The sequence below is a fragment of the Eleutherodactylus coqui genome, chromosome 1 (genome assembly GCF_035609145.1).
Source record: "Eleutherodactylus coqui strain aEleCoq1 chromosome 1, aEleCoq1.hap1, whole genome shotgun sequence".
NCBI classification, from domain to species: Eukaryota; Metazoa; Chordata; class Amphibia; order Anura; family Eleutherodactylidae; genus Eleutherodactylus; species Eleutherodactylus coqui.
Genome location: NC_089837.1, coordinates 398,917,560 through 399,061,738, shown reverse-complemented (window position 1 = coordinate 399,061,738; position 144,179 = coordinate 398,917,560). Strand labels below are relative to the sequence as shown.

The 144,179-nt window shown below is 43.4% G+C and overlaps 2 protein-coding genes across 2 annotated transcripts; both read left to right on the top strand.

Moving 5' to 3' along the window:
- The first annotated feature begins 39,166 nt into the window (after positions 1–39,166).
- On the top strand, positions 39,167–99,052 carry TMTC4 (transmembrane O-mannosyltransferase targeting cadherins 4). The gene is made up of 18 exons (XM_066580164.1): positions 39,167–39,394; positions 43,854–44,064; positions 57,042–57,157; positions 61,493–61,706; positions 65,040–65,127; positions 71,283–71,377; positions 71,652–71,744; positions 72,227–72,388; positions 73,894–74,096; positions 74,771–74,942; positions 75,498–75,629; positions 77,900–77,979; positions 83,872–83,979; positions 84,075–84,216; positions 88,864–88,978; positions 93,201–93,313; positions 94,393–94,462; positions 96,431–99,052. The coding sequence occupies exons 2-18, from the start codon at positions 43,906–43,908 to the stop codon at positions 96,580–96,582; spliced, it is 2,214 nt and encodes a 737-aa protein (XP_066436261.1). The 5' UTR covers positions 39,167–39,394; positions 43,854–43,905; the 3' UTR covers positions 96,583–99,052.
- A 23,433-nt stretch (positions 99,053–122,485) lies between these two features.
- On the top strand, positions 122,486–132,023 carry GGACT (gamma-glutamylamine cyclotransferase). Its single transcript, XM_066592994.1, has 2 exons — positions 122,486–122,575; positions 131,398–132,023. Exon 2 carries the CDS (start codon positions 131,406–131,408, stop codon positions 131,871–131,873), a length of 468 nt encoding a protein of 155 aa, XP_066449091.1. The 5' UTR covers positions 122,486–122,575; positions 131,398–131,405; the 3' UTR covers positions 131,874–132,023.
- Positions 132,024–144,179: the final 12,156 nt, after the last annotated feature.

Below are 144,179 nucleotides of genomic sequence, written 5' to 3'. Positions count from 1 at the left end.
TGTCAACCGACAGTGCGGACAGGCTTACACGCATCAAGATGAACAAAGCCTGGATTTCCCCAGAATTCTCTTCTCCACCAGCGGACAGCAGCAATACCTAAACAATATGTAGGCTGCACCCGCGGATGGAAGCATTGTTCTCTATGACCATCAAAAACGTGGACCTTTTAGCTTCATCAATCTGTGTATATATTCATCCTCCTCCTCCTGCTGCTCCTCCTGAAACCTGACGTAATCACGCCGAACGGGCAATTTTTCTTAGGCCCACAAGGCTCAGTCATATAATTTTTGTAAACAATTTTTATACGTTTCAATGCTCATTAAAGCGTTGAAACTTTCACCTGAACCAATTTTTATTTTAACTGGGCTGCCTCCAGGCCTAGTTACAAATTAAGCCACATTAACCTGCCCTCTTTGTTGGGCATGGGCAATTTTTCTGACGTACATGAGTACTGTTGGTACACCAATTTTTTGGGGCCCTCACCTACAGTGTAATCCAATTAATTTTTTGCCCACCTGCATTAAAGCTGACGTTACATCAGCTGTGCTGGGCACTGCAATGGGATATATTTATGTACCGCCGGTGGGTTCCAGGGAGCCACCCATGTTGTGGGTCCACAGGGAGTTGTAACTGCATGTGTCTATTTCTAAAGAACCCCAGACTGACTGGGGCATGCAGTGTGGGCCGAAGCCCACCTGCATTAAACATGACATTACCTCAGCTGTGATGGGCAATGCAATGGGATATATTTATGTACCGCCGGTGGCTTCCTGGCACCCACCCATGCTGTCGGTCCACACGGAGTTGTAACTGCATGTGTCCACTTCTAAAGAACCTCAGTCTGACTGGGGCATGCAGTGTGGGCCGAAGCCCACCTGCATTTAATCGGACGTTACCTCAGCTGTGATGGGCACTGCAATGGGATACATTTATGTACAGCCGGTGGGTTCCAGGGAGCCACCCATGCTGTGGGTGCACACGGAATTCCCATTGCGGAGTTGTACCTGCCTGTGACTATTTATAAAAAAACGCGGTCTGACTGGGGCATGCAGACACCTTGACAGAATGAATAGTGTGTGGCACATAGGTTCCCCATTGCTATGCCCACGTGTGCAGCTCCTGATGGCGGTGGCACAGGATTATATTTTTCATTGCTTCTGTACAGCATTGTGGGCTATCGCCCCGCCCCTTTTAAAGAGGGTCGATGCCTAGCCGTGCCAACCCTCTGCAGTGTGTGCCTGCGGTTCCTCCTCATGGCAGACGCACTTATAAATAGACATGAGGGTGGTGTGGCATGAGTGCAGCTGAAGGCTGCGCAGGGACACTTTGGTGTGCGCTGTGGACACTGCGTCGTGCGGGGGGGGGAGGGTTGGGCAGCATGTAACCCAGGAGAAGTGGCAGTGGAGTGTCATGCAGGCAGTGATTGTGCTTTGTTGGAGGTAGTGTGGTGCTTAGCTAAGGTATGCATTAATAATGAGAGCTTTTCAGAAGTAAAAGTTGTTGGGAGGGGGGGGGCCCACTCTTGCCGCTATTGTGGCTTAATAGTGGGACCTGTGAACTTGAGATGCAGCCCAACATGTAGCCCCTCGCCTGCCCTATCCGTTGCTGTCTCGTTCCCATCACTTTCTTGAATTGCCCAGATTTTCACAAATGGAAACCTTAGCGAGCATCGGCGATATACAAAAATGCTCGAGTCGCCGATTGACTTCAATGGGGTGCGTTACTCGAAACGAACCCTCGAGCATCGCGAAAATTTCGTCCCGAGTAACGAGCACCCGAGCATCTCTAGTGATATATATATATTTATTTATTTTTTAGTTTTTACAGCAGCAAGGGATGATTTTCAGGGAAGGGCTTATATTTCAAGCCCTTCCCCGAAAATTACTGCGGGGGTTGCTTGCACCCCATTGCTTTTAATGGGGCCGCAGCAGCGCCAGCCTCAATGAAAGCAATGGGAGAACATTGCATTCCTCTGTGACAGCTGTGGCAAGGGATTCTTTCATCCTCGCTGCAGTCCTCTCATCACTGAACACTGTCACAGTGTTCAGTGATGAGGGGACCTTCGTGGAGCAGCTGCGCTTCTACAAGCACAGCTGCTCCAGTAACACAGAGCTTTGGTCACGTGCATTTTGCACATCCATGCAGCGCATTTTTTTTTGAGCACATAGGTGTGCAAAAAAAAACCACTCGTCTGACTGAGTCCTTACTGTACAATTCCACTTGCTAGCCAGCTAGAGAAAGATGGTGAGTCTCTAAAGGCTATCCATACTGCCCAGGTACATTCCTCTTCAAGACCAGAACTTAATTCCTCCATATGTCTTATAGCATCAATGGCTTCTATCTATGCTATTCTCGGCCTTGCATTACTTTGTTTCCAGTATCTGGGGAGGATTTGTTGCATTGCTATGATAAAATGTCTTAACAACCTTTTTTTTTTAAGATATTGATCCCGGGAACACGGACAAAAGAGCCATCTATGGGGTGATATCAATTGACGTTCTACATACTGCCCTATATAACCTAGACGTGCCATGCTATAAGGCAGCTATAAGTGGACACTCAAAACCAGAGCCTGACAAGCATCTCCAGCATTGGTCTGATATAGAGGGAAATATTTTGTGTAGTTTGGTTGGGATTCTGTACCGTTGTGAGACTATTTTAAAGTTGAGCTCTTGTGGCCTACTTGATACAGTTATCTTATAAGTCAATATGTAGGATTTAGACCAGAGCTCTCCAGAGAAAGATATATTCAATGTTCTCTCCCACTTCTCCACCCAGCTAGGTTCAAAGCTCTCTGTCTGTTCATATAGTAGCAGTCCATAGACGAGAGAAATCGCATGTGTAGGCGCTTTAAAGGTGATCCATAGCTTCTGAAGAGGGGTAAGATCTACTGTTAAATTTGATCTTGGGGTGAGGGCTCCCCCACACTTGCGATTGCATTTTTTGTTAACGCGATTGTCAATGGGACTTTCTAATGTTAAAAACGCAACACAATGCACCAAAAACGCAAGTTGTGCTGCATTGCGTTTTTAAGATTAGAAAGTCCCATTGACAAATCGCGTTAACAAAAAACGCAAACACGAGTGTGTGGGAGCCCTCAAAGTGTTAATATAACTACGTACCTGAAAATGCTGGTACCAAGATCCAGTTGGTAGATCCAAGTCACCCTGTAATTCAAGACGAGTTCTCCCCCCCCCCCCCCCCCCCCTGGACCCCATTACATTTTACACCCGGAGAGATGTCCATTCCGGGAGGAATGAAAGATAATGCTGTGGTAGATTAGCTGGTAACTGGGAATTGCCCACTAATGGAGTGAGAGGGCCAGGTTGTGAAATCACATGGCACTGTCTAAGAATTCTGCTCCACGTGCTAAGTAATGTTTTTAATAGAATTGAAGCTCCCATTCTCTCCTAATCCAGTCCGCGAAGAATCTAGATAGCCCCTTGTATCTGAAAAAGATTTAGATCTTCTTCCATCTTCACCCATAGCTTAGTTGCAGAGTGGTGAAAGAAATCCAGAATACAGTTACCTATTGTGGCCTTATGGTACAGTTCAATATTAGGTAGCCCTGCACCTCCTGCCCTTTTAGGTCTGGTTAATATGTTATAACTGAGGCGTGGTGGTGAGTTTCGCCAGATAAATTTGGCGATCACATTCTTGAGCTTTGTAAAATAATATTTGGGTAAATCCCAGGGAAAAGTCTGAAAAATATATAGGATTTTGGGCAGAATATCCATTTTGAATGAATTAATTTTTCCAAACCAGGAAAGCGGAAGTTTTTTCCATTCTTTGAGTTCTGACTCTAGAGTCGGTATAAGGGGTTTATAATTTAGAACAAAAATTTGATTAGAGGTTGCCAAAATCTGAATTCCTAAATATTTTAGAGAGGAGTCCTTCCATCTATATTAAAAGATCATCTGCAAAAAGGTCTAGCTTATGTTCCTGTTTCCCTATGGTTACTTCTTTGACTGAAGCACTATGTCTGAGGGTGTTGCCTAAGGATTCCATCACTAACATATATAGATAGGGTGATAAAGGGGGCTGACAGCTCAGCTGTGGTCTTACACTGTTCTATGCCCAACTGTCAGTGCAGTGGTACAACAGGCAGCACAGCGCTCAGCTGTGAGTCTCCAGCCACGTGATTCTACCTGTCCAGGTATCCGCTCCTGGCAGCAGCTCCTCTCTGATCACCACTTAGCCACCTTCCCCCTTGCAGGAGCGGTGGACTCTCTAATCACAGAGCCGTCTTACTTACTCGCGCACCTCCATACACTGACAGCTCATAATCCACTGCCGAGCCCGAGGCCACACCCAGCACACGCTACATCCAATCCACAGCATCTCCAGCTACAGATACGCCTCCTAACATCGCCCACTCAGGTCTCCTCTCCACATGTTCAACAGAGTGGCTGGCCAAGCTCCACCCACTACACCCAAACCAGGTCAAAGCCACTGCCCTTTTTTTCATTGACTGGAGATAAACCCTACCCTCAGTGACAGGTGACCTACCAGGTTTGTAAAAGAAGCGACCAAGTGTGTGTGTGACCATAAGTTATAACCTTTTATTACCATTTCATGCTTGGCAAAAAATTGCTGGTAATTTTTTAAACAAATATATGCAAAAGACTCTGAACCAGCCATGTTGTACTGTCATCAGGTGAGAGTACTATTAATGGAGCAAATCTGCGAATTTTCATTAAATTGCATCATTTCTCTGTCTACAATAATCATGGTTTAAGATTTTAAGAATTTGCTGCTTATTTTTCTATTGAATAACCAGGGCTAAGAAAATGTCATCCTCTCTTTAACTTTCTGCTATGATTATTCCTTATTATAACTACTATACTGTCCCCTATGTTCAAGAATATAACTACTATAATACTGCCCCTATGCACAGGAATATAACGACTGCCTCCTATATACAAGAATGTAACTACAGTGGTACCTCGGGATGCGAGCGCCTCAGCTTGCGAGTTTTTTGACTTCCAAGCAGGCTCTCTCCCGAATGTTTGCTCTGATTTATGAGCAAAAACTTGATCATCGGGGCAGATCATCGTGAAACGCCGGCGGTAGGTGACTATTGATGATCTGCCGTGCTGCTGCAGGTTGTCGCTCCCTCGTCCACGCCGACAGAGCATTGCTTTCTGGATGTGGGCTTGAATGACCCTCCTCCAGCAAGCTAATGCTCTGATTGGTTAACTTAGCACGCATCAGTCAATGAAAGACAGTGCTGGGCTAACCAATCACAGCCATTCAATGCTGTGTCAACAAAACGCCTGCAATAGGTGAGTATAGACACCCCCCACCCCCACCCCGGGCCTCATTCTTCCCTGCATACAGAAAGCAATGCTGTGTCAGCATGGAGGAGGGAGCGACAGCCTGTCGCAGCGCGGCAGATCATCGCGGAACACTGGTGGTAGGTGAGTATTGATTTTTTTTGTTTGTTTACTTGTAGTTAGTTTCCCCATTGAAATGCATTGGAGCGCATTATTGGCATGTCAATGCATTTCAATGGGGAAAGGTGCTTTGACATATAAGCTTTTCGGCTTAAGACTGACGTCTCAGAATGGATTAAACTCGTATGTCAATGCACCACTAAACTATAATACTACTCCCTATGTACAAGAATATAACTACTATACTACTGCCTCATATTTACAAGAATATAACTGCTATAATACTGCCTCCTATGCAGAGGCGTAGCTTGAAGCTTCTGGGCCCCAAAATAAAATCTGTAATGGGACCCCCAACTATAATGCTTTATTCATAGTAATGGCCTCACTATATGGAAAAGAGAAGCCTTATGGGCCCCCTAAGGCTCGTGGGCTCGGGTGCAACCACATCCTCTGCAACCCCTATAGTTACGCCCCTGCTCCTATGTACAAGAACTACTATAATACTGCCTCCTATGAACAAGAAAATAACTACTATAATACTGCCTCCTATGTACAGGACTATTATTATTATAATACTGCCTCCTATGTACAGGACTATTATTATTATAATACTGCCTCCTATGTACAGGACTATTGAGGAATAAAGCATACTACGATCAGCATTCTCTAGGCTGTTTGTAATGTTACTGATTGCACTGCCCTCTCAGAGAGACCTGTTCTTTGTTTTCTTTTTTTTGGAAAATGTATAAAAACCTTAAATAAAGAATTTATTTTTAAAAAAAGTTACATAGGGTGAAAAGGAAGAATACTGTGCAGTGTGGCTGGGTTAATGTTGGTATAAATTATGTTTGTGTTTTCTGAAGTTTCTCTTGAAATACATTTAATATATCATAGTTTCTTTTGTCAAATTGATTGTGTGTGGGAGTGTTACAATTGAATAGAAAAGGAGCTGGGGAATCCAAATTTCTACAGGATTTCCTACAAACTCATTATCTTCCTACAGGTAGCTTTATAACAGTCAGTTTTATAAAGCATCTGATGATTTGTTATGATTCCAGTACTTATATTTTATGTATCAGTGAACTGCTATTTACATTGCACTCCAGGGATGCAATTGGAATTCATAGATACCAATAGCAAAAGAGGGGACTGCTCAGGGAACTTACGGTAGCTGTAGTAATAATAATGGCAAAATAACTGTTCTATTTGAGCTGCAATCAAGTTAAATCGTAGTACCATAGAACAAATAGGAGAACCCACATAGTATCGTAGCACTTGTAGCAGAGAGCTCTCACTTTGTATTCCCAACAAAAATAACTTACTTTTCTACATATAAGTGTCCAGCCTTAAAGAAGTTGTTCACGTGTGATATGATTTTTTAAAACTGGATCCCAATCTGTTAAAAGAGTAAAAGTAATGGTACATACATGTCCTCTCACCTGGCAAGCCAGTGCTGCAGCTTTGCAGATCTTTATTTAGGAACGGCTACCACTTGACTGCTGATGATTTGAGGGGTTCGCCTATACTCTTGCTACAGAAATGTTTCTGGGGTCCGCCTATACTCTTGCTACAGAAATGTTACTGGGGTCTGCCTATACTCTAGCTACAGAAATGTTACTGGAGTTCACCTATACTTTGGCTACAAAAATGTTACTGGGGTCTGCCTATACTCTTGCTACAGAAATGTTACTGGAGTCCGCCTATACAGTTTCTACTGAATGGTTTGAGGGGGTTCGCCTATACTCTTGCTACAGAAATGTTCCAGGGGTTCGCCTATACTTTTGCTACAGAAATGTTACTGGGATCCGACTATACTTCTGCTACAGAAATGTTACAGGGGTCCGCCTATACAGTTTCTACTGAATGGTTTGAGGGGTTCGCCTATACTCTTGCTGCAGAAGTGTTACTGGGGTCCGCCTATACTCTTGCTACAGAAATGTTACTGGAGACCGCCTATACTTTGGCTACAGAAATGTTACTGGGGTCTGCCTATACTCTTGCTACAGAAATGTTACTGGGGTCCGCCTATACAGTTTCTACTGAATGGTTTGAGGGGTTCGCCTATACTCTTGCTACAGAAATGTTACTGGGGTTCGCCTATACCTTTGCTACAGAAATGTTACTGGGGTCTGCCTATACTTCTGCTACAGAAATGTTACTGGGGTCCGCCTATACAGTTTCTACTGAATGGTTTGAGGGGTTCGCCTATACTCTTGCTGCAGAAGTGTTACTGGGGTCCGCCTATACTCTTGCTACAGAAATGTTACTGGAGACCACCTATACTTTGGCTACAGAAATGTTACTAGGGTCTGCCTATACTCTTGCTACAGAAATGTTACTGGAGTCCGCCTATACAGTTTCTACTGAATGGTTTGAGGGGGTTCGCCTATACTCTTGCTACAGAAATGTTCCAGGGGTTCGCCTATACTTGTGCTACAGAAATGTTACTGGGATCCGACTATACTTCTGCTACAGAAATGTTACAGGGGTCCGCCTATACAGTTTCTACTGAATGGTTTGAGGGGTTCGCCTATACTCTTGCTGCAGAAGTGTTACTGGGGTCTGCCTATACTCTTGCTACAGAAATGTTACTGGAGACCGCCTATACTTTGGCTACAGAAATGTTACTGGGGTCTGCCTATACTCTTGCTACAGAAATGTTACTGGGGTCCGTCTATACAGTTTCTACTGAATGGTTTGAGGGGTTCGCCTATACTCTTGCTACAGAAATGTTACAGGGGTTCACCTATACCTTTGCTACAGAAATGTTACTGGAGTCTGCCTATACTTCTGCTACAGAAATGTTACTGGGGTCCGCCTATACCTTTTCTACTAAATGGTTTGAGGGGTTCGCCTATACTTTTGCTACAGAAATGTTACTGGGGTCCGCCTATACTTTGGCTACAGAAATGTTACTGGGGTCCGCCTATACCTTTTCTACTGAATGGTTTGAGAGGTTTGCCTATACTTTTGCTACAGAAATGTTACTGGGGTCCACCTATACTTTGGCTACAGAAATGTTACTGGGGTCCGCCTATACTTTGGCTACAGAAATGTTACTGGGGTCCGCCTATACCTTTTCTACTGAATGGTTTGAGAGGTTTGCCTATACTTTTGCTACAGAAATGTTACTGGGGTCCACCTATACTCTTGCTACAGAAATGTTACAGGGGTCTACCTATGCTGTGGGTGCACAAAGACTTCCCATCGCAGTATTTTACCTATCTGGCACAAATACACTGACTGACTTGGGCAGAAATGTGGGCCAAGGCCGAGGTCCTTTGCGGGGTGAAACTCTGCCATGTTTGGGCACTCTGATTTCTTCCTGTGTAATACTATCTTTGTGCACCGACAGCATAGGCGAGCCCAAGGAACTCAAAGACTTCCCATTGCGGTGTTGAGCTATCTGACACCTACACAGAATGAATAGTGTGGGGACACATGGATTTCCCATTGCTATGTAACTCGCGGCACCTTGGGTTACACAAGGTGGAGGCTGGGACCGAGGCAGGGCCCACTCACGTACTTCTCACACAGAGTATTGCAGGTCCTACCTTAGTCATGGTTTCTAGGCCTTATTATGCCACCCCCTCCTCCTGCTTGGGGTCTGGGGATCGGCGCTGGGCAACATGTATTTTCTCTCGTGTTACCACAGTTATCTGACACACTGGTTTGGGCCAAACAAAAGGAGCGTTACTGCATTAATGAGACGTTCACAGCTGCACTAGCATCCGAGTCCGCTTTATGCCCACGATTACTCAGGGTGTGAGCTGAGCTTGAGGTCCTTGGCAGGGTAAAACTGCCTTGTTTGGGCGCTCTGATTTCTTTATGTGTAATACTTTCCTTGGGTTCCAGGGGCTCGCCTATGCTGTGGGTACACAAAGACTTCCCATTGCAGTGTTTTACCTGCCTAGCACAAAAACACTGATTGACTAGGGCAGAAATGTGGGCCGAGGCCGAGGCCCTTAGCAGGGTGAAACTCTGCCATGTTTGGGCACTCTGATTTCCTCATGTGTAATACCATGTTTGAGTTCCTTGGGCTCGCCTATGCTGTGGGTGCACAAAGACTTCCCATTGCGTTGTTTTACCTGTCTGGCACAAATACACTGACTGACTAGAGCAGAAATGTGGGCCGAGGCCGGGGTCCTTGGCGGGGTGAAACTCTGCCATGTTTGGGCACTCTGATTTCTTCCTGTGTAATACCATTTTTGTGCACCGACAGCATAGGCGAGCCCAGGGAACTCAAAGACTTCCCATTGCGGTGTTGAGCTATCTGACACCTACACAGAGTGAATTGTGTGGGGACACATGGATTTTCCATTGCTATGTAACTCACGGCACCTTGGGTCACACAAGGTGGAGGCTGGGACCGAGCCTGACCCTGGGTCCCCTCCCGTGCTTCCCACACAGAGTATTGCTGCATTATGGAGATGTGTAGAAGTGCTGGCACGTGAGTCCCCTTTATGCCCACGTTTGTGGCTCCTGACAATTTTGTGACAGAGGTGGCATGGGATTGGAATGATGATTGTACGTCAATTTATCATCAATTCTCAACAGCATTGTGGGCTATCGCCTACACTTTCAAAGATGGTTGCTGCCTAGCCCTGCCAACCCTCTGCAGTGTGTGCCTCCGGTTCCTTCTCATCCATTACGCACCTATAAATAGACATGAGGGTGGTGTGGCTATGAAGCGAGCGTGTGGCATAAGAGCAGCTGAACGCTGCGCAGGGAAAATTTTGGGTGCGTTGTGGACGCAGGGTCGTATGGGGGGGTTGGACAGCAATGCCAGCATGTAACCCAGGAGAAGAGGCAGCAGTGTCATCCACAGGCAGTGATTGTCCTTGGCTGCAGGTAGTGTGGTGCTTAGCTAAGATGTGCCAGCGCGTGTGCCTTGCTAATGAGGGTTTGTCCAAAGTAAATTGTTTAGGGGGGTGACGCCAGACTCTTGCCCCCATTTTGGCTTAATAGTGGGACCTGGGAGCCTCAGATGCAGCCATGCATGCTGCCCCTGCCCTTCCCTATCCGTTTCTGTGGTTTTTCCATGACTTTCTAATGTTTTCTGGTGTTTGACAAGTCATCACCTATGCGGAGCATCGGTCCCATACAAAAATTGACTTCAATGGGGTTCGCTACTCAAAACGAGCTCTCGAGCATTACAAAAAGTTCGACTCGAGCAATGAGCACCCGAGCATTTTGGTGCTCGCTCATCTCCAGTCATGATCTAAAAAACTGGAAAGGACCCTATGGACAGCGGCTCTTACCGCCCCATTTCACTCCTCAATAATGACTTTAAAATTCTCGCGAAAATACTGCCGACATGTATAAATTCAGTTCTTGGGGAGATTATAAAAGCACAAAGCACAGACATGAACCTAAGACGACTTTTCAACCATATGACGTATTAGCACACTAACTGTAGGAAGTGTACCTTGGTGTTGATAGACCAGGCAAAGGCCTTTGACTCAGTAGAGTGAAAGTCCTTTTGGGCAGTGATGCAGCGGTTTGGGTTCGGGACGGTTTTTGTTAAATGGGTTGGGATCCTGTATGACTCCCCAGTGGCCAATATTAAAACCGATGTTCATGTTTCTGCCAGTTTCCTCTGGGTAGGGGTTACAAGGCAGGGCTGCCCTCTGTCCCCGGCCCTGTTCGCCATTGCTATAGAGCCTCTTGCAATCCAAGTCTGGGCATCACCGATAGTAAAAGCGTTTAAATTGTGCAAATATGAAGAGCGCATAGCGCTTTATGCGAATGACACCCTTCTTTTTCTCCAGGACCAGGAGTCTTCTCTTCACTCTGCACTGGCTATATTTGACGCATTTGGCCTACACTCTGGCATACAAAACCCACTTGCTGGCATTGGATCCTGCGGCAACTGGGCTTCCTTTGCCCGCTCCGCTGAGCTGGACAGCTCGGACAGCCTTTTTGGGGATTGAGGTGTCAGTGACGGTCTCTACTCTTTACGACCTTAATCTAGTCCCTGTCCGGAGCTGGGCTGAGGAGACGTCAGGACGCTGTGCCCTCTCCCACTTACTCTACTGAGCAGAATAAACTTGCTAAAGATGAAGCTATTGACGGAATTTTTGTACGTCTTGCATAACTCCTCTGTGTTAATTCCCAAAAAGTTTTTTTAGTAGACTTTGTGGGATTGTACTGTGTATTTTGTGGAGGGGCACCCCGTCCAGGATTAGATTGGGCCTAGAGCACAGAATGGTGGAACCTGCTCAGAGCCTGAGGGGGCTGCTGTTGACTGACCCCTCATCTTCTATTGTCCCCTGGCCTGTCCCCATGCTGGTAACACTCGATGTCTGGCGCCGGGCCTTACAGTTGTCCACTGAGGAGAGAACCACGTGGTCCCCCCCCCACCCCTGTGGAATAACCCCAATCTGCCGAACTTGCGATGTTTCCTGGAGTCTGCTTTTTTGAGACATAGTGTTTCTGCAGCTGCCGGGGCATTCTTAATTTGGCCCGAGCACTGATTATGTCATAAATAGGAAAAGCTAATGGGTCCCAACTCGATTATTCAATTCTAAGCGCCAAAGAATTAGCGTCCAAATTTTACGTTCGGAATCTAATTTTCTCACCTCCCAATGTCATAGAAACTTGAAATTTGGCACAAGCATTGATTATGTCATAAATAGGAAAAGTTAATGGGTCCAAACTCGATTATTCAATTCTATGCACAAAAGAATTAGCGTCCAAATTTTACGTACGGAATCTAATTTTCTCACTTCCCGATGTCATAGAAACGTGAAATTTGGCATGAGCATTGATTATGTCATAAATAGGAAAAGTTAATGGGTCCCAACTCGATTATTCAATTCTATGCGCAAAAGAGTTAGCGTCCAAATTTTGCGTACGGAATGTAATTTTCTCACATAGAAACTTGAAATTTGGCACGGGCATTGAATATGTCATAAATAGGAAAAGCTAATGGGTCCCAACTCCATTATTCAATTCTATGCGCCAAAGAATTAGCGTCCAAATTTTACGTACGGAATCTAATTTTCTCACCTCCCAATGTCATAGAAACTTGAAATTTGGCACGAGCATTGATTATGTCATAAATAGGAAAAGCTAATGGGTCCCAACTCGATCATTCAATTCTATGCGCAAAAGAGTTAGCGTCCAAAGTTTGCGTACGGAATGTAATTTTCTCACATAGAAACTTGAAATTTGGCACGGGCATTGAATATGTCATAAATAGGAAACGCTAATGGGTCCCAACTTGATTATTCAATTCTATGCGCCAAAGAATTAGCGTCCAAATTTTACGTACGGAATCTAATTTTCTCACCTCCCAATGTCATAGAAACTTGAAATTCGGCACAAGCATTGATTATGTCATAAATAGGAAAAGCTAATGGGTCCCAACTCGATTATTCAATTCTATGCGCAAAAGAGTTAGCGTCCAAATTTTGCGTACAGAATGTAATTTTCTCGCTTCCCAATGTCATAGAAACTCGAAATTTGGCACGAGCATTGATTATGTCATAAATAGGAAAAGCTAATCGGTACCAACTCGATTATTCAATTCTATGCGCAAAAGAATTAGCGTCCAAATTTTACGTACGGAATCGAATTCTCTCGCTTCCCAATGTAATAGAAATTTGAAATTTGGCCCGAGCATTGATTATGTCAAAAATAGGAAAAGCTAATGGGTCCCAACTCGATTATTCAATTCTAAGCGCAAAAGAATTAGCGTCCAAATTTTACGTACGGAATCTAATTTTCTCACCTCCCAATGTCATAGACACTTGAAATTTGGCACAAGCATTGATTATGTCATAAATAGGAAAAGCTAATGGGTCCCAACTCGATTATTCAATTCTATGCGAAAAAGAGTTAGCGTCCAAATTTTGCGTACGGAATGTAATTTTCTCACATAGAAACTTGAAATTTGGCACGGGCATTGAATATGTCATAAATAGGAAACGCTAATGGGTCCCAACTTGATTATTCAATTCTATGCGCAAAAGAATTAGCGTCCACATTTTACGTACGGAATCGAATTCTCTCGCTTCCCAATGTAATAGAAACTTGAAATTTGGCACGAGCATTGAATATGTCATAAATAGGAAAAGCTAATCGGTCCCAACTCGATTATTCAATTCTATGCGCAAAAGAATTAGCGTCCAAATTTTACGTACGGAATCGAATTCTCTCGCTTCCCAATGTAATAGAAACTTGAAATTTGGCCCGAGCATTGATTATGTCAAAAATAGGAAAAGCTAATCGTTCCCAACTCGACTATTCAATTCTAAGCGCCAAAGAATTAGCGTCCAAATTTTATGTACGGAATCTAATTTTCTCACCTCCTGATGTCATAGAAACTTGAAATTCGGCACGAGCATTGATTATGTCATAAATAGGAAAAGCTAATGGGTCCCAACTCGATTATTCAATTCTATGCGCAAAAGAGTTAGCGTCCAAATTTTGCATACGGAATGTGATTGGTTGTTATATATTATACCGCTGAGGTAACATGAAAGCTGCACTGTGATTGGTTGTTATATTTTATACTGCTGAGTTAACCTAAAAAAACTGCGCTGTGATTGGTTGTTATCTAGATATATAAAAAACGAATGTATGTCTGTCTGTCTTCGCAGCAACGCGCGACGGGTAAGCTAGTGTTATATAAGTTGCTGCTCTTTTATGCCAAAAAGGTAATTTTGCTAAACTGGAAACACCCTGGGAGGCCGACCAAGAATGCATGGGTCCGGGTGGTAAATTCTGCAATACCAATGTACAAGCTGACATACATGTCCAGGGGATGCCTGGAGAAAGTTGATAAGATCTAGGGTGGCTGGGTGAGTTGTCCTGCAACAGCAACGGGACTAGGAATTGAAGGGGAAATGAGTTGAGGGACACCCGCTTGACCTGTCTCTTAGGGGAGGAGTTGAGGGTTGTTTTTGTTGTTTATCTTTTTCTTTGTTCTCTGTTCAAGTTAAAATATAACCTTCTAGCCAAGTACTATGTGTCAGGAGGAATGTATGCATATATATGGGCAATTATGGTTTTCCTCTTTTTGTATTTATGCAATGTTCTATATCACTGTGATGGGCACCTGCTGTCTCTGCCTATTTGTTAATTGCCTTGGCTAAATAAAAAGTTCCTTTAAAAAAAAGAGGATGGATATCCGGTCCTTCAATATTCAAAACTAAGTGGAAATTAAGCTGTCTTCACGCTGTGTTTAGGAGATCCGTTCCCTTGTATGTCTTTTATCATAAAAAATGGCAACGGATCCTAGATCATAAGAATTCGGGGGACCGCGTCCTTTCTCCTCCACGTTGGAAACATTTTTGATAATTAAAGGATTGTGGTAAAGTTAACTGGATGTTTCTAGAGGTTCTTTATTTAGTACTAGGAGATATACCCTGCGATGCGCGGCAATTTTATGAATAGCAGTTCTGGAATATACAAAGTGGGCCACAAACATGAGCCTTGCACCACACTATTATTAAAGCTCTCCAAAAGAAAATCTGTGTTGCCCATAGCAACCAATCACAGCAGAGCTTTCATTGTACCTCAGATGTGTAAGAAATAAAAGCTCGGCTCTAGCAACCAATCACAACGCAGCTTTCATGTTACCTCAGCAGTATAAGAAATGAAAGCCGAGCTGTGATTGGTTGCTATTGGCAACAAAAATTACAGGGGAAGTCGGTGAGTTTTCAATTTTTAATTATACCAGTATTCGTTGCCTGATGCTGAAGAACGCTCATGCAAAATTTCACTCAAATCGGACCAGAACTGGGGATTTGTATACAAACAAACAGATTTTGCGTTTGATATATAAGGTTATATTATGTGACAGACAATGTGGCTTATGTTTAGCTTGACAATAACATTGAGTGCATTTCTAGTTTATCAACCACTAAGGGCTCATGTCCACGGGCAAAATGAGATTTAAAATCCGCAGCGGATCTCCCGCACGCGGATCCGCACCCCATAGGGATGCATTGACCACCCGCGGGTAGATAAATACCCGCGGATCGTCAATAAAAGTGATTTTAAAAAAATGGAGCATGAAAAAATCTGGACCATGCTCCATTTTCATGCGGGTCTCCCGCGGGGACGGCTCCCGCGGGCTTCTATTGAAGCCTATGGAAGCCGTCCGGATCCGAGGGAGACCTAAAATAGGAATTTAAAGCATTTACTCACCCGCAGCGGGCCGCAAAGCTCTGCTCTTCCTCACGGCCGCATCTCCCTTGCTTCGGCTCGGCGAATGTGCCCGGCGCATGCGCGCGGCACGTCGACGACGTGCCGGCGACGTGCCGCCGGCGTCAGGAATTCATCCGCCGGCCGAAAATGAAGATCCGGCCGTGAGGAAGAGCAGAGCTTCGCCGCCCGCTACGGATAGGTAAATGCTTTTAAATTGCTATTTTCAGCGCTCATGTCCGCGGGGCAGGAGGGACCCGCTGCAGATTCTACATGTAGAATCTGCAGCGGATCTGATTTTCCCCGTGGACATGAGGCCTAAGGGTGGTTGCACACGGGCGATTTTCAGTAAAGAAGCAGAATATGAAACCAATGATTTACAATGGTTTCCTTCCCATCTGCGATGTTTTCACTGATGCGATGTTGAGGAGGTAAAAGATCGTGGCATGCTCTATCTTTCTGCAATATGCTTTCTTAAAATCTCTTATGTATTTCTATGGAGGCTTCTTTTTATCGCATTGCAACGCTACAAACACACATTGTAATGTGATTTTAACATTACAAAATCCGATTGATTCTTGCGATAAACATTTGCGCAATTTTATCGTTGGCGGCAGCAATGCGAGATTATTCTCCAAAAAAGCATTGCTGGTGCTCACAAATCGCAGTGAATATAGATGCGATATTGTTGCGGTAAAATCGTGATCGCCCATGTGAAACTAGCCTAAGGGTGGACATCCACTTGAGCTTTTCTTGCACGTTTTTTTTCCTGCGATATCGCTGCGTTTTTTTAACACAATTGTCAATGGGACTTTCTAATGATAAAAACGCAATGCAAGCTTGTGCTCTGTGATTTTTGTACGATGCGTTTTTAACATTAGAAAGTCCCATTGACAATCGCATTAAAAAGCGCAGTGATATCGCGTGAAAAAAACAAGAAAAACACAAGTGGCTGTGAACCCTAGGGGGGATTTCACATCTGTGTTGGAACTTCCAGTTGAAGTTTCTGCCGCAGATCTGGCTAAAAATACCAAAAGAAAAAGCTCTGCATGCAGCAGAAACCAAACAGATCCCATTATAGTCAACGGGGTCTGTTCGTTGGCGCTGTTTGCTTCTGTCCTGAGATGGAGCCGTTTGGGCATGGGGATTCTCCTTTCCTGTTTCCCAAACGGAGCAGGAAAGAGGAACGCTGATGCAGGTGTGAAACCACCCGAAGGGCTCAGTCACACGGGCGCTTTGAAAATTCGCATGACCGAAGCAACAAAAAAAAAACACACCTAGCAGCGTTTATCCACAACGTTAAAACGCCAGTGTGACTTAGCTAAATTTGCAATGCGCATCAAGATGCGCATGAATCTTTGAGTGTCCGGAACTTGGTCGTCGTGCATCTATTTGTGCTCCAGCCCACTACAAGGTGCTATAAATTGGTTGTAATGAGGCCTCCTCTTCATTTTGCTTCTGGTTCCAGCTGGATGTGTGTGAAATTACTAGACTTTGGGACATGTCGTCGTGAGATGATATTTTCTTTGGCTGGTTTATGGTGCGTGTATGTAGGCTTTCATGTTGCACACCAGAGGATGTGTTTGCCTACCTTTCTAGGGACCAACCTAGTGCTAGCAATAGTCCTGGGCCGGTCAGGAGGAGGAGGACTAGGAGGTACTGGGTGCATCTGATGGTTTCGCAGCATAAACATATTGGGCTGTTTTACTCCCTGTACGTGGACCTGAGGCGTTACCCGGACAAGTTTATCGCCTTTTGTCGTTTGTCGGCCGTGATGTTTAATTAACTTCTGGAGGTGGTGCGTTCCGGGATTACACACAGAGATACCTACATGCCTGAGAGTGCCTCTGCTGAGGAAAGACTCCTGGTCACTCTGCGGTAAGTTCACATCTGTCTGTAGGTCACATCATGGATGTAATTATGTTTGATCCCTTCCCTGTGTGGGCCTTGTTATTTGACGAGACATTTGGTTATTATTAGGCTGCATCTTTGATTTGCCTGCACATTAGCAAACCTTAAGGCCTCATGTCCACAGCTAAAATAAAATTTAAAATCCAGAGCGTTTCACCCGCAACGTGATCCGCGCCCCATAGGGATGCATTGGACACCCGCAGGTAATTAAATACCTGCGGGTGTCATTTTCCCCTGAGGCGCGGATTGCGAAAAAACCCGCAGCATGCTTCATTTTAGTGCGGGACTCCCACGTGGACGGCTCCCGCAGGCTTCTATTGAAGCCTATGGAAGCCGTCCGGATCCGCGGCACACTTGCAGCTGAATCTCCGCTCTCCGGTGCGGGAGCCGGAGCCAGGCCGAAGAAAGAAGATCCGGCCGCGACGGAGGCAAGATCCGCAGCGTCCGGATAGGTAAGTAATTCTTCTTTTTAGGCCTCATGTCCGCGGGAAAGGAGGGACCCGCTGCGGGATTCTGCATGAAGAATCCGCGGCGGGCCTGATTTTCCCCCTGGACATGAGTCCTAACACCTACACCTGAAACACCATCACAGGCTCTATGGCCACAGCACACATGAGTCCTAACACCTACACCTGAAACACCATCACAGGCTCTATGGCCACAGCACACATGAGTCCTAACACCTACACCTGAAACACCATCACAGGCTCTATGGCCACAGCACATAGGGTTTGGCTTATCATTAATTAAAAAGGCTAACTGTGTAGCTGTTAACATTTCCTTTTTACAGGTATTAATGGCTAATAATAAGCCACACTTTGTGGCGAAGGCCCTTTGTCAGCGCGGCCCCCACCCCTTTCACCCCCTTCCTCCCCCAAAAGGAGGCTGTGCAAGGCATTTTTTTAATTTTTAATTTTGGTTGGGGGTGTTAATCCACTTCATGTTTTGCAAAATATATTTTTTTGCAATCAGGGCCATTAAGACACAACAATTATCGCTACAAAGATCTCATTTGAGCGACTTTTGAGGGATAATTGTGGTGTCATTTTCAGTGCAAGATGATCGCTCAAACGTTAAGTGATTACCTTGCGCTTCGGAGGTAGGGTTGCCACCCGGCTGGTAAACCACCGGCCTGGCCGGTATTTTTTCTGTCAGGCCGGAGCCTGTATATTTTTTTTACTGGCCCTATTACAGTCCAGTATTTTCAGAGCTTGCACTGCCCCCTAGCACCGGTTAACTCTCCACCGCAGGGGAAACACAGACCTGCAGAGCCGACAGCTTCCAGGGCCTCCGATGATGTCATGTCATGTGATACTCTGTGTGGGAGGAGTCAGGGATCATATGACCATGGGGGCTAAGTAAATGTAGGACTCTGCAGTGGTGGTAGGACTCTGCAGCTGTGTGTGTGTCAGGATAAATGTAGTGGAGCTGTGTGTGTGTGTCAGGATGAATGTAGTGGAGCTGTGTGTGTGTTTTGGAGCTGTGGGGTTCTGGATGGATGGATTGAGTGAGTGGAGTTGAGTTGAGTGTGTGATGTGTGTGGGGGTCAGAATGGATGTAGTGGAGCTGTGTGTGTGATGTGTGTGGGGGTCAAAATGGATGTAGTGGGGCTGTGTGTGTGGTGTCTGAGGATCAGGATGGATGTAGCAGAGTTGTGTGTGTGATGTCTGGGGATCAGGATAAATGTAGTGGAGTTGTGTGTGTGTGTGATCTGTGGGGGTCAGGATGGATGTCCGGCTGGCGCTGCAGTGACAGTGTCGGGACCCGAGGAGGAGAGCAGAGGAGCAGTACATGCAGTACGGGGGGTGTACCATGTACTGCATATAATCTTGTATGTTTAGATGGCATACGGTATACCAGCTGTACATATAATTACATATAGGACATATCTACCTTACATCAGCATCATTATATGCAGGGGAGGTATATCTCCTGTATATAGCGATATGGATCATCCTGGGTTAACCTGGGTATCTCATGTATATAAATATATATGTGTAGATTGTATGCGATGCAAGCGTCTGTATCACACTAAACGTCATCTACTCGCGAGAACACGCTGGACGGGATCCTGCACATGCACACAAACGCTGGACGGGATCCAGGAGATAAAGGAGGAAAAAAATGCAGTGATAAGCCATGCCCCCAAGTCACGCCGCTTTTTTTTTTACCATGGTCTGCATTTTTTCGTGACAAAGGCAACCCTATCTGGAGGACGCAGAAGATAAGCCGGGGGGTGCTTGTTCTTTGCATCCAGCTATACCCCGCTGAGAGTGTCCGCCTGTCATACAGCCATGCGCTCCGACTGTGGTATGGAGAACACAGCTGGACAGCTATACTCTCCATACCCATGCTGTCTTCAGGGAGCAGGATCCAGCTGAACCAATAGTATCAGCTGTATCCCGCTTTGAATTCATCATGTGATCGCTGATCTTTCTGCATGCTTGAAAGATCAGCGATCAGCGACGGCTTAACGAAAATTGCACGATGCAAGTGCAGGTACATACAACGATTATCGCTCTAAAAAGTTTTTTTTTGCGATTTCTGTGCGAGAATCATTGTGTCTAAAAAGGCGCAAGGCTTGTATTTTTAAAATTTATTTTTTGGGGAGGAGGAGGGGAGGGGACCACTTCATGTAGTGCCACATTGTATTTTTCCCAATAATGCCCTTCTAATTGACTATAGGCGGTGAAGTATGCGCACCAAATTAGCAGCCAAGCAAAGATTTTGGCGAAAAACATGTTGGCCAATGTGTAATGTGTTTCATTCGTCAGTGGATAGTTGTGCACTGTGGATAGTTGTGTACTACGTATATGTTTGTTAATGATGTTGACCCATGTATTAGTAGTGTTAGTTGATGCTGCAATGTTTGTACCTTCTTTGTAAGATATCTTATTTATTGTCTCTTTCACCAGATTTCTGACTACTGTGAGTTAAGGTTGGCACATCGAAAACCGATATATCGAAATATCGATATATCGCTAATGCTTTGGCGATACTTTTCATCGATATTGTTATGTCCGATATATCGGTAACATCGATAGTTTAGGGCGATATAATATCGATTTTTGTAAAGAAGAAACGTGTCTTGTGGTCCTTATTTTCTTTCTTTCCGCCCTTTCCTTTGTGTTGGCACAGGATGCAGTTTTGCTCGAGGCACTAATGAAGTTACAAACAAGTTCTAGAAACTTTTGGAAAGTGTGAGGTGACTTTGTCCCCAATAAGGTTTGCTTCAGGCAAAACGACTCTCAGAAACAGTAGAGTCTTAGGCCCCATTTCCACATGCGTTTGTTCATTGCGTTAGACGCAGCCTCTGAACGCTTGCGTCTAACGCGATTGCTGTGGGCAATGCCTTCTAAATGAAAGCATTTCCACATGCAGATGGAGGGCTGTGCAAAAAAGGAGACGCGCCATGTCGTGCGTTCAGTGTCTAACGCGAACGCAGTGCCCATAGGAAAGATAGGAGACCCATCTAACACAATTACAATTGCGTTTGGGGCACTGCGTTCGTGTTACCAGGCCCTGCATAGTTTACAATTTGCCATGGAGACCATTAAACCCTCAGCGGCAACTTGAAAAAAATGCACGGCACGAAGCCCCACGAACACACACAAACAGAGATCATGCTCACATCCCGTCAGAACTTTCTTTGTACTTAAAAATGCCCCCCCCCCCCCCCCAGGTCGTTTAGGAGACAATCCTATTAAAATATCGGGGTAAATATGTCAACCCTACTCCAATTTGTACCAGCTTGGTAGAAAATATTTTTCTGTAATTGCTACTTTGAAAGAATGTTTTCAAAAACTGGTGAAATTCTGTCTGCTCGAAAGAGCATTTTGAAGGGAGAGCATGTGAGCAAATTAATATTTCTTGGCTTATTAGATAACGATTATTGGGGCCAATGATAAAAAACGTCTTTTCATATACCTGATTGTAATTATATGTTTCATCTCTAATTTTTTATTTTCATTTGTAACTTTAATATATCATCATGATGTGATTAATAATTATGTTATTAATACATTCAACAGTTTAACCCCTTAGTGACGAAGCCTGTTTGCGCCTTAGTGACGGAGCCAAATTTTGGAAATCTGACATGCGTCGTTCAACGTGGCATAACTCCGTAAAGGCTTTACATATCCCAGTGATTCTGACATTGTTTTTTCGCCACATGTTGTACTTCATTTAGATTGTAAAAAGAGACCGATATAATTTGTGTATATTTATTAAAAGTACCAATATTGGAAAAATTTTGAAAAAATTGTCATTTTTTCACATTTTCAACCGTAATATCTCAAATATGTCCAAACATACTGTACAAATTTTTGATAGGATATGTATTTCCATCTGTTTACTTTATTCTGAATGCACACTTGAAAAACTTTTGTGTTTTTTTTAACCATTTAGAGGACGTACAAATTTAACATTACTTTTCAGCATTTTGAGGAGCATTTTGTTTTCCTGCACCAAGCCAAGTTTGCAGAGGCTCATAAGTGCAGAATAATAGATACACCTACAAATGACCCCATTTTAAAAACTACACCCCTTAGTGTATTCACTGAGGGGTGTCATGAGTATTTTGACCCCACCAGTTCTTTTCAGGAATTAGTTCAATTTAGGGGACAAAAAATAAAATTTCATATTTTTGCAAATATGTCATTTTAAAGACATATTTTTTTCCTATAGAGCCCATGAAAATGAGGATTTACACACCAAAATGGATACCCCCGTTTCTCCCGTGTTCAGAAACATACCCATTGTGGCCCTAATCTTATGTCTGGATGCATAACGGGAGGCAAAATGAAAGGAGTAGTCGGTGTCTTTCAGAACATAAATTTTGCTTGAAGGCGCTTTAGGCCCCATAGCACTTTTGTAGAGCTCTTGAGTGGCCAAAACCAAAGAGAACCCCCACAAGTGACCCCATTTTGAAAACTAGACCCCTTAACGAATTTATCTAGGGGTGTACTGACAATTTTGACCCCACAGTTTTTGAATGAATTCAAGCCAAGCAAAAGGAAAAAATTGTGATTTTCATTTTTTTGTCAATTCTGTCATTTTAAAAACAGCTTTTTTTGTACAGCACACGCATGAATGAAGCCTTTCATCCCAAAATAGATACCCCTGTTTCTCCCGTGTTCAGAGACATACCCATTGTGGCCCTAATCTTATGTCTGGATGCACAATGGGGCCCAAAACAAAAGGAGTAGTCGGTGGCTTTAAGAACATAGATTTTCCTTGAAGGAGTTTTAGGCCCCATAGCACATTTGTAGAGCTCTTGAGCGGCCAAAATCAAAGAGAACCCCCACAAGTGACCCAATTTTGAAAACTAGACCCCTTAATGAATTTATCTAGGGGTGTACTGCCCATTTTGAGCCCACAGTTTTTGAATGAATTGAAGCAAAGCAAAAGGAAAAAATTGTGATTTTCGTTTTTTTGGCAATTCTGTCGTTTTAAAAACTGCTTTTTTGGTACAGCACACACATGAATGAAGACTTGCACCCCAAAGTGGATACCCCTGTTTGTCCCGTGTTCAGAGACATACCCATTGTGGCCCTAATCTTTTGTCTGGATGCACAACGGGGCCCAAAATGAAAGGAGTAGTCGGTGGCTTTCAGAACAGAAATTTAGCATGAAGGTGATTTAGACCCCATTGCACACTTGTAGAGCCCTTGAGCGGCCAAAACGACAGAGAACCCCCACAAATGATCCCATTTTGAAAACTAGACCCCCTAACGAATTTATCTAGGGGTGTACTGTGTATTTTTACCCTACAATTTTTGAATAAATTTAAGCAAAGCAGTAGAAAAAAAATTCCAATTTTCATTTTTTTGGAAGTTGTATCAATTTAAAAACTGTTTTTTTTGTACAGCACACATAGGGATGAAGACTTTCACCCCAAAATGGATACCCCTGTTTGTCCCGTGTTCAGAACCATACCCCTTGTGGCCCTAATCTACTTAAAGGACGCATGGCTAGGCCTATAATGGAAGGAGCACCCGTTGGATTTTAGGGTACAACGGAATAAATTCCAGGCCCCATTGCCCACTTATAGAGCCATTGAGCGTCCAAAACTATAAAGACCCCCACAAATGACCCCATTTTAAAAACTAGACCCCTTAACGAATTCATCTAGGGGTGTACTGCGTATTTTGACCACACAGTATTTGAATAAATTTCAGCAAAGCAGAAGAAAAAAATTACAATTTTCATTTTTTTGGCAATTTTGTCAATTTAAAAACTTTTTTTTTGTACAGTTTACATAGGAATGAAGACGTTCACCCCAAACTGGATCGCCCCGTTTGTCCCGTGTTCAAAAACATACCCATTGTGGCCCTAATCTACTTACAGGAAACATGGCAAGGCCTATAATGGAGGGAACACCCGTTGGATTGCAGGGCATAACTGAATAAATCCCAGGCCCCATTGCTCATTTGTACGGAATAAAAATTGACTCCCTAAAATCCCCCCCCCCTCCTCCACGCCCTTTTCGGCGTTCCCCAAATCTTAGATAAAAGTAATAATGTGAACTGTGTAGTATTTCCAAAGACGGGTAATTATGGAGGCTGGTTGGGATGGGCTCCTGGGGCAATAAAACCGGGTATCCCCCCTCCTCTCATGCTTTTTGGGAGTCATTTTTTGACCTCAGTAGTGGGTATGGGGTGTAAAAAGTGGCGCTCTGTGAGTCTCCGTAAGCTTGATGAGGTGCGGCGGTCTCACACAGAAGGCGCTCAACAAGCTGCTCCTGGAACTGCAGGAAGGCGAGCGTTCCAGGGGCTTCTTGTAAATTGCGTATTACAGGTAGCAGTCTGAATAACGCCGGGCTCAGGCAGCCGTAGGTGGAATCCGCTTGTGGAGGCCCGCAGCGGATCCCATCTGTGAGCTCGGCCGTGACCCTGCGTACGGCCGCGTAATGTACTGCGCATAATTGCCTACTCACACAGGCGGTCATGCGCAGTACACTTTTTTTGTTGTTGTTTGTATTTCCCGCACCGTCGCTTAGCGATGACACGGGTACCCACAGCCCGTATACAAGGTATACGGGCGTATGGGTTGCGGGTATATCCACGACCATGGAGCACAATGGGCTCTATGTTGCGGATATCCGCGGTAAAATAGAACCTGCTGCGTTCTCTTTTCTGTGAGTGGATTACGCAATTCCAACCCGCTAATGTGAGCGGAATTGTGTAATCCAATGCGCTTCATCTGCGTATTACCGCGGATCAGACGCATGCGGAATCCGTAATTCCTATCCGGTCATGTGAGACCGGCCAAAGGTAGATCGCTACCATTTTTTCACGTGACCGGGGACCGCTCAACGAGGCCACCCGTCACTGCTCCAGGCTCTCTGGGACCGTTGGTCGCTGGGAGCAAGGAGATATTACGTTTCCTGTGCTCCCCGACTCCTGCGCATGTGTCCGGTGTTTTGCCAGTGGTCGCATGCGCAGAATACGGGAAAGTTCACGGAAGAAGATTGCGTCGGGGTGCAAATATGGAGGCCTCCGGTAAAAAATTTTATCTCCTCTCACCGATCGCATCAGTGAGGGGAGATGAAGCTTCACCTTTTTTTAACTTTTACGTGATCGCCATTATTCTTTGGATAACGGCGAACACGTGATCAGGAACCGCTCACCGCGGCCCTCCGTGAAATCTCCAGGCTCTCGGCTAAGTTTTGTAGCCAGGAGCAGGGAGATTTTAAAAAACCACAGCTTTTGCGCATGCGCCTGCCACATTGGTGACGGGCGCGTGCGCAGAAGCTGGGTTGAGGTCCGCGGATAAATCCGCAGGCCTTAGGTACGTCATTTCATCCTCCCTCACGGATATGATCCGTGGGGGGAGATGAAACGCAAGCTTTTTTTTACTTTTTAAAACTTTTTTTTTTACTTTTTGCACTTTTTTTTTTTACCTTTTACCCCTTTTTTTATTATTTTTTTTTTACTTTTTGCACTTTTTTTTTTACTTTACATGATCACTGTCATCCATTGGATGACAGTGATCATGTCCCTGGTGACATCCCTCTGCTCTTGGCTACACATGGCAGCCAGGAGCAGAGCAATTTTGAATTTCCCGGGGCTCGAGCCCCTCTGTGCACGCGCCCGATGTCAATCATCGGGCGCGCATGCGCAGACGGGGATTTCGGGTCCCGGGACATCGGGACATCGCAGAGGACCGGGGGTGAGTATCTTCACCTCCCCTCATGGATCCGATCCATGAGGGGAGGTGAAACTTTACTTTTGTTTTACTTTTTAAACTTTTTCGCGATCACCGCTATCGCAATGGATAGCGGTGATCGCGGGCCCGGGGACCGCTCACAGTGGTCCCCGGTAACACCTCCTGGTTCCCGGCTACCTTCAGGAGCCGGGAGCCAGGAGATTTTAAATTTGCCGGGGACACCCGGGCTTCTGCGCGTGCGCGTGACGTCATCGTCAGGCGCGCATGCGCAGAAGGCCGCCGGCGGGTCCGGGAGGACCAGATCTCCGGGGGACACCGCCGACAAGCCGTGTGAGTATTTTCAGCTGCCGTGATGGATCCGATCCATCATAGCAGCTGAATTACTACTTTTTTTCACTGTTTTATTTACTTTTTTGCGATCGGCGCTATTCATTTTATAGCGCCGATCGCAATGCCGGGGGGGACTGCCCGCATCCTGGGATGACAGCTCCATGCTGTCGGCTACCTGCGGGCACCGACAGCATGGAGCTGTCACGTCCTCAGGCCAGTGGGCATCAATCCAAAGAGGATGCATAAAACTACGTCCTCTAGGATTAAGGCCCACTTTCTGAGGACGTAGTTTCCCGATGGGGCCGTCGTTAAGGGGTTAAAGTTAATTTTTCTTGTTGCTTTATTAACCCTAGACTTGTTTTATTTTTATACAGCATTTTAAAAAGTCGATATATCGAAATATCAATAGTTTTCCACCGATATTTTACAATAATCGATAGTTTGTTCAGCGATATTCGATACTATCGATGTTTTTATTTCGATGTCCCAACCCTACTGTGAGTGTAAACCACATTTCTTTGTTCAACTCTGGTCAGTGTGGTCATAGCCAAATATTAAGGGAGACTTTTGGCTGCCTATCCTACTGTTATCCCAGATGTTTATTTGTAGAGGCCCCAGTGTGCAGCAATTACCTGTCACAGGTCAGGACGGATCCAAGTTAGGTCTATCCACCTCCATCAGAGGCTGTTGTGACCTCAGGTGAGCCAGCCTGACAGGGGACCCCTCTTCTGATGGTGGGTCACTGGCAGGGGGTTCTTCTGCAGACAAGGAGAGCAAGGCATTGTTTATAACTCTAAGGCCGCCTGCAGACGAGCCGGTCGGATCCGGCAGCGAGAATTCTCACCGCGCGATCCGACCCGAGCGCCTGCAGGGACGAGCGCGTACTCACCCGCGCCTGGCGGCCCCGGCCCTTTCATGTGCCGGCTGCCGCGCAGCCGGCGCATGCGCAGACCGGAGCCGGCGGCCGGGTGAGTGCGTGCCCCGCAGAAAATTAGGACATGCCGCGGTATGTTTGCCGCGCGAGATTTCGCGCAGCCAAACCGCGGCCGTCTGCATAGGAGTGCGTATTTTAATGTACTCCTATGCAAACTTTCAGCGGCGGAAATCCCGCGGCGGGATTTCCGCTCGTGTGCAGGCGGCCTTAAGCTAATCTACAACAATTAATTTAACACAGCAGTATGCTTGTAAGTTTTACTGGCCAGTCTCTAACACTTACTGGTTAGCTCCTCCTGAGTGGCTTCTGGTGGAAGTGTGGCCTGACGGACCAGCGGCGCTGTAGAAGGGCCGGCCTGCCCAGATTCCGCCCTGTGACTTTGTGGCTCATCTGTATGGACATTAAAGTGAACACTAAATTAGGCCAAAAAAAAAATATCAGAGCGACATTCTTGAAAAAATGTTTACAAAAAGGGCTTGAAACATCCCATGAACAAGGGGCACAGACTATGAGGAATGGAGCTATGTACATATTCTATCACATTGTCAAAGGCTGTCAGGAAGGCACATTGTTTCTGCAGCTATAATATTTATGCATTTTAAATAGCAGACTCTTATAAACATACTTTTAGAAAACACTGATGGGCACGCCCATGGGGCAGTCATGACTTCACACTCCATGCTACAGAGTTCTAGATGCAAGTGTGCGCCAGTATGTTTGTCGCTAAAGTGTAAATTGTATGTGTTGCAATAGTGCTTATAGGGGCATAGGTTTGAGGTCGCTCCACCTCTTTTACAGTTGGATCCGGCTCTGCACTGTCCCATACTTCCTCGCCATCGCCCGTAGGATCTTGAACAAAATGTTTTTTTTGTGCTTGTGAGGGTCCAGGTAGGGCCCATGTTTCCCATCATAATCGAGACGGGTTTTGCGACATCCCAGCGGTGAGGTGCATCCGCTCATGTTGGTTTTTATTTTGCAAAAAACAAAATGGCGCTGCCCAGCCACTATCCTGCGTAACAGGCACACAGGGGACGCACGTTCATGCACAGTGTGGGGCACGCACATATGACGTGACACGAACATTTAACGCCTCCGAGTGCCGGCTAACTCAAATGGGCGTACATTTATGTCGCTAGTTCGTCCATAGGTAACGGCGAAAAATAACTCAAAGAATTCATAAGGGTGAATAAGCTAAAATACGAAGCATTAAAACTAAACATGACTGAACAGTTGCCTAAAATAAAGACTACTACATGCTTCATGTGCGGACAAACGGATAGAGGCAAGTGAATAACAACGGCGGACCCCGTGTGTGTGTGTTTAAAAAATGCGGAGTATGAGACCATGACCAAAGTATCACATGCCTATTCTTACTATATTAACCCCTTAAGGACATGTCCTATTTTGGCGTTGAGGACCAAACAATTTTTGGAAGATTTTTATCTCCATTTTTCAAAAGCCATAACTTTTTTTTCTGTTGACACGGCCATATAAGGGCTTGTTTTTTGCGTGGCGAACTATAGTTTTTATTGGTGCCATTTTTGAGTACCTAGACTATATTGTAAAACTACTATTTTTTTTTTATGATCGCAGGGACAGAAAACGCATAAATACTGCCATAAATTTTTTTAAAGCGTTAATTATGCAGCATAAGGCCTCGGTCAGACGGGCGTCTTTTCGCGCGATTTGCGCATGCGCATGCGTCCGGCGATTTTATAAAACCATTGCTTTGCAATGGTATCGGACACATGAGCGCTTTTTATGCGCTCGTCCGATAAATTATAGAACAGAAATCGCAGATCGCACCTATCTGCGATCTGCAATTCCTGTTCTCTTCTCTATATGCGCTCAATAGGGCCGGCGGCAGCAGCGCCGACCCCATTGAGAACATATAGTAGACAAATCATTCTCCTCTGCCACAGCTGTAACAGCTGTGGCAGAGAAGAATGATGTTTGCCCATTGAATTCAATGGAGCCGGCAATACAGCCGGCTCCATTGAAAGCAATGGGCTGCCGGGGAGCGCGGGATGAATTTTCGGGAGGGGCTCTTAAACATGTAAGCCCTTCCCTGCAATTCATCCAGAAATGTGTAAAAACAAAAAAATATATATACTCACCTCGTCCCGGCAGACGGAGTTCAGCCGCTGCGGCCGGCAGTTCTCCTGAACTGCTCTGAGTAGTATTCAGCAGCCGGGGATTTAAAATCCCCGCCTGCTGAATGAGCTGCCTCTGATTGGTCACAGCCTCACCAATCAGAGGCAGCTCTCACTTACCCATTCATGAATGGGTGAGTGAGTGCTGCCTCTGATTGGCTCAGCGCACTGACCAATCAGGGGCAGCTCTCGGCTGTCATTCAGCTGAGAGCTGCCCCTGATGTCATTTTGCAGGAGGTACCCCGCTCCCATGAGGTACCCTTACATCATGGGGAGGGAAGGGGTTATTCGAGCTTGTTAGTTGTCTGGACATTATCTAATGTTTGCCCCAAGAGAATTTTCTCCGTGGTGAAAGTATTGCAGTAGGGAAAGATTGTGCGATGTTTGTAAGCAAACATTTTAATGCGGTCTTGCTACACATAACATACTGACTGTAGGTGTGTGTTAACCAATGCGCCCTCACTTTCTGCTTGGAAAAAAAAAAAAACACCCTGAGCGCAACTAACATTCAATGTGATTTTAGAGAGGGTTTTCAGGGTGAAGGCTATTGTCCGCTTGGAACTTCATCTTTAATTTAATTACACTATTGAGAGTATGAAAAGCAACCGAGACCAGAACCTTCCTTCAACCAAAGTATTCTCGCTGGGATGACCTTGGATCTGCCTTGGACCATAGCTACACATGTGCTTATCTATCCAAGTTAAAATAGGAGACCTGAATTGAACACACAATACAACATGTCAAATCAAAAATGCCATTTTAATATAATAAATAAAGGTAATTGCACAGACATAGGCAATAGAGCCTTGTAAACATCGTTTTTTTGGCTTAAAGTTTTTAAGCCATACACAACATAAACAATGCTCACAACATTTATCTAATAATCAGCTCAAACTGCGGCCTTTTTTTTCCGCCTTCGACGTCAAAGCCCTCCCAGCCCACCGCGGCCGCCCACCGCGCCTGATCGGCCCCGAAGAGGGAGGGGTGGTATTTTAATGGCTCCACTGACCCTCTAAATGAATTGGCATGGAGCCCTCTGGTGGGCAAACAGGCCATGGGGTATGGTGTCTGTGGTGCTGTGTGCCAGAAGGGGATATGACTCTGGCAAGCTGCCCCCCAGAAGAATGGCTGCAGCTACAGAGGATTCACCCTTTCTCGGGATGGAAGGCGGATGCTCAAGAGGGGGGGGGGGTGCGGCTGGCCGCAGAACCCTGTGGTGAGAGGCAGGCTCAGCGGTAGAGACTTGAGGGGGAGTCGCCATAGTTGTTGGCTCTCCCTTCGACGGCCACCCCTGCTTTAGCAAACTGCGCTCCATACTGTGGGCCAATGGGGGTTGGGAACAATAACCCCCCCGAGCTATTTAAGTTTAATTTTATGTTCCTTTTGCTTTAAGGGCTTATTTAGACGACCGTATATCGGCTCGGTTTTCACGCCGAGCCAATATACGGTGTCCTTGACTGCGGGGGGGGGGGGGGTGAAAGAGCCAGGAGCAGGAACTGAGCTCCCGCTACTTCCCCGCGTCTCGCCACTATTTGCAATGGGAGGGGCGGGGCGGAGCTAAGCGGCAGTACTTAGCTACGCCCCTGTCTCGCCCCCCCCCCCCCAATTGCAAATAGTGCAGAGGGGCGGGAGCTCAGTTCCTGCTCCTGGCTCTTCCATCCTCCTCCCCCTGCAGACAAGGACACCGTATATCGGCTCGGCGTGAAAACCGAGCCGATATACGGCCGTCTGAAATAGCCCTAAAATTGTTCTGACTTTTTACAATTGAAACAATGTCATTTGACATTTTATTATTCCATATGCATATTTGGAAAAAATCCTTTGATTTCTGTACCAAACATATAGAAAACAATTCTATTAAAACTATTGTTTCAAACAAAGAAATTGGATTTGGTAACACAAAAATGCCGCTAAAACGCATGCATCTATGAGGAGCCTTCACAAGTAGGGGCACAGACAATGCAAACCTTCTTTTATGCCCCCATTCACAAGACCCCTTTGGTCAGAAGTTACACAGTAGCCCCAATTAGAACAACATCGTCAGCCTTTGTTATTAAGCCTATGCACTCATGCAGATGATGGGAGTACAGTGCAGCGTGCTAAAAAAAACAGAATAGCAGCCAATGGCAAGGCCGTTGTTTTTGCCAATATTCTTTGTGACTGCAGAAGGCAGATAGCCGCATTTTGCAAAACGGTGTCCTATAATCTTCGCCGCATGCGTTTGTGCGCATGTAAAATTTGCAGATGTGACCACTCCCATTGAAAAGCATTGGTTCTATATAGATGCGAACCGCAAATGGAACTGACAGACGCGTCAAAACACCCCTGTGACTGAAGCCTAAGGGCTCGTGTCCACAGGCGGGCCCAAATTGTGGAATCCACGTGGTGTGCCCAAACGGATGATCTACAGTTCAAAAGCGATCATGGGCCTTCAATGGAAGCCGTCCGATCTGCGGCATACCCGCAACAGTCACTGCAGGCGTGCTGCGGATCCCACGGGAAAGCAGGAACTTTTTTTAAAGAAGGAGAAAATGGACGACCTGCACGGCCACGCAGAGGACCCGGAATGGTAAGTAATGTTCTCATGCTGCCAGCAGGGTGGGATTCCGCTTTGGGGCTCCCGCCCACAGAATCTGACTTGCCCGTGGACATAAGGCCTTATACAGAGATATTTTATACTTTTTTTTTTAATTTCTGGATTTTATGTGTCACAGATCACATTTTTTGTATCAGGTTCTAGATACACCTTACAAGGTTGTTAATTATTGTTAATATCTTAAATTAAAACAGATGCTAAACTTGGGGCACTTTCACACAACAGTTTTTATGTGCAGTTTTTTTTGTGAGCCAAAACCAGGAGTGGAGAGAAAGTATAATGGAAAGATTTGCATGTCTTCTGTATTTTGGACCCACTCCTGGTTTTGGCTCACAAAAAACTGAACACAAAAACTGTCATGTGAAAGCGCCCTTATACATGCTCTATAAATATTGCCACTCACAATGTAAAACCACTGAATACATTTTTATTTAGCAAATCAGTCATTACTATGCCTACATTTACAGTCTACTATTAATGAAATGCCTGCTAGATTATATACCTGCATTGTTTACTTCCTTCCACTGCCCACACACCAAGGTGTCATTTTATTAGCAATGCCATAGCAGTAAATTTCATATTGTTTTATTCATTGGAAAACAAAACACTAATTCTCTATCAAAAACCTAAATAGCACAACCTAATGGTAAAACCTCACTGCTGCCATCAGGTGGCGGATCCTAGATTACACAGAAAACTGGATACAGATTACTTAAAATAAAAACACTAAATTCAAGCTTTCAAGTACAGTACAGCAATAAAAATAAAAAATGTATATACTGAAGGCTAGATAAATACTCTACTTAAGGGCTCATTCACACAGGCCTATTGTCACCGCGTATTACGCACACGTATTTCCCTGCGTAACACACGGTGAATGGAGGCAATGAAAGTCTATGGACGTACATTCTTCTATTCACACCTGCGCTAGGACTGCGAGGGGACACTGCATATAAAACGCAGGAGAAATAAATCGCAGCATGCTCTATTTCTCTGCCTTTCAATGCCTGCGAATGGATGGTGTTTAATATGCAGCACTCTGCTCACAGCAGGGAATTTTAAAAAAACAAGTCACACTGCGCAAGTCCGTGACGTCAGAATCCCAGGCATGCGCAGTGCCTAACACAGCCTGTATGTGATCTCTGCCGTCAGAGCAAATGGGCTGCGATGAGTACAACTTATTCAGACGACCGTATATCGGCCGCGTATTCACGCTGGACAATATACGGCGTCCCTCTCTGCAGGGGGAGGAGGCTGGAAGAGCCGGGAGCAGTGCTCTGAGCTCGCGCCCCCTCTCCGCCCCTCTGCACTATTTGCAATGAGGGGAGGTGGGATGGGGGAGGAGCTAATTCCCAGAATTTAACCCCACCCCGCCTCCTCTCATTGCAAATAGTGCAGGGAGGTAGAGAGGAGGCAGAAAGGGGGCGGGAGCTCAGAGCACTGCTCCTGGCTCTTCCAGCCTCCTCCCCCTGCAGAGAGAGACACTGTATATCGGCCGGCGTGAATACCTGATTGAAGACCTGCATCCTACCTCCAAAAGTATTGAATAAATGGACATTCCAATATCATATACCAAAAATCTGCCCCAGAACATGCACATCTAGTACAATTGTTGGACTGTACTCTACCCATCCTGTATAACCTCACTGGTGTTAAGTAGAATTGATGTACGATATACAATTGCAATTAAAGGTGATTCTAAAGCCTACGGAATATTGTCGTCACTTAAATTAGGAATAAACAATTTCCACCATAGTCACACCATAGGCAGTTTTAGATGTTATGAGATGAGATGAGAGTATAAATCAGAGATTAGACCACAAGGACCCTCAGAACGCAGCATACATATTAAAGGATAATGAGATTTGAGAGGTCTAGGAGAATAAAACAGCCCATTCCTCATGGCTAATGCTCTCCGGTTCACTAATATTTTGGGGTTTGCATCTGAAACAACCCAAATACTACCAAAGATTTTCTATGGGGATTAAGTCAGACTACTATGAAAGCTGCCCCAGAATCTTCCAGGACTTTTGAAACCAAACTTTGATGGTCTTTGAGGTATTCTTTGGATCATTGTCCTGTTGGATGGTCCAATGACAGGAGCAGGAGCCAGCAGACGCATCTCCGCCGGGCAGCCTATTTGACAGGCTGTCCGCTGAGGGCCACGGACAATCGCGGAATATCGCAGCATCCTGCGATTTGCCGGCTGCGAGCAAAGAATCGCAATGATTCTCTGCTCGTGGACAGGGGGGAAGCGCTCTCCATAGCAACGCTATGGAAAGCTTTCATTGCGTTCCCCACGGCCGGATTATCGCTGCAGGGGAATGCAATGAAAACCCGCCCGTGGACAGGCAACCTTACAAGACAGAACCCTTAGTTTAGAAAGCCATCACTTTCAGAAGCTGTCTGATCTGCAGCCCGTCCACAGTTGACACTGCCGATGGGCAGCGAATTCCGCAGGAGTTTTTAAAAAACCCTGTACTTCGCATGTGCGCCGGGCAGCACTTCCACACACATCCGCAGTACAGAAAAAAAAAAGACAGATACAGTTACGCAGGGTCGCCACCCGTGGACAGGGTTGGATTCCGCTGCTGGCTCCCGCATGTGGAGTCCGACTCACCCGTGGACATGACGCCTTACTGGTGTGGAGCTGCTTATCACCATGTTTCTGATCGTGTATGCCTGTGTATGACGCACTGTGTCATGTACCAGCTTCCTGGTTTCTTTCATTTTATTGTCTCTAAGCAATGTTGTGTAAAACCACCGCACGTCTGAAATGTAATTGCGTATGTAAAGTGTTTCTGTACGGATCCATAGAGAGCAATAGGGTTCTATCGTATGTAATATGTGGTAATATCAGGGTTCATACAGGTTTTCAAAAAAAATGTTTCCATGACATTGCCATGACAAAATTTTGATTTTTCAATGGCACTCACGGAACTTGAAATACACGGAATCAAAGGTTTAGGGCTTCTTCACACTGGCGATCGCGATACCGCTGCATGAAAATCTTTTTTTTTTTGCGTCAGAATTGTTTTTTCTGCAAAAACATGGCTGCCACTTCCAATTTTCTCGAGCAATTTTGCTGCAATTTTTTAGCACGAAAGTCAATAGGATTTTTTGATTATAAAAAGGTAAATCACAAGTTTCTGCTTTGCGAGACGATAAAAGTGAGGCTTCGTAGGGCAATATGGGAGGGGAAAAAAGGGAGAAGGAAACCATTGAAAATCGTTGGTTTTATAATTCTGCACTTTCACTCACTCTCACACCGCTCAAAAAATGTGCTTTTTTTTTTTAATTTTTTTATTTTTTCTTGCAAGTGGGAAAGTACTTTTGTTTTTTTATATACAAAAACAATAAAGAAGACACACCCGTATAAAAAATATATATATACACCGTATATACTCGAGTGTTAGCTGACCCGAGTATAAGCCGAGACAATAAGTTTTACCACAAAAAACTGGGGAAAGTTATTGACTCGAGTATAAGTCGAGCTACTTCTAGTTAAATGCTGTATATTCTTGAGTATAAGCCTAGCTTTTAAGCACATTTTTTTGTGTGCAGAAAAAGCCCCCCTCGGCTTATACTCGAGTCAGGCAAGGCTTAAAAAAAACCCTCCATACTCACCTCCCAGCCGGCGTCTGTGTCTCCGCCCACAGTGCGACAGGCTGCTTGAATTCTCTCCGCTATCATCCCCCGCCGTCCTCTTTGCTTGGCTCTGTCATCCCCCGCCGTCAGCGCTGTGTAAGTAAGAGCTGTGATTGGATCGAGCGTCAGCCAATCACAGCCAGAACTCGATCATTCACAGACAATCAAGCTGCTTTAGAATTCTCCCTGCTGTCATCTCCCTGCTTGGCTTTCAAATCCCCTGCCGTCAGTGCTGTGTAAGTAAACGCTGTGATTGGATCGAACACCAGCTGTGATCGGCTGGCGCTCAATCCAATCACAGCGCTTACTTACACAGCACTGACAGAGCCAAGCAGAGAGAACGGCGGAGGATGACAGCGGGAAGCGTTCAAGCAGCTTGTCGCACAGACACAAATGCCGGCTGGGAGGTAAGTACGGAGGTTTTTTTTTTTTACCTAGTATATACTCGAGTATGGCTCGGCTTATACTCGAGTCAATAACTTTTCCCAGTTTTTTGTGGTAAAACTTATTGTTTCGGCTTATACTTGGGTCAGCTAAAACTCGAGTATATTCTGTGTATATATATATATATATATATATATATATATATATATATATTAGCTTACCCGTCACGCGTTGCTGCGAAGACAGACATACATTCATTCGTTTTTATATATCTAGATAACAACCAATCACAGCGCAGCTTTCATGTTACCTCAGTGGTATAATATATAACAACCAATCACAGCGCAGCTTTCATGTTACCTTAGCAGTATAAAATATAACAACCAATCACAGCGCAGCTTTCATGTTACCTCAGCAGTAAGAGAAATAACAACCAATCACAGCGCAACTTTTATTCTGCCTCAGCAATATAAAAAATAGCAACCAATCACAGCGCAGCTTTCATGTTACCTCTGCGGTATTATATATAGCAACCAATCACAGCGCAGCTTTCATGTTACCTCAGTGGTATAATATATAACAACGAATCGCAGCACAGCTTTCATGCAACCTCAGTAGTATAAGTAGCCACCAATCACAGCACAGCTTTCATGTTACCTCAGCAGTATAAGAAATAGCAACCAATCACAGCGCAGCTTTCATTTTACCTCAGCATTCTCAATATCCAGCAATTGTCTTGCGAAACGTTCGGCGGATGCATCATTTTCTGGTTGAACACTCATCCCGTTGCTCGTAATGCCTTTTGCTTTCATGCTTGAGATGGAAATCAAACGATCTTTGTCTGGGGGGCATAGCTGTCGACGATGCTCGCACGCGCGCCACCTATTGTAGAATAGATGTACTATGCCTATAATATTCCCAGGAGTGTACTCAGCAACTTCCCAAAGTCTCATGGCAATTGGATGAATGGTGTAGTAATGCATAAAGGACAGACAGACATTCATTTATATATATCAGGAAGTGAGAGAATTAGATTCCGTACGTAAAATTTGGACGCTAATTCTTTGGCGCATAGAATTGAATAATCGAGTTGGGACCCATTAACTTTTCCTATTTATGACATTCAATGCCCATACCAAATTTCAAGTTTCTATGTGAGAAAATTACATTCCGTACGTAAAATTTGGATGCTAATTCTTTGGCGCATAGAATTGAATAATCGAGTTGGGACCCATTAGCGTTTCCTATTTATGACATAATCAATGCTCGTGCCAAATTTCAAGTTTCTATGACATTGGGAAGCGAGAAAATTAGATTCCGTACGTAAAATTTGGACGCTAATTCTTTGGCGCTTAGAATTGAATAATCGAGTTGGGACCCATTACCTTTTCCTATTTATGACATAATCAATGCTCGTGCCAAATTTCATGTTTCTACAACATCGGGAAGTGAGAGAATGATGGAAATCGAACGATCTACGTGGGGGGGGTCGTAACTGTCGACGACGCTCGCGCACGCGCCATTTATCATAGAATATTTGTACTATGCCTATAATCTTCCCAGGAGTGTACTCAGCAACTTCCCAAAGTTTCATGGCGATCGGATGAATGGTGCAGTAGCGCATAAAGGACAAACAGACAGACAGACACACACGCACGCACGCACACAGACATACATTCAATTTTATATATATAGTTATATATAGATATTTTTTTATTTTTTTTTTATAAAAAATACTCACTCATGAGAGGCCAGTTGAGAACAAAAACGTCAAAATCTGAAATATTTATTGTATTTTTGAGGGCAGCTTCAGATGACCGTACATCAGCTGGGTTTTCATGCCCAGGTGATATACGGTGTCCCTCTCTGCAGGGGGAGGAGGCTGGAAGAGCCAGGACCAGTGAACTGAGCTCCCACCCCCTGCCACTATTTGCAATGGGAGGGGGCGGGTTTTGGCGGAACTAAGTCCTGACACTTAGCTCCACCCCCGGCCTGCCCCTCCCATTGAACATAGTGTTGAGGAGCGGAGAAGGGGCGGGAGCTCAGTTCCTGCTCCCGGCTCTTCCAGCCTCCTCCCCCTGCAGAGAGGGACACCGTATATCGTCCGGGCGTGAAAACCCCGTCGTCTGAATAAGCCCTTCGAGTATTGAGATTCTTGTGTTTTTAGTTCTGTTTAACAAAACAATTTCTTTCTTCTTTCTTCTCCTTTGTGTTAAACACAATACTGGATCGTAACGGAATAAAGAAATTGTTTTGGACAAACTTAACTAAAACACAAGAAGCTCAGAAATTATTAGTATTACTCAGAAAAAAATCCATGACAAAAAACTAAATTCCATGACCAATCAGAAAATGCCATGACATTTCCAGGTGTTCCATGACTTTCGGCAAATTCCAGGTATTCTATGACGCGTATGAACCCCTGAATATAGAACATGCTGCGTTCTAGTTTCATGAGTGTATTGTATGTAATGAATATCCGCACGTGTGAGTGGAACAGTGAAAATCTGTGTATTTGAATTGCTATGATTTACCGCGTATTATAAGAGTGTGTAATACACAATTCAGTTACCGCGTGAGCACGGCCTATGGCAGTTAAAAATACGCAATGGATACGCAGGATGTATGCGTACTTACGCTAGAAGGCAGGAGAAATTCATTGGTCCTCTAAGGCTACCTATCCACGTGCGATGATCCGCTTGCGATAAATCGCCCATGGATCCCGCTATGAAAAGCTTTCTATAGGCTAACTATTGAGAGCGCAGTCCGACGTCCACGAGCGGAGAATCATAGCGATTCTCTGCTCGTGGAATTGAACTTGCGGCATGCTGCGATTCTCCACGGTGAGCCCATCTATTAGATAGACTCGTCGCAGAGACCTGTCAGTGCTCCTCCCTCCTACACCACGATGGTATATCGCTAGCGATATTCCATCATGGCCGTGGACAGGCAGCCTTATGCTGGGTCCCCACGGGACGCTTTCCCAGCGGAAATCTCGTGGTATTGCCGCAGTGAAAAACAGTTTTGGAGCGGATTCGCCGCATGCTTTTCCATTGCGACCGTCTCTCCCATAGAGAGGAGCGAGGCCGCTTTTTTGCGCTCATGAAAAATGTATGGAATACGGGTGCAAAAAAATGCAGCAAGGACGAAGTACGCAGCAAATATGAGCACGCTCGGCTGTGAAAATGCAGCGTATTTCATGGCCCAAAACTGCATATGCCACACGCTGCAGCTTCATGCTTGTATGAGCCCTCTCTGCAGTGTATCCTGAGGGGGCGCTGCAGAGCACACACAACGACCCTCCAGCACGCGTTGCCATAGTACCGCTCAGCACACACGTGCACGGCAGGATGGACTGGAGTAACTGAGAGCAGCCAATGGGGAGGCAGGAGACAAGAACCAATCAGAGGGTGCTGGGAGGACGCCAATGGCAGCGCTCTTTGTACGAAGCATATGGAGAGCGGCCGTGACGGGCGCGGGGCGTACAATAGGTGTGCGCTCTTCCTGTTGTGGGTGTCAGCTGAAGCCCTGCCCTCCCTTGTGATGGCAGCACGGGACCCGGGAGCGGCAGCTGGAGAGGGACACAGCGGCAGCAGTCCGGTCACACCACAGCCAGCCGCCTAGTGCGAGGGGACGGCACACAGCGCAGCGGCTCTCCCACCATTGTGCCGGGGACTACAATGCAGAGCGCCAGGGCTCAGTAGTGCACAGCACTAGGTAACAGACACTACTAGTGATGCACTAGGTAACAGACACTACTAGTGATGCACTGGGTAACAGACACTACTAGTGATGCACTAGGTAACAGACACTACTAGTGATGCGCTAGGTAACAGACACTACTAGTGATGCCCTAGGTAACAGACACTAGTAGTGATGCACTAGGTAACAGACACTAGTAGTGATGCACTAGGTAACAGACACTACTAGTGATGCGCTAGGTAACAGACACTACTAGTGATGCGCTAGGTAACAGACACTACTAGTGATGCGCTAGGTAACAGACACTACTAGTGATGCGCTAGGTAACAGACACTACTAGTGATGCGCTAGGTAACAGACACTACTAGTGATGCGCTAGGTAACAGACACTACTAGTGATGCCCTAGGTAACAGACACTAGTAGTGATGCGCTGGGTAACAGACACTAGTAGTGATGCCCTAGGTAACAGACACTACTAGTGATGCGCCGGGTAACAGACACTAGTAGTGATGCGCCGGGTAACAGACACTAGTAGTGATGCGCCGGGTAACAGACACTACTAGTGATGCGCCGGGTAACAGACACTAGTAGTGATGCGCCGGGTAACAGACACTAGTAGTGATGCGCCGGGTAACAGACACTAGTAGTGATGCGCCGGGTAACAGACACTAGTAGTGATGCGCCGGGTAACAGACACTAGTAGTGATGCGCCGGGTAACAGACACTAGTAGTGATGCGCCGGGTAACAGACACTAGTAGTGATGCGCCGGGTAACAGACACTAGTAGTGATGCGCCGGGTAACAGACACACTGCTAGTGATGCGCCGGGTAACAGACACACTGCTAGTGATGCGCCGGGTAACAGACACACTGCTAGTGGTGCGCCGGGTAACAGACACACTGCTAGTGGTGCGCCGGGTAACAGACACACTGCTAGTGGTGCGCCGGGTAACAGACACACTGCTAGTGGTGCGCCGGGTAACAGACACACTGCTAGTGGTGCGCCGGGTAACAGACACACTGCTAGTGGTGCGCCGGGTAACAGACACACTGCTAGTGGTGCGCCGGGTAACAGACACACTGCTAGTGGTGCGCCGGGTAACAGACACACTGCTAGTGGTGCGCCGGGTAACAGACACACTGCTAGTGGTGCGCCGGGTAACAGACACACTGCTAGTGGTGCGCCGGGTAACAGTCACACTGCTAGTGGTGCGCCGGGTAACAGTCACACTGCTAGTGGTGCGCCGGGTAACAGTCACACTGCTAGTGGTGCGCCGGGTAACAGTCACACTGCTAGTGGTGCGCCGGGTAACAGTCACACTGCTAGTGGTGCGCCGGGTAACAGTCACACTGCTAGTGGTGCGCCGGGTAACAGTCACACTGCTAGTGGTGCGCCGGGTAACAGTCACACTGCTAGTGGTGCGCCGGGTAACAGTCACACTGCTAGTGGTGCGCCGGGTAACAGTCACACTGCTAGTGGTGCGCCGGGTAACAGTCACACTGCTAGTGGTGCGCCGGGTAACAGTCACACTGCTAGTGGTGCGCCGGGTAACAGTCACACTGCTAGTGGTGCGCCGGGTAACAGTCACACTGCTAGTGGTGCGCCGGGTAACAGTCACACTGCTAGTGGTGCGCCGGGTAACAGAGACACTGCTAGTGGTGCGCCGGGTAACAGAGACACTGCTAGTGGTGCGCCGGGTAACAGAGACACTGCTAGTGGTGCGCCGGGTAACAGAGACACTGCTAGTGGTGCGCCGGGTAACAGAGACACTGCTAGTGGTGCGCCGGGTAACAGAGACACTGCTAGTGGTGCGCCGGGTAACAGAGACACTGCTAGTGGTGCGCCGGGTAACAGAGACACTGCTAGTGGTGCGCCGGGTAACAGAGACACTGCTAGTGGTGCGCCGGGTAACAGAGACACTGCTAGTGGTGCGCCGGGTAACAGAGACACTGCTAGTGGTGCGCCGGGTAACAGAGACACTGCTAGTGGTGCGCCGGGTAACAGAGACACTGCTAGTGGTGCGCCGGGTAACAGACACACTGCTAGTGGTGCGCCGGGTAACAGACACACTGCTAGTGGTGCGCCGGGTAACAGACACACTGCTAGTGGTGCGCCGGGTAACAGACACACTGCTAGTGGTGCGCCGGGTAACAGAGACACTGCTAGTGGTGCGCCGGGTAACAGAGACACTGCTAGTGGTGCGCCGGGTAACAGAGACACTGCTAGTGGTGCACTGTAGGAGGCTGTGTGCATAGCACTAAGTGACAGCACACTAGTCTAGTAGTCGCTGCTCTGTGCAGGAAGCTGTGTGCACATCACACTTATGCACTGTGGGTAGAGAATACGTTTGTGCGTTGCATCTGGATCCCTTTTTTGGAAGGTACTGGGCAGGAGTGCAGCAAAAATCATATACACTACAATGTAAGCACACAACGAACTTTGGCAGATCCAAAAGATTAAAGCCAAAAAACTAACCTGAAGGTGCGTGCCCACGGGGGATTTAAAAGTTGCTCCTTAGATTCTCAGGCGCAAATCGTATCAGACCGCGCACATACACCCCATCCGTGTGCTGTTCAATGTACTGACAGGTGATCACTGACATGTACTATTCTTGTCCGAAAATCAGACTAGAACAGGACATCATGTGATGTAAAAAAAAAATTTTTTTGGACTATTTGTCTGAAATATTTAAAAAAAAAAAAAAGCCATGTATATACAGGCATTCAAATGATTGGGTGCCACTTCCATCCAGAAAAAGCCCGTGCGCATGCACCCTAAGCGTGCTGAAAAAGTGTAGAGTTTCATAATTCCAGTGCTGTTTTCATCAGCCGTCATCCCAGAGTGTAGTCACATGGGGGGTGAAGTAACACTGTGTGAACGCTCCCTTAGGCCGCTCTCGCACTGGATGCTTTTTACCACAATTAGCATGACTCACGATTTTCAGGTTCTGTCTGTTCTATTTTTGTGCATTTTTTTTTTCCCCCACACCTCATCACCATGATGGGGTGCGTTAAAAACCATTGTCAAACACCGTGACATGCGTTCAAAAACGCTGTGTTCAAAAATCGCTGTAAAATATGATCGCATGTGTGAGCGTGGCCTAAAGGCCCATTTACACGCAACGATTGTCGTTTGAATGAACAAACGGGTTAACGACTTTTTTGCGTTCAAATGATGAGTTTTACATAACGAGTATCTCTCAAATTTCTTCGTTTGAATGAATTTTGAGCGCTAATTCTTGCGTGTAAATGGGCCTTAAGTCCAGCTTGTTGAACCTCGTCTGTCTGTTTTCCAGAGGGAGGAACGTGTTGTACGGTACAGCATCAATGTGTCAAGCGGCAGGCAAACAGGAACACAAGTGTGAATGAAGGTGGCCTTTTTTGTTTTACTGCAGGACAGATTAATGTACTGCAAAATATAGCGCAAACCTGTGAAATGTAGAGGGATGGATGCCGCATGTTTGTCTGTCAGCGTTTCTACTATAAAACTCGTTTTTACATTTTTAACAGCGTAAAAACGTGTACTTTTGGCGTACACGAAAACCGTAGTGTGAATGCTGCCCGGACTGCAAATCAACGAATCTGTGGTCGGCTTACATGTGTTTGCGCAGCAGATGCTCGGTTCTGTTATCAGTCTGTCTCTTTAAATATTTGTAGGATAATTGATGAGATCTCGGGTGAGTAGAGGACAGCAGTCTGTACCCCACGTTTACACTAGTTCATTCTCAGTTGGGACTAATGAGAATATGTGCAGGTTTGTATAAACATAGCTTTATCCCAAAGGAATATCGCTTTCACAGTCCCTTCTCTAGGCTCTGACACCTCACTAATTGGACCTATCAAGCATGTGACCTCAGTTCTTTAAGTATATTTGCATTAAAAGGCTAACCGCACACGGGCAAGTGCGATATTGCGCTAGTTAACATGCGTTTTACCCGCAATTGCGAGGTTTTTTTTTTCAGGTCAAAAGCACTTCACACAGCTTCTGTGTAATTCCGATCCTCTCGCGTGATAGAGGATGATCGGAAGTGTTTCCCATTAATTTCAGTGGAAAACCTCACACAGCATGCGAGAGCCAAGCGGTGTATGTACAGTACAGTACAATTAAAATCAATTGATCATTGATTTCTGCCCCGTGTGAACCCAGGCTTACTATTGCATTCTTGCTACATGCTGCCAATCACAATGCCAATCCTGGTGTGTATGCACGCGTTATACCTACCAAGATAGAACATGCTGCAATTTTTCTTGTGTATTTTGCGTCACTTGTGTTAGCGGAAGCATGCCAGCCTATTGGAGAATGGTACGGTATTTTACTCGTTCGTAATACGCTGTGACCATACATCCGTGTAAATCCGCCTTTGGGTAAATTCTGACTGCAAACCCTTTCTTCAACATGATGTAGAATAACAAATGTAACGTTTTCTGTTTCTCTGTTTGAGCACACTTTAACATTCATCTGTCACTTTGTAGGTTTGTGCCCATACAGAATGCTGAAGTGCATGATTTGGTATGAACAAGCACCATGGCTGCAGCAGATGGTCTGGATCAAGACATCCCATTGTTTTACCTTCCTAAATTCTGGGCTAAGTGTCTAGTGGGACTCTTGTCATTTGTATGCTTTGCAAATAGCTACAATGGCAATTTTGTGTTTGATGACTCTGAAGCAATCGTTAATAATAAGGTGAGTGCCGAAGATATTGATAAAAGGTGTTTCATTAAATAATAATTGTTGGCATTGGATATGTCATCAATATGATATCAGTGGGAGTCGGGCCAAAGGGACACTGGTGAAACCTGAGAATGAAGGCACTGCTGCTCTATCTTCGAATATAAAGGCTCATTCACAGGGGCATAAATACGCAATGAATAAAATCCATCGACGTCAATGGGTTATTCATATATGTGTATTTTTCACATGATTGTCGTTTGTGTGGAAAAAAAAAAAGAGATGCCAAATGTTCTATTTTGGTACATGTTCTACACCAAAATCGGTTATTGAAGTGAATAGGACAGTGCAAATATGCATGATACATGGGTTAAAAAAAACAATCGCAAGAAGGACTGAAATACACAGGGAATAGATGAATGAGCCCCAAGCTGTAGTATTACATCTCAACCTAATTCTTGTTACTGCAGTACTATACACAGAAAATGGATGAAGGTGTGTTGTAAAGGCCAAAGCGGCCAGAACACAGTTTCGTTCACATGATTAATGGGGTCTCTGAATCTTGTGCCATCATTTATTTGCAAGACACCTGTTTAGTGTAGACTGTACACTTCCAGTTAAAAGTTGTTTTTTGTTTTTTTTTTCAGAGCGCCTCAATTTTTCCTTTTTTTAATTTTTTGTTTTTTTACCATTTACACAGTTTAAAGGGGTTGTCCCGAGGCAAACATCAAAATTTTACATTAGCCCATTCCCCCTGTCACCCCCCCCCCCCCCACCCCCGGCATAAAATAGCAATTTAAAGCGCTTGCTACTCACCGATCTGACGAAATATGAAGTTATAAAAATCTTCTCCCTAAGATGGCCACTGGTCCTTTCCCAGGGATGCACCACGGTTTTCTCCCATGGTGCACCATGGGCTCTGTGCGGTCCATTGCTGATTCCAGCCTCCTGATTGGCTGGAATCTGCACACGTGACGGGGCGGAGCTATGATGACGATGCGGTGACCAGCTCTCCGGCACGAGCGGCCCCATTCACCAGGCAGAGGCACGGACTGCGCAAGCGCGTCTAAAAACGCCAGAAGACATCAGAATTAGACGGAGCCTTGGAGACGGGGACGCCAGCAACGGAGCAGGTAAGTGAATAACTTCTGTATGGCTCATATTTAATGCACGATGTACATTACAAAGTGCATTAATATGGCCATACAGAAGTGTATAACCCCACTTGCTGCCGCGAGACAACCCCTTTAATGTCTCAAATGCACTTTGAAATGAACACCTATAACACATAACTTAAAGGGGTTGTCCCGCGGCAGCAAGTGGGTCTATACACTTCTGTATGGCCATATTAATGCACTTTGTAATGTACATTGTGCATTAATTATGAGCCATACAGAAGTTATAACAAGTTTTTCACTTACCTGCTCCGTTGCTAGCGTCCTCGTTTCCATGGAGCTGACTAATTTTCGCCGTCTAATGGCCAAATTAGCCGCGCTTGCGCAGTCCGGGTCTTCTTCTGTTCTCAATGGAGCTCCGTGTAGCTCCGCCCCGTCACGTGCCGATTCCAGCCAATCAGGAGGCTGGAATCGGCAATGGACCGCACAGAAGAGCTGCGGTCCACGGAGGGAGAAGATACCGGCGGCCATCTTCAACCGGTAAGTAAGAAGTCACCGGAGCGCGGGGATTCAGGTAAGCGCTGTGCGGTTTTTATTTTTAACCCCTGCATCGGGGTTGTCTCGCGCCGAACAGGGGGGGGGGGGGGGGGGTTGGAAAAAAAAAAAAACCCGTTTCGGCGCGGGACAACCCCTTTAAGATGAATAAAAATAATGGATTAACTTTTGTTTCACCAAATTAAATCTAGATTTTTGACTCTTCATAGTAGCCCCCTCTAACTGATGTAACAGCGTTACACAATCGAAGCATTCTTTCTACAATTGTATTCTGATATTGTGCAGAAATTCCTTCCAACTTTGTTGCAGAAGTTCCCACAAATGTGCTGCACTTGTGGCTGCTTTGCTTTTACCCTTCTGTCTAGTTCATCCCGAACAATCTCAATGGGGTTTAAGTCTAAAGACTGTGCTGGCCATTCCATCATTTGAAGCCTGGTTCTGGCATAACTTAGAAGTATGTTTTGTCTTGCTGTAATATGAACCCCTGACCAACTAGGCGTACACCAGTGGGCATTGCATGGTGTATCAAATTGTGCTAGCCCTTTTTGTCCATTGTGCCAGTCACCCTGTGCAAATTGTAAACTCTGGATCCAGCAAATGAGCTCCATACAACCACACTTCCTCTTCCATGTTTGACACCTGGTGTCACACACTTAGAAACAAACTTTTTGCTTACTAAATGACATACAAAAACCGTGAGTAATGTACCAAAGATGTCAAAGTTTGATTCATCAGTCCATAAGACCTTCTTCCGCTCCTCAGTAGTTCACTGGAGGTGCTGCCAAGCCCAGGCAACTTTTTTTTTTTTCAGTTTTATTTTGCAATCTTCTGAATGCCCTTTTATATGAAACAATTATCATTCAGAAAATCGCTTAAAAGAGCGAAATTGAATAAATCGTTCAGTGTAAATGCAACCAATGATTGAATGACAAGCTCTAAATCATTGACTGTTTGTTGTTAATTTTATGCATGCATAAAAATCGTTGGCTTGTTCGCTAATCATTCGGTTTAAATACCAATCTTTCAGTCGCTCTTTCACTTACACAGTTAGGCCTCCTGCCCACGGACAGAGTGGAATATGCCTGTGGGGATAAACAAAAAAAGTCCCTGCTGGCATCGTGGAAAAACGTGCTTTTTATCGCTTCTTTCCACGGTCTCCATTAATACTATATTAATGGAAACCTCTAGCCGCAGAAAGATGCGGTAGAGTAGAACATGCCGCGATATTTATTTTTTTTCCTGCGGCATAAATCCGCGGTAGAATCCCGCATGTGAGGACTGAGCTATTAGGTTCAATAGAACCTAATAGCTGCGTTATTTTGCCACGGATTTACGCCTCGCAACGCGGCATAAATCCGGCTGTGGGCATTAGTCCTAAATGTGAATAAACAAGACAACAATGTATCTGCCTGTATAAACTACTGATAGTGTTCGCTCCCTCATGCAATATATCAATTGGTGTAAACGGACCCTTAGGCCTCATGTCCACTAGGAAATTCGGGCCTGCACGGATTCTCCATGCAGAATCCCGCAGCTAGTCCCTCTTTTCCCGGGGACATGAGGCCTGAAAATTGAATTTAACTCACCTGTCCAGATTTTTTTGAACTTCTGCTCTCCCGCGCTCTCACGCCAGGGAGCAGAAATTCAACTACGGATGTACCGCGGATCCGGACGGTATTTACTTACTTGCAGGTGTCCAATGCATTCCTATGGGCGCGAATCACGCGTGCGGGACACCCACACGGATTTCCTAAATCTATTTATCCAGTGGACATGAGGCCTTACTGATTGACACTAAACCCGTCAAACTTGCAATTAGAAGTCTTCTCTTCACAGTTGAAGTGAAAGCTTGGTGTTTTTTTTGTTGTGTTTTTTTTTTGCTGCGTAGTGAAATTTCACCTCAAGATCTTCGACTTCTTGGCGGTTTTTCTATAGATCTGCAATTGGAATTTGCCCTGTCAATAGGAAAATGGAAGTCCGATATGGAAAATCGTATTTCCGGGAGTTTGCATGTCAAGAAGTGACATTTTAATTTTTGACACAGAGACTCAGACGTCAGCACGTAAACATACCTGTAAGCTGTGCTTGAAATTTTGTGTTGTGAGGAGCCGATAATGCAGACTGTTGACTCAAAAACTTGTCATCTGTTAGTTTCCTTCAGTTTCCAAGTGCCTTTTGATGGCATATGATACTGTACTGGCCGCCACCTTGGCTTTCTTGGCAATTTCTCTGTAGGACAGACTTGCACTTTTTTTTTTCTTTCTTAATTCTGTAATTTTTATTGAGATTTTTGACATTTTTTCCAAGCATAAACATACATTTGTAACCCCCTCCCTCTCCCCTACCAACTAAATTAGCATATAACATCCTATATATCAGATCTAAAAGGTGACAGGTATTTCGGTCATTACATAGTGTCCTTAGGTGTGCAGAGTCTTTGTCTTTGGTATCTTGTAGTGTAATCCCCTCTTCCAGGGAGCATGAGAATTCAGCCTGTCAAGCACATAGGTAGTAAATGCATTATATGGGTCAAATTTTATAAGTTATTAAACTTATATCTGCACTATAACCCATTGCGTCAGAGCACATGCATATAACACTCCCTCCTAGGTTGGGGCATTTCCAAAATTTAGTTGCTAACCATGGTTCTACGGTTTGCCTCTCCGGGTGTACTTAACCATTTTCCCCATATTAGCATTTCTCTTGAGATATATTCCTTTTTCCCAGGGTAGAAGACAATTAACTTTGGTTTTAAATTCTCCCACTGTGGAGGGGCATTTCATCCAACCAATATTGGACTATCAGCTTTCTTGCTATGTAAAGTAACCTTGCTACCCCTGTTTCTTCTTGTTCCTCAGTATGCATACCAGTGGGGAAAGGTCCAAATTAACTCTGTACACAGCATTTATTAGTGATTGTACATCTATTGACCTACACTTCTAAGAGTTATAATTGTCTGTCTTCTTTTTCTTGCCATTATGATAACAGTGTGCTGTCTTGAAGAGTAAAGCTGTCCAAATCCTGCCCCAGAGAGTGTTGAATACAGTCTGTTCCAACACTGGTTATATAGAATCAGAGGGTTTGAAAGTAATCTAAAAAAGATGGGACGCCTGTAGGAATAGTTTGCATCCAACTTCAAACCATAATTTGCCTTCTGTGCTGCAGAGCAGCTGTCCTTGATGTGTTCCCTGAAAAAAGCCCTTTGGTTAAAATCATAAATTCAGACTCTTGTTGCGTTTCAGGCTAAAATTTAGATAATTTTATTTTTAACTTACTTTTGAACCATTTCACATTATTTGCTAGACTTGAACTGTGTTAATGTAAAAAGAAAAAAACTAGAAAAATTGAGGTGTTCTAAAAGTTTTCTCAGGTAGTGTAACAGCAAAACAAAGATGATCCAGGTCCATAAGGAACGTGTATCTTTATTGAAATACTTTACCTTAAAGGGGTTTCCCAGGCAGAATACTATTGATGACCTATCCTCGCATTCATTTCAGTGAGAGCTGCACTTGCAGTTACAAGCGCTGGCCACTTCACAGAGGTCGGAGCAGATATTTCCGCTCCGACCTCTGTGCATTTGCGGTACTGTCAGCAGGCGCACAATCAGATGATCAGTTGGGGTCCTGAGCGACCGGCCCCAGCCGATAAACTATTGATGACCTATCCTTAGGATAGGTCATCAATAGTTTTCTCCCTGGAAAACCCCCTTTAAGTGAAATACTGCATGTGAAAACAGAAAAACATTTTTCAAGCATTTCTCTTGCAGTTAACGTCCTTCATCCATGGCATTTGCATGCTGTGCCTTTCACATATATCAGATCAAGAAAAAAGTCGAATGAGTTTAACAGCAGAGTAGAAAATCCTGTTAGATATTTCTTAAAGTTGCAGAGTAATAATATGTCAAACAAATTATTTATATTAAAAAACCTAAATCTAATATTTAATCAAAGAACAACCTAGAATCATATAATAGGCAATGACTTTAATAGAAGTTCTAAGCAAATATCAGTCACATGTTTGTTGCAGTTCTGCATCAGCAGTATAAATAGGAGTGTATCCCTCCCATGAAGTAAAAGGTAAAATGCCCTAAATCTGATTATATAAATCAGCCAGGGTGTGCCAAGTGAATCAGATTAGTAGGCATTAAGGTGATACATTGTAAAAAACATATGTTCGGAACACACTGGGGCTGATCTACTAACACTGCTCAACAGCATTTTTGCATCTGGTGTGCGATATATCAATTCTTATTGATTTGTGGGTGTAGAATCTAAATTTACCTTTAGAAATGATGTATCGCGTAAGGTTTTTATGTAATTTAGATTTTTTTTTCCATTTTTTTTTTAAAGGTTTTTGTGTTGTGCTCATTTTATGGTGAATTATTTATATAAAATTAAATCAGTGACTAAGCTAAACTCTTTATTTGAATATAATACACTGTGGATGTAGTTCTAAAAATGGTCACTAGATGGCAGAACAATGTAGTTGAGCAGGAAGGTTACCAACATGAGCCTATCTATACTGCTGTTTAGTGTTTGTAGTAATCTGCATGAAACACTTCTCTTCATTCTTACCTCAGCATATCGGTATTTTTTGAGTTTCATTCACAAATACATTACCAGAAAAACATTGAGTTCTGAGTGTTATTGTCTGATTTAAAATACAAAAAAAAATTTTGGCAATACTGTATTATTGTCTATGTAATAGTGCTATGTATCTCAGAAGTGTGACGTGATAGATAGAAGCTGATGCTTCCACTGAATTCAGCACCCCAAAATTAGTTAAATCAACCTGTTTCCAAACCAGATACAGAAAAAAAACTTTTGATTTGTGGACCAATGTAATTAAGACTGCTTTAAAGAGAACTTATCACGCCCTCCCAGTACCATAAACTGAGTTATTGTACTGTTAGGGGATGTTACAGGGAGTCGGGTGGTGAGCGTTTTAGACTCTCCTGTTCCATGGTTTCAGTGCAGGAAAATGTGAGTCTCTTCAGAGTCCTGTGCACACGCGCTCTCCCTTATACTTGTACGCACCGGTCTCCGAAGAGTCCGATTTCCCTGCGCCACCCAATCTTCACTGGGTGACGTTGCTGGATCACAGGAGCGGGTGGGTATAAAAATACATCACCTGGCTCCCTGTAACATCCCCTAATAGCACAATAACTTAGTTTTATGCTGCTGTGGAGACATGACAGGTTCCCTTTATATGTGCCAGGTTTATCACAGTGACTCTGCTAAATGCTAAATTTTAGTTTATTTTTAGACTGTCTAATCTAACTTTATACCACAAGTTAGTTGGCTTAGTTCATGACAACAATTACGCCAAAATTTGTCATGATTTTTGGTGTAAATGTTGCCTTTGGGCCACCCCATTCCCATATATCCATGCCCTTTGTTGCAAGTGATTTCTGAAAACACGTGATTAATTTGGCAGAAGCTATGTAAGTGCGCAGCTTGCACCAGAAAACTTGAACTTTCAGTAGTAAATCTGACCCACAATTTTGGAATTTGTTTATATACATATTATTACTGGAATAACAGACAGAATGACCGCATTGATAAGTGAGAAACAGTGTGAATACAACCCAAAGTGTGTAGTAAACTGCCAACCCAATCTTAATTCACTGCACATGCCAGAGATGTAAGATGCAGTAAGACTGCATTCACACATGGCGGTTTTGGGGTGTGTTTTTTTTTTTTTGTTTGTTTGTTTTGTTTGTTTTTTTAATTGCGCATCTTCAGCAATTAAAAACTGCATCAAACAAACGCATGCAGTTTTCAAAAAATTCAAATGCATTGCCTAATTAGAGGGGAGTAAAAACACTGTGTGTTGTATATGTGATATAAAATAATACTCTGATATATCTTGTGAGATATATATGACCAAACTAGTAAGTGAAGGTAAAGTAGCAAAAACAATAAAATGTCTCTTGAAGACTAATATATGGGTATAAGTAATGAAAATAATAATCGTGATTTCCTGTCCCAGATTAAATCTGGTAAAGGTAAGTGAACGGCTCTCCACCATGTTAGACCATTTACATGCTTCTGCCAGTATTGACATCTGCATCTAAATGTTCAAATGTCTGGGATTTATCTATGATTCCTGCCATAGCGGTCAGCCGTCAAATACCGCCAACACACGAAGCGGGTTCAGCTCTTAAGCCCGTTGCATACATTGACAGCCGGCATTTACCGTGTGTATGTGTGTGTGTGTATATATATATATATATATATATATATATATATATATATATATATATATATATATATATATATATAGCCGATGTCCGGAACTGGCTAATGTTTGACTGTCTGTTAATGAGGGTTATTACTAACCGTGTAAAAATAGAACCAAAGATTTTATTTAAAAAAAAAAAAACTCTTCACTTTTAGTAAAACATTCATAAGGCCCTTTTAGACGGGATGATTGTTAGGCAAACTATGCCTGACACTCGTCCCCGCACATACTAGCTCCCATGCACCTGCACAGGAGCTAGTAGTGTTAGCTCAGCGGGGAGGCAGCAGGAGATTTCTCTCCTCGCTCTCCCCCGCCCCTCTCCATTGACATAACATAGTAGCCACTCAATTTTGAACGGCTGCGATTTACACTAAACGATGAGTGATCAGTTCATCGTCTCTTTATGCAGCATATATTATTGAACAGCCACTATGTAATGTCAATGGAGAGGGGCGATGGAGCGCAAGGAGAGAAACCACCTGCAGCCGCCTCTCAACCCCCCCCTGCTGGCCGCCTAGTGAGCAAGCCAGCACTTCTAGCTCCCATGCAAAAGCACGGGAGCGAGGACACACAGGGACAAGTGTTAGGCATTGTTTGCCCAACATTCGTCCTGTGTAAATGGACCCTAATAGTGACATTTCTCCTGTTCTTGAAGAATATAAAAACCTTCTGGTCATAAAGAGTTAAACATTTTTTATAGCTTTCTATTCAGCTATTATTATTTATAGAATTCCACTTGCCATCTGGATGCTATTGTTTCTGTTCATTGTTTCCATTCATGGCAATACTTGTAAGGTTTTATGAATGCAGCAGTATAAGACTGACATGAATCTCCTGTATTCATATTTGGACTGCAGTGGGAATGGAATGGTCTGCTTATTGCTTGATTACAGGGGCCCGATGAACAGCTGATGGGGGGGCACATGCGGCAGACCCTTGAAAATGTGTAATTGGTGGCCTGTCCTAAGGATAGGCTGTCAGTAGCTCATAACTGAGCAACCCCTTTAACCCCTTGAGTGGCACGCCCGGAAAATTTCCGTGGACGAGCTCCACTGCTCATAGCAACATAGCCCGGAAGATTTCCGGGCTATGTATCACTATGGGAGCTGCAGAGGACAATGCCACAAGCTGTGACAGTGTGCTCTGCCTGCACAGTCCCACACAGAGCAGTGCAAGGGCTTTGAAAAACCAGCAGAAGATATTGCCGACATGTCGGCAATGTCCTGCTTTGTTTACAAGTTGCCATAGAGACCATCGGCTTGTCAGAAGCAAGCCGATGGTCTCTGTGACAGGGAGAGCTGGTTGTTAGCTGTCAGAGGACAGCTAGGTACTAGGCTCTTACAGCAGAGATCAGAGAAAACCTCCGATCTCTGCTGTGTTAACCCTTTACATGCTGCAGTCTATGTGACTGCAGCATGTGAAGGGCTGTCACTGCAGCATGTAAAGGGCTGTTACCATCGGACCCCCGGAATGTGATCAGGGGTCCTGATGGGTCCCTGTGGAAGTCCCCTAAAGGGACAAAAAAAAAAAGTAAAAAAAGGAAAAATTATAAAAAAAAATTAAACACTTGTCTCCCTTTACTTTGTAAAAAATCAAAAATACAATCACACATGTGGTATCCATGTGCGTCGTAATGACCCAGAGAAGGAAGTTAATACATTATTTAACCCCTTAATGACATGGCCCCTTTTTTTCTTTTTTCCCCATTCTTTTTTTCCTCCCCCCTGTTTAAAAAATCACAACTTGTCCCGCAAAAAACAAGCCCTCATATGGCCATGTCAATGGAAAAATGAAAAAGTTATGGCTCTTGAGACGCAACTGCAAAACTAGTTGAAATTCAATGATTAGACCATTTTAAAAAACCTGCCCTGGTGGGCACGGCAGGGTGGTAGGAAACCTGCCACTCAAGGGGTTAAATAATGTTACAAGTCTTTCATCACGATCCAATTTGTGTCTTTCCAGCGTTTCCTTATAAACATATACTGAAACTGATAATGGTAATGAAATTGCAGTATCCATTAGATCACTGTTCACAGTAACAAAACATAGATTTTCCCTTGTATCCTGAACTGCAGACTAAATATGAGGAAGTAATCATTTATTTTTTTTAATGTTTTATCTGCCTATTTTCTAAATTAAAAACTAAAGACCTGTCGCCTCTCCTGACATGTCTATTTAAGTAAATGCATGCATCTACCATAAAATAGCAATTCTGGAGCATCTTTTCTCATAACTGTGTTGTCATTCCTGTTCATCCTAGAAAGTTATGAATAACTTGACAAATGGGTGTTACCGTTCCTCTTGTTAAAATGGTGTGTCACTACACAGTCTGATGCTGTGAGCACTGTATGGGTATCATAAAGAAATGATCCATAACATTCTTAATCAAAAGTAATTTAGTTTTTCTGTTATCTGCTGTTAGGACTATATGCTAATCTCTCTCTCTCTATATATATATATATATATATATATATATATATATATATATATATATATATATATATATATATAAACGAAAGCCCTCACTGACTGACTGACTCGCCAAAAGTTCTCCAACTTCCCAATGTTGTAGAAACATGAAATTTGGCACACGCATAGATTATCTCCAAAATAGGAAAAGTAATTGGGTCCCAACTCAATTATTCAATTCTAGCGCAAAAGAATTGGCGTCAAAATTTTACGTACGTAATCTAAATCTGTCACTTTCCAATGTCATAGAAACTTAAAATTTGGCCCGAGCATTGATTATGTCATAAATGGGAAAAGTTAATGGGTCCCAACACGCTTATTCAATTCTATGCGCAAAAGAATTAGCGTCCAAATTTTACGTACGGAATCTAATTCTCTCACTTCCCGGTGTTATAGAAACTCGAAATTTGGCAGGAGCATTGATTATGTCATAAATAGGAAAAGTTAATGGGTCCCAACTCGATTATTCAATTCTATGCGCAAAAGAATTAGCGTCCAAATTTTACGTACGGAATCTAATTTTCTCACTTTCCGGTGTCATAGAAACAGGAAATTTGGCACGAGCATTGATTGTCATAAATACGAAAAGCAAATGGGTCCCAACTCGATTATTCAATTCTAAGCGCAAAAGAATTGGCGTCGAAATTTTACGTACGGAATCTAATTTTCTCACTTTCCGGTGTCCTAGAAATGTGAAATTTGGCAGGAGCATTGATTATGTCATAAATAGGAAACGCTAATGGGTCCCAACTCCATTGTTCAACTCTATGTGCAAAAGAATTAGCGTCCAAATTTTACGTACGGAATCTAATTTTCTCACTTCCCGATGTCATAGAAACAGGAAATTTGGCACGAGCATTGATTGTCATAAATAAGAAACACTAATGGGTCCCAACTCCATTATTCAATTCTATGCGCAAAAAAATTAGCGTCCAAATTTTACGTACATAATCTAAATCTCTTACTTCCCAATGTAATAGAAGCATGAAATTTGGCACGGGCATTGATTGTCATAAATAGGAAATGCTAATGGGTCCCAACTCGATTATTCAATTCTATGCGCAAAAGAATTAGCGTCCAAAATTTTACGTACGGAATCTAATTTTCTCACTTTCCGGTGTCATAGAAATGTGAAATTTGGCACGAGCATTGATTATGTCATAAATAGTAAAAGTTCATAGGTCCCAACTCAATTATTCAATTCTAGCGCAAAAGAATTAGCGTCCAAATTTTACGTGCGGAATGTAATTTTTTTCACTTTCCGGTGTCATAGAAACGGGAAATTTGGCACGAGCATTGATTATGTCATAAATAGGAAAAGTTAATGGGTCTCAACTTGATTATTCAATTCTATGTGCAAAAGAATTAGCGTCCAACTTTTACGTACGGAATCTAATTCTCTCACTTCCTGATGTCATTTTATATAAAGTAAACGCCACATGGTTACCTCCACGTGGTGTTTCCTGGGTAACGCAGAGAATTATGCAAAATGGTGAACATATGTTTTTCTGGTATCTCTAAAGTAAGCACAACTTCATAAGATTTTCCGTGTGAACACCAGATAAACACCAGTACCAAATTAACTCGGGCGAAGCCGGGTATATCAGCTAGTCCTTTTATATACTGTAGTTGACTGTAGGTCAGAAAATCACCTATTTAAAGGGGTTGTCCCGCGCCGAAACGGGTTGTTTTTTTTTTATTCAATAGGCCCCCCGTTCGGCGCGAGACAAACCCAAGGGATGGGTTTAAAAAAAAAAAGGTTTAGTACTTACCCGAATCCCCGCGCTGCGGCGACTTCTTACTTACCTTACCAAGATGGCCGCCGGGATCTTAACCCACGATGCACCGTGGGTCTTCTCCCATGGTGCACCGTGGGCTCTGTGCGGTCCATTGCCGATTCCAGCCTCCTGATTGGCTGGAATCAGCACACGTGACGGGGCGGAGCTACGAGGACCAGCTCTCCGGCACGAGCGGCACCATTCACCAGGGAGAAGACCGGACTGCGCAAGCGCGTCTAATCGGGCGATTAGACGCTGAAATTAGACGGCACCATGGCGACGGGGACGCTAGCAACGGAGCAGGTAAGTGAATAACTTCTGCATGGCTCATAATTAATGCACGATGTATATTACAAAGTGCATTAATATGGCCATACAGAAGTGTATAACCCCACTTGCTATCGCGGGACAACCCCTTTAAGTTTTTGTTAAAAGTTTAAAAAGGGAACACGTCTATATAGAGAACGCAGGGCTGCACCACTGAAAATAAGTGATGGTCACAGCTCACCTTTTCCCCTCCCTACGCAGTGAGCTCCGCACAGGTCACAGTGCATACTTAGAACACTTTTCCATAAGAAGCCAATGAGTCTTCTCCAGACTGTAGATTCCTGTGGTCCATGTGGCTGCTATAAAGCATATTTATAAATGCTGCTGGTATTTCTGAACTTCTACCTGGGCTTGATCAACTTTTTTCTTGGAGAATAAGATCTTTTCATGGATTACTTCGGCACTATGGCGGTAAAAATTGAGTACCCTTGATGCTATGTAAGCTGTAGCAAACTGTTTCCGTAAATAAGTTTAATTTATGTAACTTTCATATTTTAATAAATAGGACCTCCGAGAAGAGACTTCAATTGGACATCTGTGGCTGCATGATTTCTGGGGCACCAAACTCGCTAGTAATGCAAGTCACAAATCCTACAGACCACTTACTGTCTTAACATTCAGGTAAAGTGAATGGTAGAAACTAATGTAAAGCATGTTGCAGGCCTTTTTTTACATTTTTAAAGGGAAACTTCAAACCTATTAAATCGCCTACAGCAGAATACTTAAGTACCGCTTCTTTCAAAACTCATTTTATGTCATGTCTCCTAAAGAAATAATATTTGGAGAAATATTTTAAATTTTGTCCTGCGCTGCTTGCAGATGGTTGCAGACTGGTCTGGTGAGTGGGCTGGGCTGGCTGTGTTGCCCGTCGCTTTCCTGATAAACATGCCCTTCTCTGCTGGTGTGACGTGGATGATGTCTGGGACATCATCCATGGAGTGATCTAAATATTGCATTCGCTGGAAGTTCGTGGACCAGTCTGCATTTATTTGCTAGCATTTTAAAAATTTTCAGGAACTGCAAATTCAGCAGGTATCATTTCTCCAGGAGACGTGACAAAAGCAGTTTTGAAAAACAGCAGTACTTGAAGAGTACCTGCACTTTTTCCTATGGAGCAGGAGCGCTCTAAAGGGAAAGGGGCAGATACTCTAAGTATTTCATTGCAGTAGGTGGTTTAATATACTTAAAAGGGATGGACAGGTTTCCTTTAATATTTATACAAACTAACTTTTCCATATAGAGTGATGTTTATGCAGGAATGTTATATGATTTAACTGTAAACATACACTGATGTGCCAAAAGTCATGGGACAGGAACTATTATAGTGTAGGAGCCCCTTTGACCTGGCGGAATGCAGCAAAACAACATGGCATCAATTCCACAACTGGACAGAAGATGTCTGGAAGGATGTTGAGCCATTGCATCTGGACGACAACCCACATCTCTATGGTATTTGTAAGTAAAGGACCTTGAGTGTGACTAGACCTCTCTCCAACATCCCGTAAATGCTTGATTGGATTCACGTTGAGCAAACATGCAGGACATATCATTTGTAGGAACTCTTCAGAATGCTTCTCGAACAAATTCTGGACAACTTGTGCTCAATGGCACAGTGCATTATCCTGCTTGAATATCCCATCATTTTTGAGGTACGTGAAGACCATGAAGAGGTGCAATTGGTCACCAAGCAGTAAAACATTGTGAGCACCGGTCAATGATGTGTTGAAGCAGACCAGTGGACCCAACTCATACCATGAGAACACACCCCACAACAGTATGGAGCCACCACCAGTGCCTTAATTGACAAGTGGGGTCCAGGGCTTCATTGGGTCTGTGCCACACAAACCCTACCATCAGCCTGAAACAATTAGTACCATGACTTATCAGACCATACCAAATGTTGCCAGATATATAGGATTCAGTTTGTAACCTCATGAGCTCATGTGAGGCGCTGTGTCTGGTATCGTGGTTTTAACAGACGCACTATGGTGGGTCTTCTGCTCCCATATCCCATTGAAGCTAAAGAACGCTGCACTGACTTGCTGGATATGCATGTGGGGACTGCTGCATTGAATATGAATGTGATTTCTGTGAGTTGTTTGCATGGACAATTCTAGCCAGACGTCACCGATCACATTCATTAAGCATTTGGTGGGTAGTCATTGCGCTGTCCACTGTGGGTGGTAATGCTTTCAGTGATGTTATTCTCACTGGATCGAGTGATGTTAGATGCACGCACAACTTTGGAAATGGAATGCTCCATCCATCTGGTAGCCACTGTATCGCCTCATTTGAACTCCCATACTTCATGTCTCCTTGCCATGAGCACGTAGGCCAATGTTCATCTTCACTCACCTCACAACTTATACAGGTGTGAACGCTCCCAAGCTGTCACCTGAAGTAGTGCCACTTCATAATCAATTTAGATACGGCTGTCCCATGACTTTTGGCAGGTTCGGTGTATGTAGCCTAGGTACCAGCCTACATTTGTGTGCTTGAGCAAATTTACAACTAATAAATATGTTTAATACTATAGGCAATAACTTTCTAATATGAAGTAGTTTGTTTTCTCCTTATCCCTTCTTGTTCAAATGCATGAAGGACCTGTGAGCACCTTTTTTATATACATTTCTATATTAACGCCTTCTCACCCCAGGACATACATGTGTAGTATAAAGCGTGAAAGTGAGCAGCGCCAGGAGCTGATTATTTCTTTAAAAAGTGCATCAAAGGATGCCTCTTTATTAACTCATATCCAGAAAAAAGAAAACAACGTTTCGACCCGTGCAAGGGTCTTTTGTGTGTCTTGGGTGGGAAGGAATTGGCATGGAATTATGTATTTTTATGTCATATTGATTGTGTGGGCTCAAGAGTTGAACCTACACCATCCGCAGTGAGAACACCGATCCTTGCGGTAAACCCCTTATATGCTGCAATCAATTTTGATCGCAGCATGTATGGTGTTAACGGAGGGAGCTTCCTCGGTGACATTGTCGGCCCTCCGCCATGAAATCGCCAGGGGCCAATAGGTTACTTTGGCATCCAGAGGCCTAACAGTGGCTGTTGGATCTGCCATAGCAAGTACTGGTAAGAAAATCACATAATACAATGCAGTACAGGAGTATACTTGACCATTGTGTTCCTGTATTTATTTATTATAGTATTCACCATGTGGTAATGTGGTATAAATATTATGTTAACCTTATTCTGAAGATCATTACTATTACAAAAAAAACAAGTTTTATATAGCTTTTATTATGCTTTACCACTTCTGCATTTCCATTACAACTATCTTGTGTGTTTTACCACATTCCAAGTATGCAGCATTTAGAATTTTCTATCGTCAAACTGTGTGAGGGTTTGTTTTTGCAGCTGCAATTTGTAGTTTTTATTGGTACCATTTTGATGTCTATACAACTTTTGATTACCTTTTATTCCTGTTATAGGGAAGCTAGATGGACAGCAAACGGCAATTTTTTTTTAAACGGAATTTACTGTGTTGAATATGGGGTATAACTTCTTTATAGAACATTTTACGGATGTGGCAATGCTAATTATGTGGGGTTTTTTTTATTTATTTATTTTTTTGTTCAATAGTTAAATTGTGTAAAGGTGGAAAACTTCTTCTTTTTTACTAAATGTAAAGCCACTTAGATGCATGGCTTCTACTGGGTTAAATGTCATAGAGCGGTGATTAGATGAATAAGTGTTCATAGATTTTCTCTTCTGCCTGCTCCTCCCCCATCTCACTTCAGATTCCCACTCTCACTTCAAATGGCTGTTGCTCCGGTTATTTTATGGCTACAGACATACTTTTGGTCTCCTTCTAAAGCCAAGAATTTTGGTTTTAAAATTAAAACCCAAAACATTGAACCTGGGTTATAGCAGTTTAAAGTAGAAGGAGCTCTGCTTGTGTAAAACTGTAATGTCCTTTACCTGCTGAAGTTAGAGGACCTGCTATGTCCTAATGTCAGTGGCCCTGGCTGCATAGCTTTGTAGCTGTGACCTCGCTGACTGCTGCAGCCTTTCTTTTGCTCATACCCTCCTGGTTTCCCTGTACAGGCTCTCCTTAGATTCAGTTACTGGTGCTTTGAATGTGTCAAGTGGGTAATTCCCCACCACTCGCTGTCAATCAAATCTGAAATCATCTGTTTACTGGTGGTGGGGACTGCCAACTTCTATCAATGGATGACTTCAGATTTGATTGACAGTGAGTGGTCAGGATTGCCAACTTCACACATCCAAAGCACCAGTTGCTGAATCTAAGGAGAGCCGGTACAGTGGAACTGGGCGAAGTATGAACACTAGAAGGGCTGCAGTAGTGTCAGTGGGGCTGTGGTTGCAACGCCATGCAGCTGCCCTGCCGGCATAGATTCATGACATGTCCTCTTTAATATTGCTTCTAATATAGTCTTTATTTTATCACCAAATGTAGGTAGAAAAAACAAGCCTAATCCCCCTTTCAAGGGAAATTGTAATGAACTAGAATCTATGATGATGAAAAATAGGTGCTCATATCATGGTGATGCCATGTGCACAAGCTTGTACAGTAGTATGTGGGTGTAGTATGGACCTGTCTGCAAGGCAGGACTTCTAGGGGAGAATATTACAGAAGCCTGTTTGGCAAATTGTGGGGAGAATCTAAGAAAAATCATCTTTGCCTACATGTGAAGGCAGAATTTGAACTGTTCATATTAGTTATTGTAAAGCAATAGAATAGTTAGACTTATAATGCCACTAGCTGTAACTTTGCTGTGGAGACCCATGGACAGCGATGTCAAGATGCTAGAACGCAGTGTGCTGACTTTTTGGAAGAAGATGGGGAACAGTAATGCATAGAGTATCCTCATTGCTTCAGTAATCTAAAATTATCTAATAGATGGTGACTTTATTAGAATGTATAATTAATTGTAAATGTTTTTCACTTGAGCTTTTTTTTTTTGTAATATTTTGCAGGATCAGCTATGCCCTTGCGGGAGGTTTGCACCCAGTTGGGTTTCATGTAATCAACATAATCTTGCATTGCATAGTGTCTGTCCTGATGCTTGATGTCTTTTCACTGCTGTTTAGTGGTGGAACGTGTGACAAAAGAAAAAAACTAACACACGTCCCCAAGGCTGCATTACTTAGTGCTTTGTTGTTTGCAGTGCATCCAGTACATACAGAATGTGTAAGTATATTATTATTCTCCTCTCCTTTACATTAATCTGTACTACTATATTACACAGCAACACTTTAGTCATTTTGCTTATGCTAACAATTTCTTTATTTTCTTAGGGGAACCTTTTATGCTGCTCTCATTAAGGACAGCATACATTAGTGACTAACACGCTGAATTTTGCCTCCTATGGGGTGAAGTACAGTATTTAACTTGTTTCGCTAGCTGAGTTAGTTATTCATGAGAAGGTGCAAGCCGTGGCCACTCGCCATGATTTTTCTTTCGGTACGCAGTACAAATGCTAGGTGGTGAATCCCGACAGGTAGGCGGGGCTAGTGGCACCTCATTAATAAGTGTTACTCATCTCTTTCTAGAGGGACAAACTATAAGTTTGTAAAAACCACTGCATTTTACTCCATAAGTAATAGATTGCTGAAATTGGCGTATCAGTCACTACTTTGCTGTCCTCAGTGAGCCCTTTTAGTATTTGTACCAGACACACTCTTGAATCAGTAATCATTGCGGCATCTGTTTTGTGGAAGTAAGGGATTAGAATCTTGTATGCAGTCATGTAAGAGATCGCTTGCTAATCTGCGGAAAACTCTTTCACTTGGGCCATATTGTGGACCTTCAGGCGAACAGACTAATGCCCTATTTACACGGAACGATTATTGTTTAGTTGTTCAAATTGCAGCGCTTTCGCAAGAATTTGAGCGATAGTCATCCCGTGTAAATCCATGCAGAGTCTGGACGACTAGCCGTTCAGTGTAAACAGCAGCCGTTCACTTCTGAATGACTACCTGCTTTCAGTGAATGGAGGTAGGTGGGGGAGCGTGCTACACTGCCACCCCACCACCATGCCAGCCATGCTCTGAGCAATGCTACTGACACTGTGTAACCGCATCGGAACGTGCTTCACTGGGACGCACTGTTGGGCATTGTTTGCCTGACAGCTCATCCCATGTAAATTAGGCTTTAAGGTCCTTTTACACACACAGATTATTACTCCAAATTTGCTCAAAAGCCATCTTTTGAGCGATAATTGTTGTGTGTAAATGTGTGCCTAGCGTGCACTTTTCGTCCATCGCTCAGTTCAGGTCAGCATGAAATCCTCGTCCCTGATGAGAGGGACCGCACGCTGAGTTCTCCGCGAGCAGCGCTGATAACATTCTTTAACAGCTGCTGTCCCGTTGGAGAACAATAGCGATGTATTTAGAGAACAGACCATCTGCTGTTCTCTAAATACATCCAAATGAAGTACTAAAGGCCTGATTAGCCCATTAGTACCTATGCAAAATGATCACTCAAAACTGTCAGTTTCTGACGAATTTTGAGCGACCGTCTGTGGGTGTAAATGCACCTGTTAGCCTATGCTGTCTGTTCAATGTTTCTTAATATAATTAAATATAAAACTGAGTTTCCAAGTCAATTTAAACATGAATTTCATTATTTAATAATGGTCTAATGAAGAGAGAAACACCCCCAAAACATAATGTTTCCACCTCCATGCTTGACGGTGGGGACGGTGTTCTTTGGGTCATAGGCAGCATTTCTCTTCCTTCAAACATGGCGAGTTAAGTTAATGCTGAAGAGCTCAATTTTTTTACCACCCAATAGCCCGAGGCTGTTTTTTCTAGCGTCCACCCAATGGGAAAAACTTCACCTGTCTCAGGAGTCGCTCCTTCCCCCCCATCCCTACCTTTTCCCAAATCTTCACAATCCCCCGTTCTATTCAGGTTAGGCCCTGGCTAGGCCGTTAGTATGTTGTTCTCAACTTAGTCTAGTTTCAAGATTGGGCCGGGACAATAGGGAGAAGACTATTCAAAAATTGAATTCCAGCCATGTTGTCTTTTCTCTCCCCCCAGTCTATAACATTGTGAACTACTTTTGTTGTGTACTACTGAGACTGCGAAGTATTTCAGTTAAATGTTTACTGTATTGTAAAATTTGAAAATTTCAAATAAAAATTACAGTAGGAAAAAAAAGAGCTCAATTTTTGTCTCATCTGACCACAGCACCTTCTCCCAATCACTCTCACAATCATCCAGGTGTTGATTTGCAAACTTCAGACAGCCTGCACATGTGCATTCTTGAGCAGGGGGACCTAGCGGGCACTGCAGGATTTTAATCCATTACGGCATAATGTGTTACCAATGGTTTTCTTGGTAACCGTGGTCCCAGCTGCCTTGAGATCATTAACAAGTTCCCCCCGTGTAGTTTTAGGCTGATCTCTCACCTTCCTCATGATCAAGGATGCCCCACGAGGTGAGATTTTGCATGGAGCCCTAGATCGATGCCAATTGACAGTCATTTTGTATGTCTTCCATTTTCTTCCTATTGCACCAACAGTTGTCTTCTTCTCACCCAGCATCTTACTTCTGGTTTTTATAGCCCATTCCAGTCTTGTGCAGGTCTATGATCTTGTACCTGACATCCTTCGAAAGCTCTTTGGTCTTGCCCATGTTCTAGAGGTTAGAGTCTAACTGATTGAGTCTGTGGACAGGAGTCTTTTATACAGGTGACCATTTAAGTCAGCTGTCTTTAATGCAGGTAACGAGTTGATTAGGAGCGTCTAACTGGTCTGGAGGAGCCTGAGCTCTTAATGGTTGGTAGGGGATCAAATACTTATTTCTTTGTGCAAAATGCAAATAAATTTATATAATTTAGACAATGTGATTTTTCTGGATTTTTTTTTTGGATATTTTATCTCTCACTGTTAAAATTAACCTACCCTACAAATTATAGACTGTTCATGTCTTTGAGGGCGCATTCAGACGACTGTATATCGGCTGGGTTTTCACGCCCAGCCGATATAGGGCGTCCCTCTCTGCAAGGGGGGGGGGGGGGGGCTGGAAGAGCCGGGAGCAGTGCACTGAGCTCCTGCCTCCTCCCCACCCCCTCTCCGCCCTTCGCCACTATTTGCAACGGGAGGGAACAGGATGGGGCGGGGCTAAGTTCATGGGCGTGTCCCCACCCCACCCCCTCCCATTGCAAACAGTGGTGAGGGGCGGAGAGGAGGCGGGAACTCAGTGCACTGCTCCCGTCTTCCTCCCCCTGTAGAGAGAGACACCGTATATCGGCTGGGCGTGAAAACCCAGCCGATATAAGATCGTGTGAATGCGCCCTGACAGTGGGCAAACTTACAAAATCAGCAAGGGAACAAATACTTATTTCCTTCCCTATATGTAGATTTTTTTTTTTCTAGTAGATCTCTCTTAATTTCCATTAAATATGCTTTTATACATGCAGCTCCATAAGTTTCTAGCATTAGCACATTAGGGTTTTTCTTCCTCTGCTTTAAGATATGCAACCAATTGAGTGTATAACTTGTTTTATTATTTATAGGTTGCAGGAATTGTTGGCAGGGCAGATCTGCTCTGTGCACTATTTGTTGTTTTGTCCTTTCTTGGATATAGCAAAGCCCAACCAAGAAGTAAGTATTTAGATATTGTTTCTTGTTATAATGTACATACATTAGGCATCCACTGAAGGCACAGATGACAGACTGGGCATGTGGAAAATAACAGATTAGGTAGTGAACATTATGAAAATCATATGACTTTTAAAGGATATGGCAATCTTTGTGAATGAAAAATCAATACATATCTTACTAAGTCCCTGCAGAAAAAAAGATGCACATAGCTGTTTTTATATTGTGTTTTTCTGCTCATGCATTTAGTAAGCCTGATACTTGTCTAGCAAACTGTCCTACTTTCAAGTTTCTGGCTGGGGGGTGTTCCCATCACTGATCATCTGGTCTCTCTGATGAATGCACACAAGCATTTGCAGCCTCTTTCAGAGGCTGTGTAGCATAAGCACCCCAATACTAGAACTATCTCTCCTTCCCCTCTGCTGTTTTTCCTCCTCACTGCTGATAAGATCAGAAAATTCACCAGGAGTGTATTACAACCCTCTATAATAGTAGATTTCTCTGCTCTCTGTCCTCCTGATTTACTCCACCCCCCCAGTAGTCATACACCCCTCTGTAATAGCTCAGTGGAAAGGCAGTGAATACATGTTCACAGCACAGGAGCAGGCTAAGGGAGGAGCTGTCAGTTTGCTCTGACAGAATTTTCCAAGATTTTAGTCCTCCAGTCTGCAGGGCGTTGGAAAACACTACAAACACAGATATCATATGTATATATAGCCTTTAAAGTATTGTTCCAGTTATGTAGAATGCCAGGTCTTCTGGCTGAATCATGACTGTCTTACTTCTAAGCTTCAGGTGAGAGTTGAGTTTGTAAGCAAGTACAGCTACACTTTTATGTGACTTTGAACAGTTTGTACTTCCCCAGAGATTAGTAATTTCCTTCCCTCAAATTAATAGTGGCTGGAGAATTTATGATTGAAAGTGAGTCCTTTTTCCTTCAGGCACTTTGATATTACCAGTACCTCCACTACATGGTGCTGTGAACCCAGTAGTTTGCATTTAGTAAGTTCATATGCTGATAAAATCTAGAAAATACTTTATTTCCTTATTTATATGAATGGGTGGTGGTTTATGATACCACTATTGAAAGTCATTGATGGACTCTTGATCCATCCAAAACCGTAATGGAGAAGCGCAGAGAATCCTTACTGGTTACGGTAGAGAAATCTGCATACTTTCAGAAAAATTAATAAAGGGCTGCTCCAGTGATTTTTAATTTTTTTATTTTTTGTAATCCATTAATTATGCAGCTATCCCACCAGTATATATAAGCGAACTAGTGTTACCTTAGGTTTTTGTTTTTTTTATCTGAAACTCTCGACCTCTTTTTACTCAGATAGTCATGTGATCTCCATTCTGACACGCTGAAATCTACTTGGGGGTTGTGGATTTTTTTTCTCTAGTCAATTTCGCAGCCTGTGTGATGTTGCTGCATGGATCCACCAGAGCAATTGTGTTCAGGGAGAGACAGGCACTTCTGTCACAGTTACTGAAGATCACACAGCTCCTGTCACACAGTTATAATAGAGGAGATCACAGTTCATCCTCCTGGCTGTACGCTTGTGTTCTGTAGCTTATTTAGGTGAATATAGAAGGTAATGTTAATTAAACTGTCACCCTGTAGCTAGAATAGTATAACCCTAGCTAATTCTGGGCTCACTGCATCATGGGATAATGTGAAACAGAAAGTTAATCTAATTCTCAAGATGAATTTGCTGGAGTGGTCTTTTTTAATACTTAGTTTTAGTACTGAGATTGCCTTATGTTACATCGGTGTGACAATGTGGATTTCCATTTGCAATATTGGTCATATACCTCAATGAACAGCATTCAGCAGATATGATAATTAGGATTATTAGGCTGTTTTTTTTTCTTATGTTCTGGACAAGTTATCCAAAAATAAGTCAGCCGACATTTTTTACTTTCACATAAAAGCAATAAGGAATCTTAAAAATCATAAGTGACATGTCTACAATCAAGAATTCTGATGTGAGGACATTGGCAGTATTTACTGTAAACTGTAAAATGGTGACAATTACAATCACAATAATCTGCTCAAAGCTTTTCCAACTTCACATTATGTTACTGTCAAAACTTTTTTTTTTTTTTAACAGACAGCTAAAAGCATGCTTTATTTTTTTCAGCTGGCCACATTGATGACAAGGTGTACTGGCTCCAAACTTCCACACTATTTTATTCCATTTCTTTAAATTTGGCATATGTTCCTGATTAGTTTGAAGCTTTAGTCAAATATTGAAAAATCACTTTATTTTTAGCATGTCAAACTTTTTTTTTTTTCAAACCAAGAGTGAGTTTTACACAAGATGCCTTAAAGGGGTTGTCTCGCGAAAGCAAGTGGGGTTAAGCACTTCTGTATGGCCAAATTATTGCACTTTGTAATATACATTGTGCATTAAATATGAGCCATACAGAAGTTATTCACTTACCTTCCCTGCGTCTCCATGGCTCCGTCTAACTTCAGCGTCTAATCGCCCGATTAGACGCGTTTGCGCAGAAGGGTCTTCTGCCTTCGGCTCGGTCTGGCACGAGCGGCGTTCTGGCTCCGCACCCTTCTACGCGTCATTGCGTAGCTCCGCCCCATCACTTGTGCCGATTCCAGCCAATCAGGAGGCTGGAATCGGCACACGTGACAGGGCGGAGCTACGCGATGACGCGTAGAAGGGTGCGGAGCCAGAACGCCGCTGCTGCCGGACAGACCCGAAGGCAGAAGACCCTTCTGCGCAAGCGCATCTAATCGGACGATTAGACGCTGAAGTTAGACGGAGCCATGGAGACGGGGACGCCAGTGCAGTGCAATGCAGCACAAATGAGATTTGCCAAAAAGCTGTTCTCACAGGACGGATGTTTTCCGCACAGCCGCAGTGCGGAAATACAACTGCGTCGCGGTTTTAAAAGATGCAGCATGTTCATTCTTTGGTCGTTTCTGCAGTGCTTTTTTGTCCATAGACCTCTATGGACGCAGCCAAAACCGCACCAAATACGCAACAAAAGTTAAAAAAAGCACTACGAAAATCCGCAGCAAAATCCGCAAGCCCAAATTAACCTTTGAAGCCATTTTGCCGCAGAAGCAGTTCTTCTGCGTCAAAACTGCAACGGAAAAACCGCAACAAATCCGCCCTGTGTGACCCTAGCCTAAATGTTTCATCTAAATGATATAAGCAGTAATGTCTCCTGCTGAAGGTTCAACATATAAAGACTTTTTGCAAGCTGAAGGAGACTTTCAGAATAGGTTTTTCTTTCTAGCGCCATCATTAATATATGAGTAGTAGTTGGATTGTTGCTTTGGTCTTCTAGTAATGGCTTAAGGCCTCTTTTACATCACGTTTGTTATATAAGAATGATACATCTAGATAGAAATGGGTTTAAGTGTCTAATGGCCAAATGTGCTAGTCGTTTGACTAGTAAATATCTGTGCTTTTTATTCCTGTACAGTATAGACTGATTTTAAGCAGCGACATTATACAATACTATAAAGTATATAATACAATATATATTCAACTTTTTCATTTTTCTTAATTACCAAGGAGTGATAAGTGAATCGTGAAAGGCAGAACATCTGCTGATCGATTGCAAGTGCTTGCATGTTTATGCTCACGGTTTCTGTAGAAGGTCTGGTCCTCAACATTAATATTTTCCATCCACCCGTTTCTTTAACAGCGTAATATATAAACTGTATATTTAGGGAGGAAGTAACATCTTCATAAGCTGCTCTAGCTTTAAAGTTGAGGAGTACTATCTTTCTAGGTAAGGCTCAGTTCACATCTGTTTTAGGGCTTCAGTCATAATTCTGTTTCTCTGCTCTGTTTTTAGAGCAAAGAAATGGGAGGGAAAAAAAAGCTTCCATTTCTTTCAGTTTCTTTTAGGTTTGCATTTTTTAACCAGTGCAAATGGTGCAGCCTGCAATGTTTGTTTTTGTTTAACCCCTTAGTGACGGCCCAATAGTGTTTTTACATCCTGCCATTGCAGGATGTGTATGAAGGAAGATAGCTCTGCTATCTCCCTCCATACAGCGTGAGCGTCAGCTGTTTACTACAGCTGACACCCGTGGGCAATAGCTGCAATCGGCCGCGCGGGCGATAACCGCTATTAACCCTTTAAATGCCGCTGTCAATTCTGACTGCGGCATTTAAATCCCCCGGTGAGATCGGGGGAGCCGTGCAGGTGTCATGGCACACGGGGGCCTTCTGAAAGGCCCCAGGGCTGCTTTAGGCGACTGCCTATCAAGCCATTCCCGTAGGGTGGCTTGATAGACTGCCTGTCAAAAAGCAGTATGACATAATGCTATAGCATTGTGTCATACTGCAAGAGCGATCAAAGCATCGCTGGTTGTGGTCCCCCCTGGGGACTGAAAGAAAGTGTATAAAATAAAAAAAAACAATAAAGTTTTACTAATTATTTAAAAGAAAAAGTAATAGTTCAAAAAAAGCCCTTTTGCTATATTTGCAATGAAAGAATCTAAATAATAAAGCAAAAATATGTATTTGGTATCGCTGCAGCCATAAAAGTCTGATCTAGCAAAGTAGCACATTATTTACCCCCACACGGTGAACATCGTCCAAAAAAAAAATATCGCCAGAAATGCGCTTTTTTGGTCACCCTGTCTCCGAGAAAAAAAGGTAATAAAAGGTGAACAAAAAGTCGATTTGTATACAAAAATGGTACCAACGGAAACGTCAGGACATACCACACTAAATGAGCCCTCACACAACTATGTCGCCAAAAAAATAAAAAAGTTATTGTGTGCAGAAAATGGGGACAGAAAATAATTTAAAAAAATTAAACCTCTTTAAAAAAATACTACAGCAAAAAAAAGACTATACAAGTTTTGTATCGTAGTAATCGTACTGACCCATAGAATAAAGTTATCATGTAATTTTTGTTGCAGTTTGTGCACCGTATAAAAACAGGACGCACCGAGAGATGGCGGGATGTCATTTTTTTTTTTCAATTTCTCTCCACTTAGAATTTTTTCTAAGTTTTTCAGTACATTATATGGTACATTAAATAGTACCATTGAAAAATACAACTTGTCCCGCAAAAAACAAGCTCTCGTACAGCGACGTCGATGTATAAATAAAATAAAGTACTTACGATTTTTTAAAGGGGGGGAGGAAAAAACGAAAATGGAAAAAAGCTGTCACTAAGGGGTTAAAAAACAGAAAAATAACCCAAAAAGATTTTTTTTTTTTTTTTTAAAACCCCATTGAAATAATTAGTGTAAAAAAAATCAGTTTTTTTTTTAAAGTTTTTAATTCAGTTTCTCTGCTCTAAAAACCCGAGCAGAGAAAAGGAATTGTAGGCATGAGCCCTTAGGGCTTAAGTCGTAAGAATGATTTTACCGTGTTATGCATGCCCCTTGTGTTACGCGGCAAATGGAGTCAATTAAGGTACGTTGTTTTCCCTTCCTTTACTCTATCCACATTAGTGTACATACATTGCATGTAACTATGCAATGCCACTATGAAACGGAGTGGAGAATTGGAGAAAAATCACACTTTTGTGAGATACGCAGTCATGCGCAGTGCCATACTCTGCAATAGCCGGCTCGCTGTCAGCTGCCACGGCTGTAAAATGCTGCGTGATCCACATGGCATTCTACGCACATACGCCCGCGTTAAGGAGTCGTAACGCAGATGTGACCTGAGCCTAACCAGTATGAGGATTTTAATTCTGATGATTGATATCCTTTTTCATACTGTCAGGTTGAACATCACTGCTTTCTTGATGGCGAAGGTGTCAGGCTTTCTGTAGTTTTCACTTGTCTTCTATGAGCTGGTTTATTGATCTGTTATAGCATGAGGCTATCTAATTCTCTGAATTGGTGTTTAAGATCTTCGCCTCTTACTTCCAAAACATTTAACATAGCAGCTTCTGCTTGTTTTTGAAGTAATTGATTCTTAATACAGATGTACATCAGAGAGGTATGTAGGCACATGTGTAATTTAGAGCGTCTTGCTGTGAACCTGTGAGTGTACCTACATAGTGTAAGACTACAAAGAGTCAGCCTGCCATAGTAGTAGTATAGCTGTTAGATGGGTTCTGTTATTACACAAATCATTTTCTGTCCTTACTAATGCATGGTGGTTATTATTTGCAAATGACATTTTAGAACTAATGAAGGTTTTTTCTTTCTGCAGGTAATAAAGAACATACCTCTGTGTTCTGGGTGCTGTTTAGCATTGTATTCGCTGCGGTTGCCATGTTGTGCAAAGAACAGGGCATAACCGTTCTGGTAAGAGAAAAGAAACATCGAAGGAAATAATTGTCCAGAACAGTAACATGCGTCACTGAGGTGAAATTATGTACAACAGTGACATTCTTTACCCAAAAAAACACCTTGTTCTTGCTGAAGATCTGTAAAGCCATGCTCACTATGCGTCTTTATACAATCAGAACACCAAAAACTGTTTGATTTATTAATGTCGCATTTAAATATTTTAGATTCTTTATTTTTTCATTCAGGCTGATGGTCTCTGGAAGTAACAAAAGATTATTGTCTTTCCTAGGGTCTGAATGCTGTTTTTGATGTCTTTGTAATCTGCAAGTTAAACATGCTGGAATGTATCCAGAAGGTACGGCACAGGGACAAAACCCCAGAGGTGAGTGTATTCAATTTCGCATTCCCTATTCAGAACAGATTCTGGGCTCCTCAGTTACTGCACAGTGTGATCTCATGTCTGTCGCTCAGTTGCATTCTTGAAAGAAGTCTTTTTATTGTAGAAAAAAAAAATCCCTTCTGCCCTTTGATTTTGATGTTACTGTGGGAATACATAGTCAATCTCATTTTGCTAGAAAGTAGCAAAAACCATATTTGCAAGGTGTGGTTGGGAAGTTACTTGGAATAAAACGCCGTTCTTATTTGAACACAACACAAGAAACTGTATTTCAATATTAGAAAGGAAATGTGTTCCCAGATAAAAGTGACCCAGTATATGTAAACATGGGAAAAAAGCCAGCCGCTGATTATATTGTCTCAGGTATCCTCTGTAGAACAATAGGAAGGAGATGTTTGTAGGCTGCTGCAAATTTAACATGGTATGAATACTGATATGTTCTGCATCTTCTACCCTCTCTGTAACAGAGTTTTTCAATCCTTAAAAAAGGGTTACTTTCAAGAGTCGGTTTTCTGGCAGCCGGAGGTATATGTATACTATATGTACGGTGGAGTATTATGGGAACAGGACCTCCAGCATTTACTGATGTTGACAACCCAGCATCTTTTGCTGAGAATCTAGTTGTGAGAGTAAGTACTAAACTTGTATTGGCCAAATAAATTGGTCCGACTTATCACAAAACGCTAAGGCATGGTATATTGTTTAATCCACATATGGTGTCTACAATCTTGCATTAGATCACATTGTTACCAGGCTTGAATGTGTTTGATTACCAGAGAAGGAATATTTGTATCCTTCAATGCTGGGCTTACGGTTTTTTCATTTATAAATTGCAGTACAAGGAAAACGTGAACTCATTCTTTTTGGCAATGATCATTTATGGTTGTAGGAGAACAAGCTAACAATGCATCTGATATGATTGGCTACAAAGCTGCACATGACAATCGCATGATTAAGCATGCAAGTCAGCTGATTGGTGGGTGTGCAGGGAGTAGGACACCTACCAATGGCCAATACTGAAGATAGGCCTTCAATATTAAGGTCCCCAAAAACTTCTTTAATGCTTTGCAAGTAGAGGGGGCTGCATTCTGTCTGGGTCTCCTACAAGCATAATAAATTATGGGGCTCCCAAATGCAGCATTTTAAAATAGAAATGGGTAACCACTACAGTCCTTTAGATAATGGAAGACTTGTACAGTTCTTTGATTATCATGAATAATACCCGAGTAATTTTGAAAAGCCTGCTTTGTTTAACACCCACCAAACTGTCAGATATATATTTTTGTCAATCGAGACCTGTCACATTAGGAGATTAACAGATGTGCTTGTGCACTCGAGTCTCTAATGTTGCAGCTACATGTCCCACTGTTCTGCATTAAAGTTTCATTGTGCTACGTACTACAGCAGTTCAGTTCTGACTAGCGGTTCCTGCAGCTTCTTCAAAAAATGACTTGCTTTCTCTTTGTGTTACAACGTGTGTAAGATTATCTCTTCGCAAAATAAAACACCTGAAACATGTTGCATGCCATAGTACCATATATTATACGGAATGCCATGCACAAGAATACTGCAGTGAACTCTTGTGCTATTGCTCAACACATATGGTAGAAAATGCCAGTATTAATCTAGCACCGTTCTACATTTATACCGGTATTTTGTAGTTGTTCTTCCACCATGTTGTTGGTGGCCATTGTTTGGTGCCAGTAGAGTACATGACACACTATTTGCAATTGACCATCTATTTTATCTGAATTCTTACATGCTAGATTTGTCTGATATCTTGTATAAAATTGTGTAATTGCTGCCCAAAACCACCAACTAATAGAATTGGACCATATTGTCTGTCTGATTTCCAAAATGTCTAAGGTATTCAGTGTACTATGAGCATTATGCGTAAAGGTCTTGCATATCCTAATGTAATGCTTTGGACATACAATATTTATTTTTTTAATGAACAGACTGAAAAAGATCAGGAATGAAAAATATATATTTTTTTTAGATTTAATATACTTTTAGCATACTTCATTCTGTGAAATAATTGGTCAGTTAGTCAGTCTATCTCTTAGTGCACCTGTACTGATAATTCTGTTAACACTGTATATGAGACATGGAATGATTTTTCTCTTAATGACAGGTAATAAACTATAATTACTATTATTCCTTAAATGGATGGCTACTGCTGTGCCCATGGTGGCTCTGCTTTGATTGGTCAATGGGCTGCATACCTCTTATTAAATCTCTCAGTGATTCTCGGATAATGGCACCAGCAGCACTTTGGTTCTGCTTGTTTGGCTTAATGTACCAAGCATTATTCTCAAGTAATGGCCAAACGAGAAGGTGAGTTTTCTGTATATCCCGAATAATGGAAGCATGGCTTATGTTTTTTTTTTTCCTGTTTGATCAGTAGGGAGTCAGTAACTCATGAAACCCACATTTCTAGACGGCTAATAAATGATAGAATAATTGTATTACTTTATATTGCAAAGTATCCTGCAGTCTGGCTTATCCATGGCTTGAAGAGTGCAGAGTAAACATATCATATGACAGTACAATGTTGCAATGTGCTTTGCTTTCCTTTAGCTCTGTAAGCATTTTTAAAGAAACCGGTTTATTAAATGTAGCATATATTCTGCTTTTGGAGGGAATAATGGATGAAAAAATGGTCAGACACATTATCCAATTAACAGTAGTAGTAGAAACCAATATCCTTACTAGAACATGCCATGCCCTGGTGAAATCTAATCACAAAGTTTGAATGTCTGGCACATAGGTTAAGTACATTGTGGGTTTATATGCTGTCTGTAGTAGAAATCGCAGACCTGAGCAGATACTTTTATTCCATACTTCTCATGTTTAGTCCGTAATGTATAACCGTACCCTGAGTTTATAGTTTATAAGATTTGTAAAGTTGACCTTCGAAAGAAACCTAAAGAGCACAGCGCAGTCTATACTTTTTATACCACATTATGTTCTTTTTAACTAAAGTCCTTGCTTCCTTTTTCTAATAACAGAATCCTAACTATGGGCTTGGGATTTCTCATTATACCTTTCCTTCCTGCAAGTAACTTATTCTTCAGAGTTGGATTTGTTGTTGCTGAAAGGGTCCTCTACCTGCCTAGTATAGGATATTGCATGCTACTTACTTATGGCTACGGGAAAATTTGTAAACAACTGAACAAAAAGGTAAGATTCTAAAAACTATTGCTTAAACAGTAATTTTTTTATTTTATTCTCATTCTTTATAACCATATTCCATATGTGCTGTAGTCAAAGCTAATTTTGCTTCTTGGGTGAAATCATTACTCAAAACTTTATAAAAGGAAAACGCCGAGAATTCTACTTGGTGGTAATAAATGTATTTAATATTCTAAATACAGATGTTAATGTAATCAGCACTTTTTCTTTTTCCTCCATATCTGTTTAGTTCTTGAGCACATCTATGTAATATGCTGTACTCTTGATCATCTATAAGGCAGTCAAAAGATGCATTTCAACAGGCTCCTTTTTGGGCACGAACATTTGCCCCATAATTTACTTCCCTGATATCAGATAATTTAAACTAGTCTGCTCGCTTATGCAAGCATTGCTATGGTTTGTTATCCACCATTCTGATATTCCTTGTGGCTTCCTCCAGTGCAATAAACCACTGAAAACATACATAGGACTCCAGTTGCAATGTGTGTATTATATGTATTCAGGATAACATTTCGAAGCACTTTTTATTTTTTTTATTTTAAGAAACTGGTGACTATAGTTGTTCTTGGAGTGCTGACTCTCTATCCGCTACGCTGCATCTATCGAAGTAACCAGTGGAAGTCAGAGGAGCTTCTTTTCCAAAGTGCACTGGATGTGTGCCCTCTAAATGCTAAAGTAAGTCAGTTCAACTTTTTTGCTGTCGATTGCAGCTTTTTCACCAAATTAACAGTCAAAGACACTTTAGGCTGTGCTCCCGTAGACTTGTATTGTTGTGTTTCTACATCCTGCAGATATTCACTCTGGTCAGTGGAAAAAAAGGATTTCCAATGGCATAATGTATTTTGGTTTGTGCTTTTTGTGGATTTTTTTTTTCTTTTATTTAATGTATTCTTTTTCTAAATTAACGATACTGAGGGCATGGCATTTTAATTTAGGGAATAGGCCTCAATGAGAAAAAACTACACTGCCTAAAAATGGATCTATAAATTGCATTTTTAAAATAAAATTGATCAAAAACACTACATGACTACCCAGAATACATTGCAGTTATTGCATGGGTTTTATAAACACGTCATAACACTTTGTACCAACCTGAACGTTATTGCCTAAATTGACTTGCTTTAGTTAATAAAAAATGCCCTAGTGTTTGCTTTGTGTGTTATTTACTACCCAATTCACATCAGTTGCCAATAGTCTGTCTATGGGGCTTTCCTGAACGTTCTGGTAGGGAGATAAGCTGTAGTTGGTGTTTTAGAAGTTTCCTCTCCTTATTTCAATAAACATGATTCTAATGGCCCCACCTCCAGGGGTTTATTGTATATGCTTCAAGGTTTAGCACTTTGTCTTAGGGCTAATGCCCACGACCAGATTTTTACCGCGGTTCCCGCGGCCGTAAATCCGTGGTGGAATTCCGCAGCAATTAGGTTCTATTGAACCTAACCTGTCAATGCCGACACGCGGAATTTTACCACATATTTACGACGCGGGAAACAAATCTCAGCATGTTCTATTTCCCGCGGATTTACGCTGCAAGAGGTCACCACTAACATAGTATTAATGGAGACTGCGGAAAAACATTCGTTTTTCCGTGATCACCAGCAGCCGCGTTTTTTTTACGACCGCGGGGGAAATCCACAACGGCCGTGGGCATGAGCCCTTAATCCAATTGGGGAATTTTGTACCACTGTTTTGGGTTGCAGGTTGTCAATTTCTTTGCATTAGGCTGCCTGTCCACGGGTGTTGCGGTATCCTGCTATGAGGAAGGTGTGTGTGTGTGGCTATCTTTTAATCCTACTGTAGATATTTGTAGGTCACTATCTCAGCATATGTTCTAGCATTTTAGCATGCTCCTCCAAATCACCTAGGTAAAAGAATATATATAAATATATTACTGGTGACAAGTCTCTGTTACTAGATTTCCAAAGTGACGTAGGCAGCTACCACTACCGTGTTTCCCTGATAATAAGCCCTACCGTGAATTTTTTTTTGCGGGGGGGGGCTTAAAATATAAGCCCTTCCCCAAAAATGAGCCCTAGCTAAGAAAAAAAAAATACTCACCTAGCACCCGGAGTTCAGGTCCCTCATGTTGGGCTGCGGTGCTGCTGCAGGCTTCAGTGTCCTCCTGTAGAGGACTGGTTAATCAAGCGCCGCATCAGCCAATGAAAGACAGCGCTCGATTAACCAATCACAGCCATTCAATGTCATTCGATGAATGTCTGTGATTGGTTAATTGAGTGCCACATCAGCCAATTGTAGCCTTAGCTTGCTGGAGGCAGGGTATTCAAGCCCCACTGCCAGGAAGATCTACTCTGTCGGCGTTCCGGAAGACATCGAAGCCTGCATCAGTGACGGAGACCAGCGCGAGGACCCGAACGCTGGCTGCTAGGTAAGTATTATAAGACACCATGCCTCTTTTGCGGCAAAAATTTATATAAGACTGTCTTATTTTCGGGAAAACCCAGTAGTGACACCACCCTTTTCCAGTATGCATTGTGACACCTCTCTTCTGTTGCTAAGCAATTGTGTCTTATAGAATGCTAAGTAATATTTGGAGGGTGGGAAAAAACTATGGAGTACATATGTACTTTTATGTTGTAAACTTGAACTTCTCTTTCAAAAATAATTAGAGTTTTTTTTATTTATTTATTTTTACAAGATACCAATGTAGAAATATTTATGTGGAGTCACACAGGCTTATGGAGATAGGGACAGAGTAGCATTCAAATGCTGTAATAATGCCTCTCCACATAGCATGGCTTACCATTAAACATTGTGATTATCTTCTGAACGGACTGAAAGCCTTTCAAGGTAGATGTACTCGTATGAGAGAAGCTACAGTTTTGCATAGAGGGCAAAAAAATAAATGTTTTGGTCTTTGTGTTAAAAAATAGAACATGGCTTCATGAATATTATTTCAATTATGTATTTTTTTAAATACTCGACAGGTGCACTATAATATAGGTAAAAATTTAGCAGATCGAGGTCTTCAAGTAGATGCCATTAAATACTACAGAGAAGCGATAAGGTAATGCCATCTGTTTTTATAATACTTTTTAATTTTAACATGTGCATTGGTTTTTAAATGTATACTGGCAAATCCCAAGACAATGGTAACTTCTATGGAGTTGAGCAGGTTTTCTCTGTGCAAATGTGAACACAGCCATACTAATTTTAACACTGCCTCTTTGTACATTGGGACATACTTGGGAAGGTGTTAAAGAGCCACTCCAGTGAAAATGCATTTCTCAATCCCTGCACTCCTCACCTGATTTTCTGACACTCTAGACATCTTCTATGTGTATTGCACTCATTTCCATGCAGTGGAACCTCCTGTCTGATATTTATTAGGCACCATATTGATTGATAGATTCTGTTGTGTTAGCATCAGCACAGCATCACAGGATCCGTTCGAGCCAGTACAATATTTGGCTGATGGGAGGATAATGTGATTGGCTTGTTTAGGAGCATATAGATGGTAATAATAAAGATTAGAGATGAGCGAGCATACTCGCTAAGGGCAATTGTTCGAGCGAGCATTGCCCTTAGCGAGTACCTGCCCACTCGAGAGACAAGGTTCGGGTGCCAGCACGGGGAAGCGGTGAGTAGCGGCTGTCAGCAGGAGGGAGCGGGGGGGAGAGGGAGAGAGAGATCTCCCCTCCGTTCCTCCCCGCAGCTCCCTGCACGCCGCCAGCACCCGAACCTTGTCTCTCGAGCGGGCAGGTACTCGCTAAGGGCAATGCTCGCTTGAGCAATTGCCTTTAGCGAGTATGCTCGCTCATCACTAATAAAGATCATAAGTATACGATCGGGAAGGATGAACTGTTATCTTCTTAATTATAAGTGTATAATAGGAGCCTCTAGTCATCAGCAGTAAATGTGATGAGAGTGTTTTTCCCCCACACCATGTGAAGAGCCTGTGTGGTACAGTCCATATATTATCATCATACTGGAATTCTAATTATTTGACCAAGTGACTTCTTGAGGTAACCTAAAACCAAGTAATATGATCAAATGACCCACCTAAAGAGAAGTAGATTCCTTTCTGTCAAAAAATTCCTGACTGTTACACTAGCCAACTAGATACATAATGAATTGAAAAAAAGTCGCCATAGTGGCCCTTTAACCCTTTTAAGGACCAGGCTGTTTTTGGTCCCGAAGGACCAGACACTTTTTAGGGCAGTAAAACCACCGCATAGGTAAAATCACTTTTTTTTTTGCTTTTTGTTTTTCCTTCAGCTACCAAAATTACTTTTGCTGCATTTTTTTGACACATAGGGATATATGGATTATATAATTTTTTTTTTGTATTTTTTTATTTTATATGGGTGTCAAAGGCAGTACATGTAATGGGTGTCGTGAGACCAAATGTCCTTCAGCCAAGTGATTGGAAATGGTTCCGACAGGCACTGAGATCTGTAACGATGGTTCCACCTGTCTCTGGATGGAGGACAATGAAACAGTTGGAGCTTCTCATGCTTGTTGGATGATCAGATGATCCTTTCTACTGATAATATGTCAAGAGGATCTTGAGCCTTGTCTCCTTTGTATGTCTCTCACATTCCCTGGTCCCAACACCTCCTTACAGTCTGATTAGAATGGCCCAGGTGGTGGGCAATTAGTCCATACTACCAGCCAGCTTCTTGCATTTCAATAAATGTCATCCTTCCTTCCCTCCCTCCCTCCCTCCCTGTTAACTGAACGAGATTGATTGCGTCATAGAGACTTCTAGTGGTCAACAAGTTGCCTCTGAGAGCCTTTTTTATAAAGGCCTATTTACACAGAGCAATGATCGCTCAAACGACAGTTTGAGTGACAGCTTTGAACGATCATTTTGCATAAACTATTAAGTAGCTACTCAGCTACTTAATAGCTTATTACCGTGTTTCCCCGAAAGTAAGACAGTGTCTTACTTTCTTTTTATCCCCAAAAGCCCCACTATGTCTTACTTTCGGGGTATGTCTTATAAAAAAAAATCATTACTCACCTCCCCCGGCGTTCTGTCGCGCTCCGGCAGGATGTCGCTCGCTCCTCGTCCCCGGCGCAGCATTGCTTTCTGAATGCGGGGCTTGAAATCCCCGCCTCCAGAAAGCTAATACACACGCCGTCAGCCAGTTACAGCCATTCAATGACAGCATTGAATGGCTGTGATTGGCTGAAGGCGCACGTGGCTTCAGCCAATCACGCTATTCAATGACATCATTGAATGGGTGTGATTGGCTGAAGTCACGTGCGCCTTCAGCCAATCACAGCCATTCAATGATGTCATTGAATAGTGTGATTGGCTGAAGCCACGTGCGCCTTCAGCCAATCACAGCCATTCTGTAACTGGCTGACGGCGTGTGTATTAGCTTTCTGGAGGCGGGGATTTCAAGCCCCCGCCTTTCAGAAAGCAATGCTGCGCCGGGGACGAGGAGCGAGCGACATCCTGCCGGAGCGCGACAGAACGCCGGGGGAGGTGAGTAATGATTTTTTTTTTTTCTACGGTATGTCTTACTTTCGTGGTACGGCTTACATTGGCCGACCCCCCCCTGACACCCCCGATACGTCTTACAATCGGGGGTGTCTTACTATCGGGGAAACACGGTAGTGTGCAGATAAAGCCTTCAGCTGAATGCAGTTAATAGCCCGAGGGCTCTCATCTGCGCTCAGATCCTGTTTTCCAACGGGGAACAATGCTATCAGCACTACCCGTGGAGAACTCCTGATAAGACCGCACACAAAGATTTTTAGGTTGGCCTGAATCTAACGATCAGCTAGCAGTGCACGATGGCCGCACGTTTAGACGCAACGACGATCGCTCAAACAGTCGCTTTTTAGTAATTTTTGAGCGATCATCGCTCTGTGTCAATGGGCCTTAAGCCAAGAGTGAAATAACTTTTAGGGCCTCAGGTGGCAAGACCTTTGATTTAATCATACCACAACTCTAATAATTTACATATCTACCTGAAGTGTAACTGCATGCTAGGTATTGCAGCTAAACGACACCACCTTCTAGGTGCTTGATTTTTTTTTTTCTTTTTACAAGAAGTGTAACGGCGGCTGCACACAAATGTATGCAAATTGTGTGCACCCAAGTGAAATGTATTTAATGTATAGAGGTGGCTTTATTTTTGTGCATGGAACACTAACCTGCTGTAACTTCAAAAGGTTATTTAGCCTATGCTTTTGTGCTGTATTTCACGCATTTGCGCACCCCCTGTGGGTGCCTTCTATGGGACCCTTTGGAGCGCAGATGTGCATATAATAGAGATGTACTATTTTTTGCGTGCGCAAAAAAAGATAATGCGAATAAATCTATTGAAATTCGTGAGAAGCCGCCCTAAGGCCGATGTCACGCAAATGGATTTGAATTGCACAATCGACATCTTTTGTGGAAGATCAATGGTGAAACCAGACCATTGAAAGGGCACGTATTTTCAAATTTCCCTTCACATTCGTGGGTATGAGTTGCGTATTCCGTGAGCGAAAGAAAAATCGTAGCATGCTCAATTTTAGCATGGATGGCATCCGTTGAAGTCAATGTATACGCAATTAAAATTGAGAGAGACGCACACTTTCAGGTGTCATTCCCTGCCTGCGATCTTTCCTCCGAGCGGTCAATATGCTGTGCATATGCTTACATCTGCATGGAAAATCTCACACATCCGGCAATAAATGGGTCCATACCAAATTCGTTTCCATGTGGTTCACAGGTCTTCCACTGCGGATTGCCGCATGCGGAATCTGACCCGTTCATGTGAGCCCAGCCTAAGGCCTCATGCCCACAGCCACAACGGACTCCACCAGCGGAATATGGCACCGGAGTCTGCCACGGCCCCTTTTAAAACCTCCATATTCACCTCTCCGGATCGGCTGTGCGCGTCCCACCTGCCAGGCTGGTGTGCATGCACAGTTCAGCGCGTGACACGCTGGCAGTGTGGGACGACGCGGCCGGCGGGGACGTGTATTCACGTGATGCATCTGCTGTGCTACAGCGGAAGTATAGCATGATGGCCGGCTTCCATTGACTACAGTGGAAGCCAGCCACACGTATTCCCGCGGCAAATAGAGCATGCCGCGTTTTCTTTCACGCTGCGGAATTCCGCGATGGAATTCTGCAGCGTGAACATTGAGCTCAATAGAACCTAATAGCTGCGGGACAACACAGCAGATTTCCGCCACGTAAAACGCAGCGGAAATCCGGTCGTAGGAATTGGCCCTGAGAGAAATAAAAGGGAAATAAGTGCAAACTGGATGGACAATGTGGTGTTTTTCTGCCATCAGTTTTCTAGCTTTCAAATGTGTTGTGATGTTTGTAAAACAGTTTAATGTGTTTTTAAACAACGTATATATTCTCTAAGGGCATATTCCCACGATTTTAGTGTGAATTTTCCGCTGTGTGAGAAGGTAGCCTTTATGTAAAATTTTTTTCAAAACCTTTATTGGTGAGTTGTGTGTTTTTTTTTTTTCTTTCAGATTTTTATGCCCCTATTTAAAAATGGCTATAAGAAGTTTCTCCCCTTGATAGCTAGTGCTGGGAACCATACGTGGGAGGTTTAGCTTTAACATTGTACTTGTACATACCGTGGTATAATTCTTGGGCTTGTTAACCATTTTACTGCTAGCTATTTCCTATTAAGGTGAACATATATGTTTGCCTAGGCTGATTTAAGAAACACATTTATATTATTACTACAACATGGTTCACTTCACATGAGACTCTGCCTGCAGTACCACGCAGGGCCGCTGAACAATGTATGGAGCTGTCTGCTACTGACAACAAAGCTGCTCTGTACATTTAGAACACTGGTCCCAGTGAGCAAACCCGCACCAATGAGCTGTTGATTACCTATTCAGAGGATAGGTCAAACTTACAAGTAAAACAACCCCTTTAACCCTTTCCAATCCAATTTGTATCCTGGTTTTCCTAAGGTGCTTACTTTTTTTTTCTGCTGTTATAAAATGGCGCTATATGCTGGCGAAAGCCAGTACTGCATGAGGTGACACATTTATATGGACTCAGTGGATTGGAAAGGGGTTAAATCCTGTAGTCTTCACAATAGACTAATAATTCCTATTTTATAGAGATCACTTCACAGAAGACCTTTCATTATTACAGACAGTTCCCTCCAATCTATTGTTCCCTATGGTTAGTGTGACTGCCATAAAGCATATTTATGAATGCTGTAATAGTAGACATAGCTGCCACCATAATCGTGTGCAAAAAAAGTACTACAATCCAAGAAATAGATTAGAAAAGAGAAATCAATGTAAATTTAAGCAGGGTTAAAAGAGAACCTACTCATTCAGTAGTTTATGAGCTTCTGTAAATATGCAGGCTATTCATGTGGAAATGATGCTTAGAAGGTTTCTATTACAGTTAATTATTTTTAGTTTCAGATCTATTTCTTAAATAAAAGAATTAATAGGGTTGCATGTGGTCATTTAGATGTACTTTGCACTGTGTTGGATATTGAGCTATAATATCGCAATATTGTATATCAAGTTTGCATGAAGAAGTGGTCTGGGGACAAAAAAATTAAAATGTGCCTTAGCCCTGTATAAAAATATCTTTTTATAAAGTCCTACCTCACCTGATTCCCTGCAGCTCCCGTTCCAGTTGTGCTCCGCTCCCTTGTCACACTCTTCGTCCACGTTCAGCGAAGATATCCCATCGCAGAGTTCTATGACTGCTGCAGTAAATTACCAGCTGTATGTAACTTAGGATCAGCCGGTAATTGGCTGCAGCAGTCATTTGACCCTGTGACAGGTTGTTATTGCCAGAGGTGAAATAGTTCAGTGGAGTGATTGGGTGAGGAAAGTGACATTTTTCTACAGTGCTGAGCATATTTAAATGCCGTTTTTTTTCTCCGTAGATTATCCCTTTTAAATGTGCAGCCTGACCTGTTTCATTCTATGTAATATTTAAAATCTCCAGGTTAAATCCAAAATATGTGCATGCAATGAATAATCTGGGCAACATACTTAAAGAAAGAGATGAACTCTACGAGGCAGAAGAACTCTTGTCCCGAGCTGTGTCAATCCAGTAAGTTAAATAGGGTAAACTAAAGGTGTATAATAAAGTTCTCTGTGTTACAGATCATGGCCTCTTATTTAATTGTGTGTTTGTTTCTTTTATAGATCAGATTTTTCTGCTGCATGGATGAATTTGGGGATTGTACAGAACAGTCTTAAACGGTTTGAAGAAGCTGAAAAGAGCTATTTAACTGCAATCAGATATAGAAAAAAGTATCCAGATTGTTACTACAACCTGGGGCGACTGGTAAGTATCTTTCATCATTACACTTACTATTTCCAGAAAAAAAAATTCATTTCCTGAGCTGAACGATGATTGTTCAGTGTAAAGAGCAGCCGTTCAGTATTGAACAGCTGCTATGTTAAGTCAATGGAGAGGGGCGGGCGAGCACGAGAAAGGAAATCTCCTGCAGCCTCTCTGCCCCCTACTGGCCGCTCTGTGAGCGGGCCAGAAATACTAGCTTCTGTGCAAAATCACAAAGCGAGTGTATGTGGGGATGAGTGTCAGGCATCGTTTGCCTGATATTCGTCCCGTCTAAATAGGGCTTGTGTTCTGCAACACAGACTGGCCCAGGCTCTGTCCAGTCAATTAGTCTGATCCAGCAAATCTAGCTACAAGAAGGCTCCTTGGCATGAGGGGACCTCCTTCCTCTCTGATGGGTGGAGGTGTGGTGCCTGATGACCTTGGGCATACAGCGACACTCCATGATTTTCTTTGTGACATGGGGACGTTGCCAGCATCTGACATCATTACGCCAGATTGTGTCACTTCTGCTGGGACGCTATGGCGAGTGCATGATGCGGCAAGCCATTTCAACTAACTGTTTCCTCTGAAATCTATGCTGGATTTCTGGGTTCCTGTGAATGAATTCCATCCCATCTGCAGCCTGCTGGACCTAATTCTGCCTCCAACTCAGGGAGAGGAACTTTGCCCCCTTTCTGTCTTGCAAGCTTTTAAAATTAAGTCTTTCTATCTTTTCTTTTTAGTGGGTCAAGGATAGAAATTCAAAAAAGGGACCTGGTAATAAATGTGCAGTGTGTATGTATATAATAATAATCTTTAAATGCCCCTCTTCACTCCCCCCTGATAACATGCTCCCTGTCCTACTGAATGCAATGCCTGGTAGCCGCCATCAACCACCCCTTGCAATTATATGGACTCAGCTACTATATGGCCTGACCATTGTCTGTGTGTATAGCATCCCACACTCTCCACCTCGCCATACGGTGTACATCTCCAGCCCCTTTACCTTCTGTATCACCCCATTATCTGTAGTATGTAAGCTCATTGGAGCAGGACCCTCACCCCTACTGTCTCCATCAACTGATTACTACATGTAACCCTGGTTTTATATCTGGTTTCCCTGTCTTGTAAGCGCTGCAGAATATGTTGGCATTATATAGATAAAGATGATTATTATACAATTATGGGATCTGTCGCTGCCTGGCAGCTGTCTAGAAGGCACTCAAGGCCTTGAACACAAGTGTTAAACAGAAATGTGAAATTCGTATTAGGCAATATCGTTATGTTGGGCTACCTCAACAACCAAGGAGGCACTATAATCAGCCTTCTACTCTAGTGGGAAGAATGTTTCCTTGGGCCGAAGATCATCTACTGTGAATATCGGCCCTTCACCTCAAAGGGTGGAAAATATATTACTTGTTTTTCTCAGCAAAAATGTCTTGTATAAAAAAAAAAATAATAATAGCATAACGGAGAAGTAGGGAGTTCTGATAATCTTTTTTTTTTTTTTTTTTTTTCTTTTGCCAGAAGATGGAATTTCCAGTAAAAAGATTCTATTGCCTGTTTACATTTAGAGCTTCTAGTTTGTCTTAATGAATTTCCTAGCCTTGAACAAAAGGCCTCCTATACACTCCCCTCCCCTGTTTTCCTTCATTACAGAAATCTTAGGCTAACTTTACACGGGCGAGCACGATATATGAATTTCCTGAGGATGCAAGGCGTTTTCATGTCAAAACAGCCTCACATCACGTTAGGAATGAAGGGATCCTGACTAGAGATGAGCGAGCATACTCGTCCGAGCTTGATGCTCGTTCGAGTATTAGGGTGCTCGAGATGCTCGTTACTCGAGACGAGCACCACGTGGTACTCGTCTCGATTAAACGAGCACTGACCATTGAATTCAATGGAGCCAGCAATACAGCCGGCTCCATTGAAAGCAATGGCCTGCCGGCGAGCGTGGGATGAATTGTCGGGAAGGGCTTAAATATATAGCGGGACCAATCAGATGAGAGGCAGCAGTCACTCACCCATTCATAAATTCATGAATGGGTGTGTGAGTGGAATCTGCCTCTGATTGGTCAGGCTGTGACCAATTAGAGGCAGCTCATTCAGCAGACGGAGATTTTAAATCCCCGGCTGCTGAATACTACTCACAGCTGTTCAGAGCAGTTCAGGAGGACTGCCGCTGGCCGCGCTGAACTCCGTCTGCCGGGACCAGGTGAGTATATATATATTTTTTATTTTTACACATTTCTGGATGAATTGCAGGGAAGGGCTTATATATTTAACCCCTTCCCGACAATTCATCCCGCGATCGCCGGCAGCCCGTTGCTTTCAATGGAGCCAGCTGTATTGCCGGCTCCATTGAATTCAATGGGCTAACATCGTTCTTCTCTGCCACAGCTGTTACAGCTGTGGCAGAGGAGAACGATCTTTATGCTGACAGTATGGGGGGGGGGGGTCTCACTCTTGCCACTATTGTGGCTTAATAGTGGGACCTGGGAACTTGAGATGCAGCCCAACATGTAGCCCCTCACCTGCCCTATCCATTTCTGTGTCGTTCCCATCACTTTCTTGAATTTCCCAGGTTTTCACAAATGAAAACCTTCGCGAGCATCGGCGATATACAAAAATGCTCGAGTCGCCCATTGACTTCAATGGGGTTCGTTACTCGAAACGAACTCTCGAGCATCATTGAAAGTTCGACTCGAGTAACGAGCACCCGAGCATTTTGGTGCTCGCTCATCTCTAATCCTGACAGCTGTGTGGAGTTTCCCTTGTTGTCGTCAATGAGAGACCTCGCATCGCATCGCATCGCTTGCACCTAGCATGTGGTACGATGCTGCCGACCGCCCCATGGAAAACAATGGGTGCTGCGATGCGATAGCACACAGCAAGATAGAACATGCTGCAATTTGTTTCCTGCATCGCAGGAACATCACTCGTGTATGACCCCATTCAGAATAATGAGGTTCATATTTGTGAGTCCCGCAACACACACATCTTGTGCAGTTTTGATGCCTGTGTGAAAATGGCCTTAAAAACAATTTCTGCTTTGTCGGCACAGACTTTAATAGGCCCCTTTTGTTACAATTACCAAAGGGGAATATTGAAGGCTTCCATACAGGGAAGACCTTTTTCAGCAGGGACCTGTCCCAGGCATCTCCATCTGACTGCATGGAGGCTGAGAGGCTCATTCTAAAAGGGTTTTTCAGAAGTGGTCACCTCTACACTCCTGCAAAGTATAAAGACAGTTACATTCAAAATATATGCACATAGTTTGATAGCCTTTATTTCCTTTTCAGACTCCTAGGGTCCTTCTTCAGCATTCCTCAAGTGAGTCAAATCTAATTGCTGCCTTAAATTTTCTACAGGCAAGTCTTGAAAAGGGGTTGAGATGTAGTACACTGAAAGTGCAGGCAGTCGCCCTTAGTACTTTTTCTTTTTGTTTAATCAGAAATTGACTGAATATCCCTGGGTGCAAAGGTCTTTTAAGGCATCAGATAGTTTTCATCCCCAGTCTTGTCACTTAATCTTGCCCTGGGACCTTAACTTAATTTTGTCTGCCCTCATAAAAGCCTCATTTGAGCCCCTACAGGAGGCCCCTTTTAGGTCATTTCAAAATGTCAAAAAACGTTTAACCATTACCATGGCCAGGAAAGTGGGGAAAATCCAGGAGTTTTGTTCTAATCCACTTGTGAGTTTTTCATGATAGGACAGTGCTCAAACGTCTTCCTTTTTTTCTCAAAGGCTATGTCACCCTTCTATTCTTGACATAACATTGCGGCCAAAAGACAGTGGCAGTCCCACCCTAAGTTTAATCCTATACTCCTCCTCCTAGTAATGCTGTCGTGGAGATGTAGGAAGAAGATGATACCCTTACTGATCATGCATTTCCAGTAACCTCCACCTCAGCGCAGTCCCCAAAAAGCACTTAATACTGTGCCACAGCAAAATGACAACGATGGGAAATGTGTTTTATTAATAATGGAACACATCCAAATGGGTTAGTACTTGGGCCCAGTTCTTTAAAACTGGCAAGGACTAGGATGGGTATATTTTCGTAAGGTTGAGCTGTAACCACTAGTGCCAGGCATCAAACTGAAATTAGATACCTTGATTTTAAAATAAGTAATCCTTTTGGGTTTATTCTTGATTTTTGTAGTTCATTGACTTGAGTTCTTAAGCCACTCTCATACGCTGTGTCGGCAAAACACTGCGATTTTTACCGCCGTTTTTAAACACAGGTTACTGCATTCACAGCACTTTTTAATTTCATTTCATTTTGATAGGTGATGATGTGCGTTAGAAAGCGCAAAAACGCCGCAAAATAGAGCAGACAACGCTCGAAAATCACGGCATTAGAAAACGCCACGTTCAAACACAGGTGTACAAGGCCCAATTGAAATCAATGGGAGCATTGTACCGTGAATAGTGCGGAGTTCAAAACACCGCATTAAAAAGCCCATGTGTGAGAGTGGCCTTAGGGTTCTGTCAGAACAAAGCACGTATGCCAAACCAAAACCAGTTACTATCAGAATAAATACTCCTGCTGTATTATGACCGTCTGAATCTACTTCCTACCTAGAGGAGTTTTTAGTATGATACCTTCTCTAGATTCTGTCTATATAAAATATTCTATGTTTTCAGTATGCAGATTTAAACCGCCATATGGATGCACTGAATGCCTGGAGAAATGCCACGTTTCTGAAGCCACAGCACAGTTTAGCTTGGAATAACATGATCATACTGCTTGATAATACAGGTAAGCCGTTCTGGTACTGCTAAGATAATGGATTCCTACAGCTGAAAGCTGGTAAAATATATGATGTCTTGATCTTATCCAAGCAATAATAATAGAAAGTTTCTAAACCTTTTTAATAATAGGTTTGTGCTGTGCATCTTTGCTTTATTCCCTCTGCTTGTCACACCTTATACAGATGAGATAGTTGCTATACAGTACATAATTTGCAGAAAAAACATAGCAATGAATTGTGTCCTGAACTACTAGATCGAGCTGTTCGGTGTGGTTCAGAAAGTTAACACTGGCTATCAGTAATGAACTTGTCATTAGTTCTAATGCCTGAACAAAAATTATTACCAGCACAGAACAAACTTTCTGGAAACTTGTAAAATGTGGTCCAAACTGCTAAATGTAATCTTACTATATGCTTCCAAGAAAAGGTAGTGAAACCTTCTGGAATTATGTGATTATTCTAGATGGTCACAATCTAACTAAACTAATAACATGCAAATAGTTGCATCCTTTGTCTTTTATTGAGCATATTTAGTAAAAATGCACAATGCACGGAGTAAAAGTAAGTGAACATCATTCCATGTTTAGACACGTTCTCTACAAATGGAGAAAATTCAGGCCCGTTGCCAAACTCCCTAGGAGTGGGTGTCCCCTTAAGGCTGCCTGTCTATGGGCGTTTTTACATTGCGTTCCCTGCAGCGATAATCCGGCTGCGGGGAACGCAATTCACGCTTTCCAAAGCGCAGCCCCCAGGTCCGTCCGTCCACAAGCGGAGAATTGTAGCGATTCGCTACTGCGAATTGCCGCAATTCTCCACGGTCAGCCTGTCTGTCAGATAGGCTAACCGCTGAGATCCATCTGCAGGCCCCTGCTCTCGGGCGGCGGCTCCGCGGGATACCACAACGCCCGTGGTTAGGCAGCCTAGGAGGACTCCAAGAACACAACAGGCCACGTAAATGAATGCACTAGCAGGCCCTTTCAGGAAATCCTGAAAGAGGTGAAAAAGGCCCAAAAGGTAACGGAAAAACCTATAGAAAGTTCAACAAACTGCAAAAATGCATGTCACCATCTTTTTATACTGTCCTTTCTGATACAGCTTAAGTTAGTGAAAGGACACTAATTGTGTATCTGTGCAGTAGTTTGTCATAAACTTATATTCCATAAGTAGCAGCACACACGTAGAGAACTACAAAAAGTAGTCCTCGACATTCATGAGCTGCTGACTGATTTACAGCTGTCTTTTGATATATGGTAATAGGCAGACAGCTGTAAATCAATGATATTGGGGTGGGGTGGAGCTAGCCTGCAGCTCATGAATATTGAGGACTACTTCCTGTGGTCCTCTGTGTGAGCTACTACTTATAAAATGTAGATTTATGACAAACTACTGCACAGACACATAAGACAGACACACACTGCTTCAGAGAGGCAGACTCCCTTTAAACCTATCCAAATGTTGTGGTATGGCCTGAAGAGGGCTGTGCACAAAGGCACACCTGAAATATTAATGATCTAAAAACACATTTGCAGAGAGGAATGGTACAAAATAGGCAAAACTTGGTGTCGCTCGTTATGTGCATCTAATATAGATCACCAAAACTATTTAGAGGTGATAAATTGTAGTGGTTAAAAATTAACCTTTTAATAAATGTATTTTAAATAGATGGCATTTGAATCAAAAGATATATAAAATATGTAATATAAAGCCAGCAGGAAGGTTCAATAGTATAAAAACCATAATGCTTGTTGAGCTGCCAATAAACAACAATTGATACCTGAAGTGCGCCAATATATTCAGACACATTGTAATTTTAATAGTTACATAGCGGATCTATATAAATAAGCCACCATAAACTAAATGGAGCAATCTTGCCATATTGTTAAGAAACTGTCTCAGTATGTCAAACAGTATCAGTATTTCTTATATCAGTCCTTTGTAGATGTGGGTGGCTATATTCCAATCCAGAGATCCATTTTAAATCCTAGAATAATGCCCCAAAGTCCATACACACTTCACTTGGAGTAAAAGCCGAGCTCAGCGGAATAATTGAGAAAGAATACAGTAGGTAGAGAAACGTTACGGGTAATTGCACAAACGCTGTGTATGTCAAATGGTGTCCTTTTGTACAGTGCACTCACACCCCATATTATGGTTTGTTTTTTTCCTGTTCTATTGCATTACAACTCTGAATTATATTGTCAGGTCAATTACATAAAATCTACCGTATATACCGGCGTATAAGACGACTTTTGAACCCCGAAAAATCTGCTCTGAAGTCGGGGGTCGTCTTATACGCCGGTAATACAAAAAAAAAAAAAATCAGTACTCACCTCCCCCGGCGTTCTGTCGCGCTCCGGCAGGCTATCGCTCCCATCTGGTCCCCGGCAGAACATTGCTTTCTGAATGCAGGGCTTGAAATCCCCGCCTCCAGAAAGCTAATACACACGCCGTCAGCCAGTTACAGCCATTCAATGACATCATTGAATGGCTGTGATTGGCTGAAGGCGCACGTGTGTTAGCAATCACACCCATTCAATGATGTCATTGAATAGTGTGATTGGCTGAAGCCACGTGTGTTTTAGCCAATCACAGCCATTCAATGATGTCATTGAATGGCTGTAACTGGCTGACGGCGTGTGTATTAGCTTTCTGGAGGCGGGGATTTCAAGCCCTGCATTCAGAAAGCAATGTTCTGCCGGGGACCAGATGGGAGCGATAGCCTGCCGGAGCGCGACAGAACGCCGGGGGAGGTGAGTACTGATTTTTTTTTTTTCTCCACTGTATTACCGGCGTATAAGGTGAAAGTTGGGGGGTCATCTTATACGCCCCGTCGCCTTATACGCCGGTATATACGGTAAGTTAAAATCCATTTTAATTCCAATTGAAATGAAAAAAAAAAAACCTTGCTTAAAAAATAAAAAAAAGTTGTGAGTACACATGTATTTACACCCTTTTGCTATGACGCCCTTAAATAAGATTCGGTTCAACCAATTAACTTCAAAAGTCACATAATTAGTTGAATACGTTGTTGTCATATGTCCGTAAGACCACTATAAGCTGTATACTCCACAGAGAGAGGCTTTATGGAAGAGTGGCCAGAAAAACATTGCTTAAAGAGTACCTGCACTTTCATCTTCGGAAAGCTTCTACTCTGTCAAAATTTTGTGGCTCTTTCCAGCAGCTGAAGACCCTCACATATAAGGCTGATATATGTGAACCCGCAAACTGTTGACAGAGCAAAATCACTTCGAGAATGAAAAAAGAGTGCAAGTACTCGTTTCAAAGAAAAACCTTTGGAGTTCACCAAACAGCATGTGGCTGATTCCCCGAACACATCGAAGAACGTTTTTTGGTCAGATGAGACTGAAACTGAACTCTTTGGCCATCATGTGAAACACTATTAGGGACATTTACAAAGCCCTCTATGCCAGAATTCTGGCGCAGAAGATTCACAAAATTTGGCGCAAGGTTTGCTTCCACAAAAAGTTTGTGACTTTTCTCCTCGACAGCCTAGCCACTTTTGGGACAAATGTACGAGATTTTTAGAAAGGGGGCGTGGCTACCCTGGACCAACAGATTTATGTGTAAAATATGACTGAAACTGGCGTAAATTATGCCAGTAATGGATGCCAGGTTAGTTTTGGCATACATTTCTGAGAAGGCGCATGGAGGTGCCAGTATGCACCTAAGACAAGTATTAAGCGCACTGTGCAAAGGGGAAAATTTATACTAGTACTGTTGTTAGAAATGCTGGTCTTAGTAAATTTTGTGTGTGGCACAAACCCAACACTTCCTATCACACTAAGAACACCATTCCCCCAGTGAAGCACGGTGGTGGCAGCATCATTCCATGGGGATGCTTTTAATTTGCACGGACTGGGAAACGGGTCGGTATTGACGTAAAGATGGGTGACCGTAAATACACGGCAGGTCTAGTGGAACAAAGAAATTGATATAGATCAATGCTGCCTGATCTTTATTTCCCTCAACATCAGAAGACGAGCACTAGTTAATTTGTATGGCAGACAAAGTAAAAAAACTGGCGGTTGGATATGTGTCTACAATAAATGACTATGTTGGACTAGAATCTAATTAGGGCACACTTCCTGAAAATAGAATATATATACCTTAATGTAATAATCATGAATGTTAAAGTATTTCTGTTTTAATATTTAGAGTTGAAACCTGTTTTAACAACAATTTTCATGTCTGTTTTTCTCCTGCGAATAGGCAATTTAGCTCAAGCTGAAGCTATAGGAAGGGAAGCCTTAAAACTGTTACCGCATGATCATTCAATTACATTTTCACTAGCCAATGTGCTTGGAAAGGCGCAGAAATACAAGGTTTGTCTGAGATGATATGCCTTGAATGTTCATGACTACTGATGTATGGCTGCATGCTGATCCATCCCTGTAGTCTCCAGGCATACGGTAACTTTACTACCGGCTACTGCCGTCATTTTAGTAAGCTTAGTCACTATGTTGTGAGTCTCTTGTACATGTTTTTTGGTCTGTTGTATGTGAAATGAAATGCACCGTAAAGCCTAGTCCATACTCTGAGACATGTTTCTGGAAACATTGTCTACAAACAAATGATGAACATGTGGGTACAAAATGTAAGCTATTTGCAAACCATTTACAAACAGGAGACACTTTACAAAAGTTTTAGGCGACCGAGAAACAATATTTGTTTCCCCACTTCAAATGGATAACAAAAAACAAACAAAGTTTGCATACAATTTTACAAAATACCAGGATATTACATAATCTGAGTACAAAAATAGAAAATATGGCTGGGATTTCATTCAAAGCATCGCACTTTTTTATTTCTATTTCTATCAGCCACAATGAGGTTGAGAAAAAAAAGTTAAAGGTACTACTTGATGTCCAATTTCCCAGAGAACACAAATCATGTAATCAAAAGAAAACTGGATCTTCCCCCAAAGAAAATGATAGTTTGCTTACAAACCCTTATGGCAGGTCTGGACTCTAAACCATTGTAGAAACATGTTTGGCAAACCTTGTTTCACTCAAACATGTTTCCAGTGTGCGAAAAATTATTTTGGTTCGTGAACCGTCAGAAATCTTTTTCTGCAAATGGTTTGCAAAGTATGGACTAGGCATAAAGATTTCTCTTCATCTCTGACATTTTGGCCACATGAGGGCACTGTTCTTTTGTTTGTCGGGTAAGGTTTCATTGTTAGTACCCACTGATTTAATAAATACAGAAATCTACATAAATGCTCACGCAGCATAGTGCACTTTTCTGTTGGGATGAACATTTATCATAAACTATGTTTATCAGAACCTATAAATTCATCTCCAGCATAAGATAAAGGTGGGAACATTTTAAAGCTTGTCTTGCATATTACATTTTTTTTTTGTCTGACAAGCCTTACAGATTTTCTATTGTTTTATTTCAGGAGTCTGAAGGTTTGTTCCTCAGAGCCATTGAAGCTAACCCCTCGTCTGCAAGTTATCACGGCAATTTGGGTAAGAGCCTTTCTGAGTCCGTCATTTACATTTTAAAACGGAATAAACTGTCACACTGTCGACACATATACTGTGAGATATTTTCCTATTGATGGAGTGGAAAATTAATTATCAAACAATGTCAAGAATGAAACGTCAAAAGGCATATGTTTAACAGTCCATTCTCACTGGGTAGTAATTGAAAAGGGTAAAATCAATTTCAATCAAAAATACGTGTGCACAAAGGGCCCACCTATCGGAGTGAAGGCTTTCCATTATGAGGAGATGACTGTTAGCACTGTAAAGGCCTCCTCGTGCAGACTCTTTGTTTTGGAACTGCATGAATAGAATTAAAAAATGTAAAGAGCCCCTTTCAGGCCTGCTCTTTCTTACAGCGCAATTCTGTCAAAGTTTTCAGGGCACGCTGAGTTAAAATGCTCATGAAAGGTAGCAGCATTGTGGAGCAAGTGGACATGGCTAAACACAGATGCTCCTTAGGTCAATCATATAATTTTTTTGAGCCGTTGATGAGATGATTAGCTCTCTACTTATTACATATTGCGTGTGTTTTTCAACATAATCTATGGCAGAGTATACAGATGCCCTATAATACTGAAACAATACAGTGATTGAGGTGCATATTCTGAGGAGTTCACTCAGAATTATTAAATGTCTTGATTTCTAAATTGTTCACCACTTAAGGCCCTTTTCCCTTAATTGCAAAAATAAGTTGCATATTTTACTTTGCCGTAGTTGTTTGTTAATTATTAACATGTTTCCTTTGGAAGATAACGAAGGACAGCAAGAGACTGTGCAGCAAGGAATCTGACAGAATTAGAGGGAGGTTAAAGCTCATTATATGCTGATAACTTCTCTATAAATATGATACTTGTGTGAAAAGCCTAGATAAGCATCTGATGAGAATGCTCATCTGAATTGATTGCAAAGTTGTAGTGCAGTACACAGTGTGTGTATATAGAGAAACTTCCTAAAAGTAGAGCATCTATTCAGCCTAGCGTCAGATCCAGGTCAAATGAGAGGTCTGATGTGGCTTACAATATAACGTACAAGAGGAGAGGAGCTTGGAGCTGCCTACAGATGCAGCTGTGTTTGCATAGCACTTGTAATTGAAGCTGTCTAGCACAGCAGTCCATGTAGTGCATCTCATTAGAATAAATACCACACCTTTCAGTGTTCATCCTGGCTTAAAGTTGCACCAGGGAGTTTGTGAACACAGATTGTGCTTCAAAAATTACAATGGGACAAACTTTTTTGGGTGAAGAAACCTAAAAATTAATAGATTTAAAAAAAATCTGTAAGACACAGTAATTTTTTGCAATAAATGTTATGTTGATTTTTTTTTTAAAAAACTATTTAAAAGAAAAAACAAAAATTTGTGAGAAATACAACGTCAAAAAGGGTCCATTTGACCCAGATAACTTGACAAGCACTACTCCAGAGCAATGTCATTATGCGAGTGGAGGAAATTAACTGACAAAAAGGAAAAACAAGCACATAAGATGTAGTGCAGAATAAAACAAGCACATAACAAGTAGTGCAGAACAGCCGTGTTTTGAAATAAACACAGAGATGAAAATTGAAAGAAAAGTTATTTTTCTCCTGAAGTTTTAATAAAGATGTACATTGTAGCTGTTTGTGTTTTTTTTTTTTGTAAAGTATAAAACCAAGGCTGGGTTCACACAGCCGTATGCGTAAACCGCTGTGGGGCCAACAGTGAGCTGGCCTATCGCTACATATGGCAGCGATATTGTACTGCGCATGACCGTGTATCTCACGCACGCTTTGACTGCCTCCTAGCCACCATTGTGTGGATTAAGGGGAATGAGGAGCTGTAGACCAAGTCATCACCTATCCACTGGGATGGTGAAAAATGTTAAACTCTTTAAAATGGCATTCGGACATTTGTGGCATTGGATAATAGATGTGCTTTTACTCTTTCTAGAACATTATAACCTGTTTTTATTTCAGCTGTGCTTTACCATCGTTGGGGGCGTTTTGACTTAGCCCAGAAATACTATGAAATTTCCATGAAGTTAGATCCTTCTGCCTCTGGGACCAAGGAGAACTACAATCTGCTGAAACGAAAGCTGGATCAGCAGCCAAAAAGGAGACACATGTAACACACCTGACAGAGGCAATATAATGTGATGTAGTTTATGGACTATTACCAGAACTGTACACCTGAAACTGGATGTACAACCGCTGTGTCTATATGCAGGAAACCTTCTTCTAGCAAGTGTACAATAACTAAAGGGTCTCCAGATGTAGCTTGAAACTTTTTCATCAGGTGACCCATTGTTACTTGCCTATTCATTGTAACGGTGAGGGTGGGAGCAGGAGTGAACCTCTTCTGCTGACTTTTCTCTATAATGTGCACATATTTATATCTTTTACTACAATCTTTTACTCCAGTCAAGACTGTTAGTTGCTACACGCTGGTAGCTGTAGAATATAGCTGAACGCATTTCTTACTACAATATTTATTTCCTCCTTTATTATATGCTGCATGTGCCATCGTGGCTCTTCTTTTTTTACTTCAGAACACGTTTTTCAGGAAAATCTTAAAGAAGCTTTAATTTATATGTCAAGAATACAGCTCTTGTCTATGTATCACATGCATCCAGCCTTACAATGTGTGATGTTATAGTGAGTTGTGTGTTTTATTTATTTAGGTATGGAGCCAGCTTGAACAGTTCAGTTTGATGTGTTTTTTTTGTTTTGTATTTAATGTATAAAAGTGTAATGCCACATTAACTATAAAAAACTAGTGCAGCTGCAGTTCTTTGGCACTATCTAGGCCACGGCATGTAAGATACTGTAAACCTTGCATTGCCTTTATAAAGGCTCACATATTTCCCACTAATTTTCAGACTCTTGGAGGCTTACTTCACACAGTTGTTGTTTTTTTTTAATTATTATTATTAAAAAACAAAAAAATTGTGACCACTTTTAAAAAATGTTTCATATTTTGTTTTAAACTATGCCTGCTTTTTTGTGCAGGTGTTTTTGGTGGCATTTTCCTTTTTTCTTTTTTCCTTCCCTATTGGAAAAACTCTATACCCAACTAATGGACCAAAAGTGAGAGAAAAAACTCCAATACAAAAAAAAATGCTTATAGTGCATTTGTTAATCTGTCATTGACGGATGTCTGCAATAAAAACATGCAAAAGACGGCCCCCGACCTAATTGAAAGCATTATTTAGCAACGTACAAGAAGTTTTGGGTGATACAGCTGCATTTTCGTAGTAATCCAAATCTATCACTCACTATAGTAGTGAAGGATCGATTGTGCATATTGCTACGTACCACATCTGCTTCATGGACCAAAGATGGCTGCCAGTCTCTACCACTTCAGCGTGGTTTTTTCATGTGAGCATTTTTTTTTCTTTTTGCAGGCATAGCAAGAAGACTTTTCACTATAAAAGTGCTTTTTAGTGTGGCAAGTGTTATTTTTTTTTGTCTTGGTCTTTATATACAAAACTCTAGCTTTGTAGCTAACAAGTAATTCCTTCGCTTGTTTGGAGACAGAAGCTAGTCCTATGAGCATCAGGAAAATGCATCTTATTCTGCATGGTTTGTGCAGATTACCTTACTGTATGATTGCACCATTAACCTTAATTTTTTTTATGGATAAACTGTAGCTCTGTACAACCCTCTATGGGCACATTTCAAAACATTGTAGGGGAATTTGAAAGGGCCATGCACTACTTTTCTAGCATAATAGACACGATTTTTTACACACGTGGTCTGTACAATAATTATATGCATCTTTTTTTGCTATTTTCCGCCGCACTCTCCCCTTTTCTAAAAAGTGGCTTAATGGGAGGGTGGGACCATCCACAGCCTGACACATTTGCTATAATTTATTCCAGAAGTTGCTGGTAATTTCAATCTTTGGCACATGGCTTGTTCCAAGATGTCTGAAATATATTAAAAGGCTTACGCTTCTTAATTAATATGAAGCCCTCTGAAGGAAGATGCAAATTTATTTAGTTCATCGTATAAAATGCCAGCCATAATCTATTACTCCCAATTCTGTGAGCTTGTGCTTTGTCATTCTTCTATTGATGCCTGTTCTACTGTTCACCATTATTTGTTACTGTTCACCATCTGTAGTTCTACATTTCAAATAAAATGGAATTGTTCTATAATATTTTTTTATGGAAATATTTTTGGGAACTAGAAAACTCTGCTCCGCCTGGAGTGCAAGTATTACAGAATTGTGTACTTATTAGTGAAGCTCTGTACTAATTACCCATTGTGTTAGATCTCCTTCCTTTTAGTTAGAAGGTTTTTATCAAAATAATGGAAAAACATCGGATTGATGATAAATATCTAGGTTTTTCCACGATTCTATGCAGCTTAAAATTCTGAATGATGATCGTTCAGTGTAAATAGCAGCCATTCAGTACTGAACGGCTGTCATGTTGAGTGAATAGAGAGGGGCAGGGGAATGTGAGGAGTGAAATCTCCTCCAGCCACCCCACTGCGTAGCAACGATACTCGCTCCTGTGCAAAAGCATGTGAGCGGGTATTTACGGGAACAAGTGTCTGCATCGTTTGCCTGACATTCGTCTTGTCTAAATGGGCCTTAAAGGGGTTGTCCCGCGGCAGCAAGTGGGTCTATACACTTCTGTATGGCCATATTAATGCACTTTGTAATGTACATTGTGCATTAATTATGAGCCATACAGAAGTTATAAGAAGTTTTTCACTTACCTGCTCCGTTGCTAGCGTCCTCGTCTCCATGGTTGCCATCTAATTTTCGCCGTCTAATGGCCAAATTAGACGCGCTTGCGCAGTCCGGGTCTTCTTATCTTCTCAATGGGGCTCCGTGTAGCTCCGCCCCTTCACGTGCCGATTCCAGCCAATCAGGAGGCTGGAATCGGCAATGGACCGCACAGAAGCCCTGCGGTCCACCGAGGGAGAAGATGCCGGCGGCCATCTTCAGCCGGTAAGTAAGAAGTCACCGGAGCGCGGGGATTCAGGTAAGCGCTGTGCTGATTTTTCTTTAGGTCCCTGCATCGGGGTTGTCTCGCGCCGAACGGGGGGGGGGGGGTGGTGTTGAAAAAAAAAAAAACCGTTTCGGCGTGGGACAACCCCTTTAAAACTGGGACATTATACAGGTGTTTATCAAAATAATGGAAATGCCTAGATATTTATCATCAATCCTGCGTGTTTCCTTTATTCTGATAAAACCCTTCTAAATAAAAGGAATTAGTCCGACATTCGTCCCGTCTAGACGACTCTTGTTCCGTCTAAAGGCCCATTTAAACGACTGCAGAAGCGCTGACATCACCGTTAAGGTCATCAGCGCTTGTGCAGAGCGTCTAGACAGGCAGAGAACACTGCTGGACTGCAGGCTTCTCGCTCAGTGCTTTACCTTCTAGGTGAAGCGCTGAGCAGGGAGCATTTACACTCTGCGAGAATCCCGCAATGCTTTTTTTATGCTAACTGAAAGTTAGCGATAAGAGAGAACAAATAGTAAACTATTTTTTTGTATTTACACTGGACGATTATCGCTCAATTTCATTCTTTTGAAGGAATTTTAAGCGATAATCGTCCTGTGTAAATGCAAAGGGGGGTAGATGATAGTAATTGTGTGTTTGCTTCAATAAAAATACTTGCCCAAGCCCCCTTTGTTTGTAGACCTTATTTGGTAGGTTATGAATAACTAAAAGGATGAAATCCTATGAATATAGGACTGCTAAACCCAAAAAAGACTTTGGTCCACCTTTCCTATTAGAGCATAAAGAAAGACGCTTCGTGTGGAGCCATTGACTGGGAATATAGCTCGGATACAAAGCTACTTACCTGTATGTGCTATGACTAGTACAGCACTCAGTGCACTTGTAAAGTGCGGCTGCATGTGGCTCTTCTACTGCACATGTTGGCATTCAGAAATGCTGATTTATTAGGAATAGCATTCTTAACACTAATTTAAATGGGTTGTCCAGTTAAAAATTAATTTGGATCTAATTTTAAAAGGTTATTTAAAACAATAAACCGCACAGTACTTGCCCTACTTAGCCCCAGCAATCCAACTCTGCAGCCCGTGATTCTCCTGGTCGGTGTGGACAGCAGACGTCAGGTGACCGCTGCCTGCCAATTGGAGGCCGTGGCAACACTGCCTGTTCTCCATCAGCGCTCACATCCTGGACACCAAGATGCCAGCAGTTCAGAACAGTGATGCTACGATCTCTGATTGGCAGGCAGTGGTCACCTGACTTCTACTCTCAACAAAGACCGGTAAAATCATGGGTGTGAGAAGGGCAAGTAGCGTCTGTTATAGTAAACTTGTTTGGATCTAAATTTATAAAGTTAGTTAATTTTTAACAGGATAACACCTTTAAGTAAATGAGGTAGTTGGAATGATTTGCAAAAAGTTATTAAAAGGTGAAATCTTCTATGATTTAGGTGTAGATTTGCACTAAAATGTGCACAATTTTCACCTATTCTACTTGAGGAACATCTAAACTAGGTGTCCATGGAGGAGATCTTGCTCACATTTGTGACTTTCCATATTTGTCAAGGAGTGAGAAAAGTTGTAAATTTTGCCTCTTAAGTATTGCACATCATCATTTGTGACACTTTAGCATCTTGGTTCACGCCAAACACTGGTGTAACTTGCTTTGTAAATGTGGGCCATTTTATTATGTTAATTTGCAATCTATACATACATGTATGTATGTAACGTTAATATAGCATACTCTGTAAAGGTACTGTTAGTGTGTAACAGCTCTTACATATCAGAGCTAAGGGGTTCCATTTCCCTGCTGAGTTTGGTGAGCAGAAGAACTGCATTGTCTGGCCAGACTGATACATCTTAGGGCTCATGTCTACGAGCGTCGTGGGATACGCCTACGGATTTACGCTGCGGGAGTACCGCGATTAAAAACAAAAAAAGTGCATATTAATGGAGACCTCACGCGGCGTAAATCTGTGGCAAATAGAACATGCTGCGATTTATTTCCCACTGTAGAAATCCGCAGTAGAATTCTGCATGTGAGCAGTGGCAGTCAGAAAGCTATTAGGGTCAATAGAATCTAATAGCTGCGGAATTCATGTGCGGATTTTCGCTGCGGGAAAGGCGGTAGAAATCCGTCCTTGGGCCTTCGCCCATATGGTGAAACTGAACGATGCCCATTAACTATGATGTAGTCCGTTCGCTTTCCAGCTTTATGAAATGGTACAGCATGCAGCATTATTTAATCCTGTATTTAAACTAAATTCTGCGACAGATTCACATAATTGTCGGCGGTTATTTTCAAAATGAGCCCTAAAACATACTACGTCAGATTTACGAATACCTAATAATTACAGTGTAACCTTACACCAGGAAGCCTAAAAATATTCCAAATCTATAATGGAGGCTCATGCTGGATAATTTTGGTGCATCTCTACTCCTCTAACTTTTTATACTGACTCTTGGTTGTCTTAGTTTGCAGCAAAATTTTGGTGTGTGTGTGTTTTCATGTGTTTTCTGCTAAGCTATGACTCTTTGTTAAGTGAGGCTAGTGGTCTGGCCGCTGAAACCTCTGGTAAACAGTTGATTGATTGCAAGGATGGCTGCATTGAGACAGAGCATTGTTTAGATGGGCTAGTGTCTGCTTGGCCTTGACTAGCGTAAAATGTAAACGTTTCGGGCAGATTTACTAGGGTGATTTGCACCTAGACCTGATCACAAAATGTAGCACAATCTGGCACATCAAGCTTAGACCTATTTTTCAAGCAAATGCAGAGAAATAACACTGTTTTTTCCCTACTGGCTTAGGCCATATTTACGCTGCCAATATTTTTGCGCAAGTTTTGTGTGTTGTGAGACGTACAAAACGGACACAGAAATACGACCCATTGTTTTTAATGGCTGTATTTACATGTGCGGTTTGAAAAATTGCATGCGAGTCTCACACGAGCATAGAACTTGCAATGTGCAGTCTCCTGCAAATCACACAGGTGGGGTGTCCGTGGGCTGTGGTATACGAGTTGCACCTAAGAATCCCGGGTGCAACTGTCGATCAATTGTGGAAATACGGCCTAATGCGGTACCAGATTTTTGTTTGTTTTGTGGGTTTTTTTGTTTTTGTTTTTTACCACAGGGATTCAAAGAAAACAAGTGTTCCTGTGCTATATGCTATCCCTTGGGCCTTTCATTAAATAAGGCACAGTTTGTTAGACCCATTCATTTTCTTATATGCCACCTTGAATGAGTGTGTGGTGCTGTAAATCTTTCATTCATGTGCACTTTGCACACAATATGGGCATTTCTCCTCCTCCTACAAGCAGGTTGGGCACAAACAGCTCACTGACCAGTAACTATTGCGACCAAGAGTAACTGAAGGACAATGGCAGGTGAGTGTCAGTATCTCCATTGAATGAGACACAAAATACAGTATTTTATCGCAGTGCTTGCACAGTATTATTTACCTCTGGCGTTTAATCTGATTAGACGTGTATTACTCAACCTTTGCGTGTGCTACATTTGTGTATTCCATGTTTCATCAATGCTCCAGCTGCATATTTCTCCTGGATTAGGCTTCACAATGTCCCTTTACATTAGCATAAGCCGGCGTGGCCAACGTGTCTATCATGAGATCTGCTAAGAGGTGTTATGTAAGCTTGGCTGTCATACTCCACGTTATAGTAAGCCAGCCCTGATCGGACTGGCTAGGAACTGATGATATCCAGTATGTCAGCAGATAAGTAATATTATTTTGTACACATTTACCAGTGTGGCCCTGTTTTCATCTGCAGTTAAATTTAGCACAGAAACACGCATCCTAATTCATGCAAAACAAGATGGTTTTTTTTAGTTTTTTTTTTTCTCATTCATTTCCATTAATGGTTTTTATTTGCTGTATTAACAAATACACGGGTGATTTTATCCTAAGGAAACCCCAGTATTCCTCAATAACCTCGTTGTGCTATTGAAAAATAAAATCTGCTGTGTGATTTATTCCTGTGGGCAACAAACTGTTTTTGTTTATATTAAAGGAGTTGTCTCGCGAAAGCAAGTGGGGTTATACACTTCTGTATGGCCATATTAATGCACTTTGTAATATACATCATGCATTAATTATGAGCCATACAGAAGTTATTCACTTACCTGCTCCGTTGCTGGCGTCCCCGTCTCCATGGCTCCGTCTAATTTCGGTGTCTTCTTGCTTTTTTAGACGCGCTTGCGCAGATGGGTCTTTTCCCTTCGGCTCGGCTCGGCACCATCGGCGTGTTGGCTCCGCCCCCTTGTACGCGTCATCGCGTAGCTCCGCCCCGTCACATGTGCCGATTCCAGCCTCCTGATTGGCTGGAATCGGCACGTGACGGGGGCGGAGCCAAAACGCCGCTCGTGCCAGACCGAGCCGAAGGGAGAAGACCCATCTGCGCAAGCACGTCTAAAAAAGCAAGAAGACACCGAAATTAGACGGAGCCATGGAGACGGGGACGCTAGCAACGGAGCAGGTAAGTGAATAACTTCTGTATGGCTCATAATTAATGCACGATGTATATTACAAAGTGCATTAATATGGCCATACAGAAGTACTTAACCCCACTTGCTTTCGCGAGACAACCCCTTTAAGTTTTTAATACAAAACTGTATAAACAATAATGTCATAAAGTAATGATGGGGACCCATACTAGAAAAGTCAAACAAGCTTAAATAGATTAATTGAGAATTCTAATGTTCCATTTTGATGCAACCTATAAAAACTACAGAAGGGTCCATAAAGGGAAACTAAACAAAAAACGTGGACTACCAAACAGTCGGGAAGGGGAAGAGGTAATGTACTAGTTAAGTAAAGACTTTGAATGGGGGACTATGTACCTTCCCCCACTCATAATGAAAAATAAGTAATCCGACTACAAATTAAATAGGGGGGAGTGGAAGAGACACTAAAGCCCCATTTACATTGAGCAGTGATTCCTTAAATGACAGTTTGAGTGACCGCTTTGAGCGATCATTTTGCATAAACTATTAAAGGGGTTGTCCCGCGGCAGCAAGTGGGTCTATACACTTCTGTATGGCCATATTAATGCACTTTGTAATGTACATTGTGCATTAATTATGAGCCATACAGAAGTTATAAAAGGTTTTTCACTTACCTGCTCCGTTGCTGGCGTCCTCGTCTCCATGGTTGCCGTCTAATTTTCGCCGTCTAATGGCCAAATTAGACGCGCTTGCGCAGTCCGGGTCTTCTGCTCTTCTCAATGGGGCTCGGTGTAGCTCCGCCCCGTCACGTGCCGATTCCAGCCAATCAGGAGGCTGGAATCGGCAATGGACCGCACAGAAGCCCTGCAGTCCACAGAGGGAGAAGATGCCGGCGGCCATCTTCAGCCGGTAAGTATGAAGTCACCGGAGCGCGGGGATTCAGGTAAGCGCTGTGCGGATTTTTCTTTATGTCCCTGCATCGGGGTTGTCTCGCGCCGAACGGGGGGGGGGGGGGGGGTTGGAGAAAAAAAAAACCGTTTCGGCGTGGGACAACCCCTTTAAGTAGCTACTCAGCTACTTAATAGCTATTTAGCATGCAAATGCAGCCTTTAGCTGAATGCAGTCAATAGCCCGAGTGCTCTTATCTGCTTTCAGTTCCTTTATTCTCCGACGGGAAACAATGCTATTAGCACTCCCCGTGGAGAACTCCTGATAAGACCGCACGACGATTTTTAGGTTGACCTGAATTTAACGATCAGCTAGCAGTGCACGATGCAACGATTATCGCTCAAACAATCGCTTTTTAGCGTTGGTTTTTTTGGAGCGCTCATCGCTCCGTGTAAATGGGCGTTACTGCTCCTATAGAAACAGATTCTCGTTTGCACAATTGTTCGTGCAGTCTGTTTAGACAAGCAGATAATCTTGAGAATTGTTTAATTTCTCATTTAGTGCTTCACATTCTGAGCGAGAGTGTTTAAATGTAAGGAGAAGTGAGCGAGCAGCCAATTATTTTTATGCAGGCTGAAACTGAACAAAAAGTGCATAATGGCTCGTGTTTAGACATAATTATAACACACTTTTGTTTATGCATCAATTGATACATGTCAGTTGGCCTTTACAGATTGACTACTATTTACTGGCAGAATCTGGGATTGGACTGAAGAACTCTATAGCCGCATAGTGACAGAATATTGATACAAAGATGCCCAGGTTCTCGCAAAAAGTTCCTCAGGATCTGTAAGAATAGCCGCCAGCTTCTCATTGACCATAATTCAGGACAATTTAATTTTGACAAGACCAATGCTGACTGAGCAAGCAGTATTTATACGAGCAAATGGAAAATACAATGATACTCATCGCAATATGTTTGGGCATATCAGGAATTTGCCTGCCCTGGAAATGTACACAAATTTTACATTTGTAATAGTAAATACTAAATAATAAACTTGAATCCAGAAGCATTGAAATCTAGGGCAACTCCACCAAATATGTATAAAGATGCCCTCATCAGCAAAAACCTGATATCCCAGGAAACATGCAGGACAATCTGAGGGGGTCAAATACCAGCACATTAAAAGTTCTGGTCAATTCATAATTAACACATTAATTGAGAACTTTCTTGGTCCAAGTGGGCATTTCATGTCATTCTAAAACCAGTAGCTTCTCACCCAGGTCTGCCTCCCATTTACACATATAGGAAAGTTTACCTGTAGGTAAAAAAAAGGTAGAATAAAGCCTAATGATAATCCCGGAGTCACATGGAACTATATGACAAATGTGCTCCTATATGGACATATAATCTAGGATATGTCTTTTTTCCGCTTAAATGGGTTTTCCAGGGAGAATACTATTGATGACCTATTCTCAGGATAGGTCATCATTAGTTGATTGGCTGAGGTCTGTCGCTTGGGATCCCAACCGATCAGCTGAGTAGGCACATGCTGTCTGCACTGCAAATACACAGAGGTTGGAGCAGATGTTTACGCCCTGACCTCTGTGTAGTGGCCAACACTTGTAATTGCAGGCACTATTCTCATTGAAATCCGTGAGAGCCGTGCCTGCAGTAACAAGTGCTAGCCACTACACAGATCGGCATGGAAACTTCCGCTCTGACCTCTGTGTATTTGCGGCCCTGAAAGCATGCACCCACTCAGTAGATCGGTCGGGATCCTGGGGCGATGAATTACATTCTAGGATACTAAAGGAAACGGCACAGGTAATTGCTGTACCACTCGCCATAATCTTTGAAAATTCCTAGAGAACAGGAGAAGTCCCAGAAGATTGGAAAAGGGCAAATGTTGTCCCTATCTTCAAAAAAGGGAAGAAGATAGATCCAGGAAACTACAGGCCTGTGAGCCTAATTTCTATACTGGGAAAGATCTTTGAACAAATTATTAAACACCATGTATGCAAGTACTTGGATGAAAATGGAGTAATTAACCAGAGCCAGCATGGGTTTGTAACAAACAAGTCATGCCAGACTAATCTAATTTCCTTTTGTTGACAGGATCACCGAGTGGGTTGAGCAGGGAAATGCGTTCATCTTGACCTTTAGTAAAGCATTTGACAAAGTATCTCATACTATACTTATTGAAAAAATGACCAAATATGGAATTGACAAGGCAACTGTTAGGTGAATTCACAACTGGCTGAGTGATCGGACTCAAAGAGTGGTCATAAATAGCTGCACATCCAAGTGGAACAATGTATCAAGTTGGGTACCACGAGGCTTTGTCTTGGGCCCAGTCGCGATCAACATTTTCATAAATGATCTGGAGGAGGGAATTGATGGGAAACTGATCAGATTTGCTGACAACACAAAGCTAAGAGGGATAGCTAAGAATAAGGAAAAGAGAGGGAGCGTGTATTCAAAAAGATCTAGAAAAGCCTGCACAGTTGGCAGTGACGGCATTTCTCCATGTTAAATACAATTCTGGGAAAGTCCTACATTTGGGAAGAAAAATGAAGAAAGCACATACAGAATGGGAGGAATTGGGCTAAGCAGCAGCACATGTGAAAAAGACTTGGGTATACTAAGAGATCATAGACTGAACATGAGTCAACAATGGGGTGCAGCAGCCAAAAAGGCAAACACAATTCTAGGATGTATTAAGAGAAGCATAGAGGCTATATCACGTAAGCTATTTAACCCCCTCTACTCTTCCTTAGTCAGACCTCATCTGGAATACGGTGTCCAGTTATGGGGACCCCACTTTAAAAAAGACAGACAAACTGGAAGAGAATAGAACTAAAAAACTGGCAGTGGAGAAGGCGCAACACTCCAGGTTAAAGCAAATAGGAAGTGACCAAAGGTTTGGGAAACTTCTCCTTTTATTTAATAACGTACGTGATCAGCTTTATTAAATAAAAGAAGTTTCCCAAACCTTTGGTCACTTCCCATTTGCTTTGACCTGGAGTGTTGCGCCTTCTCCACTGCCAGTTTTTTAGTTCTATTCTCTTACTCTATCACGCCCACCCAGGTGGTGCGTCATCTGGTCAGGCAGTACCTCCACTATTGAAGTTACTACCTCACTCTCTTCACCACTTTTAAAGTATCCTTTTTTTCACAACAAACACAACTGTACGGGTTTTGCTCCACCCTTCTTTTTCCTCCTCGTCCACATAGACAAACTGGAGCAAGTTCAGAGAAGTTACTAAGATGGTAAGCGGTCTGCAAATCATGTCTTATAAATAACGGTTAAAGGATCTGGGAATGTTTAGCTTGCAAAAAAGAAGGCTGAGAGGTGACTTAATAGCGGTCTACAAATATCTGAAGGGCTGTCATAGTGCAGAGGGATCAGCCCTACTCTCATTTGCACAAAGACTAGAAGCAATGGGATGAAACTGAAAGGAAGGAGACACAAATTGGATATTAGAAAAAAACTTTCTGACAGTTTGGGTGATCAATGAGTGGAACAGGTTACCACGGGAGGTGGTGAGTTCTCCTTCAATGGAAGGGTTGAAACAAAGGCTGGACAAATATCTTTCTGGGATGATTTAGCAAATCCTGCACTGAGCAGGGGGTTGGACCTGATGACCCTGGAGGTCCCTTCCAACTCTACCATTCTATGATTCTAATTATTGATGACCTATCCTGAGGATAGGTCATCAATAGTATTCTCCCTGGAAAACCCCTTTAAGGATAAGACTAATGCTTAAGTTGCTGTAAATGAAATAATCCCGAGTCCAGGATTGAATGAACGGACTGGAAATATTCAAACTGTTGATGACCTAGCCTGTCCATCACATCAGCAATACAAGTAAGACCCCTACAAATCCACCATTCAAATCTTGCAACATTCAGGCCTGGAGGGAATGCAGGATTGTAAACAAACAAGACATGGAAATGTGCTTAAAAACCAAGCCATACCTCCCTGGCAGTCTTTCCCACAGTGTTAAAAATGAGGACAGGGAAGGCTAGAATTGCTGGTCTGTTCCTGGGCCCACACCAAAAAATGTGTTCAAGGGGAAGAGAGATAACCTTGAGAGATTCAATATTAACGCACAAAAGTCTATAATAACAGGAAACGATAATAGTTAATTTTAAAATGGCAGTACTTGAGAAGATTAGGGACCCCCAAGCCACCCTCATTATGGCTGGTGGGGGGGCATATAATTTAGCTTGCTGAATGCGTCTAAGCTTGGATTGAAGGTGTTTCAAAACTATGGCAATTAAGAGAGATGGAATACTACCTCCACAGTGCCACCTGTTGGAAGGCAGCATTCCTTCAAGCCAAATTCAGACTCTACAAGCCTTGTAACAATGACTGGGAATTAAAAGCAAAGCCAGACTCCATGTACAGACAGCTGTTTCAGGGTATTTGTCCTTCATCAGTTTACAGTAGAAGTCTGGCTTTGCTAGTGAGAGGACTGAGTTGGGGCTCAGAAACGCTATCTTTTCTCCTTAGGGAGAGCACCTAGACAGTGAGTGAGGATATTTAAAAGGCCATTCATGCTCCTCTGCGTAATATGCAAATAAGGGAGATGGAATAATACCTCCACAGTGCTGTCTTTTGGAAGGCAGCCTTCCTTCAAGCCAAAGTCAGACTTTATACAAGCCTTGTAACATTGACTGAGAATTAAAAGCAAAGCCAGACTCTATGTACAGACAGCTGTTTCTAGGTGGCACTGTGGAGGTATTATTCCATCTCCCTTATTTGCATATTATCCAGAGGAGCATGAAATGGCCTTTTGAATCTTCTCACTCACCATCTAGGTGCTCTTCCTAAGGAGAAAAGATAGCATTTCTGAAAACTATGGCAGGGACAGGAATATGTAGAGCACAAAATAAATATAAAATGTTGGGTAGCCATATCATTTTGACAGAATGGATTCAGCCTACCTACAACCAACTATAGGATGACCAGGTCATGAGGTCCTGCTCCAGACTCTTGATTAAGAGGGTTAGTTAGCTTGGTAAAGGGTCTCAAAGCTCTTGCCAACCCAGTGTAAATTGAAATTGTGAGTTTTATAAGTTTCAGTACTGGGGATTGTATATTTACATTAAGAACTAAAGATTCAAGAATGTGATAAATATTGTGAAGGGAGGGGGTGGGGGTTGAGAGAAAAATACTAAGATATCATTGGCTAATAGAGTGCATTTGTGTTCTTGCCCTCCAATGCAGAAGCCTTTAACATTGTCGGCTCCAAGTAGGGATGCCAGGGGTTTGAATGCTAATACAAATAACAGGGTTAAAAGGGGACACCCTTGCTTAGTTCCCCTTTCTATTCCTATAGTGTCGGATTCAAAACTACGGATTCTAGCAGATGCTGATGGAGAAGAGTATAAAAGACTGTATGATGGTTCTAAAAGTGGCCCATCCCCGAAGGACAAAAAATAGTGCCAAGAAACCAAGTCAAAAGCTTTTGTGTAAATCAAGAATAAGAAAAAGAAATTCTCGATGAAGGGAATGAAAAAAAAACTATTAGATGTTCACCCAAAGCCGGATAAAACTTATTATATATTTTAGAAGCCATCAGGGCAAGGTGCCCTAGATGGTTTGTGTTGCCTAATAGCTTCCCGTGCTTACTCTAATATAATTTCCTTTTCCAGGAGACCCCAATGTTCTGGCTTTACCTGTGGTAGGGCCTCCTCAATATGTTTAGTTTTTTTTAACACATCTCATCAGGGAAGTGTTCTGTGGCATACAAATTGCTATAAAATTGCCCAAAAGCTTTACCAATGCCAACCAGGTTTTGACTCAAAATACATTTCAGGAGACACAGTTTAGGGAGCACTTGGAGGAAAGGTCTGGGGCTGAAGCGACCTGCCAGAAGCCTACCCAGTTTGTCTAGAACTGGTATCTAGACCATCACAACTGTTTTACAGCTTAAGTGGTAAAGCATAAGTTTAATTCAGTGCGTGCTTTGGAAATTTCCGACAAAAGTTCAAGAGACTGTTTGGCCTTGTGACTCTGCAGTAAGGAGGAATAAAGTGCTTCCTTTTAATTCCAATTCCCGTAACATCTTGGCTTTAGAGGCTAATTGACAGGTTTTCTAAATCTCCTCCATATTCGTCCATGTCAATTTTTATTGGGAACCATACAAAAATTAACATATTACTAAGTAATGTTTGGGTTTCTGCGTGAGAGAAACGCTAAGTATAAGTGCATCATTTGCCACAATTGGAGTATGTACCCATATGGTGTAAATGCTGTGGAATTTCTGCAAGGAAAATCTGCAGCATTTACAGTACAAACCACGTGGAAGAGATTTGTAATAATCAGCACTGAATCCACAATAAAAACTGGCAGGTGGCAATTGTAGATTTTCACTGCAGATTTCACAAATTGCTGTACAGCGAAATTTGCAGCAAATCCACAGCATTTTGGTAATGTAATCCGCAACAGAAATTGCACAATTTGGGTGGGTTTTGCATTGTGGATTTTACTGCTGCAGAAAACCCACAGAGATTCAGTCGCATGGGAACATGCTCTAAGAGTGATTTCACAAATAATGAAATTGCTGTAGTCAATCGGAATTTATTCAGTGGTGCACAAATGTTTTTGTGGCATTTTTTTTTCTTTTTCCTTTTTTAAGTCCATGGTGTCTTTTTTTCCCCCATAAGCACAGCATGCTTTTATGTTTATTCTAGATGTTTTCCCATAGACTAATGGCGCTTTCACATGACACTTCTTTTTTTGTTCAGTTTTTTGTGAGCCAAAACCAGGAGTGGAGAGCAAGTATAATGGAAAGATTTGTAATGTCTTCTGTATTTTGGATGTCACGCCTGGTATTGGCTCACAAAAAACTGAGCATAAAAACTATCGCGTGAAAGCGCCCTTAGGGCTTATTCAGATGGTCGTATATCGGTCAAGGTTTCTCACGCCAGGCCGATATACGCTGACCCTCTCTGCAAGAGGAGGAGGTGGGACGGGACGGGAGCTAGTGCACTGAGTTCCCGCCCACTCTCCACTCCCTCCCCACTGTTTGCAATGGAAGAGGTGGAACTTGGCTCCGTCTCGCCCCTCCCATTGCAAACAGTGGCGAAGGGCGGAGAGGTGGCGGGGGCTCAGCGCACTAGTCCCGGCCCATTCCACCTCCTCCCCTTGCAGAGAGTGGCAGCGTATATTGGCTGGGTGTGAAAACTCATCCGATATACATCCGTCTGAAGCCCTTCGAGGGAGAAAAAAGTTCCTAGAAAAAGTCGTGTATTTAAAAAAAAAAAAAAAAAAACCCCAAAAAAATCCTTTAAAAGCAGATTTCATAGCTTCATAAAAGAAACCCTACAAAACAAAAACTGTGTGAAGGAAGCATAAAGGCTGGTTTAGACACCGATTATCGCTCAAAAAATCTTTTGAGTGATTTTCGAGCAATAATCGTTGAGTGCTTTTTGCAAGGTGATCGCTCAAACGTTGAGTGATCACCTTGCGCTCCTAGCAGGGGATGCAGAAGACAAGCGGGCACTTGTCTTCTGCATCCAGTGTTCCCCAATCGGAGCACCTGGCTTTTATACAGCCAAGCGCTCCAAGCGGAGGATGCAGAAGACAAGTGGGGTGGCCCCGCTTGTCTTCTGCATCCAGCTGTTCTCTGTTCGGCGCGTCCGGCTGTTTTAAAGCCAAGCGCTCCAAGCGGGGTATAGAGAACACAGCTGGACCACTGTGTTCTTCACACCCAGCCTGTCTTCAGGGAGTGGGATACAGCTGAGACCATAGTATCAGCTGTATCCAGCTGTGAATACTGATAAGGCTCATGATTGTCTTTCAGCATGCTCAAAGATCAGCGACGGTATAACGAAAACTGCACAATGTCAGTGCAGTTAGACACAATGATTATTGCTCAAAAGATGGCTTTAAGCAATTTTTTTTTGAGCGAAAATCATTGTGTTTAAAAGGGCCCTAGGTGAAATTTGTTTTATAACCAATAACCAGCTATGTCTTCCTCAGTAGAAATTACAAGTTCCATGATAGTTTTTATGCTTCCATAGTATCTTAGAACACATATTAGAACATATTATTGTTTAAAAACTGTTTTCTCTAAACAGAATAACCACTTTGATATGAGTCACTGCAGTAACCTGCATTATGGCTCCAGCTCCAAGATCATAGCTGATTTTGCTGGGGGAAAAAGAATGTTGTCTCATTTCCGCTTCAGTGCCTGTGGTCCACTGCTAAGCGAGAGATGCTACTTGTTAAGTAACATTCATATCACATTTTTGATTACTGCCCGAGGTTCTGTCTGAATCCATAAAAAGAATCAGTAAGTTCTCCATTTGAGCAGGGTTATGTTCGTGTCCAGCATTTAGCCATGAATGACCATTTTGAAACCAGGCTGAGAGTAGAGATTCTGGAAACTGCAGGTACCGGACTGGATTGGGTAAATTTTCTCTATCAGGCAACGCCTTTGACATACTATTACCAAGGGCAATGCTTACCTGCTACTATTTCCATGCACCAGACTTTAAAAAAATTAACTAGGAGCTATTGGTTCCTAAATTTGCAAATAGCACTCGCAGGAGCTGACCAGTCCGCAGTGACAGCAGCTGCTCACCTCCCCTTGTGCAGGTGAATATGCAGGAGCTCTCGGTGCAGCTTCCAATCCGAACCAGCACTGACAAGAGGCAGAAGCCTTGTGGCTGGAGCACTGTTTCTCCAGGTCCAGCGTGTGCATCAGGGGATGGGCTACTGGTCCAGAACTAGCAGATGTTCCTCTGTTCATCTATTGCAGAGCTGGTCACAAATGGTGACAAATTGAAAACATTTAATGGCCATTTACAAAATTCTGGTCGCATTGGTGACTATTTTGGGTGCCATCTGCAGCCCTGTATTTTATAGTTTTGTTCCATCAGTTTGGGTTCATGGTAGTCTAAGCTGTAACAGAATTCGGAAGTAGTCTGAAACCTCTACCTTTTCTTCAGTGACTCAGGTTTGTTGTTGCTCGGTTACTAACTTATGCTTTATACTGCAGCCCTCCTTGTTCAGGTAAACTTTAAGCAACTTAACTGATATTTTCTTCTTTTCTGATATGCTAACTGCCACATATATAGAATGAAATAAGTTAAGGGGTGAGCCAGGAGTCGTGTTTTAGAGGGGTTTTCTGTGACTTGTACAATTGATGACCTATCCTGAGGATAGGACATCAACAGTTGATCGGTGTGGGTCCTTTTTCCAGCAGCCCAGGTTGGTATTGCAAGGCACGGCTTACACTGAATTATGTGTAACAATATACAACAAAGAGCACTGATAGGGTAATCTGTATTCTGTCAACAGTGGTATGCCCTCTGCTTTCACCTAAATGATGGTGCCTATATACTGCTGATGACATTGAGTGAACAGTTAGGCAGTTTGATTTTCCTACAGCTTCTAGCTCTTCTTATCTCCTGCTCATAATCTCCACCATTAGAATTATATTCGGAAATGTATTGATCTGTTAGTGCAAAAGTCATGCATCAAGCTCTTACATATTTTAATTATTAGCCATGCATGATGAAAGTATCTATAACAATGCTTTGGAGTTTGTACTTTGGCACGCAGGTACAATTTATGGGTGAAGGAATGGCCATAATAAAAATAATAGTATGACTATGTTGTCCATTAAATAAAGGCAATGTGTCCTTTTAATGATAATTTCTTTTTAAGTGTTTCCTGTGGTGCACTGTGCAATTGTTCAGCAACTTCCATTTCATGGTGTTTAAGAAGAAACATTTTAAAGGGATTACACTTTTAAGAAAACTCTTTTCATTTATGCGTTAAAAATACCATCAAAAGAGTAATTTTGTAGAATCCTACAAGCAATTTACTCTGTGATGCTCTCGTTTGTTTTTACAGACTAGAGTTCATAGTTTCTGAGAGAGCCACTGCTGAGAAGGGACCATAACCCTTCGATTTCAAAGCAAGACCTCATTCCTTGGCTGCAGCTTGGAAAGGTGGCTTGCTATTAACTTTTAAGAGACCCAGTAAGGTTTCGTAAGGGTCATTCAAAGCAGGAAACTCTTGTCTGTGACATGAAAAAAACTATACATAACAAAACAAAAAGTTTAAAGGACCAACAGGATACAATTCCAAGAGTGTGTTTTTGCACGTTGACTAGTATTAACTGTTCCTTCCCTGTGGGGACTGGTTGTGCATTACATAATAATACAGGAAGGCTGTGTGGTCAGTATATGGTTAAATATTAAACTAAAGGAACAAGTGGCTCTGCAAATAACTTCATTCCGACAGGCAGCACTCAAGTTTAAAGTTCAGTATTCTTGTTTTTTCACCTGCTTCCTTATAAAAGACTTCTAAAGAATGAATATGTAAGTATAATACATTTAGTCACTGAGCCAAAACAAAACATTTTTTGTCTCAAGAGAAAATTCAAGTCTTGGAAAAGAAAAAAATGTATATCAGTCCTAATATATATAGACGAACATTAATTTATTCTCAATGAAGTATGAGGTAGTACAAAAATGTAAGAAAGGGCAAAGGGACAGGGAGTGTCTCTGAGGCAACGCGTTTTAGAAGCAGTTATGAGCGTATCCTGAATGCAAATAGAAGTTCCCTGACCAATGGTCCACATGAAAAACTCATGGCGTGTCCTACAGTATCCCTGTCCATGTCATGGCAGGGAAATAGTACATGCCAATGCATACAATGTGCTACGTCCGTGTTTAATGGACAGGACACAAACTGGTGTCTGTGTGTTGTCCGAAGCAAGTTACGCCTGAGCTTCTCGGATGCAACTTGCACTTACGGCTAGTGTATACCTAGCCAAAATATTGTTGCTATATTCTTGATGGTTGCATCGCCTCCTCAAGGTATAATTATATGCAACAGGTATGTTGCAGAACTTTCTGTGACTGTCCCATTCATTTGAATAGGGCTTGCATTAACTCATGTACTTGCCGCAGAAACAACCACATTTAAGTGATATTCACATAAAGACTGCAGATCTCTAGCATCGCCTACACCCTCAGTGCTAAGCTGATGCTATTTATGGAATTCTGAAGTTACAGAAACAGTGTAGCAAGCTGTGCTACTTTGTTTATATAAAACTCATTGGTTTCTATGGGAGTTCTGGAAGCAGTGTAGAACAGCCAGTTAAGATGTTTACATATTCCTAGCCATCTCTGGGAGGACAAAAATGTCTTGTTGAGATGTAAATACCTCTTTAATGTCTAACCTAATGTTTCTAACACTTGAACTACAAGCATTCAATAAGCTATAAGTACTAACCTATGGCTTATTCACATGAGCAGATTTCATCTGTAGTCTTTTCTAAGTTTTTTTTTCCCAGAATAAAAAAAAAAAAATCAAGAATTTATTCCAACATAAATGCTCAGTAACTGGCAGTAGGCAGAGACACTCTGAGCTCCGAGTACCAGAATTATGAATGTCACTGCTTCCTAATTCTCTTTAAAAGCCCTACTGGAGAGCCACCTTTGTTGACTTTGTGGCACTACATCACTCAGTAAACTGCTGCTTTCCCTTTGACATCAGAAGAGGTCTCTTCATCATCCCTGCAGAGGGTCAGCTCTAGACCCTCTAGTGCTGTAGCCATGGAAAATGGTCTCTTCTGCCATCCTCACCTGTCCCAGGTCTGTGACATGGCCCAGCATCTCAGGACAAAGTGCAGCATTGTCTGGACCTGAAAAGAACCCTGGGAGCAAGGATGTACGAATCTGCTCTAGGGTCGGAAACTAAGGGTCTAATTTGCAGGTCTGGTCTAGGGTGTGAATATATTTGTGTTGATATAGAGCAGTGAGGCGAACCTTTTGGAGACCGAGTGCCCAAACTGCAACCCAAAACCCACTTATTTATCACAAAGTGCCAACACATTAGGGGGCGGGGCTTGTCACGACGTATGATTTTTACCCCCGTCGTTATAAAAAGGACAGGGCCGCTTCAAAATAGACAGCTGCAGATTGTGACTGCTTTTTGGACATAGAAATGCTGCAGAATGTCCTCAGCGGAAATTTCTGTGGAAAATGCTGCAGCATTTCCATATCCAAAAAGCAATCAAAATCTGCACCTGGTCTATTTTGAAACAGCCCTGCCCTTTTCTGCCACATGTAAACATACCCCAGCTGTAATAGTGACATCCCACAGCGGCCCCCTCAGCTGTAATAATATCGTCATCTCCCCCCCCCCCCCCCCCAAGACCCACATACTTACCCCTCCTCCTTGTGGAAGCGCCGCTCCTCTTTTCCCTGATCGCTGGTGCACACTGACGTCAGTGTGCTGCCGGACGCATATTAACTTTTTTCTTCCCCACTTCTGCCCTAATCAGCAATTCCAGCAACCTGATTGGTTGCTTGGTGAATCAGTCAACCCAAACAACCAATCAAGTTGCTGGAATTGCTGATTAAGGCAGAAGTGGGGAAGAAAAAGTTAATATGCCTGCCGGACGCCTCCTCCGCCTGCTCTCGTGGAACCAAGTAGGAGACGTTGAGGGAGGAGGATCCCAGCTGCACACTGATGTCACAGTGTGCACTGGGATCAGCGCATATATCAGTGATGCTCAGTGAATGGCGGCAGGGAAGCCGCGGCCCCTGCCGGCATTCACTAATGTGGTGAGCGGCCGATGGTGACGTGTGCCAGCAGGGAGGGCTCTGCGTGCCGCCTCTGGCCCACGTGCCATAGGTTTGCCACAACTGATATAGAGGCTGTGGGTGGTTACAGAAGCAAAAGGCCAAAGATGTCTCAAAAGCAAATGCTGCAGGTCTTGGAAGTTGCCCTGGCAGTCTTGACCTGAAAGGAGGAGAAAAGTAAAGAACTCAATATTTTTGAGTTACTGGAAGTATAGAAGAGCTATCCTCTCTTCTGACACGTCTGTTTTAGCAAATACATGTATTCCAAAAGAAGTCTCTGTGTAGTCCAGGCCTGACAACTGGGTGTTACCAATGTTTTTGTCAAAAGGGTGTGACCCTAAACCCTCACTGTCATTTGATGATTGAACAGTGGAAAGGCACCACACTTTGAAAAGGAGAATGATAACAGCCTTTTAAAGGGATTATCCAGGCAGCGTCCGCCAGGATACACCAGAGTCAGGGCGGAAGCACCGCTCCAGACCCTATGTAGTGGTCGGTGCTCTTAATTGCAAGCACAGCTCTCATTGAAATCAATGGGAGCTGCTCTAGAAAATTGCAGGTGCAGCTTTTATTGATTTCTGGGAGAGCTGTGCTTGCAATTACAGAAGACAACCAATACACAGGAATCGTAGCAGTGCTTCCACTTGAATGCCGCCCACCCCCCACTGTATCGCAGTGGCTGCTGCCTGGATACCCACTTTAATTTATTAATACTGTTTAACCAGAATTAAACATGCTAGCACAGCAATGTGATGTTGACTAGGCATGATAAAGCAGAAGAGAAGGGGTCCTAAATTTAGGATACAGCTGAGAGCCTACTTATAGGGGCTGTCCAGTTGTAATCTATTGAGAACCCCCAGGACCTTGCTGATCATTTGGTCACCAGGCCAGTGAACTCATGCACTGAACTGATTTGTCCAGAAAGCTAACACCTTCTTGCCTTTACTGATGCTGATTTAGGAATATGTCGATATTAAAGTATGTTCACATGACAGAAACCGATGCGTATTTTGTCTCTAAAAGCCAAGGAAGACATCTGAGGCTAAGCCATGAATTTCTGCCACGGATTTAAATGTGGATTCAGCCCTATCAATATACAAAAATCTCCATTTATAATTTTCAACACAATTCCGCATGTGGATTTTGCCCATTGACAGGGCTAAATCTTTTTGTGAATCTATAGCTAAATATGTGGCAGAAATTTGCAGCATAGCCACAGATTTCTGTTGTGGTTTTAATGGTGGAATCCATGCTGAGATTCCGCCATGTGAAAATACCTTCAGAAACCGAAGGAATTAGTTCACTGGCTCCGTTGTCACAATAAAAAGGTAACATTGTTAAAGTTGCCAGTCTGAAGCGTGACAGTTGTCTAGGCAAACAATCAGCCTCAGGGAAATGTTCAGAAGGATTTTGAGAACTAAAGTCATAACCTTGGTAAAGTAGACAATTTTAGAGCACTATGGGAAGTTCTCTTTGTATACAGCCTTCAAAAAGATAGGTTTCTTTTCAATGTTCAGAAGACTGCTGTTCATATTCTTAAAGGGGTTGTCCGAGATAATTAAAAAAAAATATTTCCCATGCCTGAAAGTAATCAACAAGCTTATACTCTGCTTTCCAGGCTCCCTGCATGTCCCATGCGAGCAGCTTCAGGACTTTCCTGTGTCGTGACATTTACAGGCTGTGAGGCTTCTGCAACCAATCCTAGACCTCAACATGGGAGCACTGAGGTGTGTGATTGCCTGCAATGGCCTGTGACATTCAGTACACACTCTAATTGCAGCTTGTCAATAGAGACCTGACCCGGAGAACCAAGCTGCATCGCAAGACTTTTGGAGGATCCTGGGAGAGGGCTGTTTATTATTTTCTGACATATGGACCATGTTTAAAAAAAATAAGCTCGGCCATCGTTTTTAACTTTGGGGTTCCGTTTTCCTGCTCTGTTTGGGGAGCAGGAAAGAGGAATCTCCACAGCCAAACATCTTGGTCTCAGGACGGAACTGAACAGCACCGAACGCACCCCATTGATTATAATGGGGTTTGCTTTCCACTTAGCTATCTGGCTTTTAGGAGGAAGAAAAAGTGCTGCGTATTCGCTGCATATTTATGCACAAAATCAATGGGATTTCTTTTAATAAAGACATGCAGTCGAAACGTTGCATTTTAATGATATGGTGCAATAAAAGGATTTTGAATTTCATTTTACACCTTTGATGCTGCCGCCTTCTCTTCATTGCTATGGATTGACCCGGGATAGGAGGTCCATGATCCCACTGACTGGTGACTGTGCATAAGTATACCTCACCCTATTAGGCAATTTGTCTCTGAGTGCTGCCGGACCTTTGTATATTGGATTTGTATCTGTCAGATAGGATCACCGCAGAGAACTGACAGTTCTCTCCCCTGCTCCCGGGCGGTGTAATATCACTAGCAATATTCCGCCTCGCCCGTGGACAGGGGGCCTAAAGCCGCTTTCACACTGCTGTGAAAATCGCGCGAGACTGGGGTCATATACATGAAAAATCACAGCATGTCATATCTTTGGGCATTCCCTTGGAACGCATCGCCCATGGGACAGGGAAACCCATCGCACAGCATGCGATGTGAACGCGAGTGCGATGCGAGGCTTCCTATTGAAAACAATAGGAAACACTTGCCGATCCTACTTTTACCCGTAGATACAAGGCGGTTTTCTTTAAAACCTGCCTCCCTTCACTTCAGGTAATCGCATGTGCATAATTGTGATATAGAGCTGAGCCATTGTATTTAGGCGTCATCCACACAGGCAACACGGCATCGCTGCGAGAAAATCACAGCGATATCGCATCGCTGATCCATGTGATATTGCTGTATCTTCTCGCGCCAATACGGTGATTTTGTTTTGCCACAGAGTCGCATGTGACACTACAAAGTCGTGCGACTTTTTAGCACCCCATGCGAAGATTTTCGTCAAGGGGCTTGAAATATAAGCCCTTTGGAAACACCCAAAGATAGGACATGCTGCAATGCATAAAAAATTCTCAAGCATAAGACCCCTATTCAAAAGATTGGGGTTCATATTCGGGCAAGATTTGTGCGTCTCGGCCGTGTGGAAATGGCCTAAGAGTCTGAGATAGAAATAAACGCAGCATGCCTATTTTTGGGCGACTCTTGTTTAAGAATTGCCCATTATTATCTAAGTAACTGCAATGTATTTGTTACCATTTCAACTATCAGAACCGCAATTTTTTTTTTTCTCACACACATGAAAAATGCATGTACACCGACCTGAAATGCAAGTTTAATAAGCCAAAACACATCGCCATGCTTGAAAATTGCAGAAAAAACAAGTGCAATGTAGATCTAATTTTCACTGACCTGCATCGCATGCTCCTACGTAAATATGACCTGAGGGCTCCCACACACTTGCCTTTTGATAACGCTGTGTCTTTTAAACCTGAATGTCAATGGGACTTTCTAATGTTAAAAATGCATCGCAAGTTGGTGCTTTGTGATTTTTGTGTGATGCGTTTTTAACATTAGAAAGTCCCATTGACATTCGCGTTAAAAAACCGCAAATGTGTGGGAGCCCTTATCACTAGGATTCCAATACAGAAATGGCCATACAGAGTGTTCCAATTGCTGTTGTGATAGGGCACATAGTGAGGGAGGCTCACTGCATTGCTGATCTGTACATATAGAAAGCAGAGGAACAGAGTGAAAACTAATTTGGGTAAAATAATTTTTTATTTGCATGATTTAAAGGGATTCTGTCACCAGGTTCATGCTGGCCGAACCACGGGCAGTAGGAACCCGAGACAGGTATGCTCATTAATCCCATGCAAGTCTTATTCTGAAACACTTGCGTTTCAGAATGAACACACTTTGAAGTATAACTTGGAGCTGAGCCGTGCCAACCTCTCCTCGCCGCGTTATGCAGAGTGACGGCTCTCTCCCTATGTACAAAAGGAAAGCGAGCTGTCACTTTACATGCTGAGGGCGGCATGAACCTGGTGACAGAATCCCTTTAAATCAGGCAATTAAAAATAAAATTGGATTTTACACTTAAATTAGTTTTCACCCGTCACCCTGCTTTCCATATGTATAGATCAGCAATGCGGTGATGCCTACCTGTTTGTCCTGTCACAACATTAACTGGGACACCCTGTGTATATAATATGGATATCTAGATCTCTGTATCATACACACCCACTCATAGCAGCCTAATCTTTGTGTGATCTGTATACTCGCACAAGGTGTTGGTTGCCACCTGGAGGGGGAAGTGGAGGTGGATAATCTTCCAATGTGCAGCAGCGTCTTGTGGAGCTACAGGAGTCATCCTCCTCTTAGCTGTCTCCTCCCCTCCAATGTTCTATAGTGCTGCTATCAGCCAATTGGTACCTGTTAGCGTGTGGCTGTGTGTGGCGTGTCTATTCCCCCACACGTGCACAAACACGCATGCTACTGTGCGCGCTAATGTACACACACTAAACTGTGTGCACAAACACGTGCGCTGTGTGCACGCAAACACGCGCTAATATGTGCGCTCAAACCTGCGCTAATATACATTGCATGCACATGGGCTAATATGCGCCACGCGCTCACAAATGTGTGCCATATTCACACAGCACACACATGTACTGCATAAACAGGACCCCGCACTTGCACAGCGCATACACAGCCTACACATGCTTCAACGTACTGAATACACACAAGCACATGCTAGTACAACACATACACGCAAACTACATACACCCATGACCACACGCTAGCACACCACCACGCAGTAGGCTAACACACATACCTGCATACACACACATCCACACACTAATATGCGCCACATAACACACCACATGCTAATATGCACCATATTTACACAACACACCATATGTATTGCATAAACATGAGCACTGAGCTTCAGATCACTGCCACTGACGGCTCAGCACGGGCTTCACTGCTTCACGGGAACATCTCTGTAACTCGAGCCTCGTGCACATCCAGCCAACCCAAACAACCAATCAGGTTGCTGGAATTGCTGACTAGGGCAGAAGTGGGGTGGAAAAAGTTAATATGCGCGCGGGACACGTCTGTGCTCGTGCGCTCCACCTAGCAGCAGCTGGTCACGTGGTGCCGGAGTTGTATCTGGCTGAAGTCGGAAGCAACAGTTCTCTAAGGGGACGATTCCCGCCTGATGTGTGAGGTAACGGAGGCTCATACAGACACACTGTGTGCTCTAACCAGTGGCAGCTGCACACACGGGTTATATCAGTATATATCACTGACAGCTGAAGGAGTGCTCACAGTATTCTCTGCTACACTGGGATTATTACATGAGGGTCCATCACAGGGGCCCAAAACAGCGTTGGGACAGAACTAGTGGTGAAAGCGGCACCACTTTGGCCTCCCTGTTCCTGGGCTTCCATGATATTTGGAGACTGTGGCACAGAATAGTGTCGTCAGCTGTTATTGTATACTCGGAAAATGATGGACCCCTTGTAAGAGCCCCAACATGGCGTCTGTTTCACTAATTACAGTGATGTTGACGTCTGGGTCCCGGTACAGGGCTGTAATGGAACCCAGTGATATAATCGCATAGCGTAGTAAACCTGGTCAGAGCTCTCTGAGGCTCACGGATTGATCACCCGCCATGTTGCTCCATGTTGACTCGCCTCGGCACACGCTGCGTCAGTCCCATCTACACGAGAAGACTATCGGGTGTTTTAAGTGCCCAATAGTCGCCACAAGGCTTCCTGCGCTCTCGGGTCGCGCCGGAGGATCACAACTTTACTGAATGGATCAGAGGCGGTTTTGGAAGGAACACCTCTCCCATTCCCCCGTGTAAAGAGCACACTGGAGAGCGCAAGCTTGGCCGGGCTTCTCAGCCCGATATACTCGCTCGTATGTAGAAAGCCTCACTCCACAGCGAAGGTTGCTCAGCGAATGGAGGATCGCTACTCCCCTGAAGTGATGCAAGGCATTTGTGACATCAAACTGCTTCGCAGTGAGCCCTCAGGCTAATTTCACACGGCAAGTGCGATATCGGGCTGTAAAACTTGGCCTGATATTCTCCGGAAGTGCAATTTTCCCACGGATACAAGGTGCTTTTTTATGTGCACTATAGAAAAAAAATGTCTTTAAAAGGACATACTTGTAAAAATATGAAATTTTATTTTTTTCTCCTCTAAATTGCATTAATTCCTGAAAAAAACTATGGGGTCCTCCTGACCCCCCTCAGTGGATATATTAAGGGATGTAGTTTTTAAAATATGGTCGTTTGTAGGAGTGTCTGTCATTCTGACAGCTATGAGTCTTTGCAATCTTGGCTTGGGGTAGGAAAACAAAGTGTTCCTCAAAATGCTGAAAAGTAATGTTAAATTTGTACGTCTCCTAAATGGTTAAAAAAAAAAAAAAAAGGTTTTCAAACGTGCATTCAGAATAAAGTAAACAGATGGAAATATAGATCTTAGCAAGAATTTGTACAGTATGTTTGCACATATTTGAGATATTACAGTTGAAAATGTGAAAAAAATGACAATTTTTTCAAAATTTTTCCCAATATTGGCACTTTTAATAAATACACAGAAGTTCTAACGGTCTATTTTTACCACCTAAATGAAGTACAACATGTGGCGAAAAAACAATGTCAGAATCACTTGGATATGCAAAGTCATATATATGTTAAGGGACACGTCAGCTTTCTTAAATTTGGCTCCGTCACTAAGGCGCAAACAGGCTTCGTCACTAAGGGGTTAAGTGCGGCTGTTGTCCTTCTGCCCAAACAGGTCCTTCGCTTGCTTGGCATCTTATATCTAAAACGCAAAATCTGTTTATTTGTGTCATATACAAATCCCCAGTTCTGGTCCGATTTGAGTAAAATTTGGCATTTTTTGTTGCCAGTAGCAACCAATCATAGCTCGGGTTTCATTTGTTATTCTGCTCAGGTACAATGAAAGCTGCACTGTCATTAGTTGCTATATATTCTACTGCTGAGGTAAAATAAAAGCTGCGCTGTGATTGGTTGATGTAGGCAACAGGTTTCAATCCTCAGTGCTGAGATAAAATGAAAGCTGGTCTGTGATTGGTTGCTATGGGCAACAGTATTTAATCCTCTTAGTGCGGAGGTAAAACGAAAGCTGGTCTATGATTTGTTGCTATGGGCCCCCAAAACAGTTTTTTACTGTTTGTTGATTTACTGTTAGACAGTTTTGATAAGTGAGGGCTGGTGTTATAAATTTGCTCCATGTTCTCCTGTCTGGGGACATATCATTTTTGCAAACTGTTATCCACATGGACATCAAAAGCTGAATTAGGAAGGACATGCTTAGAGATGAGCGAGTATACTCGCTAAAGGCAATTGCTCGAGCGAGCATTGCCTTTAGCGAGTACCTGCCTGCTCGAGACTGAAGGTTCGGGTGCCGGCGCGGGGGAGCGGTGAGTAGCGGCTGTCAGCGAGAGGGAGAGAGAGATCTCCCCTCCGTTCCGCCCCGCTCGCCCCCGCAGCTCTGTGCCCGCTGCCGGCACTCGAACCTTCAGTCTCGAGCGGGCAGGTACTCGCTAAAGGCAATGCTCGCTTGAGCGATTGCCTTTAGCGAGTATACTTGCTCATCTATAGACATGATATATTTCATGTTGATTTGTTTAACAATTAAATTCTTAAGATTGTTTTACTAAAGGCACCCCTGCGAGGGGTATTTTGCAGCTCTTGATTATGTAAAGTTATATAAACCTTTTGAAACTAAATAAAAGTGACCACATTGCTTTTTTAGTGCCCAACTCTGGGCCACTACACTAGTGCAGAATTCAGAGTTCCATCAATTATGACAGGTCCTGTAGAAACAAGGAGATCGCAGGCCATCACATTACCACCATGTTTGACTGTTGGTATGATGCTCTTATCACGGAATGAGGTGTTAGTTATACGCCAGATATAACGGCACCCGTGTCTTCCAAAAGCTCCCCCTTTGACTCATCTACAGATTATTATTACAAAACTCTTGGGGGTCATATAGATTTTTTTTTTTTGGGGGGGGGAAATGCAGAGTGGGCATTTGTGTTCTTTGGTCATCAGTGGTTTGTACAATTCTTTCATGGATGCCATTTTTGCATGTACATTAACACTAACTGAGGGCTGCAGTTCTTTACATTTTCGTTTGTTTGTTTGTTTTTGTGACCTTCTGGAGGAGTCGTCGATGTTCTCTTTGGTAGGCCGCTCACCCCTGGAAAGTTCACCACTGTTCCAGGTATTCTCCATTTTTTGATAATGGCCCTCACTGTGGTTCACTGGAGTCCCAGAGCCTCAGACACTGAAATGGGTTACACGAATGATTTATTGTTCAGATTATCACTGTATCATGGGAATCTGAGTGATATGCAAACAAATTATCATTCTGCGTTCAGTTTCTGACAGTATTTACACTGGAATATGTCATTCATTTTTCAGTTTAGGCAAGATTAAAGATCAAACAACGATCAGCCTGTGTAAACAGGCAATCCTCCATCTATGAATGACTGACTACCTGTCAACTGTGAATGGAGGTGCGTAGCTGGATCTCAAGCCCACTTTGCCTCCATTCACTGAGCAGTCACTGGGAAGACTGTTGGGCACTTAAACACCGTCAATCGTTTTGTATAAGAGGACCCTCAGGAGTTTAAACCACTTGCAGCTACAGACCAATCAAGTAAAGCCCATTCCTAAGTGTATCTTTTTTATTGTGAGTAAAGCCAGCTTGTTTTATAAAATAGATTTTTTTAATTTCCTGCGCTGTACTGCTACCATGTTTCCCTGAAAATAAGAGCCTTTCTTATATAAGGTTTTTCTCCCAAAAGAGGCACTAGATATTATTTTCGGGGAATGTCTTATTTTACTTACCTAGCAGGCTCAGTCCACATCCCTCCCGCTGTGCTTCGGACCTTCGCTTCTCTTCTTGCAGTACTCGGCCGCCGACAGAAGATCGCTTCCTGGTTACGGGGCTACCTGGCTCTGTTTGGTTCAGCGAGGGCTGTATTGATTGGCTGTGCTGTGCTCGAGAACCAATGCGATGACTGTGATTGGTTCCTCGACCGCGGCATCAATTGGCTGAGCAGCGCTCGAGAATCGATCATAGCCATCGCGTAGTGGAGGCAGGATTTATGAATTGGTTGAAGCGCCGACTCTGCACTGCGCATGTGCAGTTGTGCGCCAGCTGGCACATCCGCAGAGTACAGACGTCAGGACAGGTAAGCCACGGGTCGCTGCAGGGGTACAGGGTCGCATCCCGCTGCGAGAATTCTTGTAGTCAGAATCTGACCGGTCCGACTGCATTCACCTTAATACTTAATTTGTCTAAGGTTGGTGGATACCTGATGAATGCATACTGCACAAATGTGTAGTGCCAGAGTTTGATGAGCTGTGATCATAAGATGTGTGTTCTCTTCAGAGATCATGACTAGAAGAATAATTGGACTTTGAATTTTGGGAGATTTACTACACATAATTGCACAATGGGACTATATAAACTGTCAATTGAGTGTTAAGTTTCATTTAGACGGGACGAATGTTGGGCAAATGATGCCCGACACTCGTCCCTCTGTGTCCTCGCTCCCATGCTGTTGCACAGGAGCTAGTAGCGCTGGCTCGCACACAGAGCAGCCAGCAGGGAGGCTGGGCGGCTGCAGGAGATTTCTCTCATCGCTCTCCCGCGCCCCTCTCCATTGACAACATAGCGGCCGTTCAGTACTGAATGGCTGCTATTTACACTGAGCTGATCAGCTGCATAAGCGATGGATGATGAGCTGATCGCGCAGTGTAAGTGGCAGCCATTCAGTACTGAACAGCCGCTATGTTAAGTCAATGAAGAGGGGCGGGGAGAGCAAGGAGAGAAATCTCCTCCAGCCTCCCTGCTGTGAGTCAGCGATACTAGCTCCCATGCAGCAGCACGGAAGCTAGTATGTGCGGGGACGAGTGTCGGGCTCTGTGGAGCTTTACAGAGATCCTAAATTATGGTTCTGATACCACAGAATGTTAGAATGTTGTCAGTCAGAGAACATGTTTTATGTGTTTATATCATTAATAAATGTCACCAAGCTCTATTTGGGAGACAAAGTTCAGAAGTATATTTGGTATCAATGACCACATCAGAAAGATATCTTATCTACTTCGTAAGAACTGTATGATAGACGATGGGAAAGTATTGTTAGCACTCCATGGTGACTTTTGGTCATGGTAAAATGACAGGTTACCATGAGTGTAGCGATTCCTAATGGAGAGAAATATCTGTTGCTAGAATGATCTGCCTCAACCTGCCTTATAGATCTTCTAGATCTTATCGCTTTTTCTAATCTGCTCTCTAATCTTGCTACTTTACCCAACAAATGTCTTGGCACATCCATTTCATGTTTCAATAACAAATTCTTGAGGTTTCATGCATTTTCATACCCATAAGGGAACAACGAGGTTGTCAGACCAAGTGCCACTGTGAACCTCCAATCAATTTCAGGAGATTCTTGGTGTTTCTTCACAGTCTTTTTTGGTCAGTGTTTTTTTTTTTTCAGCCTTGTAAAATTAAATTCCTAGTAACATAGTACGTAAGGCTGAAAAAAATACATGTCCATCTAGTTCAGCCTATTAAACCCACCCCCTACAATGTTCATTCAGGCGCCAGAAAAACCCAATGAGGTAGACACCACTTTTTCCTATTTAAAGAAAAAATCTTCCCGACTCCAATCTGACAATCGGAATAATCCCTGGATCAACAACTCCGCTGAAATAAGTAGTCATTAAAACATATAATATTGTATTGCTCAAGAAATTCACGCATATTTCTTTTTTTACAAGCATTTCGGGGGGGGGGGGGGGGGGGGACTGCCATTGACCCAAAAAATGCACCAGGGCTAAGTTAAAAAAAAAAAAAAAACATGAAAAGAGAAAAATGCAATGTTTGTAGTGTTTCATAACTGCCTATTGACTTACAGGTAACATCTGGCCACTGTATGGAAAAATGCAACAAAAACGTGTTTACCACCCTTACTGTAGTTTTCAGCCGCGTCGTAGATAAATCTGCCCCCACTCTTCTGTATGGCCTATCCTGTTTTATTCAGTCTAGCTGTAAAGCACAATGGGTTCACTACAGTGAGTGAGTTGTATTCGATGTCATTGGGCTTTTACGTTTCTTAATTGAATACATTAATGTTCATCAGAACTGTCTCAGATGTAATGCCTTTATTGTGCTTTCTCGCACTTAATTTTCTATGTGCTTGCTTCCTACATTTCACATTTATTAGTTTTGACATCTAAACTCTTGGATTTGAAGCATTTTATTCACAATTCATTTTTCTGATTCAGAGTGAACATGAGTGCCTTAATCCTCTTACTAGAATTAATTGCATGTTTTAGTGCTCACCTCTGACCCCTCTACAGTCCCTTCTGGGGCAGGTTTCCTCCTAAAGAAGCCTTGTTGGTTACTGAAAACATGAGTATAAAGGTAACGATTCCTTCAATAAAAGAAGAGACGCAGCTCTTTGTTATCAAAATAACGGACCTCATGACTGCAAAACTAAAAAGTAGAAGCTCAAGAAATTGTTGTGAAACACTGAGAAACTAATGGGGAAAAAGTCTAATTATGGCTATTATGCAGCAGCCATTTATGATGGTTATATGAATTTCTGTAGTTAATAGTAGAAGAAATCTCAGGTTGCCATAAAGTTTCAACAGGAATTTTGCTTGTGGTGTATTGAACACTGTAATGTTGCTGTAAAAATGTTACCTACCTTTTAATTCCTGGGCGGCCAAAGAAAAATTAAGCTTGGCTCACCTACTGAATGGCAGATCCATAGCTAACATCTATAACTTAGCTCTGTCCTGCACTCAGTTACAGGTAGAAAAAGTCCTTTTCAGATTACAACTCATCCCATTAAAATCATCTTTTTTTTTCCTCCCCTGTATTGTTGACATGTTTGGGATGCAGGGTGGATGAGTCCACGTGTCTTCTTTTGTCCTAGACAAGACAAATGATGTACTATGAGCGTGATTTTATTTATTTTTGCAAATCTCATTTTATTAACAGTTTTGATAAACATGAAATGATAAAGTTATTCAGAGCATTGGCATGGATAACAAGGATGTTTTGCATGGTGCACAGGCCAAATGCCATATAAAGAATCATCAACTGTTACACAGATGATGTACTAAGCGAAAAGCAAAGGAAAATATAAATCTGCTTAGAACTAGCACTTCTCCATTCTATGTTTTGTATTCCGTTTACTTATCAAGTAGGAGGTTCATTGATTCTGCAGTGCGGCGGTATTAGTAAGTTTGCTACAGTGAGAACTCGCGTGGCTAGCTCCCTCCATTTACGGCAGAAAGACTTGGAGGGCACCCAGCATTGTTGGCTCTTGGGGCAACCAAATGTGTGACATAGCACCATAATGAGAATCACACCTCCAGCAATTATCTGAGTGGAGGAAGTTAATTTTATATAGCTGGTCTGGAGTCTGGTACCATCTATTAAGTGTATAAAATGAGTTCTCTTTTATTTTAACATGCCTAGAGAAGCCATGGGAGTGCTTTAGAATAATAGCTGTACCTGATTTTGAAAAATTAGTGCCTAATTGCTTTTCCCAAGCAGGAAGATAGCTAGTTTTATTAGGTAAGTTACCAAATAGCAAGCCTGTATAGATTTTGGAAATACCACTTGGATATTGCAATGAGAAGTTAGTGTTTCAATCCAAGTAGGTTCGCATAGAGTACAGAATTTTGATTTAATTTGTCTACATGTTCATGAAGCAAGTTCCCTGTTGTGATTCTTAGTAACTGCAATCAATCACGTGTTTTTGTATGATTGTTACATATAATGTTCATCTTGTTGATTTATATGTCACCATAGACTTAAAGTGATCCTGCAGTTCACAGTATAAATTGCACTATAAATGTAGATTATGGCATAACATACGTGGTCGCCCTTTTTTAATGTTGCTTCCACAGTTTGTCCTAGTCCAGGGGGAAGGGAATGTCTCAGGCTACCGGAGCACACTGTGCATGGGGTCGTCTCAGAATCTGGCGAGCATTTTAAAGCCATGAAGTGGGGACTAGGAGTGGGACGAACCATGGCAGCACCATTTAAAACTGAAGGCACCAAAAATGTTAACAATACTTACTGAATATATAGTGACATTTTTTACTGTAAATTGGAGGGACACTCTAGGGCCTCAAAGGGGTTGTCCCGAGAAAGCAAGTGGGGGTAAGCACTTCTGTATGGCCATATTAATGCACTTTGTAATATACATCGTGCATTAAATATGAGCCATACAGAAGTTATTCACTTACCTGCTCTGTTGCTGGCGTCCCCATCTCCATGGTGCCGTCTAATTTCAGCGTCTAATCCCCCGATTAGACGCGCTTGTGCAGAAGGGTCTTCTCCCTTCTCTTGGGTCTCGGCACAAGCGGCGTTCTGGCTCCGCCCCCTTCTACGCGTCATCGCATAGCTCCGCCCCGTCACGTGTGCCGATTCCAGCCAATCAGGAGGCTGGAATCGGCAATGGACCGCACAGAGCCCACGGTGCACCATGGGAGAAGACCCGCAGTGCATCGTGGGTGAAGATCCCGGCGGCCATCTTGGTAAGGTAAGTAAGAAGTCGCCGCAGAGCGGGGATTCCGGTAAGTACTAAACTTTTTTTTTTTTTTTAACCCATCCCTTGTGTTTGTCCCGCGTTGAACGGGGGGCCTATTGGAAAGAAAAAAAGCCGTTTCGGCGCGTGACAACCCCTTTAAGGTTGGCATATGGTAGATGTGTTTAAGTGTCCATTTTTAAGAAGTAACAGTCGGGTTTCTTGCGATCCTACAAGCTACCTTTGGTGCTGTACATTTGGTTAAGTAGAACCATGGAAGGATCCAGGAGTTGGTTATGGATAGTTAGGCCAGAACATTGTATTGTATCTGAGCTTAAGACCAAAATCCAAGTGGAAAGAAGAGTTTCAGATATTTGATGTTTACCTTTTTTAGAATTAACATTTTAGACCTGCTTAATCATACTTTTGTTCAATTTGTAGGAGAGAACATGCATAATATCTTTGTGTATGGAACCCTTAAGAAGGGACAACCAAACTATCAGTATATGACAGATACTAAGAATGGAAAAGCAATATTTAAAGGCACAGGAAGAACAGTAGAGAAGTATCCACTGGTGATAGCTCAGAAAGACAATATACCATTTCTAATGAATGTCCCAGGAACCGGCCACCATATTGCTGGAGAGATCTATTCAGTTGATGACCAGATGCTGCAATTCCTGGATGAATTTGAAAGCTGTCCAGACATGTACCAACGCACTATTAAGAGGATTGAAATATTGGAGTGGGGAGGTAGAGATGATTCACCTGAGGGGAGAGCAGCTGCTAACACCATGGAGTGTTTTGTCTACAGCACTACCAGCTACCAGTCGGAGTGGCTCAATCTACCTTACCTTGACTGTTATGATTCCTATGGGACCCATGGCCTTCGTTATATTGAACGTCTGTACAGATAACTGCGACCACATAAATACAATAGTGTTTAAATGTCATTGTGTTACCTTTTGATTGTACATTTTAAATATTCCACTATAAATTTTAAAATCTATTTTTACAAATTAAATACAAAAGTGTCTAATCACATTAAAGACATTTTGTGGATTCAGTATTGGTTGTCATGTTAGTTTCAACAAGGTTTTGAATATTTTTGTAAAATTAAATGGCATTTAAAAAGTCCTAATTACCCACGCAGGGGGCTAAATATTGCAAGTTTGAAAACTATAAACTTCAATATAACACTTCATTCGAATAGCAAAATGAGTAGGAGGGAGGGGGTGGGGGGTAACCAAAAACACATAACGGGGTCGTCAAGAATCCACATTTGTTCTCCATAGTTATTGTAGTTTGTAATCGCAGCTAGTCAATGGTGGGCAGGTTAGGTAGTTGAGATATTATAGTATAGCCCGGGGCTTCCAGGTAATCAATCCAGGGTTGCCAAACATTCATGAAATTGCCCAAAGAACCTATTCTGATTGCATGAATTCTTTCGTACAGCATAACTAAAGATATCCTATTGATGACTTCTGGAAAAGAAAGATTAGTGGATTTCCATCTGGAGGCAATGTGGATTCTTGTGGCCATACAAATATACTGTATAAGTTTATGGACTGTAAACTGAATATGTGGTGGGTGATCTCCTAGTAGGAAGACCGAAGGAGACTTTGGAATTTGACCTACAAACGTGGTTTAGTAAGCTACTGACCTGTCTACATCCCATCCACTACTGGGCAGGACCACCAGGTGTGGAGCATACTCCCTGTTTCTTGGCAACTACGTAAACATGTTGATGGAAATGGGCGATGCACCCTTTGTGGAACCAAGTACTTTTTATGTAGAATCTTAACTGAGGTTTCCATAGGAGAGACCTGATGGCTACCTTTAGATATCATGCAGCAATGTTGCCATCTTTCTGGTCATCTCTATCCCCAAGTCCTCCTCCCATTTTCTCATGAAATGAAATGTCTCTTCATTAGTGGGTTGGTTTAGCATACTGTAAATATAAGAGAGTGCACCTCTCTGGGAGGAGTCACTGGTGCATACTTTTTTGAAAGGGGTAAATTTGGAGAGTAAGAAGGGCAGGGGTAAGGAGTGAATAAAATGAAATACTTGGTTGAATCATAGGAACTCCTGTATGGGGGTTTGAATATGGTATAGCGTTGTATTGTGCAAAGTTTAGACTTATCGAAGAAATGACGTAGTGTGGTTAGTGCTGATTTTTGTCTCCACCATGTAAAACTGGAAAGGTCCATACTCTGTGGGAACTGTGAGTTAGGGACTATAGGGAGCATTGGGGAGATTTTAGAGGAGAGGCTATACTTAAACATGGTACTTCTTCAAGCAGGAGAGAGTAATATGAAAGAGGACTCATCTGAAACAGTCCCAGGGGTATAGGCTCCGTGGACCAAGTTAGAAATGGTTTACAGTGAGGATTCGTGATTCTTTTTTCCACTGCGACCCAAAGTGGGTTACTTGTCATACCCAAACAGCTAGTTGCGCTGATTTATAGTATTTGATTAAATTGGTTACTGAGAGGCCTCCCAACCTCCGGTGATAATACATTACCGTGTGTTTAATTCTGGCGCGTTTGTTGGACCAAATAAAATTGAAAACTATGTGCTGGAAATTGCAAAGGGTGGATTGACGGACCGGTATTGGTAAGCATCTAAAAAAGTATAGTATCTGCAGTAAAGTGACAATTTTAACTGCATTAATTCTACCCACCCATGACAAGAGTGGTTTATCTCATTTCAGTAGGTCTGAAGTTAAATTCTTAAGTAGAGGAGGGTCGAAATGGTCAAGTTAAAGGGGTTGTCCCGCGACAGCAAGTGGGGTTATACACTTCTGTATGGCCATATTAATGCACTTTGTAATATACATCGTGCATTAAATATGAGCCATACAGAAGTTATACACTTACCTTCTCCGGTGCTGGTGTCCCCGTCTCCATGGCGCCGACTAAACTGCCTTCTCCTTCCATTAAACGCGCTTGCGCTGCCTGGTCTTCTGTTCTGTTGAATGGGGCCGTTCCGGCGTGCTCGCGCCGGAGAGCTGGTCTGCGCATGCGCAGAAGACATATGCGGCGCGAGCACGCCGGAGCGGCCCAATTCAACAGAACAGAAGACTGGACAGCGCAAGCGCGTCTAATGGAAGGAGAAGGCAGCTTTAGTCGGCGCCATGGAGACGGGGACGCCAGCACCGGAGGAGATAAGTGTATAACTTCTGTATGGCTCATATTTAATGCACGATGTATATTACAAAGTGCACTAATATGGCCATACAGAAGTGTATAACCCCATTTGCTGCCGCGGGACAACCCCTTTAATACCTAGGTATGTTATGTAGTGTTGTCTGTACTGAAATTGAAAGTTAAGAGTGACCAGTTTTTTAAGTGTTCTGGGGTATTGATAAAAAAATGCCTGAAAGCGCTGCGGAATAAGTTGGCGCTATACAAATAAAGATTATTATATTATTATTACATATGATTGTGAATGGGGCTTTCCAGGTCGTCATCCCGACGGCCCCATTACAATGGCGGTTGCCCTCTGACCTCAGTAGGGACAGGAAGAGTTTAAAAGCACCTCCCTTTCCACCATGCTTCAGTGTCTTCCTGTCCCTATGGTGGCCAGATGAAGCAAGGACTCCAGGACCAAGACTTACCGCACGCTGTGCGATTTCCCCCTGGAAGGTAGAGGTCGGGGCCGCATACCACCGCAGTCCCTGCATCCCCGACCTGCGCTGCCATCAGTCGCCGCAGCAGCGCTGGTCTTCTCGCGCGGTCCGCATCTTCAGGCCGCTGCCGTGATGGGATAGTTCCTCCTGGCAGGGGAACGGCTGTGGCGGCCTCCCCAGGCTCCCTGTGCTTCCGGGATCCTCAGAGCGCATAGCGGTGACATCATCCGACGTGGTGACGTCACTCGCACGACGTAGGGGGTGTGGCTACCGGCAAGAACCCGGAAATGGCGCCAAATTTGAAAACCTCCCCTTAAGAAGCAGGCTCTACTCCATAGAAGTCATCCTGCTGACTGCCAGAAGTGCCAAAAGCATGTCTACCCGCAACACTCCAGCACGAGAGGGAGAAACAGAGACCCTACAAACCGTGAGTAGGCTATATGCCAAAAAATGGAACATGCAAATTGCCACTTATGCCGAATCGGATGCATATATGTTCCCCTTTTTTCTCCCCTCTCCCCTATTTCTTGCGTATGGGTTAGATGGATAAAGAAGGTCTGAAGACTAAGACGGACCACAGAAAAAAGTCCAAAAAATGTGTCCTCTGCAGTAAAAGGCTCGAGGAAAATTATAAAAAACCCCTATGCGAGGAATGCACAGGGAAGATACTAGCGGAGGAAAAAGCGGCATTTAAAACCAACATCTGCTGTATGATTAGAGAGGAATTACAGGCCTCCATGGCATCCTTCCCCCATGCTCAGCCAGGTGCATCACGGGTCCCTAAAAGACCAAGACTAACAGAATCGGCAAGCTCAATTTCCAGCGAATGCCTAGAACTCCTGTCAGAGGGAGAACTAGAGGATCCGCCAGCATTAATCGAGGACGAGAAAAAATACTATTTCTCCTCGGACGACATTGGGCACCTCATCAAGGCGGTGAGGGAAACAATGCAAATTGAAGAGGATCACCCGCCCAGAACAATCCAGGACGAGATGTTTGGGGGCCTCCGGTCAAGATGGAAGACCATGTTCCCGGTCAACCAGACCCTGCAACAGGTGATTGCAGATGAGTGGCAGGAACCCAAGAAGAGGCTATCGGTCACAAGATGGTCGTACCCCAAGGGAGGTCGAGGTAAGGAAGCTCAACCCTCTTCTGAGCCAACAGGGGGTAGATTAGCACTCTATCTGAGCCAGTGGCAGGGGATAACATCTAACCCCTGGGTACTTTAGATAATTGAAGCGGGGTACCGAATCGAATTCCACTCTCTACCTCCTAGGAGATTTCTCCTAACCTCCCCCGGGTCCCTACAAGAACAAGGGAACCTCATGAAAAGGCATCCAAGAACTTAAGGACTTAGGGGTCATTGCGCAGGTTCCCGATCACGAAGAGGGTGAGGGATTCTATTCCCCCCCCCCTTTTTCTGATTTAAAAACAAACGGCTCTATCAGAACTATCTTTAATCTCAAGGCCCTAAATAAGTTTATTTCCTATAAAAAATTTAAGATGGAAACCGTGAGGTTTATTGTATCACTAATAGACCCCGATAGCGTAATGTGCACTATAGATCTCAAAGACGCATACTATCACGTCCCGATAGCCGCAGTCCACCACAAATACTTGAGATTCGCCCTGCGGGAGGGTGACGAAATCCACCCTGCGGGAGGTTGACGAAATCCATCACTATCAGTTTACGGCCCTACCCTTTGGGATCTCGATCGCTCCTCGGGGTTTTACAAAAATAGTAATAGAGATGGTAGCTTATTTCAGGCGAAACCAGATCCTTATTTTTCTACATCTGGATGACTTTTGTTGGTGTCAAGAACAACAGAGGCCATTACCGCAGACCTGTCCATAGTCCTGTCTACCCTGAATGATTTAGGGTGGATAGTTAACGAACAGAAGTCCGACTTGACCCCAGGTACACGGAAGGTATACCTGGGCGTACTACTAGAGTCCCACATCCAGGAATCTCAGCTTCCACTATCCAGGAGGGAAGACCTCATCCAAGCAGTAACCTCTCTGTGCCAGGCTACTACAGTATCTGTCAGAGAAACAACGAAAGTGCTCGATATTCTGACAGCCTGCATACAGATAATTCCATGGGCACAAGCTCATACTCGGCAACTACAAGGGTTCATCCTTTCCAGGTGGGACAAATGGCAGACCTCCCTAGATAAGAAGGTGAGCCTGACCGTCCAAGTTAAAGAATCCCTACGCTGGTGGACCTCGCAGAGGAACCTGAGAAAAGGTACCTCCTGGTCACGGGAACCCGCCATATCCGTCACAACAGATGCCAGCAAAACAGGATGGATAGCGCAAGTAGCCGACCTAAACCTACAGGGAACCTGGGACTCCCAAGTAATGGACTCATCTAATTATAGAGAATTAAGAGCAATCTGGGAGACCCTTCGTGCGTCAGAACCCCATTTAAGAGGAAGGCATGTTAAAATCTTGACCGATAATATGACAGCCCTGTCGTTTGTTCGTCACCAGGGGGGAATGCGACACCCACACCTCCAACAACTGACGGCAAAGATACTCCGCTGAGCGGAATCCACCGTACTATCTTTCAGCGATTCATCTAAAAGGGTCCACAAACGTCGTTTCCAACTTCCTGAGCAGACAGAGAGTCCTTCCAGGAGAATGGGGCCTGAACCAGCGAGTCTTTAACCAACTAACCTGCCAGTGGGGAGAACCGCAGATAGATCTGTTCGCCACGAGGGGAAAGACAAAGTGCCGGGACTTTTACTCGCTCAACCCAAGAGACAACCCGTGCGGAGTAGATGCCCTGTCTCAAAGCTGGGACATGAACTTAGCCTATGCCTTTCCCCCCTTCCCACTGATCCCGCACACCCTCAGAAAAATCCAGGCCAGCCGGGTCTGAGTCATCTTAGTCAACCCCATGTGGAACAAAAGACCCTGGTATCCCCTACTAAAAGCCTTAACGATCCGGGGTCCACTTCTACTACCGGCCATGGAAGATCTCCTTCTCCAGGGCCCGCTAACATACTCGGGGGTCGGAAAACTGAAACTAGCGGCATGGATGCTGAAAGCGTGATACTTCGAGGGAAGGGACTTTCCCCCAAAGTAATTACCACCTTGGCAAAAAGCGGTAAACCTATAACTACAGCCATCTACGACAGGTTATGGAGGAAGTTCGCAGACTTCTGCAAACTAGATCCAGCCAAAATTCCAGAGATCGACATACTCGCAATCCTGGAATTTTTGCAGGCAGGTCTAGAGAAAGGCCTTAGTCCAAGAACCCTTAAGATTCAGACAGCGGCACTGGGGTTTTACCTAGACTTTCCTTTGGCGGAACACTGCTGGGTTCTTAGATTCCTCAAAGGGGCAGACAGGCTTCGGCCTTTTATTAGGGAAACTTTCCCTACCTGGGACCTAAACTTAGTCCTAAATAGTTTTTGCCAACCCCCCTTTGAACCCCTCTCCCAACTTCCCCTAAGACTACTCACGCTAAAAGTTGCTCTTTTAGCCGCCATAACTTTGGCCTGGAGAGTAGGAGAACTACAAGCCTTATGCTGTGTCGAACTACATATGCTAATACAGGACGACAGAATTACATTTAAGTTAGACCCAGCCTTCCTACCGAAGGTGGTGTCAAAGTTTCATAGGGAGCAGACAATTACTCTGCCCTCCTTTTTTGCCAAAACTCCCCTAATGATAGAGAACGAGAGTTTCACAGCCTAGATGTCAGAAGGGCCGTTCTAGCGTATTTAGAGGCTACCCACTCTTTCCGAAAGAATAACAACCTCTTTGTCCAATTTCAGGGGCCAGGCAAAGGAAAGACTGCATCTAAGGGCACTATTGCGAGGTGGATCAAGACTGCCATCAAGGAGGCGTACAAAGCCAGGGGCCTCGATCCCCTGGGGAAAATTAGAGCCCACTCCTCATGCTCTCTCTTCTCCTCTTGGGCAGAGAAAGGCCAGGTGTCGGCCAAGCAAATTTGCAAGGCAGCCACCTGGTCTAGTATACACACCTTTATTAAGCACTACAGGGTTAACGTCCAGTCGGACAAAGACCTGGGCTATGGACGAAAAGTCCTCCAGGCAATAGTCCCACCCTAAAAGTCACGTATGATTTGGTATTACTCCATTGTAATGGGGCCGTCGGGATGACGACCTGGAAAGATACGGATTACTTACCGGTAGTCCCTTTTCCAGGAGTCATCACGACGGCCCATAGTTCCCTCCCTTCTAGAACAATTAATGTTTTTTTCAATGTAAATAAAGGTAAATTTTGGTTCAGTAAACATTGTCCACCATAATTTGAAAGTCACTGAAGCATGGTGGAAAGGGAGGTGCTTTTAAACGCTTCCTGTCCCTACCGAGGTCAGAGGGCAACCTCCATTGTAATGGGGCCGTCGTGATGACTCCTGGAAAAGGACTACTGGTAAGTAATCCGTATCTTTCCAAGCATGCACATTAAGCATACATCAGAAATTTGATGTGATCAGGGCTTTACGGTGCTTTAGTATTAATGAATGTGAATTGTGCATTAGAATGCTTGATCAATGCCCCATGTAACTCGGGCAGCGATCAGCCAATAAGCAAGCAAATGCCCATTTGTTGACTGATGGTATCTTCTGTGCCGCAGTAACCCTTTTCACTACCAGCCATTTTTCCAAGAGCTATAACTTTTTTTCCCCTGTTGCATATCCTGCAAAAACAAGCACTCATATGGCTGAGTTGGATTTTTTTAATGGTACAATTTAGTGCATCTATACATATAAAATGAATTATCCTGACTGTTTCATCAACCCAGAGCCGAAACTACGGAAGTTGGAAACATGAAATTTGGACAATAGTTTCTTTGTATAACACTAAGAAAATATTTTTTGAAATTCAAGCCCTAAGAAAGTTGAAGGGAGGGGGGTTCAAAGTTTGTATGGGAAAGTTGCAAAATCATTCCAGTTAATAGATGCATTAGAAATGGTTTTAACTAGAGATGAGCGAGTACCAAAATGCTCGGATGCTCGTTACTCGAGACGAAGTTTTCGCAATGCTCGAGGGTTCGTTTCGAGTAACGAACCCCATTGAAGTCAATGGGCGACTCAAGCATTTTTGTATATCGCCGATGCTCGCTAAGGTTTTCATTTGTGAAAATCGGGGCAATTCAAGAAAGTGATGGGAACGACACAGAAACGGATAGGGCAGGCGAGGGGCTACATGTTGGGCTGCATCTCAAGTTCCCAGGTCCCACTATTAAGCCACAATAGCGGCAAGAGTGGGCCCCCCCCCTCCCAACAATTTTTACTTCTGAAAAGCCCTCATTAGCAATGCATACCTTAGCTAAGCACCACACTACCTCCAACAAAGCACAATCACTGCCTGCATGACACTCCGCTGCCACTTCTCCTGGGTTACATGCTGCCAAACCCCCCCCCCCCCCAACGACCCAGTGTCCACAGCGCACACCAAACTGTCCCTGCCCAGCCTTCAGCTGCCCTCATGCCACGCCACCCTCATGTCTATTTATAAGTGCGTCTGCCACAGGAAAAGCAGGCATACACTGCAGAGGGTTGGCACGGCTAGGCAGCGACCCTCTTTAAAAGGGGCGGGGCGATAGCCCACAATGCTGTACAGAAGCAATGAGAAATCCAATCCTGTGCCACCTCCATCTGGAGCTGCACACGTGGGCATAGCAATGGGGAACCTATGTGCCACACACTATTCATTCTGTCAAGGTGTCTGCATGCCCCAGTCAGACCGCGTTTTTTTATATATAGTCACAGGCAGGTACAACTCCGCAATGGGAATTCCGTGTGCACCCACAGCATGGGTGGGTGCCAGGAAGCCACCGGCGGTACATAACAATATCCCATTGCATTGCCCATCACAGCTGAGGTAGTAATGTCATGTTTAATGCAGGTGGGCTTCGGCCCACACTGCATGCCCCAGTTAGACTGGGGTTCTTTAGAAGTGGAAACAGATGCATTTACAACTCCCTGTGGACCCACAGCATGGGTGGGTGCCAGGAAGCCACCGGCGGTACATAACACTATCCCATTGCATTGCCCATCACAGCTGAGGTAGTAATGTCATGTTTAATGCAGATGGGCTTCGGCCCACACTGCATGCCCCAGTCAGACTGGGGTTCTTTAGAAGTGGAAAAAGATGCATTTACAACTCCCTGTGGACCCACAGCATGGGTGGCTCCCTGGAACCCACCGGCGGTACATAAATATATCCCATTGCAGTGCCCATCACAGCTGATGTTATGTCAGCTGTAATGCAGGTGGGCCAAAAATTTATTGGATTACACTGTAGGCGAGGGCCCACAAAAATTGGTGTACCAACAGTACTAATGTACCTGAGAAAAATTGCCCATGCCCAACCGAGAGGGCAGGTGAAACCCATTAATGGCTTTGGTTAATGTGGCTTAATTGGTAACTAGGCCTGGAGGCAGCCCAGTTAAAATAAAAATTGGTTGAGGTGAAAGTTTCAACGCTTTAATGAGCATTGAAACGTATAAAAATTGTTTACAAAAATTATATGACTGAGCCTTGTGGGCCTAAGAAAAATTGCACGTTCGGCGTGATTATGTGAGGTTTCAGGAGGAGGAGCAGGAGGAGGAGGATGAATATTATACACAGATTGATGAAGCAAAAAGGTCCCCGTTTTGGATGGTGATAGAGAACGATGCTTCCATCCGCGGGTGCAGCCTACGTATTGCTTGGGTATCGCTGCTGTCCGCTGGTGGAGAAGAGAAGTCTGGGGAAATCCAGGCTTTGTTCATCTTGATGAGTGTAAGCCTCTCGGCACTGTCCGTTGACAGGTGGGTACGCTTATCCGTGATGATTCCCCCAGCCACACTAAACACCCTCTCTGACAAGACGCTAGCCGCAGGACAAGCAAGCACCTCCAGGGCATACAGCGCGAGTTCAGGCCACGTGTCCAGCTTCAACACCCAGTAGTTGTAGGGGGCAGAGGCGTCACCGAGGACGGTGCTGCAATCGGCTACGTACTCCCTCACCATCCTTTTACAGTGCTCCCGCCAACTCAGCCTTGACTGGGGACCGGTGACAGTGTCTTGCTGGGGAGCCATAAAGCTGTCAAAGGCCTTAGAGAGTGTTCCCCTGCCAGCGCTGTACATGCTGCCTGATCTCTGCGCCTCCCCTGCTACCTGGGCCGCGGAAATGCGCCTTCGGCCACTAGCGCTGTCGGATGGGAAGTTTACCATCAGTTTGTCCACCAGCGCCCTGTGGTATAGCATCATTCTCGAACCCCTTTCCTCTTCGGGAATGAGAGTGCAAAGGCTCTCCTTATACCGTGGATCAAGCAGTGTGTACACCCAGTAATCCGTAGTGGCCAGAATGCGTGTAACGTGAGGGTCACGAGAAAGGCATCCTAACATGAAGTCAGCCATGTGTGCCAGGGTACCTGTACGCAACACATGGCTGTCCTCACTCGGAAGATCACTTTCAGGCTCCTCCTCCTCCTCCTCCTCCTCCTCTGGCCATACACGCTGAAAGGATGACAGGCAAGCTGCATCTGTACCCTCAGCAGTGGGCCAAGCTGTCTCTTCCCCCTCCTCCTCATGCTCCTCCCCCTCCTCCTCAACGCGCTGAGATATAGACATGAGGTTGCTCTGACTATCCAGCAACATACTGTCTTCCCCCGCCTCCGTTTCTGATTCCAAAGCGTCTGCCTTTATGCTTTGCAGGGAACTTCTCAAGAGGCATAGCAGAGGAATGGTGATGCTAATGATTGCAGCATCCCCGCTCACCATCTGGGTAGACTCCTCAAATTTTCCAAGGACCTGGCAGATGGCTGCCAACCAGGCCCACTCTTCTGTAAATAATTGAGGAGGCTGACTCCCACTGCGCCGCGCAAGTTGGAGTTGGTATTCCACTATAGCTCTACGCTGCTCATAGAGTCTGGCCAACATGTGGAGCGTAGAGTTCCACTGTGTGGACACGTCGCACAGCAGTCGTTGCACTGGCAGATTAAACCGATGTTGCAGGGTCCGCAGGGTGGCAGCGTGCGTGTGGGATTTGCGGAAATGTGCGCAGAGCTGGCGCACCTTTCCGAGCAGGTATGACAAGTGGGGGTAGCTTTTCAGAAACCGCTGAGCCACCAAATTAAAGACATGGGCCAGGCATGGCACGTGCGTGAGGCTGCCGAGCTGCAGAGCCGCCACCAGGTTACGGCTGTTGTCACACACGACCATGCCCAGTTGGAGGCTCAGCGGCGCAAGCCAGCGGTCGGTCTGCTGTGTCAGACCCTGCAGCAGTTCGTGGGCCGTGTGGCTCTTCTCTCCTAAGCTGAGTAGTTTCAGCACGGCCTGCTGACGCTTGCCCACCGCTGTGCTGCCACGCCGCGTGACACCGACTGCTGGCGACGTGCTGCTGCTGCTGACACATCTTGATTGCGAGACAGAGGTTGCGTAGGAGGAGGAGGAGGAGGGTGGTTTAGTGGCGGAAGCATACACCCCCGCAGATACCACCACCGAGCTGGGGCACGCAATTCGGGGGGTGGGTAGGACGTGAGCGGTCCCAGGCTCTGACTCTGTCCCAGCATCCACTAAATTCACCCAATGTGCCGTCAGGGAGATATAGTGGCCCTGCCCGCCTGTGCTTGTCCACGTGTCTGTTGTTAAGTGGACATTGGCAGTAACCACGTTGGTGAGGGCGCGTACAATGTTGCGGGAGACGTGGTCGTGCAGGCCTGGGACGGCACATCGGGAAAAGTAGTGGCGACTGGGAACCGAGTAGCGCGGGGCCACCACCGCCATCATGCTTTTGAAAGCCTCTGTTTCCACAAGCCTATACGGCAGCATCTCTAGGCTGATCATTTTTGCAATGTGCACGTTTAACGCTTGAGCGTGCGGGTGCGTGGCGTCGCACTTGCGCTCAAACTGTGGCGCTAGCCACGTCTGGACGCTACGCTGAGAGACATTGCTGGATGGGGCCGAGGACAGCGGAGGTGAGGGTGTGGGTGCAGGCCAGGAGACGGTACTGCCTGTGTCCTCAGAGGGGGGTTGGATCTCAGTGGCAGGTTGGGGCACAGGGGGAGAGGCAGTGGTGCAAACCGGAGGCAGTGAACAGGCATCGTCCCACCTTGTGGGGTGCTTGGCCATCATATGCCTGCGCATGCTGGTGGTGGTGCCTCCCCAGCTGATCTTGGCGCGACAAAGGTTGCACACCACTGTTCGTCGGTCGTCAGGCGTCTCTGTGAAAAACTGCCACACCGTAGAGCACCTTGACCTCTGCAGGCTGGCATGGCGCGAGGGGGCGCTTTGGGAACCAGTTGGTGGATTATTCGGTCTGGCCCTGCCTCTACCCCTGGCCACCGCACTGGCTCGGCCTGTGCCCACACCCTGACTTGGGCCTCCGCGTCCTCGCCAGCGTCCACGTCCTATAGGCCTACCCCTACCCCTCAGCATGGTGTATTAGCAGTAGTGCAGAAACAGTACGCTGTAATTGTGCCGCTTATTGACCTGTGGTTGGAGGCTGACTTCGTTTACGGAACCCCAGGAAATAATTTGGCACACGCCTGCTGTAACACTTAGCTGGCTGCGTATTTATTTGGAGAAATACTACCCCCAGCAGACACAGACCCAGAACACTGAGCACA

Excerpts from the sequence above, each read along its gene's own strand:
- TMTC4 (XM_066580164.1), top strand. The coding sequence starts at position 43,906 with ATGGCTGCAGCAGATGGTCTGGATCAAGACATCCCATTGTTTTACCTT. Across the intron at positions 88,979-93,200 it reads CATACTGCTTGATAATACAG|GCAATTTAGCTCAAGCTGAA; the intron begins GTAAGCCGTTCT and ends TCCTGCGAATAG. Across the intron at positions 94,463-96,430 it reads AAGTTATCACGGCAATTTGG|CTGTGCTTTACCATCGTTGG; the intron begins GTAAGAGCCTTT and ends TTTTTATTTCAG.
- GGACT (XM_066592994.1), top strand. The coding sequence starts at position 131,406 with ATGCATAATATCTTTGTGTATGGAACCCTTAAGAAGGGACAACCAAAC.